The following is a 112,420-nucleotide window of genomic DNA, read 5'->3' as shown; positions in this document are numbered from 1 at the left end:
GTTTTTTTTTAAATAAACAGTGTCGTTCTTTTCACAGTGCATTCTCCGTAAATGTAACAGGTGGCACATGTAATGTGCCCTTCAATAAAGAATTGAGAACATCAGCTCTACGAGGAACCAACACCATGCATTTTGAGAAACCAAAAAGGTCTGGAGGATGACAAACAAAAAAGAAATGTTGCATTGAGGAGGACATCAAAATGATTACGAGAAAGAAACTATCAGCCGTTGTTTGGGAGTTAACACCTACAGCAGACTCATAAGCAGAAAAAGCGGAGACATCTGGTATGTATTATCAAGTCGAACAGCAAAGACGGCCAAGAACAAACGGAAAGATATAGCGAATATTGACATCAAAACTCGTCAATAAGGCGTGCATAATGGCCGTTCCTTCGTTTTTCCCATCTGAATAAAACTTTGCGTCTTGTGAAATATTGTAAAAGATTATATCGAGCAAATCTAAGAAACTTAAGAGACTATAATTGAAAATTTTCTATAGAAAGAAAATGTCAATCAAGCTGTGTTTTTGACGTTTGTTCCAGCACCGTTTTTCGTTACAGTTACCGGTCTTCGATTGATTCTAGTTATTTCAGGCCTCGATCATCCCCTGAACAAGTGGTAACAGGGTTTCTCACAATGTGGTCCTTGAAAATTAACGCGCATAGCCTTAAAAGTCACCGAAAACCCTTGACTTTTTGTTATGCAAACGAGCATGAATCCCGTGCTCATACAAAAATTGCTAACGCTGTTGTTCATGCCAAGCATGCAAATTCAACTTTAAACTCACACTGCTGCGAATTCAATTAGCACAAATCAGGAGCACTCAACAGTGATACCAAAAAAAAGTGCAGCATTATTCCATACAAAAGCTGGGAAGAAGATTACCAAATCTTAGTTTTGGGCAGCGAATTGTACGAAGCCGAATATGCATTTGCAATGGTTTTCTACTTGTTATAATTGATCGATGTGTGGGGTTTAGCGTCCCCAAACCATCATGATTATGAGAGGCACCATAGTGGAGGGCTCCAGAGATTTCAGTCACCTAGGGTTCTTATAACGTGCCCCCCCCCCAAATCTGAGCACATGGGCCTACAGCATTTTCGCCTCCATCGAAGATGCAGCCGCCGCAGCAGGGATTCGATGCCGCGACCTGCGGGTCAGCAGCCGAATATCACCGTGGCGAAGCTTGTCTACTGGTTACAGTGTACGACTGCTGATCCAAAGATGGCGGGACCGAATCCAGGCCGGGGTGGTCACAGTTTCGGCGAAGGCGAAAATGGTTGAGATCCACGTACTCATATTGAGGTGCAGAACCCCGGGTGGTCCTAATTTCTGGAGCCCTTCACTACGGTCAGCATCTCTGATAATCATATCTTGATTTGGGGACGTTGAACACAAACAATTCAGCGCAAATTTGCACTTTTTAAAGTTGATTGCTGCTTACTTTTTGTTATCATGGCACGCTAATTCAAAAACGCAAACCAGCACGTAATATTTTTATGCGCCTAGTTAACGACTCGCTACAAGTGGAGCAGCTTTGACGTGTCCATAGGTATGTCAAGTGGCATTACTTATTGCACAATTAAAATAGGAATTTCTAATGTCATAAACCACTGGCGTTTATCAGTTAATCAGTAAAGACGTAGGCCATGCGAAGTACGCGGTATTGCACAGGAAGGCGTCCGCTGCAAAAAACTCTCCCGCTGAAAGTCTATTTCTCGTGCTGTAGTTCTTTTCACGTAGTCTATCATTCAGACACCCATATAGTGCTTCCCTGTAATTTCATTCAAGAGCGAAGCAGTTGAAGCTTCGCTGTTAGTCTGCCCGCTGAAGCTTCACTAAGTCTGTCCCATGCAGTACTTCCCGCGTGATAATGAAGACTTGTAGACCACACAACACTCCCAATTAACAAATCTGACAAGGCGTTTCTTATCGCAGGCTCAGTTAGCAACATTATCTGGGTAAGTCAACGCATACGTTAACCCGCTGAGCCTCCTACTTCAAGTTGTGGAAAACAATGTGTATATACGGAATCACACCTACCCTAAAGCGGGAACACTCCAAATTTTCTTGGCTGTTTTCTTTGCGCGAATCTTTCAGAATGCGTTCGGCAAGAGATCTGTAACAGAATTGGATACCTTGCTTCCGGGTGAGACGCTTGCTTTGAGTCTCGAAACTGGACGACATTTCGCGATGACATGATTGGGTGAGAGCATTTTTAAAACACAAGTTAGCAATGCCTCTCATAATGAGCTTTGAGTGCGCCCAGACAAAAGAAAGAAGGGGCATTTGCTCGTGGCTCATATCCATAAGCATGTGTGCTTTTCTAAGAAAAAAACAAGCGGATGTTCAAAAAAAAAAAAACGGATAGGATCTCCTTGGGAGATTTCGTAAGTGACTTCAAGGGGTGCAAAACATCCTTCGCAACTATGTCAACAAGAGCACAGTCAGTTAAAAACAGGAAGCTATCAACAAAGCGAAATGCTTTGCACGCTTTGGCGTTTTTAACTTTGTAGACAAGGCAATGCTAAGACCAGATAAAAATAAATCGCTAAGAATGGGTGCTATACACGAACCGATAAACACGTCCTCTTTTGCAAGTATATAACGCGTTGTCACTACAGATAAACGTCGAACATAAGTAAAACAATAAAAGTTATTAAAAATGACCCTTTGAGATTGAAGCTTCATTTTGAAAGCGCGCGGCGCCGTCATCTGTAGCATACTCAATGGCAGCCGACAGAGCACTGGCTGCTCCCAAAGTTGTGTTTGAGAAATCGCTGCGTTTGAGAAATCGAATAAAATAAGTCCTTTATATCAACTGCAAATACTTGGTAACTGTCATGGAGGTGGTCCTTAATGTATTCAATTAGTTGATCCATGTTCCTCATCGAGCAGAGATAATTGACCGGTAAACAGGCAAGCTTCACTTGAAGAAACTATGCGACTGACTTCTGTCATGTGTGCACATCTGGTTAGTGTGTTTTAGCACTGAAAAACTTGAAGCTAACGTCGTTTTCCATCACTAATACTTTTCCTTAACTTTTCAATGATTTCTTCTATCCAGGAAGAAGACAAATCCACTTGTCGAAACGCCGTTTCGACACAATCCCCGTTTACTGATTTTTTACAACCTGCTACACTACAATTTCTTGGCCTGCGCCTTAACCTTTGGTAAAGCGACATGATTACGCCTTCTAAAAACGTTTATGACTACGGTAGTTCTCTGACAGGCAACACAACTTACGACTAGCTTAAATAGCTTCGTTGTTAGAAGAAATTCTAGGTTTTTGCGAGCCAAAACTAAAGTACAACTGTAAGGCATGCCGTAGTGTGCACGGGTGATCTTGCATTTTGCCCCGATCACAATTCCGTCGTGCGGCCAGTATACAGTGACACTCGCGTCCTCGAGCCCAGCAGGGCACTAACATGACCACTAAGCTACCACGCCCGCGGCAATGGGAAAATGCATCGCTACAGTATCGTGGCACCAACGCGAGCGCAGTCAGTTGTAGTGATCAGCCCTATTTGTTGTCATTATGAGTTGCCGAATCCTGCGCTTCGAGGAGCATGAAACAAGACCTTAGTAGAATTTGTTCCTCGTTTCTAAATAAAAATGCATTTAACAATCGTTCTGGAATTTACCCGAAGCTAAGGCTGAGTGAAGCGGCTATTTAAAAAAGAAAAAAAAACATTTGATCCCTCTGTCATAGCATTAAAGTAAAAGTTGTCCTCACGTTGAATGTTCATTGTACACTGATATAAGAGAACATTCAGGTGTCTTTTTTATATTTGACAGCTATATCACAGTTTAACGTGAACGCAACAACGTTGACGCTTATTTACACGTCGCCATTCGAAAGACTAACGTCCATGATCAATGGTTAGGCAAACCCTTGTGGTCATATTGTGGTAGCTGTAGAAGTAAAAAGAAGAATTATTAACTAACTGTCGAACTTAGTCCATACCATTCCATACAACTCAGAGTAGCCATATGGACAATTAATCTGGTTAACCTTCCTGCTCTTCAGTCTTAATCACTTGTTTCTTTTTTTTTTCTCAGGCATATTTGTAGGCCACTGCGTTCCGCTGTCGCGTTCGTGGTTGTACGTTCGATCTCGCCCGCTGTGAATGCATTTCATGCGGGGCAGAAAGCAAAAGCATTCGCATATGCTACAAGCTCTCCGCTATACAGCGCGAATAAATATCAAATAATCGTTTTCGAAGGTCATCATCATCATCAGCCTGACTGCGCTCACTGCAAGGCAAGGGCCTCTCTCACGTATGTTCCGCAAAAAGATCAACCCGGTCCTGTACATTGTGAGGCCACGTTATACCTGCAGACATTTTAATCTCATCTGCCCACCCGACTTTCTGTCTCCCTCTCACTCATCTGTCTCACTTGGAATCCAGGCAGTTACTCCTGAAGACCAGCGGTTATCATGCCAACGCGCTACGTGCCCGGTCCATGTCCATTTCTTCTAATTCGAGCATAAGGACCAATAATTCAATTATTTATCCACCGCAAAATTCAAAGCTATTTATCATGAAATCTAACCAACTCGACCAATCTTTTTGTTTTCTTCAGTTAACAAGTTTGCTTGCTTTCAGTATTTGCACACTTTACCACTGGCAAGCAAGCTCAGCTGAAACGCACACAATATGCAACTACATATACGCATAGTGCGAGATGTCCATGCACCCACATTGTGAGCACAAGGTCGATCTCTTTGATATATGCAGAGATAAACGCACGCGGCATCTCTCACTAACTACAGGAGATTGTTTGACGAAGTTACTTTAGAATACATATGTAAGAACTATCAACTGGTGTTGCCGAACATTCACGAAAATACCCCCCCCCCCCCCTTTCACCGAAGGGAGTCGTGAAGAAATGCGAATGCATTGCGTAGCGTCCATAACGGCGTTTCGCACGTAAGAGCCAGCGTTAGAAGAATAATGTTTTCTCTTTTTTTCTTACACTAGCCCCGCAGCGAAGGTCTAGTGGATAAGGTACTTGGCTGCTGACCTGCAGGACACGGGATCGAATCCCGGCTGCGGCGGCTGCATTTTACCGATGGAGGCGGAAATGTAGGTCCGTGTGCTCAGATTTTGGTGCACGTTAAAGAATCCCAGGTGGTCGACATTTCCGGAGCCCTCCACTACGGCGTCTCGCATAATCATATGGTGGTTTTGGGACGTCAAACCTCACATATCAATCCATCTTTATTACACCATGCAGCCAATAGCGCCGCTTGCCGCACGTGGCGTTTTTTCTGACGCGAGAAACGCGATATGCCGTTCTAGCTAGCGTGCACGGTTTTAAAAAATGGCAGCATATCCACGGAGTGAATGATGGAGAGTGGGGTGAAGCATCCGTCCGTCCATTCGTTCTTGCTTCCGTCCATCCTTGCGTCCGTCTGTGTGGCCATCCGTGCGTCCATTCACCTGTCCGTGCGTACGTCTGTTCGTGCGTCCGCACGTCCATCTGTGCGTCCGTCCTTGCGTTCGTCCATGAATCCACCCCTGCGTCCGTCCATGCGTCCATCCGTCGGTGCAGCCATTCGTGAGTCCGCCCATGCATCTGTCTGTGTGTCCGTTCGTCCTTCTATTCAACACTCCAAGTACCACCATCTCGCATCTTTTCATCATATATTCCGCATATGCACCACCATCCAGTGGACATTCCAAGGACTAAACAAGAGGTGGCACACGCACACCTTCTTACGGCTTGCGCTTCATGTCTGCTTCCCACCTTTAAACACCTCGAGTTCATGGTATATACTAGTTCACTGTATTCATGGCACTGCGACCCAACGCTCGCTAAAGCTTTCTAAAACCAAGAAGGTTATGCCCAGCGAGTATAACATAGCAACCCTTTCTTGTCAAATAGTGCTCAATGTACATGCCAATGGCTGCTAAGGGGGAATGAGAGACAGGAGAATTCGGCTTTTAGTTAACGCGCACGCTGCGAATTTTAGGGGCGAAGATCCTTATGGCGTGGCTTGTGCGTCCCTCGTAGTACGTAACCCCCAGTGGCACATACCCGAAATAGCGGTCCTTACGATTTTGACCTCCAAGGTGGTTCCGGTGAGAGATTTCTTCTGTGCGCTGTTGAACAATAAAAGATAGTGCTCAATGCACATTTTAATGGCTGCTAAGGGGGAATGAGAGACAGGAGCATTCGGCCTTTAGGTAACGCGCACGCTGCGATCCCCATTAGCACCTATTGGCATGTACATTGAGCACTATCTGACAAGAAAGGGTTGCTGCGTTATACTCGCTGGGTGTAACCTCCTTGGTTTTAGAAAGGTTTAGCGAGCGTTGGGCCGCAGTGCCATGAATACAATGAACTTGTATATACCATGAATGAACTCGAGGTGGTTAAAAATGGGAAGTAGATACGACGCGCGAGCCGTAAGAAAGTAAAAGCCGATTTCTCCGCCTCTCATTTCCCATTAGCAGCCATTGGCATGTACATTGAGCACTATCTGACTGAAAAAGTTTGCTACTACGTCATACTCGCTGGGCGTAACCTCCTTGGTTTTCGAAAGGTTTAGCGAGCGTTCGGCCGCAGTGCCATGAATACAGTGAACTAGTATATACCATGAACTCAAGGTGGTTGAAGGTGGGAAGTAGACCCGAAGCGCAAGCCGTAAGAAAGTGTGCGTGTGCCACCTTTCGTTTAGTCCTTGGAATGTCCACTGAATGGCGGTGCTTCTATATGGGGAATATAAGATAAAAATATGCGAGATGGTGGGACTTGGAGTGTTGAATAGATGGACGAACGGACACACAGACAGATGCATGGATGGACGCATGAACGGACGCAGGCGCGGATGCATGGACGAACGCAGGGACAGACGCACGAACAGACGCACGCACGGACGGGTGGATGGACGCATGGATGGTTACACAGACGTACGCAGGAACGGCAGGAAGCAAGAACGAATGGACGGACGAATGCTTCGCCCCACTCCCCATCATTCACTCCGTGGATATGCTGCCATTTTTTGTTTTATTGTTCAACAACGCAAAGAAGAAATCTCTCGCCGGCACCCCCTTGGAGGTCAAAATGTAAGACTGGTTACGCACTACGAGTACTACTACGACTACGAGGGACGAACGGGTGCCGCTATAAGGAGCTTCGCCCCTAATATACCATGATTTGAACAAAACAAACAGCGTTCTCGGCTCGGCGTTGGCTTTTCACAGCGTCATCTCGAGCACTCAGCACACATTTCCGCATGTTCTTAAGAGGCGCCCAGCCAGCGAACGGTCGAGAGTGAGACGCGAGCGGACGGGAAAATGGGGCGCAAAGAGGAGAGAGAGCGAACAACGAGAGAAGGAGCGACAAAGCACTGCACCTACCCTCTTCTACACTCTCCCACACCATATGCTCCGGTTGCTAGCGGCGATGATAAGCGCGCGCGCCCGCAGCTGTTGCTATGAGAGAGAGAGTGAGAACGGTGCCACGGACAACGCCGGATGCCTGACATAGCCCTACTAAGAAATGCATTCGTATTTAAAACAAAGTCTGAAGACCCCCGTGGCGAACCCCCCTCCCCTGCCGCAAGCAAGTCTTTGTTAACATAACATGAGAGTACAACCAGCATAGGCGTGCGCACTAGCGGGGGCGGCAGGAAAAGAGCACCCACCCTATATGCACCTTCGAGGGGGGGGGGGGGGCGAAAAGTCAGCCTTATACATCACCGTAATATGGGGGGGAGCTGTGACTCGGGGACGGGGGCGTGAAGTGAGCCCCATACATTTACAAGATATTGACGAACCTTCGCTTAAAGACCTTACCTTCACCCCACGTGAGATCAGTGCTCAAACTATACTTTAACATGGTTTTTCCATGCGTTACATACTTCGCGAAAGAACACCTACTACTGGGGTAACTTGTTGAGGAAAGAACGAGTACACGTGACCATGCATATACTACAGCCACGCTTCCTCGAATCCAAATGATCACTTTGCATGAGAAAGGCCTGAGATAGCATCCGCAAGTTCCGCAACTCACCATTGCCGTCTTCTGGTGGGCTGCACACAACTTCACACAAGCCAGTTTTCTTCGCCAGCGTTCAGTCACTTGCCAGAGTGTCCACCACACCATCCGACCACGACGCATTCGACATATTATGAAGAGCCGTTTCGAACTGACGAACGTAATCTTAAGGAAGGCCGGGTAATGAAAAACGACCGCTGTTTTTCTATGCTATTGATTTCCGCACTTAGTTGGCCACAGCAGTACTTCACCCCCGTTATCAGCTGGATCAGCCGGTAGTGAACGATGATGGAACCGAGCAAAAGAAATTGCCCCAGTTGCCCAGAGCTCCTCCAGTGTCGTGCGGCGGCGTGCATCTTTCGATATGCAACCGCAGATATCTTTAAAATGCTGCGAACCCTTGTTTCAACATCAATTAAAAAAGTCCTATTCAGCTACTCGCACATGGCTCAATTAATCAGCATGAGCAAGTTTCATGACGACAATCACCACGCCAAAGCTACACTTATCTTCACTGTGTCGTTCCAATAAAACATCAAATTATTCCTCCTGTGTCGGGTCATTCAAAACAATGATGCAAAAATAGTATTTCCAGAGTACCCAGAAAACCCAGAAACGAATCTCATCTAAGCCAAGAGATGTTGTGGATAATCCTACCAGCAGGTTGAAACTTTTAACTAATGTTACTTGTAACTAGCCACCTTCCTTGAAGCAAGCAGGTGTTCTATAAATGCTGGCCACTAAGGTTGCTTTCAGACGCGTTTAGAAGTACAGACAAGCCAATCCGTAGCCGCATGTAGCTTTTTGTTGTCTGCGCTTGGTTTCGGTTGCAGAGTTTGTATGGGCTTCGGTTACCAGTCGCCTTTCGCACTCGTAATTTCTGCAAAGTCTTGGTGAGAGAGCCAGGGGTAGCCCCTACGATGACTGGTCCTTGAAACAGCACTTACAGTAGCTCCAAGAGAGCGTATGCCGCCGCGGCCTTGTTTCTACTGGGCTGCCTCCCCTAGCGAGATCCGCTTCCTTGTTCACAAACTGTGTAAATAGCGCGTCTCGATAAGTGTGACCCTCTGGGAGCTCGCCCGCGATATCACCAAAAAAAAAAGAAGAAGAAAAAAGAAAAAGCGCAGCGACCCACGGAGCGATCTCTCTCTGTGTGTGCGCCGTGCAAACGACAAGGCAGTGTGTCACTGCAGTCTTCGATTGACCCACCGCGCCGAGCGGCGAATCAGCTGGCCGAAGCGCCGGACAGCAAAATCGTAATATGACGACATGAAGAGGAAGTCGGCCGTGATTCAGACGTCGGACCGCGAACGGCGACGTGCGACGACGAAGCGTGTGCGACAGGGAAAAAGCGCTTCATTTCACCGCAGCTGCGCCTCGTTGGGCGCATGCTCTTCTACGGCCGCGCTTGGGGACTGCGAGCGAGTATGGCATCGAACGAGACCGAGCAGTGGGACGCCTTTTTTTGCGCGACCAAGCCACCGGCAGATTACGACGAGCAGAAAAGACGCATCGATGAGTTCTGTTCCTTGTTTTCGGACACCAACGAACGGGTTGTGCTGATCACGGTAGGTGTAACACATAGAGTACATGTGCACTTACGGATATTCATAGGTCCGCATTGAAACGAGGAGCGGTGCATCGACCCGCCGCCGATTTCCCGTCGACGCTTTTAACGTGTGTGCAACCACATTTTGTTTATCTTTTAAAAGCTCCCGTCACGCGTTTGTTCCGGCGTACCATCTTTTACACGTAGTGCAAACTAGTGATCGAATCTGCCGTGTTTTCCGTCACGTTTCTTGTCAGCGCATCGTACTAAGTGCACATAATCAAGTGTTCATTTCTGCGGCAGAAAAAAGTCTCTTATCATCCTGCTCGAGCACAACTTCGCCTGCGAGTCGCGAATATTACGCCAGCGCTGCAAACATGCCGAGGCATTTCTCACTTAACTAGTACCGTGCATTGGTTGCTGTAGCATATGATAATCGCCATAAGAAACTTACCGTCTCAATCGTTGCTTCAACATAACCCAGCATTCCTAATCGACTCTAAAGTTCTTTGCGACAGGGCATCATTCACATGTACGTACAAATATCCAGCTGCTTGATTTACTGATGAAGCTTCATTACATTTTTGTTAATGTCGGTGAGCAATGAGCACTATTCGAGGCTGTTTTAGAGGTAGATATATATTAGCTTGCTTAGTTACATGTGCACGAATGTTACAGCGCATGAACAAGTGGCAGCAGCAATAGGCATCTTGGATATTGCATCTTAAGTAATACAAACATAAAGGTTATGCAAAGACTACGGCACCAGACTTGAGCAAAAATACAAACTCAAGGCGCTAGGAGATGCAAGGTCTCAAACTCGGCCCACATTTCATTAATCTACTGCAAACATGCAGGTTCACACAGCAGTTTAGTCGAAGTATAGTTGCATAGTGAAGTGTAGATTTCGTGTACTATTGCTACTTGCCAAGTTTTTGGCACCTCTGTCTTGTCCAGGCAGCATGGACATGCATCTCATTAATTTGTTTCTCTTCATACTGTGCTTTTTGATTACCTATTTTGCCCTGCCGACCTTTCACATTTTCCGGCAGTCTGGAGGAACAGCTGTGCCCCTCGAACACAACACTGTACGATTTGTTGACAATTTTAGTGCTGGGACCAGAGGCTCTGCATCAGCCGAGTATCCTTTCTTATTCTGTGGTTGTTGCACGTATGTTTTTTTTTCCACGAGAGAATAGTAGCAACATGTTATCCCCTAACTGGGGAGTGTACTTGTAGACACAACGCCACAGATATGCAATGCTTGTACGACACTGAAAAAGTATGATTTAAGTCATGCATATTTTTGTTGAAGCAGAACATATGCTACCTTTTCTTAAAGAAAAATAATGAACAGTAGTGTTCTCAAGATGGTACCACTCTGCATTTGTATAAAATAAAGTAACCAATGTTCAGTTATGTTATTGGATCAAGTGCACAAGCTGAATGGCGTTATGGGATGCTATGAAGCACGATGTTTTACTTGGTACTCTTTGTTCTGTACGCTAACGTATTCATTTATGCTTCTAAATGTATCATAAACTTGCAATAGCTGGATAGTTGAGTAAAGTGTACCCTTGGGTGCATAATTTTTTGGCAAGAAGATATCTGCCTTGACCAAATCAAACTTCAAGGTACTTTCTGGATCAAGGCTACGCTGTGCTGTTTCTGTTCCGATCAACAAGCTTGCAGCCGTTTGTTAGACGCTTCAAGCCTGGTGAACTACTCAGCTACCTCCAGTTTGCATCTGGCAATGACAGCTGCATTCAGGGTGAGCGCAAAACTTTATTGTGCTTACACCTACCTAGAAATGTTGTTGTAAATGAAAAATTATATATACATATATTGCAGTTCTGATATGAATGTAGCAATACTGTATTTCTGAAACTCTTACAATGCTTACAGGCGACTTACAATACGAATTGGTTCTGCTTAATACATCAGTTTAGTGCCCCATGGGCTTGCGAGACAAATTTACAAAATTGTGTCATTTTAAAGAAATATGGTGTTGTACGTATGACTCCTGCAGTTTTTAATAAAGCAGACGATTTTGAAGAAATTGAAAAACATGACCGAACTGGAAATCTCTTTTCCACACTAGGTTGAATTGAACACTTACTTTCAAATGCAATGTTATGAACATTGGTGCTCTAAACACTAAGGAAAGCATTTCTTCACGCCGATGTATTTTAATGTTCTCAAGGTTTACCTTACGTTTAACAGAGTGATCTTTTTCTCTCTGCAAGTCACGTCTGTAGTTTCACAGCAGCCCTTTATTGCCACTTGAGTAGTTTTACAAAACTGTGGGTTCTCTTTATAACAAAGCTGTATTATGTGGAAATGCACTTTGTCGTAGCTTTCAGACCTTGGTGGCTGTTTCATTTTTGCCCGTGTAAACATTGCCACGCTTGGGTGCTTCTTTTCCTCATTGTCCCCTTCCTCGGCCTTCATGGTCACCGACTTTCTTACTTTTGCTTTTCTTGTTCTTTTTGCATCTGCTTTTTGTCTGGCTCATTTTTAAAGCGGAGACTGTCTTCTGGCCACATGAACACAGAATATTTCTTTGTTCATGCGCTTTGAGGTGCTGTCAACGCTAGTGTTCTGCTTAGTGCAATTAGGAGAGCAACACCCCCTCCACTCTCCTAGAAAGGCATTCGTCCCTGGTTCAATCCTCAAACCAGGATTTTTTAAATTTTTTTCATATACAAGCTTCTCTTTCCAAGCAATCTGTGTGGATTTCCGAGTGGCTACGGCCAAAATCAGGTGCTTGTCAATCTGTCTGTCATTTTCCAGTGCTGCCGTGAGCCATTTTTGTGAGGTCGTAGTGGCCGGGACAACTGGTATTGCCAGAAGCTGAGTCTCCGAGATTAAGAGACATTTCACAAGTTTTCTGCTAGGGAAAGGGCACATGCGCTGGGCATCATGAAAAAGGCGGACGATTCCTTTTGTTACTGTTACCAGGGTTGAGGAGTACTGTCTGACTACAGTCTGGGCTCGCAGGGTGAGGGTATAAGTGCCATCCTTGTTATGTGCAGTGTGTGCGGATGCAGTTCCAAAGGTACAGCCCGTGCTCGAAGGTTACCAGAAGGCCATGGCGAAGGGCGCTGGTAGGCCGCGCCTCCTGCAGATCTCCTTCACCTCGCTGACGGACTACTTGTTCTTGCTGAAAGCCTGCGCTGTTGCTCTGCGTCCGTTGGGAAGCCGTGCTCTGTTATACTTGGCTGCTGCTGTATCAGACTTCTATGTGCCACCAGAAAACATGGTTAGAAAGATTGGAGATTTTGTTTGTTTCGCCGCATTAGTAGATGTGCTTTTTGTGGCCGGGTTATGTGGAAATAAATTGCATATTGGCAGCTTGTATAGCCCAACAATGCCTTGGTCTTCCCTATAGTTTCCTTACACAGTTAAAGTGCTCTTCAAAAATCAAGCTTTGGTGTTTCTGGTTACAATACCACTCACGGTCTATGACAGACTATTGGGAAGTTGTGGATTAATTTGATACCCGAAATTCAATATCACAAGCACCTACAGTGCAGGCATCAAAAACATTACGCTCTATGTAGATTGCATTGGGGATCCACTGCGGGTATATTATTTTTTACGGGCAGTACATGCTGTGTACTGGTGTGCATAACAGTTATTCCGCGGCAGTGGCCCCTTCCAAATCTAACTATGCTTTGGAGAATGCACGATTGCCTTGCTGTGAAACTGACTTATGAGGTTTGCTGCAGCCGCTATCAGATGGGCAGGCGAGAGCACTGGCTCAAGGCTGAAAGGTAATTAACATGGCTGCAGTCGTGGTTTCAAATAATGCCACTCCTGACCTACAGTGAGGGTGTAATGTGTAGAAAGTCAGGAAATCTCATGCCGTAAAGTTTCGTCGCCCGAGATTTCCGACGTGTCTAATGTTTGTTACCTCTACGGAGCGTGAAACACACCCCTCTCCCCCAATTACCTGCCGCTCCTCAAATGTCCACCACTCGAAATTTTCTTAGAAAGAGCCTGCCTGGAAAGTAAATAAATATCTTATGACTTTTGATGCTCCTGATGCAGCCTGAGCACAAGATACATTCCGATGCGGGTCCACTGCAGTTGCGCCTACATCTGGTTCCCAAGATGCTCAAGCCGCTCATTTGCTGTTGGAATCCTACAGCCTATGTCGTCTCCTTCAAGGTGATTCTCCCGCTTAATTCTGTACTCATCGTGCAAGCAAGGGCACATATACAATCATATAAAATGGCCATTATTTTTGCCAAATGTAAACTGAGCTGTAACCTGCGGTGCATTATGCCACAATGGTCGATTCTGGTGAAGATTGACAAATTTACATGTCTTGGCTTGAATCTTCGTGCTGTTACAGTCAACAACTAATGCGATACCCTTGTCGAGGGCCTTTAGGGTATTCTGAAATAAATAATTATAAAAATGAGCATGTCCTTTTGTCACACACAGCACACTATGCTGAACAGACCAGGCCTACCATATGAAAGTTCAGTGACTGAGCAATGCGATAAGCTCACGCAGTGCAAGATGACAGTATTACATCACATTAAAGACATTAGAAGTAGCTGTGGAGCACATAATTTTAAAGCTGCAACAGCCTCTTCAACCTTACCTTAATTTAAAGGGACACTAAAGAGCAACACAATTTTTCGCGTAATTGTGAAGTACAATTTCACAATCCCGAAAACGCTACTCTTACCGCGACACAACGCATGGTCAGTGAGAAAATGCACGAAATGAAAGTGGTGGTGAAAACGCTACCTTAAGAATCCAACACCAAACACCGTGATGTTATAAATTCTGAAGCATACAAAGCTTCAGATAATTTTGAGCCAGTATCGCGGGGAAAAAAAACAAACAAAAAATATATTTTTGAATTTCTTACATCACGCTTGGAGATTTCGGATTGAAATTTAAAAATGAAACTTCAACCTTGATTTTTTTCCCTAATAATAAATTTATGATAGTGAAACATATGGCATTGGAGTTCTCGGGGCACAGTTTGTCAATTTAAACTGAGTCATTGTACCGCTTCAGTGTCCCCTTGAAGGATTTTTTCAGTGTTAACCCCCTCTATAAGTTCCATTTTCACTTGTTAATCGCCTTTGTGGTTGCCTGAAGGCTTGGACTGTTGAAAATTTGTTCTCAAAACAAAATCGTCCAAAACTGAATTTAACTTCAAATGTTTGATTATGATTCTAAGCAGAAGTACCGGATATCTTTTTTTACTGCACGTGACAGCTCATTTACGATATATGATGCAAATGGAAAGTAGGCTTCCAGTTTCTGTTCTTCTCTGATATTTGGCTTGGCCCATTGCTGCCCGTCGTTGGGCCTCTCCCAACGTGCAACACTGCTCCAGCGGCCCGTTGTCAGGCACCACTGGAGAAGCTCTCTCATAATATATTCACGCGTGCATTTTCTTACAGCATTATGCCGCATCTTTCAAAACTGTGAATAAAACTCTTCCATTTGAGCTCTGCTTATCTTAGTTTCGGACTTGAATGGACGGAAAGTGAGAGAAAGGCTGGGTTAATGTCTCAATTGACAGTCAAGAAAAGTGTCTCAAATACTGGAAATTAAAATTGCGTCTGTCCTATTTATCACCAGCTGGAAACAGATGAAAACATCCTCCTGGACAAAGCAAGAAGAGCGTTAGCTACCTACAAGCACAAGGCAAGTGTTACTTGAAAAACTAAAGGCAACTCGGATACTGCAATCAACAGGGCTATATCAAAGGAGGCAAAGATCAAATAACTGCTGACTTGCTATGCATTTATAAATTTTAGCAGTCGTCTCACTGTTATCATCTTCCATTCTCTAAAGCAAGCGTACTGTAAAGCTTATGTCAAAATGTAAACACACAAAACATATACGTAAAATGTTAGCATATACGTTCTTCGAGTCCTCTTGCAATTGGTATACGCTGAAAAACTCGTAATTCAGTCACTAACGCCCATGAGTGTGTAAGAAGACTCGCGAGGACTACCTGTGACTGCTTTATAACTAAAGTAATTTTTAGCACAGGAAATTCGGCAGGCAACAGTCTACTATAGGTGGATAAAACTTTAACAGTTAGCAACATTTCCTCTTTAAAGGTGGATGCACAAATGCCTGCAATATAGGGCGTGCACTTCAGACTGAAGCGAGCCACATGGCTGGTGACCGCGTTTTCGGAGTACATTGCCGAGTACCCGAGCAGGACTATTGCGTTAATCGCAGAGGAGATCGGCTGCCGCATTTTTGTCTTGTGAGCAGGGCCACTCGAGACTTCTTAATTAAATTGTATCCAACTATTGAAAGGTTATCTCCCGATTATCCAGAAAAGGTGCTGCAGTGCCCCTCCAAGACTGCTAACCTAAGTGATCTTTTCTTTTTCATATGTTTATTTGGTTCTGTCTACGACTCGCTGCTATGTCCCTCTCTTGCAGCTCGTGATCGGCAACGAGCTGCACAGCCGTAAGCACAGAGTCGTCTTTGTGACCAGCGACGATCATGAGGTTATTAACCTTACGCCCGAGCAAATGGCGGCAGGCGTAGAAATCGAGCAGATTATTGTGGAGAAGCTCGTGAAGCGTCACACGGAGCACATACGCAGCAGCCCGACAAGACGTTCCATCTCTGAAGTCAGCATGACCGGAGGAAGCGTCAGTAGCAGCAGCCTGCCTTAGCGTTCAGCGTCATGAACAGCTAGGCGAAATATTTCTCATCACTTCGGCATTTTATTGTGCTGCTACGAAAAACAGGTTGTGTCCCATAGTTATGTTTATGTGCACATAGTATAACGGATCTTGTTTAAGAGCCATACCCTGGCTGGTATGCTCGTTTTGTTTCATTGCGTGCTTATGTTTTGTTGTAACCTACCTAATCAAGAATAAGAAAAGTGCCTGCCTTAGCTTTCCATATAATATGTATGGGCTGAAGCACATAGAAACGAGGGATACTGTGGTTTGCGACTTACCACTGTGTTACACTGCGTTAAAATGTTTTCATAGCAGAAGGAAGCAACACATTTCGCCATTTCGTCCCATTGCATTTACCCGTGAAGAGTGTCTGCGTCGTGCTTCGCATGTTTCGTAGTTTGTAGTTTATGTCAAATAGTTGAGAGACTTTGCCAGTGGACTTCATGCACATGTAGTTTTCTTGACATTGAATTCATCCACCTCTTGACATTGAATTCATCCACCTCGTCCAGATGGCGCTTTGCACTAGCCGGTCTCTCCTTTTGATAGTGAGCAGGCCTTGTTTGTGGTAACGTATCCGTATGTTGTGTCTATTGTGCCATGAGACTGCATAAAATCGCAGACAGTTCGGCAATAAAGCATTTTCGATTTTGTTACTATGCCAACTGCGTGATTTACAAAGGTGTCTCGTATGAATTCTTCTGGCCATATGCTTTGTATAAAATAGCAAAAGTAGAGAAAAATGCTATGACATGAGCCACAGATTTACGTTGTTTCAATTGTACTTTTTCTGCACTACACATATCCATGTTTAGTAAACATTAAATAAAAATAATTTTACTTCTCTTTGGTTGTCATTTTCTTTATACATAAAAAAACCTACACTTGGCACCTTTACTCAAGCTGACACTTACCCTTGGCAATTCTGTGCAAAAAGAAAACTGCACCATATCATTCATATCACACTCACAGAGATAACTCCTCAAGAGATAACTAACTCCTCAAATTCATGTTGCTGTAAACTGATAAATGTTGATAGAAATAAATCAGATTTGTCTGGACGCATTTTTAGCCTCGAGACATTTTTCAGTTCAGTCAGTTTTACCAAACACCTCTTATGGACAAGATATGTATAGCACAAGTGTAAAAAGAATGAAATTGCTTTATTTAGAATACTACCTCAAAAATATGTTTCACAGTTTATGGTAAAAGTTACAAAACGATTATGCAAAAGCGGAGTATTGTATATAAATTCAAAGTAATTATAAAGCTCACCGACAAGAATGCCAGTGCTAATGAACACTGGACTGCTAAATTCAGATGACAGTTAATGCCCTAAAAAGTACACATGCATATAAAAATAGAGCGATGCTGAGCCCCAGTTTTCTTAGAAATCAATGGGCAATACTTAGTAAAGTACATATTTACATTTTTTTACATTACAGCAAGTGGCTGCATGTGAACGGTATGGCAGTGCCACAGGCTAAAAACAAAATAGGCAAGCCTGAGGAGTGCCCTTCACGAAAGTTCTGGGACAAAGTTGGGGTGAACGACCAAGATTGGGTTTTCGTCTTCTTCACTGTCTGCTTCAGCGCCTTTCAGGCCACTCTTGGAGAGTGCGATGAGAATGTGATCCTGCCAAAAAAGTTCAGCGTAACAATCAGCATTTGTTTTCAGAACCTGTTACCTTAAAAACTCACCGTAGAACACCATTATGGACAACCAGTTAGCAGCAAACAAAATATCTAAAGGAGTGCATACACTTATTCCTGAAGATGGCACACAATGATTATGAAGGTTTAGAAAAAAACTAGGGGTACATGTATATTCGAACTTCCGAGTATCTTTGAAATAGTGTTCACTATTCAATTCACATTGGAATTTTACTATTGAAAGTGTTCAAACTTCCAGAAAATAAGTAGGCACATAATGGTTTCATTTGCTGAAAATCAAATCACGATGCTTCTAAATGATGTATGCCAATCCGATTCGCCCTGCGAACTTCCACCTATTACAGTAAGATTAAGAGCCACCACCGCACCTTGACACTATTTTAGATGAGGCACCTCAACCAGTGTAGTTAGAGAATATAGTGTAAAAGTGCGAAGTACAGCATCTGCTTAGATATACAGGCAAAATGGGGGGATGGGGGGGGTCATTAAACACCCCGCAAGTGCCTTCAAGACACCGCTGCAACGTCGCCACAGTACCCCCCGAGGAAGGAACCAAGTGGATTCCGAAACGTCAAGGTCTTGCGTATTTTAACATACTTTACTTTTTCCCACTGGTCTCATATCCTTCATGATGCACAAGATTATTCAAAGAATGCATCATCGACTAAGTATTGAAATTCCTTACTGGTATCACCAAGTCACTGCCAACAAAAAAACGATATATACGTGCAATTCCGTAGTAAAACCTGCTTGAAGCACCACTACAACATTCTTTGTCTTTTCACTGAAGCAGAGGAAAAATTCTGGTTTTATGGTGGCCCAATGGCACATTGTGGAAATGCCAAGGAGAAATTGGAAACCAGTATGACAAGGAATGCACACTGTGGTTGGCATTGGTAGTAGAGAAGACAGACTGCTTCTCTAGTTCTGCACAATGCATGTGTATAGTACATTCACACAGCAACTTGACACTGCGCAAAAATGAGGGGTTGCTTCAGCGTACAGGGTCTGTCAAAAGCTTCCAGGCGACACTGCCATAGGAATATGCGAGATAGTGGCCTGGGAACTTTTGAAGGACTCTGAATATTGTGGCTATGTGAAGCCGATCATCCATAGTTGTGTGCAGCACGTGACCTGCTTGCTCACACCATCATTGTCAATACACTTGCTGCATTGCCATGATTAGTATGTGCAGAATAGATTCTCTGCATCTGCTCCACTGGTGACCATGCATGGATGCAGTTACAGTCGACTCCCGGTAATTCGAAGTCGCTTAATTGGAAGTTTCGGTTAATTAGAAATGAGCAAGTGGTCCCATCAGTTTTGCATGCAATCGTATAGAAAAAAATGCTCGATAATTCGAAGTTAAAAACTCATAATATTGGTTAATTAGAAGTTTTTTCAATCGACAGTCTCGTCGCGACCGTAATTTTACAGTAAAATGGGGAACTTTTAATATGCCAAAACATCTGCCGGACCGCGCTGGTGTCTTCGCCATCACTACTGTCCGCAGCGCCACAGATCTTGAAGCGGCAATCTTTTTAACGCTGGCGAATCGCATCGGCGGCATCGACTGACTCTTTAGTTGACTTTTGTCGAGACTCGAGTGTGTCACCGTGTCACCCGCGCGCTGGGTTGATTCCACACGTGTTTCTGCGCTTCTGATTTTGAGTGTTGTAGTTGTGACGTACGTTTGATAATGGCAACTCGTGGCCCTTACTGAACGCTAGACCTAGCGACGAAAGTCGAAGTCTTGAAGGAAGTTGACCAGGGAGGCACCGCCAAACAAGACATTGCAAGAAAGTACGGCATTAAGCCTAACACGCTGTCGACTTTCATAAAGAATAAGCGCTCAATATTGGATGCGTTTGAAAGTGAAAAATTCAAGACATCACGGAAGCGGATGCGCACCGGCGCCTACCCCGAGTTGGAGGAAGCACTGCTGATTTCGATCAGAGAGGCACGAAACAACAAACTTCCTCTATGTGGTGAAGTCGTCACGGCAAAAGCGTCATCGCTTGCTGAAATGTTGGGCATCAACGACTTCGCTGCTTCGGATGGGTGGCTTACGCGTTTCAAACATCGCCACGACCTGATTTTTAAAAGCGTGTGTGGGGAGAAGGCGTCAGTCGATGAGGAAACGTGACTGACATGGAAAGCGGGCAAGCTTCGCGAGTACCTCAAATAATACCAGCCGGCAGACATTTTTAATGCAGACGAGACTGCACTTTTTTATCGGCTGCTACCGGACAAGACCCTGACATTTAAAGACGACGACTGTTCTGGAGGTGAAAAAAGCAAAGAGAGAGTGTCAGTGCTAGTCGCGGCGAACATGACTGGCACAGAACGGTGTCGCCTGCTTGTGATCGGGAAGGCTGCCAAGCCTAGGTGCTTTAAAGGCGTGAAGACTCTTCCTGTGGATTATGCCTCGAACAGAAAGGCGTGGATGACATCCGATATATTTAAGGACTGGATCACCAAACTCGACCGCAAGTTCGCGCAATCAAGCAGTAAGGCGTTGTTCCTTGTGGACCAATGTAGTGCCAACATGAACGTACCTGCCTTGAGTGCCATCCGTCTTGTGTACCTGCCTGCAAACACGACGTCCGTGTTGCAGCCCATGGATTAGGGCATAATAAAAAATGTGAAGGTATTGTTTAAACTAATAAAAGTGTCATTTTTAGTGTTTTTTGCTTATTTCAAAGTTTGTTTAATTCGAAGTTTTTGCGGTTCCCGTGAACTTCGTATTAACGGGAGTCGACTGTAATATCTCATTGGTTCAATGTCGCTATGACAAGCTGCTACTGCAAGAGATGTACACTCCCTGTCTCCTTGACACACTTAGCACTTCTGCACAAGAAGGAAGAGGGGAACAGCAGCACAGTGTGCTTGGGTTGATGCCTATTAAAAGTGTACGGCAGCTTAGGACAGTGCTATGCAACACACAAAGCCGGACAGTTGGTTGAATATACTTACTGAGATGGGGCTGTCAACGATAAGTTGCACACACCCATTTGTTAGTGGCCACTATCACACCTCCGTGCTTTTTGCTATGCTTATTCATACAGAGGCGGCGTTGCACTTGTACCAGTCTCGGTACATACCGAAATGCAGACAGGAGCAGATCCAGACTCATTTTAAGAGCCACAGTGACAAATGAAATTGTTACTCAGTGTAGTCTAAGTTGTAATCTTCTGTCATCATTTTTCAAACTGGCAACAGAAGAATTATGTCACCGCCACACTCAGTTCAGCTAAGGATTGCAAAGTTCTATTTTTTTCCGTGAAATTGGCTTTCTCAAAAGTCAAGATAGTTTCAAGCCAGTAGCCAGCTTACCCGGTTCACAAGTCGTTCGATTACTTTTTCCACAATGGTCTTGCGCTGGATCAGCTCTTCCTCCGTCTCTATCTCGCTCTCTATTTCCTTCAGGTACCAGTTGATCAGATCCATGCGCCGTACACCACCTTCATCCTCAGATGCAGCCCCTTCCTTCTCTGCGGCTGTTGCAATAAAGAACAGAAAGATGGAAGAGCAATACGACATTGTTTAAGCCAGGCTCACTGCTACATTCTTTTGCTGCATTTATTTTACAAAAGTAATTAAACAGATGCAACAAAATGTCACCTAAACTCGCTGACAGTGTAAATGATCATTTGAAGGCAGAGAAGTGTTGCATATAAACAATAAACCTACAGAAAACACAGCTCAAAGACTGGTAAGCCACCATAACTGAAATACTTTCTGTAGTGGGCACGTTCGAGCCAATGTGGCCATGGATGCAGACCGAAGCCCAATGATTGCAGTAATGATACGCACTGTCCGCGTCCGCTACAGTGGCCCCGTTTATTCTTACAACATTCTTTATGTAGATATCTCTATAGAGGGCGCCCCAGAAGCAACACAGCTCGAGTGACGTATGTCACACGCTCTCTACACTTTCCCCCAGCCAACAGGTTGCTTTCCACACTTTTCATGAGGTCAATACAGTTGCACCCTTTTGTAATAGACATGCACAGGGCAGATGGTACCCTGCTTATAAGAGCTGTCTGTTTATAAGCAGGGTACCATGTATGCATTTTCTCATGAACACTACTTTCAATGTAGGCACACAGGCGTCTCTTATACCCTTTTATCTCTTACATCCAGGGTTGCCACTGGAGGCTACTTTTCACCAAATTGGCAATTTTGGGAGTGCCATGGCAATCTAAAATTATGAATGGCGACATGAAGAATTTTTGGCAATTTTCAGCTTAAGTCTTGACTGAATTATCCATGCTATACTCAGTGTCTTCAAGACGAATAGGCGACAACAATTTTTCTAATTTTTCTAGCTTTAGACCCACCAGTAGAAAGCACACTTTACGTGCAATTGAGCACGTCTATTCTGCTTCTTTTGTGTATCTTCTTGCGTCTGTCAGCAACCTCCCAGGAGAATTTAGGTCAGTGGACTGCTTCGCACACCGCGAGGCGATGGTGTTATACTGAGTTTTTTAGGTGCTCTAAAGGGGCACTGACACCTTTTTTCGAGCCAAGTTTGTTCTGCCTTACAAATATCCTGTATACAGAGACAGCTCTAGGAAATGTAACGCTCAGCTAAAGCTGATAATATATTTTATTTTAATATTAAGCCTTTCAGATGCCACCTATGAATAACTGTCGGTATATGTGTCAAATCACTACAACTTTACTTCAAGGCACTCAATATTCTAGTGCAACAAGAATAACAAGATAATTTTTGAATTTAGGTGTTATAGTAACTCATCATATTTAATTTGTAATTAAATATAGCCTTACACTGAAGTGTGGCAGCTTGGGTTAGTTGGTATGACATGACGATAGTTAAAGCACGAGAACAGAACGACGACACATAGACAAGAAGGACGCTCGTGTCCTTCTTGTCTCTGCGCCATCGTTCTGTTGTCGTGCTATAACTGTTGTCATGTTTTACACTGAAGCCATTAATGCTTACTTTTGGCATAAACAGAATGAAATCTCAGACAAGGATTATAGCACAAATTCATTTTATATGTCCATTTTGAGCAAAGAAAAATTCTGCTTTCCACATTGCTTGCAGAAGGCGGCACGTCGCGTGACTTGTGAAATGTGATAGTGCCTTCAGAAAAGTGATCATATGTATTAGTACACTGCAAAATGGAGGTAAATTATGAGAAATTTATTATGCAGGAGGTTCAATCTATTCAAAGTACGATATATCTTGCTATTTATTAACCTCTACTTGATGCAAATAGCAAAAACGAGTGGTGTACACAATTGTGTACGTAGCGTCTCAGAGAGAGTCAATCTTCTCACGGTGCACTGACTGACATGGGCACTAACTTTACGTCAGGCTACAGTACTACTCCTGGTGACTTCACGCAGCAGTCTGGCTGGATGTGATGACGTCAAGCACCGAAACACAAAAAAACGGCAGTTTTCATGTCGACTTCTCGACCGTCTGCTCGCACTGTGCGGTTCGTTCATCGTTGACAGCGTGAGGGCCTGTACAAGCACTACACGTGTTTGGACACGTAGGCACCCAAGTAGAGGGCAAATGAGCAAATTGGAGACGCTTTTTCATCCTCCGCTTGGGTGCGGCAGATGTCGCGGCACGTGCGTCGACAGTTTCCACACCTGCGGCGCACAGCAGATGAAGCAGCCGGTCAAAGAAGCAATGCATACATCATGAAAACTTGCGCTTGGCACATACTATCGCCTAGTTGCGCTGCTCATGCCATATCCTGACAACAGGGTACAGAAGGAACCGAAACTAGCTTTTAAAAGCATGCTGTAATTAATTTTTCAAGGCACACTCACGCTTACCGCTACATTTCCTAAGCTCTCGAGAGCTTAACTTATCATTCGACAAAAAAAAAAGGCAAGTGAAAAAATTTTTATGTTACCTTTAAGAGCTTTAAGCTTCTTAAAAGTTGCATCCGAAGTGGCTAGGTGACAGACAGTTAGGCTGCGTGTTCCGACCATCGCACTAACTGTCCTGAGTAGCTTGTCGACTTCTTTACAGCTGTAGTACCCCCTAATTTCCTATCTAGTTTAAATTTGTTAACACACTTTTCAGGTCGGTCAAGAAATCGGGTTCCTTAGGCAGCCTTCAGAAACTTCAGAAACTGCACTGAGGCAAATGTGTAGCGTAAGCATGCTACGGGCATTGAGATAGGTTCGCAGTACTTTCGAAAAAGTTATTCCCATTGTTCTGTAATTAAGTTGTTTGATTATGAGACATGATTTCACTGCAATGAAAATCTCTGAATCTGCAGGAAGGCTACGTACGCCGTCCCCTTCTTGGTGTAACGGCTGCTTTGCCTTTTACTTGCTACAACTGAAACCATCACGAACTTTTGTTATGGGAGGGACAGTAGCATTCAGGAACGCTGCTGGAGCATGCATGCCCTTTCTCTGTGAAGCAGCTTGTGCAAATGGTGTTGAGAAACATCAGTATAATGGAGGCGTTACGGATGGTACTGTACTGCACGGGGTTATACAAAATTAGCAATTTTTATAACTAGACAAGCAAGACATACGAAAAGTGGCAACTTCCTTGGCAAAATTGAAGAAGAATGGCGAATTTTGGAGACTTTTCGCTCGTCGCTTGGGGAATTTTACTCGATTGTCAGTGGCGATCCTGCTTACATCAGCAGGGTTGCCACTGCAGGGTAGAAGGTTATTGCTGCGGAGCCTCCTCGCTTGTTCGTTACGTTTTATATGCATGGGTTGCACGTGACGTCATTTCCGGCTGGCGAAGTGAGCGACCTCCATGTGTGTCAACCAAGGTATGTATAGACTGGTAGCGATGGCTCCATAGAAGCCCATACATTCAGAAAATGGTGGCTGATACTGCTGCTCATGAGGCTTAGCGCCATCTCTGTGAGGAGGAAACACTTCGAACAAAAATAAAGCGGATGTGATGCAATAGCTTGTAAACAAAATGACATCATTTTGTGTGCACTAGCGCGAAAGGTGATCTTAAATTACTATTCATAGGCCCCCGACATGCGCTTAGGCGATCGCCGACGAGTCATCCACGAGTCCGCTTCAAGTTAACGCCAGCTAATCTAATACGAACCCTTGACTAAATAGTGATGTTTAAGTGTACTAACGTTGACTGTGCCACGGTTTGTTTAGAAAACTTGCTCTCCGAACTTTTATTCGCCGTTCATGGCATCTTCCGTCGATGGATTAAGGCAACCAAAAACATAGCCTAGTATACATGTCATATTTGCAGCGTGGCTTATTTGTTATGTTTCATGAAATGGTCTGACTGTACTATAGTTGAGCCCCATTATAAGAGACACACGCATGGAAATATTTCTTGTTCATTAAATGAGGTGTCTCTTATGATCAGCATGCCCACGAATGCATTTTCTTATCTATCCCTATCTTAATGTTGGCACACTGGCCTCTCTTACACCCATTTGTCTCTTAAATCAGTGTCTCTTACATCAGTGTCTTATAAACGGCTCCGACTGTGTAAGACCACTGTTGAAGAAACCCACACAAAAAAATAAACACACGCAGAACTTGAATGCCAAAAAATGACAGGTCACAAGGAACACTTGTTGCTGGGATAGTTGGCACACACATAATATCACGATTCATGTCGCAACTGCATGGCATGCCGAGTGCAACATGATACCTTGAGAAACGTGAAGCATGGGCTAACAAAAGAAAACAATTGGCTGCTTATGTCATACAAAAGATACTCCGAACAACCTGTGCAGTAGCCAACATACTGGTCACAGGCAATGTACTTTTCACACGTTTATAGATACAGCGCAACTAGTAAATGCCGCTGCTGGTGCTGATAATATTGTGACGTAAAATGAACCAGGCATCAGAAATGTCAGGGAGCACAGCACAGCATGAGTCTTGTCCGCTAGGTTACTGGTAGAGAGAGAGAGAGAGAGAGAAAAAAAAGCCAGTAGCACACACCTTCCATTCGAGTCTCCTCACGCAGCAGGTGTAAAACAAGCAAGTTTGCGGTCTTCTTGTAGTCCTCGTATGAAAGTGTAAGAGCCTTCTGCTGCGCAGCTGTGAGATGTGGCTTCTTGGCACTTGCTTCCTTCTTCTGCTTAGGCTTGATGATGCCAATGTCATTCACATCGTCTCCATCACCATGTGCATCCCCAGCAATGCCATTGACAGGTGGCTCGTCAACCTCCATGGCATCCTCTGCGTTTTCTCCACCTTCTGCCTCATTCTCTTCGTCTTCCTCCTCATAGAGATGAATGTCTGGCTGTTCCACACGAATGATGGACTTGTTGAGCAGACGATATGCCTCCTTCACATGCTTGGGAAGAACCTGTCGGCAGTTTGCCATCAAGAGAAGGCGAAAAATCAGAATGCATTCGCTATGAAGAAAACAGGTATATATTGATATATAAAAACCTAATTAAAAAACAAAACACAATAAATCGCACTCAAATTCAACAAAAACAGAACCTTTGTAAAAAATGCTGAGGAATCTTTTTTTTATCACTACACCAACTGCAAGTTTTTATTGTGAAGTTGGCTTTCCTAATGGTGGCTGGTCACTGACTGCAAAGACAGCATGTTTGAGTGCAGCCCGCTTGCACTACGACATTGAAAATGTAGACTCAGCCATTTTGATATAAACACGCACAATAGACAAGCCCTAGCACATGCAACTACGGCAGGACCTTGTCTCCACATGAAGCAAAGCACATTCCGCCATTAGTTGGGCAAATGTGCAACACAGGGAAGCGATTATGCAGCACAGGAAAGCGAATATGCTGCACAGGGAAGAGCAATTGCAGATTATGAAAAGTATATCGCAAACTTTGTCTTGTAGGTACACTGCAAACAACTCTGCACTGTTGTTGTACAAAAATTGCCATAGCTACAGACAAATTTTTGTGTAGTTCCACCTTAAAATACAGTGAAACCTCATTAAACCGTACCCGCGTAAACAGTAGCTTCGTTTTAAAAGTAGTGAAGTCAAATCCCCAACTCGGCGGCCATTGAACATAATGAATTTTGTATGTGCATAAGCCGTATTAGCTTATCGCGTATGTATCGGTTAATAAGTAGTTTTTCCAATTTTCGTTGCGCACTCGCCGCGGCATGTCGTCCCCCAATGCGCGTCCCAACAGAACAGCAAGCCCCAGAGATCGAAACACGCCTTGCTTGTTTGTGTTGATGATGATGGCGGCTGTGTTGGTGAGCGCCAACTCTTGGATTTTTCTGCAACAAGAAGCACTCGGCCGGCTAGGTTTCTGGTGTTGTCCACACGATGGCGCTTTGCACAAACACGCAAACACGGTGTGCGCTTGCTTTGCTTTCTTTGTTCCTTTGCCGCCGTGCATAGATGTTCTCTGGTTGGTCCGTGCCGTACAGCTCTCGCGTCGTTTTTCACGTGTTGTTATGTGTGCTTGTGCTGCTTGGTACTTGCATCATGCCGAAGCTGGGACAAAAGCATAGAGTGCTGAAAATAGCGGAGAAATTAGACATAATTCGTGCTATTGAAAGTGGCACAAAAAATCAGCGCTGGCACGCGAAAAGCACCTGCCGTTAACCACGGTGTGTGGAATTTGGAATTCCAGAGAGAAGTTGCTCGGCAGTGCTGCAGCAACTGCGAAAAGGTGCCGGCTACGCGGTTTGGCGTTTTCGGATGTAGAGGAGGCACTGGTGAAGTGGCTAAAAGCTGCACAGTCAAAAAATCTGCTTATCAGCGGACCCCTGCTCGTGGAGAAGGCCCTGGTTTTTGCCTCGATGCTCAACCATGACAACTTTGTGAGCAGCAATGGCTGGCTGGCCAGATTTAAGGCGAGGCACGGCATTACCATGAGGACTGTTTCGGGAGAGGTGCTGCTGCTGACGTGGATGGCGTGGAGCAGTGGCAAAATGGTTAGCTGAAGAACATCTTGAAGACTACGCACCTGATGACATCTTTAATATGGATGAATCGGCGCTATTCTTTAAGCTGCTACCAGAAAAAACACTCGCGTTCAAAGGCGAGACGTGCACTGGCAGCAAGCATGCAAAAGACAGAATATCAGTGGCATTTTCCGTAATCATGTCTGGAACCGACAAAACTCCGCTCCTCGTGATTGGAAAGTCGGCGAAGCCTAGATGTTTCAAAGGCGCCCGGTTGCCATCAGGGGTCATCTATCGCAGCAACACCAAAGCATGGATGACGGCAAAACTCTTTGAGGAGGACGTGCGCCTCATCGATCGTCATTTTGCAGCTAAGAACATAAGAGTTATTATTTTAGACAACGCTTCGGCGAACGTCGCCCTGGACAACCTGACGGCTGTGAAGTCGGCGTTACTGCCACCAAACACAACAGCGATTGCCCAGTCCTTGGACCAAGGCATCATTTGAGCTGTAAAACAGCTCTACAAGAAGAATCTGCTGCGCAGATTTTTTCTCGCCATTGAATGTGGCAAATTATTCTCCATCGACCTGATTGGCGCGATTCACCTACTTGAATACTCGTGGCGGCAGGTTGAAGCAACAACAGTTCAAAATTGCTTCAAGCGTGCTGGCCTCAGTGTGTGTGCGGGCGACGCAGATGATGCCAGTGACACCATCAACTAGACTTTGGACATCGTAGACGAAGCTTGCAAAACTCTGCTAGCTGAAGTGCTGGAGCGGCAGGGCGTTGCGGAAAGCATTTCCTAGTCCGACTTAGGAGACGCAGACAGCGATGTGCAGACATCTCCAGACATATCCAACGAAGCCATTGTTGCCTGGGTTGCCAGTGTCGCCAAATGAGAGTGATGAGGACGACATGGAAAGCGACAACACGGGTGATCCAGGTTCGACAGTGGCCGAAGCTTGCATTGCGTCGGCATCATGCGGGTATTTGCCGAGAAGAGTAGGCTGGTGGAAAAGCTGGCTCACAGCATAAGTGAGTTTGAGGCCGCTGTCGTTGCTGCTAGGCCGCCGCGTCGTCAAATTAAGATTACAGACTTTGTCACGCAAAGTTAATAAATTACTGCACGTTTTTTGTTCTTTCATCGCACTCTCTGAAGGTTTCTTTTTTTGAAAGGTAAGTGAGCGACCCGACGCTATTTCGGTTAAGCAGTACGACCGTTTAGTATGTACTTTTTCCGAGCTCCGGCCAACTACGGTTTAACGAGGTTTCACTGTACAGTCAAACCTCAATATATCGAACATGGATATATCGAATTATTGCCTACATCGAACGGTTCCTATATCACGCGGGAAATCGCATGCATTATTGATTTTTATTTCGAACAAAGTTTGACATATAATGGATATATCGAACTCGGCCACCCCAAACCGCCCGCGCTCCATTGACAGGCGGAGAGCTTTCCCGCAACTCTCGAAAGTAGCGGTAGAGCGGAGGGCGTTTACGAATGCTGCACACATCGATGGCGCCAGAAGCGCCACTTTTACGTAGCGGCGTACGCGCGCCGCAGCCTTGCGGTAGAGGTTCTTAAATGAGGAAAGAGAAGAGAAAAGCGCGGAGCTGTTATCGTCTTTCAATATGAAGGCACCAACACGGCTTCGCGTGGGAGATGGGGGAGTGGAAGGTAAAGATTAAAGAGGAAAGTATAGGAGGGAAAGGACGCAGACGACTGTCTCGGACGGGGCCCGCGCTGCCGCCGGGAAAGGGAAAGCAGTCAGGCGAGCCAGCATGGGCGCGCCATGTGCGCGCTTTACACCCGGACTCACGCCGCAGCCTTGCAGCTTGCAGTCGTTGCAGTCTCTATGGTGTCAACGGCACACTGCACACTTGTTGCAAGCTCCTCCCCCGTAGCATCGGCAGGCATCGGTCGTTGTGCTCGCAGTGTTCGTGCGTTCGGAGTTAGGCCTGTCGCGCAATGTGGTGCGCGACAGGCCTAACTCTGAACGGCGGAGCTCACGGATGTGGAGATTGTCGCCGAAGCTACTGCTGAGCAGCCAAATGAAGACTCTGCCGAGGTGGATCCCGCAAGCGCTGATGGAGCCCCGCTCCCGACATCAGCTGAGGTTGTGCGGCGCGATTGAAGGCACCGGCCTATCACTTATGGATCGCCTGGACTATATTGAGGACGCAGTCGTCAAACACGCCATGGCCAACAAAAAGCAGGCTACTCTTTTTCAATATTTTAAACCAACACAATAAATACTATGTTTGAATCTTCAAGTGAGTATTTACTGCACCACGCTTGAACGGTTCGTTGGTTGTTTTCAGCAAGCTGTTGACGCAATTTTTTCATAACTTTTTTTTATATTGAATTCTGCATATATCTAACTATTTCGCGATCGCCGTGCCGTTCGATATATCGAAGTTCACCTGCATTCACATAAGAATTCAGAAATTCCAGCAGTGTATTTATATTTATTTCACGTGTGGGTGGAACTGTTGTGGTTGTCCAAATAATTAAATTATGGAGGATAATGAATTTAGTGAATAAATGCCAGTGGTCGACTGCATTTGCAATGAATTTGCCCTGACAGCCACGAATAATTTCTCAAACATGGCAGTCATAAGAGCAAGCATGCCAAGAGAACCTCGAAATAAATTTCCCTAGTTCAGGTTCACTCACCTGGTCTGAGCAGTGCATCCGAGCAATGCCCTCAGCTATGCGAACCATGCTTTCCAGCTGCCGCACAGTAATTCTCCACGATGACTTCGACAGGCCTCCAGCATCACGCTGTCGTAGCTGCCGGTACTGTTCCACAAGGTAGTCCCGTGCCTCTGTACTGACCTAGCATACAGAGAGCTGTCCTGTAAACCCTGTTCACTGAAGAATAACCAGAGTCTGCTCAAAAACTATAAAGAGCCATGAAATGTCAAACCAATGAAAATAACAGAGGATTCAAACCTTCTCAGCGTAATGTAGTGAAGGGCTAAATTTGCTTCAGATCCCTACCTGTCTTACACGCACAGTTTTTCGTAATTCCTGGGCAGTTCAAGCTGCGGCATTACTTTTCAGAGGAAAATATCCTAGCTTTAATGTTGCTTCACAAGACTCGTTCGTTTTGGCATATACATTTTGCAGTCTTCGACAAGCAAACTTAATCCTTGGTGCGCTATAGTGATGACCACGAGCTGTATCCGAGAAGCTGCAATAAGGCCTACAGTGATGTCACAGACAGTGTTGAAAAGTTATTAGTACAGAACTCCTGCTGGATGCAATACCGTGATTCTGCATTTATATCCAATTGCTGTCATGATTGCCAGCTGTCACAGTTGAAATGACAGTGATCTACTCACCTTGGGCTTAAACATCCGTGCAAACTGGATATAGCGCTGAATGTCTTCATGACTGTATTTCTTCTCGAGGCTATCTTCGTGGTTGCAGTGCAGATCTATGATGCGCCGTGCAATTGCATAATCTGTGACCTATGATTTAGGGCACAATATAAAATTAATTAAATACATTTTGATCTTGCAGATGTAAGGTCACAATTACATCCTAATAACTTTAGCACCTAGACTAGCATAGGTGTGCTCAACCAAACTTCCTCAAATACACACAAACCTCGAAATAATGATCCAGATATAACAAAACACCGGTTATAACAAAGTATTAAAATAGTCTGTGAAGAAGAAAACGCATCGTTGGCAAGCAACATCGCCACCGCTTGGGTACTGGGTGCTGGGCTTCTCTCGCTCGGCTCGTGCTGATCATCGCCGGCATCTGCTTGACCGTTGCTCTTTCCCGATCGTGTTTCATCGTAGGACCACCGTCGCAACAGTCGCCAATAAACCCCTTTTCTATTGGTGGAGGGTGCTGACCTTCCCCTTTGCTCGAACCTGGGTTCTGCCATTCGCCGTCGCCTAAACCTGGATCTGCGCAACCGAACGCTACCTCGCTCGCATCATGGCAACCAACAACGCGCAACCTGGCTATTCCAATCCATCCTCCAGCAACCCCGGCAATCTTCGCTAGCGACAGCCCGAGGTCTTTAGCGAAGCTGATGAGACCGACGTGGAAGACTGGTTCGCTAACTACGAAATGGTGAGCGCAAACAACAAGTGGGATGACGCGGACAAGTTGACTAACGTCATCTTTTACCTCACTGACGTGGTCGAAATGTGGCATAACAACCACAAAAACGGCATTACGACGTGTTCCATCTTCAAAACGTCGTTTGCTGATGTTTTCGGCCGACCCGCTGTCCGCAAGTCCAGAGCCGAACAACGCTTGCGGACTCGCGCACAGAAGCCATCTGAATCGTTCACCAGTTACATCGAAGACATTATTGGTCTTTGCAACCGTGTGAACACCGCCATGCCCGAGTCAGAGAAGATTCAACACATCCTCAAAGGGATAAATGACGGCGCATTTCAGATGCTCCTGGCGCGCAATCCTGCCACCGTTGCGGAACTTGTGACTTTATGTCAAAGTTTCGACGAGTTGAGAAAGCAGCGCGCCCTGACTCTGCCATTTTCCTCACACGCTGACTCACTATCTAGTCTTACTTCTGTTCCTGATTACTCAACAACCCTGCAAGAGATCAAAGACTTTGTGCGTGAAGAAGTAGCTCGGCAGCTGTCGTTGATTCCCTTCACGCAGCAGCCGCCGTCCTCTCGTCTGCCCTCCCCACTCCGCGACGTTATTGCCGAAGAGGTAGCTCAGGCTGTTCCCATCGCTGCCCACCAGCAGCCAGTGGCCATGCCTGTTCCCCATGCGCCGGCTATGCAGCCCGTGGCCGCGCCTCTTACTTATGCCCAGGTGGTACGCAGCAGACCCCGCCAGCAGCATTTGCCCCCCATGTCTGCACTTGCTCCCCACTCTACCCCTCTTTCGACACCTTGGGCCGCACCGCGAGTCAGCAATGCCTGGCGCACTGCTGACAATCGATCAATCTGCTACGCCTGCGGTACTCCAGGACATGTGGCACGATATTGTCGTCGTCGCTTCCAATGGCAACACAACGCTACTTGGCCGTTACCGTATGATCCGCAGCCCACGCACCTACCTGCTCCCTACCCCTCACCGCAGTGTGGCTACACTAACCTTCCGAGTCTCAGTCACCCCAGCCCCCATCTCCGACTCACTCTCCCCGCTCGCCGTCTCCTCGCAGGCGATCTCTGTCCTCAATGCATCCCCGACCCGCTTCCTCCAACCGGGAAAACTGAACGCCGCAGTTCCAGAGGCAAGAACTGCGCCGTCGTCAAAATGCCCAAGCCCTCGCACTTCATCTACTAACGTCGTCGCCATATCTGTCGATGGTGTTTCTACCTTAGCCCTCATCGACACAGGTGCTGCCGTTTCTGTTATAGCCGCCCAGCTCTGCCGCTCCCTATGCAAAGTGACCACGCCGCTCTCTGGACTATCGCTTCGTACGGCTAGCGCACAACCAGTTCGACCTCTCGGAACCTGTACAGCCCGCATATTCATCCAAGGCTCTATGTACGATGTCGAGTTCATCGTCCTTTCGGTATGCTCGCATGACGTTATCCTCGGGTGGGACTTCCTGTCACATCATCATGCCGTCATCGACTGCGCACGCGCTGAAGTTCAATTTTTGCACCTGTCTGGCGAGCCTTTGCACGAAACTTTTGAGCGGTCCCCGAAACTCGTCGTACATGAAGACACTGAAATTCCGTCAGCCTCTCTTGCCGTTGTCCCTGTTTGCTGCGATGACCATAACGATGCTACAGTAATGTTTACACCTTCCGACATCTTCATGAGCCGCAGAGCCGTTTCCTTGCCTTTCGCTACACTTGACGTCACTGCTGACCGAAGCAATATTTTCGTCCATAACAACCTTTCTGCACCGCTTACGCTACTTGCCGGCGAATGTCTCGGTCGAGTGGAGTACCTCGATTCCTCTTTATTCCTTAACATGCCAGACGAATCGTGCAGTAGCGCCTCGACCGAACTTCACGCCCTTTCCCCTCTAGAATGCTCATCGAGTGACACCTTCTCGAGTTCCATCGCCGACACCTTAAGTGCCCATGAACGCGCCGAGCTTCTTAATCTCCTCCAGCACTTTGCGAATTCATTCGACGTTTCTCAGCCGCAATTGCGTCGGACTTCCGCAGTGCACCACTACATTGACACCGGTTCGCACCAGCCATTGCGTCAAAGACCGTACCGTGTCTCTGCTGCAGAACATCATCAATGACCAGGTCGAAGAGATGCTACGCCGTCGTGTCATTCAACCATCGCACAGTCCTTGGGCACCTCCAGTCGTTCTAGTTTGAAAGAAGGATAGATCGATTCGATTTTGCGTCGACTACCGGCGATTAAACAAGGTGACGCGGAAAGACGTCTATCCATTACCGCGCATTGACGACGCCCTTGACAGCCTCCAAGGAACCGAGTTCTTCTCCTCCTTAGACTTACGATCGGGCTACTGGCAGGTTCCTATGGCAGAAGCTGATCGCCAGAAAACTGCGTTCATTACACCAGATGGCCTGTACGAATTTAACGTAATGCCATTTGGGCTTTGTAATGCTCCTGCCACGTTTGAACGACTCATGGACAACACACTGCGTGGACTGAAGTGGTCTGTGTGTCTATGCTACCTCGACGACATTGTCGTTTTCTCTCCCGATTTTCCTACACATCTGCTTCGGCTCCAACTGGTTCTGACGTGTTTAACCAACGCTGAGCTCCAACTGAACCTTATAAGTGCCGCTTCGCCGCGCGAGAGCTGTCCATCTTGGGACACATCGTGTCCAAGCGTGGTGTTCTACCCGACCCTGCAAAACTGCGAGCAGTCGCTGAGTTCCCGAAACCTACTACACTGAAAGAATTACGCAGTTTTGTTGGACTATGCTCGTACTTCCGGTGCTTCGTGCGAAATTTTGCGTCGATCATGTCACCACTGACCAACCTCCTACACGGTGACGCAGACCTTTCATCCTGGTCTCCTGACTGCGACGTTGCGTTTGCCACGCTCTGTAGTCTGCTAACATCTCCAATTTTTCGGCATTTCGACCCAACAGCTGCAACGGAAATTCACACAGACGCTAGCGGTGTTGGTCTTGGCGCTGTCCTCGCCCAACGCAAGCCGGGCTACTCCGAATACGTCGTTGCTTATGCGAGTCGCACGCTTACTAAAGCTGAGGCCAATTACAGCGTTACTGAAAAGGAGTGCTTGGCGCTAGTGTGGGCGCTTCGCAAGTTCCTCCCTTATTTGTACGGTCGCCCATTCGACCTGGTAACGGACCACCATGCACTTTGTTGGCTCGCCACATTGAAGGATCCTTCTGGCCGCCTAGCTCGGTGGGCACTGCAAATCCAGGAGTACGACATTCACGTCATCTATCGCAGCGGACGCAAGCATTCTGGCACCGACGCCCTGTCGCGTTCGCCTTTACCTCCCGACTCGGCCTGCGGAACCACTGGTACCAACTACTTCGCATCTCTCGACCTCGACTCCTTTGCCAGTGAACAGCACAAGGACCCGTGGATCGCTTCCCTTTTTGACTGTCTCTCTGAATCGTCAACCACTGCGGTACCACGATCTCTCCGACGTCAAGCTGCTCATTTCGCCATACGTGATCGGCTGCTACACCGACGCAACTACGCCCCTGAAGGTCATAAGTGGCTCTTGGTTGTCCCGCGCAGCTTGCGATCACAAATCTGCGCCTCCTTTCACGACGATCCCCAATGTAGTCATGCCGGAGTTTTCAAAACTTACGAACGCATTCGCCATTGCTTCTACTGGCGCGGAATGTATAATTTTGTTCGAAAATTCGATATGGGCTGCCCTGACTGCCAACGCCGCAAGTCACCGCCTTTCCACTCGTCCGGTGCGCTTCAACCGCTTTCGTGCCCTGCCAAACCTTTCGATCGGATCGGAATTGATCTCTATGGCCCTCTACCGACAACATCAGATGAAAATCGGTGGATCATAGTCGCTGTGGACCATTTAACACGCTACGCTGAGACCGCCACCCTTTCAAGTGCCACAACGCGGAACGTAGCATCCTTCGTGCTTCATCGCTTCATACTACGACATGGTGCACCTCGAGAACTACTAAGTGACCGAGGTCGAGCTTTCCTATCAGAAGTCGTCACGTCTCTGCTTTCTGAATGCCATGTTGTTCATCACAAGACTACGGCATACCACCCGCATACTAACGGGCTCACGGAGAGATTTAACCACACCCTTGGAGATATGCTCGCGATGTATGTGACATCGGATCATACTAACTGGGATCGCACTCTTCCATTCATCACGTTCGCATACAACACCGCAGCACAGTTTACCACTGGATTTTCACCTTTCTTTCTTCTTTATGGACGCGAACCATCCCACACCATCGACACTCTCCTTCCATACCATCCTGACGCATCCGAATGGCCATCTGTGTCCAAAGCTGCCCGAAATGCGGAAGAGTGCCATGAACTCGCACGCACCTTTACGTCACAAGAACAGCAGCGCCAGAAAGAAAACAACGCCGACTCTTCACAAAGCCACAGCTATTCCCGGGATCACTTGTATGGCTGGCCGTTCCTTACCAAACCCCGGCCTTTCCTCAAAACTCGTTCCAAAGTACGAGGGCCCATACCGCGTTTTGGAGCAAACCTCGCTGGTGGTGAATTTTCTCATTGAACTACTTTCCCCATCTGACGACATGCGCTGGCGTGGACGTGACATCGTCCACGTCGCCCGCCTTAAGCCATATCATAGCCCTCTGCCTCCGGACTCTTAGGTCGCCAGGATGGCTTTTTTTCGGCGGGGGCAAATTGTGAAGAAGAAAACGCATTGTTGGCAAGCAACATCGCCACCGCTTGGGTACTGGGTGCTGGGCTTCTCTCGCTCGGCTCGTGCTGATCATCGCCGGCATCTGCTTGACCGTTGCTCTTTCCCGATCGTGTTTCATCGTAGGACCACCGTCGCAACAGTCACCAATAAACCCCTTTTCAAGTCTTTCAATAGACAAAGTGTTAAGAATAAACCTTTATAACGAAGTTTTGGATATGATGAAGCTATTTTAGTGTGAGATGTAACTTGGTTATGATGAGGTTTGAGTGTATACAGTTAAAATGCAAAGGCTGCTTCGGTCAACATTTCACCTCATAAGTTCAATAGCTGTAACGACTAGGCTTGTGCGAATATTCAAATGCTTCGAATCATCGAGCGAATAGTAGACTATTCGAATTCGCTTCGATTCAAATTTAAGGTATTGAAAATTTCGAAGTATTCACAGTGAACGAATAGATGTATATTAGTCCGCACGTAACTGCCTGTAAAAATGGTTTCACTGCAATGTAGAAGTGCTAAGCCGCGAAAACACCTTTCCAGGAGAAACACGCTCTGCCGCAAAGCTTTAATTCGAATTTAAATGAACATTTTGCCTGAAATCAATCTATCATTTCTTAAAGCTTAAAAGCTTGTTGGAATGGCTTGTATGCTCTAAGTATAATTAATTTTAAAATAATACATATTTTATTGGTCATCACCCGCATCCTACAGAACGTCAAAACTTGCTACTACTCAAAATTGTTTAAAGTTGTTTAGACTTCCTTTGAATGAAAAAAAAGGCATATGCATAGAGACCTCATTTCAATTTAAAAAAATATTGTGCAGGTTAGTTAGGTCATGATAAATGTGCCCATTTTTCTTTATATGCCATATACAGTACAAGCTCGTTAATTCGACACCCGTTAATTCGGAAATTCGGATAATTCGGACGGCTCTATTGGTCCCGGCCAAAGTGCATGTTAATCTACGGGACCAAACCTTTGTTATTTCATCGGAATTCGGCTCCGCACCGCAATTCGGACAAATGCTGACGGCTGCTGCTACACAAAAAAGTGACAAAGCAGCGCTGGCACCACTGGAGTGAAACTGAAACCTGAGTGGCATCGCCATCATCATAAATTAGTGGGGGCGATCGCAGCGTCACCGAACGACGGCGTCTTCTTTCTTCTCCACTCAGCGCCTCCGACGCCATTTTTCCTTGTGTTGTCGTGTCGGAACCATCTCTTCTTGCGGAGTTCTCTTTTTCTTCCATTGTGACCGTATTTGCATGCCACCACCATCGTGCGCTACAGTGATGGCAACGCCGAAAAAGCGGCAGAACTACGACGCGAAGAACTTGGCGACTAAAGTGGAAATTTCGGAAACACTGAAGAACGGCGAATCGCGACAGCAGGTTATGACCAAGTACAACGTGAAGCGGAGCACATTGGGAACGTACGTGAAAAATGAACAACAGATTCGACAAGCCTTCGAAAGCGAGAAGTTTCATGCCTCTAGAAAGCGGTTGCGAACCGCAGCTCATCCCCAGCTCGAAGAAGCTTTGCTCCGGTGGATTACTGACTGTCGCAACGCGCATCTGCCTTTGAGCGGACCTCTCATCATGGCACAAGGTGAGAAGTACGCTGCAATGATGAACATTGAATCGTTCAAAGCGTCAGAAGGGTGGTTTGCGAGGTTTCGAGAGAGACACGAACTTGTCTTCAGGAGTGTGTGCGGCGAAAAGGCCAGTGTTGACGAAAGCGGGACCACCGAGTGGAGAAATGTGAAGCTGCTGGAGCACATCGCCGCATATGAACCACGTGACGTGTTCAATGCAAATGAAACTGCTCTATTTTTCAGAGCTCTGCCCGACAGGACGGTGACTTTCAAAGGGGACTCGTGCATTGGTGGCAAGAAGTGCAAGCAAAGGATAACTGTGCTTCTTGCCGCCAATGTGACTGGCACGGAGCGCTTGCCACTACTTGTCGTCGGGAAGGCGCTTAAGCCACGTTGTTTTAAGAACGTGAAAAACCTTCCTGTCGAGTACACAGCGAACAGGAAGGCATGGATGACATCGGACATTTTTCGCGGCTGGCTGCAGCAGTTGAACCGGCACTTCACGTCGAAGGACCGCAAGATAATTATGGTTGTTGACAACTGCAGTGCCCATAACTGTACAGTCCAATGAAGAGCATCAAAGTCGTTTTTTCGCCGCCCAACACTACGTCTGCTTTTCAGCCGATGGACCAGGGTATCATTCACTACGTGAAGTCGAAGTACCGCAAGCACCTGCTAGAGCGAATGATCCTATGCTCAGAAGCTAGAAAGTTGTGTCAAGTGGACATACTCGGCGCAGTGCACATCATCGCCCACGTGTGGAAAAACACTCCGCCGCAAGTCATCGCCAACTGTTTTCGGCACAGTGGTTTTGTGAGGCCCGAGCATGCAGCAGTAGCTGACGATGGCATCGAGGAGGTGTCAGCCGAGTCCACCGACGATGACTGCCCGACTTTCGATGCTGTCCTTCCTACAGATGTGACCTTTCAAGACTACATCGCGATTGATCATGGTGTTGCCACGAGTGGTCTCCTAACCGATCAAGAGATTATTATTGATGTCACGGGCGCCCATGAAGACCACGATTCGGACGAAGAATCATGCGAGGATATACAGCCGCGACCTCATTGCACCTCACGGGAAGTCTCGGAGGCGCTGTTAATAATAGAGGACGCTTGCCTGAACACTCCCGACAGCTTGCGTGCTGTTGGCCATTTGGAACAGTTAAAAAAAATAGTGATGTCAGCCGGAATCTGCGCGAAAACGCAGACGACAAATACAAAATACTTCAACAAGTAAAGGTATGCTTCTGCAGCTTGATTTTAAATGTTGTTTTCCCTGTTCATTCGTTATTTCGGCATTCGGTTGATTCGGACAGTTTTTCCGGTCCCGTGAAATCCGAATTAACGAGCTTTTACTGTATACTATTTAAACTTGATGGAAAATTATTCGACCAAAATCACTATTCGCACAAGCCTAGTAACAACTTATTGTGCACTAGTCGATGAATGCAAAACACGGCAGTATCAGCAGCTTGTATGCTACAACACAGCTTTTACTATATCACAGCTTTATCAACAGTATACTTTGGCGCTATTGAAAGGCACATCTAATGCAGAGACTGTCAGTTGCAAACAGTGAGTAAAATATGCACATGCATGAAAATGCACAAAGGCTCACATTTCCTTTTATCAGTGCCATCATTAGTGTGATCTTTTGCGATATCAATTCATAGCATGTATCATTAAAAGCGTTTTCAGCACTTTCTACATATCATCACACATACGTGCCCTGTCCACCGCATCTACGCGTTCTGAAGGAACACCAGACTCGGCGGCTTGCTGCAGTGCTGTTGTCTGAAAGATAATCTCTCACCTTCATTGTATCATGCATTCGCACACCTCTAGTTAAGAGTAGCAAAGCAACCTTTCGTCTGAGTGACTTCTATCACCCTTCCCTTCTTTCTCTCACTCAAACTTCCTCAAACTATGCGCTTGGATAAGCAGGCATATCTCGTATTGCAAAATTCTTGTTTCTTTGTTGGTGATGCCACTAAAAGGGCATACCATATTTATTAAAATGTAATACAAGTTTTTTTTTTTCCTCCAGACTTTTGCTACCTCACGTCGACCCTCACGTTACATCCAAATACTGAAGTTCAAGATGTCTAAAAAGTGCAATTATGCACACATTTCTTTTGTATTTTTTATTTTTTTCCCTAAACCACCCCCTATGTTTCGGTTGAGTAAATACAGTAAGCGTAATTTATGTTGTATTAACGCTATAAGTAAAAACAATTTTTTTAACATCTTTTCTTTAAAAAGACCCTGCTATCATAGACATAAAAACAAGAAAACTCTTGTTTTGCAATATTCAGTCATGATGGGTCTTGTGCTCAGGTATTGAAAGTAAGCTCTTACAAAGTGAGGTGTTAGCCAGTGCTAGCCAAAGTGAAAAAGCAGAAACAATAAAGAAGCTCACCTCATTGCATTCATCCACCAAGATGAAGAAAAGATCGAAGCGTGACATGATAGGGGGCGACAATGCAATGTTTTGTCGCAGTGACTTGGTACGATCGTAGCGACCCCCGATTGGATTGGCTGCTGCTAGGATGGACGTTCGTGCATTCAAAGTTGCCTGCAAAACAAAGAAGCAGTCAGTAATGCATACATATTGTATGTGCTTATACTGCATACCATTTTTATACATTGGGTGCAATCAAGTGAAAGCCGTGCAGGAAGTTTGGTTGGTCAGCGAAATGAGTAAGCTTCCACATCTCATGCTTGGATTTCATTATTGTAAATGTGGCCTCCATGAATGACTCCAGCCGCGCGCTACCAGAACTAATCATGGAGGCTACAATGCAAAAACAAAGAGCCTTTAAGTGATTGGGCACAACTATTCGACAACCATATAAAAAAGGGGGTTTATTTCTGAGGCACGAAAAACCGTCACACTCTTTCACACTTTCCACAAATTTCTAAGGCATCTTTCCATTGTTTCAACCACACGAGGCATCTACTCACTCTAAAACAAAAAAAAAAAAATCACACTACAGGTTGTCAAATCGTTGCGCTATTTCTTGGTGCAAAAGCGTCTACTGCAAGAAGTCTTGCTAGCTTTGATGTATGAAATGGAGATGGGAAAAAGCTAGCTTACCTTGACACCAGCTTTGGTAATTGAAATAGTCTGCTGTTCCATGGCTTCGTGAATGGCAACCTGATCTCGGAGTTCCATCTTGTCAAACTCGTCGATGCAGCAGACACCCTGAGAATGAATGCAGGAAACGTGTGAACATACAAAGCAGCAACTTCTCCTCGAGAAGAGACAAGAATCGAATCGCAACACTAATTGAATGTGCTACCACAGCTCGTAAGCAACGTTGTACTTGTGCCATTTCAAATCCAGAGCTTCTCGATCCACGGCAGTTCTTTCAAGCGCAAGTTTTCTCCACCTTCATTTCTAGCCAATCTCAACAAATAGCACATCATCTGTGAAATAGGAGTTGGACTATCTCATCTATATATGTACTATGCTGTCCTCATATATAGAACTCTGCGACTACTCAGGTCGGCATAAAAGCAGTTGTGCAACAAAACAAATTTGCAAGGACAATGAGTGAGAACAGTTCAATGGCTCTTAGAACGTTTGCGTTGTGGGACGAGCCTCGTCATGTAATCATAAAACAGTAATTTTTACACCACTTATTGAGAAACATCAATCCTTTAAAAACATATTTTAAATTATTGCGTTTTGGTAAAATATCTTTCTTTACAGGTGTCCTTTGGAGAAGCACAGGGTTGATGTATATGCGAGCGATTCACTCACGTTGTCAGCCAGCATGAGTGCACCAGCTTCAATGACGAACTCATGAGACTCTTCATCACGAACGACAGCTGCTGTGAGACCGGCTGCGCTTGATGCCTTGCCACTTGTGTATACGGCTCGCGGTGCGAATTCGGACACTTGCCTGAAAGTACCAACAGTAAGCTGCTCTGATTCAGCCGAAAAATGGTGACGGGAACCAAACACTAGGCCAAAACTCAACACAGTTGTTGACCGTTTATTCGGACTCAGCGAGAACCCTTGAAAAGTGCAAATGATTGCGAGTCCAAAAAAGAAAAAAGAAGAAAATTATTCAGCAATTCACTATCAAAAAAGTGCCTTTATTAACACATTTTTTATAATAGTGCGGGCAACACTTCATGGAAGCTGCTGTCCACCTGTGCTAGTTTGAGGACCTGACCGACGACCTCATCATCTTCAAACTTGGGAAAAACTCCTGAGCATCATCAGATTGAGGTCAGCCGCCTAACACCTGGTGAATAATCCCACCTTTCTTTGCTGTCGTCTATGTCTTGTAGTTGCCGCATTTTTTTTTTCTTAGCACCAACGATGCGGATAGAGTGCATGTTGTCAAAGCCATTCAGCAGTTTAAACCTTGCTCGTCAAGCGACAAACGAGGGTGAGATACAAAGCACAAGATGAAAATCAGGCATAGCAACAGAAACAACTGACAACACCAACTCTCATACACCAAAAGGGAATGACATTAGCCTACATCGTGCTGCAGTGCTTATAGAGTAGTCGGTGTAGTTGGGTAGTTCTGTCTTCCTCCATGTCATACGTGCAGTCATTCTCATATGCCACACAGAGTTGACTCTGAAGGTGGCTTGGCTAGCGATTTGGCCGTGGTAGCCATTCAATGGATACTTAGTTGAATAAAGTCGTAAGGTGCAACCAACAAAGACGGTGTTCAAAATCAACAGTGGTAATTTCTGTGTAGATTTTTACACTGGAACTATCTCCAGCCATAGCCAGTGCTGGCAACATAGGAATAATATTGTACCGTAAGTACCCGCATATAATACGAACCCGAATATAATACGAAGCCAAATTTTAAAGGAGCGAAAAGAAAAAAAGTACTCGCGTATAAAACGACGTAGGAAAGGTCGCCAAAAACACATTTATTGATCACACATCCGCCATGTCAATTGCTGTCGTCTTCAACTGCGCTTTCCTCGGACATTTCCTTGTCAGACAAATCCTCAAATAGATGCTCGTCTTTTGTGCCATCGAGGGCATTACTGATGCTGCACTTCTTGAAGGAACGGCAAACAAGGTCCTCTGGGATGCTTGCCCAAACGTTGTGGGGTCTCGAAATAGCGCATCCCCACAGCATCCACGATACATTTGCATAGCGTGGCCGGCGATGCCCGTTTAAGCCGCCTGGTCGGCGTCACTGCAGGCTCACCTGAGCGCATCTTTTCGGCATAGCAATGCATAACCGCATACTTGAACGGCTTATTTACACTAACTTCAAGAGGTTGCAGTCGAGATGCCATCCCACCCAGGATCACGACCAGTTCAGTGCCGCAGTCGCACAAGAGCCTCTTCATTGAATTGGCCAAATGGCAGCGAAACGCGTCCAGCACCAGAATGGACGAAAAAGACAGCAGGGCGCCAGGCTGTCTGCACCACACAGACTTTACTCAGTTTAGGACAAGATCTTCGTTCATCCAGCCTTTATCGTGGCATCTCACGATCACATTCTTTAGTAGCTCCTCCCCTTTTGGCATTGTCTTGCACTTGAAGACGACATAAAGTGGGAGCTTGTGGCCGTCCGCCGTGCATGATAAAATGACTGTGACACGCGTTTTTTCAATGCCGGTGGTACAGACAGACGCTAACCTGCTTCGAGCCCTTCTCATGAACTGTAAGGGGCGATGGCATGTCCAGGTAAACTCGCGTTTGATCGGCGTTGCCGATTTGTCCCAGCTGGAAGTTTTGCGAGAGGAGCAACATACCGTATAGTGCGGAATATAGGTCGAGATTTTTTCCAAAAAATTTCGCTAAAAAGTCACCCCTCGACCTATATACCGGCCCTTGGCATAAACAAAGTGATCGTCTGGCAACAGGGAGTGTCGCATGTTTTTTGGGCATCAGCATCGACATCGCCTCCATGGGCCGACGCCTCTGCCGACGCCATTTTTCTTTTCTTGTTCATTTCGTGTTCGTAGAGAGTGGCGACTTTTACTCTGCGACCAGCTATGAATACCGGGACGCGGCGCCAGTTCACCGCCGCGTTTAAAAGAAAAGTTATAGAATTCGCGGAAGTGAATGGCAACATGGCGGCACAGCGGCAGTTTGGAGTGTCCGAGAAAAGCGTCAGATACTGGCGCAACCAAAAATCCAAACTGTCAGTGTGTAACGCGAGGAAGACGTCGTTTCGCGGTCGCCGAGCTGTGCACCCGGAACTCGAGGACAAAGTGGCGGATTTCGTCCGCGAGTACCGTGCCAAATCCCTTCCCGTGAATGCGGAGCTCATTCGCTCAAAAGCCGTCGAGCTCGCCCGTGAAGCCGGCCTGTCAAAGAAAGACTTCAAGGGATCCATTTATTGGGTCCGTCGCTTTATGCGACGCAAAGGATTTGCGCTTCGACGGCGCACGTCGATATGCCAGAAGCTGCCGGAGATGTACGAGGACAAATTGATAGAGTTTCAACTCTATGTGAACAACCTCCGGCGGCAGCATGGCTACATGCTAGGCCAGATCGGCAACGCCGACGAAACGCCGGTGTGGTTTGACATGCCGTCGTCCACGACTGTTTGTGAACGCGGGGCAAAAGAGGTGAGGCTTTTGTCGACCGGTAGCGAGCATTCGCGCTTCACCGTTATGCTTTGCTGCACGGCCGACGGCAGAAAGTTGCCCCCCTTCATAATCTTCAAGCGGAAGACGATGCCGAAGGAGGCCTTCCCGCGGGATGTCGTCGTCCGCGTCAACGAGAAGGGGTATATGGACGAGGCCCTAATGCGCGAATGGATCCGCACAGTGTGGAACCGGCGGCCCGGAGCCCTCCTGCAGCGCCGGAACATGCTCGTGTTGGATGCATTTCGCGGGCATTTGACAGCATCGGTGAAGGAGAGCCTTCGCGACGGAAGGACGGATCTTGTCGTCATTCCGGGAGGAATGACATCAACACTTCAACCGTTGGACGTCGTCCTCAATAAACCTTTTAAAGACCGTGTGCGTGCGCTGTACACCGAATGGATGGCTGGCGACAACCCGCGGACCCCGACAGGCCGGCTGCGCAGGCCACCTCTCGCGACAGTTTGTGGTTGGGTCTCCGAGGCATGGAGGTCTCTGCCTGAAGAGATGGTGGTGCGCGCATTCAAGAAGTGCTGCATCAGCAACGCTCTCGACGGCACCGAGGACGACATGCTGTGGGAGGCGGCTAGTGACAAGCAGTCGTCGTCGTCGGAGAGCTCCGACAGCTCGGAGGACTGTGAGGACTGACTAAAGTGAAGCAGTGAACGATTCCGCGTTTTTCTTTTTTTTTTTTGCTGGTCAAGGTAAGGGGGTCGACCTATATTCCGCCTCGACCTATATTCCGCATTATACGGTAATCACATTGCGTTGAAATGAGATAAGAAGCTCTTCAAAGGTTTCAGGGAGCTTCTAAAAAATGGAGGTTCGCCAGCACAGGAAAAATCCGGCTCAGCACATGTAACGGGAGATCCATTGCTTGCTGGCTTTCAAGTCAGAGCTCAACATCCCCTTTTTTCTTGCCAGCTCCCTCGCTTTCATCTGCATCAACTCCATGTTGACTGGCAAGTGCGCCGCTTGCTGCTGTCGAACGAACTCTGTCAGTGCGAGTTCAATCTCTGGAAAGGCCCCTTTCTTTGGATCGCAAAGCTTTTTGGCTTTCCACTGCATGCGGAAAAGGCTTCTCTCTGTCGTCACCATCCACGGACACTTCCCTCAGCGACTCCGAACTGTCTCCCGGCTGCACTGTTGCTGATTTCCTCAGCAGCTGCGATGACCTTTCTTTTGAATGCAGCCGAGTACTGGTTTCGGTGTCCTGGCATGTCGCACCTTTGCGAAGTGAGGCACAGAACACAGCGAGGTTCACACGTCCGCTGTCCAAGTACACGCTCAAAAAACTCAACAACAAAGAAAGAAATGGTTCTAGCGCTCACTCTTGCAACGCGAGGGTGCGAAGGTAACAAAGCCAAGCCGTAGCCACTCATAGACAAAATGAAGCCGTAGCCAAACGGCAGTTACGAAACCAAAACTTCAAGCCCAACTTCGTTTTTCGAGCAAGTTTTCGTTCGGATCCGCACGTAGTACAAAGCGGAAATTTGTAACGCCAATATTAGGAAAAGAAATTTCGTATTATACACGGGTATTTACGGTAATCATCGCAGACAGCTTGTCACGGCATTCGACGTCGCACTTGATCAGCCAGCTAGGGTTTAAAAATCTGACACACAATGGGGTGTTCGAATGATGCACTGTAGGGCCTCTGGAGCTGCAAAGGTGTCCGAATAAATGAGTGTCCGAATTTACAGCGTCCGAATAAATGGTCGGCAACTGTAGTACCTAATGCATAAGGTTGCATCCAGGTACTATTTGTTCAACCCACAAATCTAAAAAGAAAAATCTATCGCGTGCTTGTAGATAGTTTCATCAATAGTAACAGTATCATGTTCTCTTATCAAGCACTACACTCAAACCTCGATATAACGTAACTGGATATAACAGAATATCGGTTATAACGAAGTAAATGAAAAATAGTCTTGCAATAGATGTAGTGTTAGGAATAATCCTTTATAACGAATTTTTAGATACAACGAACTTGAGGTGAGGTGTGAGGTGCAACTTTGTTATAATGAGGTTCGAGTGTACTGATATCAAAACACCCTCACTTTATCTGACCACCCGTCTCTGTCTTGATCATTTTTTTAAAGCCCATCGCATAAGAGCGCTTGAACATTGTGACACGAAAATCACTGGTGTATCAGGGATTTACCTTCAAGCGCTCCTGTAACATTCTGTGAATGTGGCAAGTAAACTTGCATAATATAATCGGTAGGCAGATAATGTCATCAATATAACAGCTGAATCATGCACAAAATGAGCTAATCAAATATGTTTTCAGCACTAGATTTTTGCAATCAATACATACAAGTACGATCAATTAAGGGATGTGTTCAATTGTATCTTGGCTTGACATGCCAAAAATTCTACATGCACTCTTGTAGGATGTTGACTATCTAGATTTACCCAGCATGGTGGTTTCGGGTCATTAAAACCCGACAATACCCAATGCCTCTTTAAATGTATTAACAGAAAAGCTCTTTTTAGCCGAGGTTTTCATGTCTGGCATTGTGTTAGCCCTGATCACGTGGCCTTGCATTGTGGCGAGACTGAGCTTCGGTGGGAAGGGAAGGACAGCATGCACTGCGAGGTGGAGGGAGGAGGATGTTGAGGGGCGTGAACCTTCGAGAAATGCAACAAGATGGGGTGACAGCGAGGCACAGTGGAGTATGAATGAGCATATCAGTGCTAGTGTTCAGGAGTTGGTGCTTTCAAGATAGCAAACATTTCTCATTCTCTCGATGAAGAAGGTGTCTGACGTGTGAGTCAGCAAGAGTTGACACAAGAGCAGGCACGTGGTGGCCCAGCCAACGACGATGTTCGTGCAAGAGGTCAAAGCTGAGTGTTGACGAAAGGAATACTTGAAAAATATAAGAGTACGATATAGCTTGTTGAAACACATGCATAGGCTTCGCTGTTTCGACGGTGCTCGTGAAGTGGAGCTGGCTAAACTTTTAAATAATAAAAGGCCGTGAAAGCAATAGCATGTCGTGCGGCTGTATAGCAATAAAATTTGCAGCGGGCATGCTGATGGCCACTAAAGAGCATGCTCGCTAAATCCATAAATACCAAACGCAGTGCCTACTTGAGAAACTGGCTCTTGGCTGTGCTGGGGTCACCCACAATGCAGATGTTGATGTCGCCTCTCAGGGTGGTATTTTCCTCCGTTGTCTTAGGCACTCCACCAAAGAGCATAATCAGAATACCACGCTTTATCTCGTCGTTGCCTGTGGAGTGAAGTACACGAAGCACAAAAAGACGTTTTTGCACTCTTTTCCTGCAATGTTTGCAGACATAAGCCAGTTGAACTGAGTACAGATTTACAGACACCTACAACAGCACTACTCGGAAGGCATAAGTTGCAAAATAATAATAAACAAATAGTACACATGTTGACTGATAAGGAAGCACAAAAAGGTGGTGCACACTAACAATCTATTGCATTATGAACAAAGCTATGCTAATACTAACATGTGCTTGATGTGGTACTTAAATGGCTCATTCAGGCACATATCAAGCGGCTACAGTTGGGATGTCCTACCGGGGTGACGACGAACTCTGCCCAGAAGTCATGCAGCAGTCGCATCAGTGAGGCAACACCAAAACACTACGAGCATAAGTATGGATGGGAGCCTGAGCAGTGCTCCATAGCTCTTGAAGTCCATCAATTCCTGTTCAGTACCAGAAAACTCCATTTCCTGGCCCCTGGAGAAATTACTCTCAGGACATTGCACACAAGGAGGGCTTCCTTCTGTTTCCCCTCGCCACGAATGCTTTGCTCATCTACGCTGAACGGCCACCCCGCAGCACAGTTGCCTATGGTTGGTTGTTCCTCAGATTCCTGGCGCAACCCATCACGGGGGATCGGCCATGAAACGGACGGTGCCTCATTTGTGAGGTGGAGTTGTTTTACCACCCAGATTATTTAGATAACGATGTTTAAACAAAGAACCGATTGGAAAACGATAGATTAGAAATAAAATAGAGGTAATAAAAAGAACGAACAGGCTAATATAATTTGAAATAAAGTGAATTTATGCCTCAGCTTAACATTCTAATCGTTTTGTTGCCTTTAGAAAGTCGCATACGGCCTCGCAAACACTCCTGTGGATAAATCCCTTTTCAGTTGCTCCAAAGGAGAGGACCACCGGAAGGAATAGATTTAGAACCAACCTACGGAGAGGTTCTTCTAACAGTCTCCTCCGTTGGTTTGTGTATAACCTGCATGTTAAGAGGAAATGGTGAAGGGATTCACTCTCGTTGCAGTGGAGGCATAGGGGAGACTGTGCCAGACCAGACCTGTGTAGATAAAAGTTCAGAGGGGAGACTCGGCATCTTAGTCTCGTAATTGATATCTCCGCCGTTCTAGAGGAGCACCATCGATTTTTTCAAGGGTACTTAAGATGGGAAAAATCCGATGTTGCCAATCGAGAATTTTCAAAGTGATCTGACATGACAAATTTTTCAAAGCGTGCCACGGCGATAAATGCTAGCGTCAGTAATACAGAAATTATGGGATAATTATGTGAGGCCACTGCGAGTGCATCTGCATATTCATTGAGGGTTAAACCTTTATGCCCTGGTATCCACACTAAGCGAATGAGTCGTAAATGTCTTGAGGCAAGGTCGTAAAATACTTTTAAAGCATTGGACATATTAGGCGCAGCTAATGAACTACACACAGACAAGCAGCCTGAAAGAATAATAGCATCTGTTATTGCTTGAAGTAATTTTCGTAACGCTAAGAGAATTGATAGTAATTCCGCTTGATAAATAGGTGTAAAATCTGGTAAACGAATCGAAAAAGACCAATCCAACACTGAAGATGCAATTCTGACTCCTGCCTTTTCTTCGCGAACTGAAGCATCCGTTGCTATTACAATCTTTATGTCTAATCTTGCCAGGTGGTCTTTCAAAATGGCATATAGATATCTACTGGAAAGAGTTTTGTAATTATTAGGGAAAATACTGTTTTGGCAGCTGACATGACCTTTCTTTTAAAAGCAGCCGAATACCGCCTTCGGAAATCGTGTCCGTCATGATGTACGACTAACACTAGCGCTACCTAGTGCAGAGGCCTGATGATGATGATAGCGCCACGCATTGCCGAAATCGAAACCGATTTTTGGTGGACGATTCTTGGGATCCACATATAATATGGGGCATAAATTTCGCATCTAGAACCAGAAAAAACTATATATAATACTTGGGTTCTTAGGGGAATAGCCATACTGACAACCATGAGGGTAATTAGATATGAAGAAATTTTGTTTCATGATTGCATATGCAAGTCTGAACTCAAAATATTGTGCCTTCAACAGAAAGGCAGTACATACAATCACTTATAATGACATCCAAGTGCCTAGAAAACCCCATCCTGCAGAAAACAATGTGTCGTGTCATGACTAACAGCCCTACAGCAATGCACTGCAGCAGAAAAACGTGAGGCCAAATTTTTTGTGTCAGTACCCCTTTGATGTTACATCATGACTCTCAGTACATCCACCAATTCTGCAGTCAGGAAAGCAGCAATACAGAATTTTGAGCAAGTGAAATTGTAAGACAAGCAGACTTGCGTACACACCGTGAATAGTGGGGAACAAACTTGCAATCAAGTTGTGGTACAGATTCTTGTCCTGGCTCATGGCGTAAATGCGGTCCCACTGCTCAGGGGTCAACTGCTGCTTCATGGCTTCTGGGGTTAGCTCTTCTGCCGATGCTGCCTTGCCTCCCAACTGCATGAGAAGCGCAGGCATGAACATATTGAGGCTGGCTTCTTTAAAACCACAAAATCGGCTCGACATACGAACATTGTCATTAACAGTCATATAGTCATAAACAGTACATTGGCGAAACAGGACAGCTTGTTAATGTTAGGTTAAATGGTCATTGCGTGGACACAGCAAAGAGATTACTGAAAGCAGTGGCACAGCATGTCAATGTAGCAGGACACAACTTTGACAATCTCAAACCATACAGTGGACTCCTATTCAACGAAACTCGGTGAAACGAGAAAGCCGCATTAACGAAACTATCTAGGGCCATTTGGTTGGTCTCCTATATATTTAATGATAAAAATTTTCAGGTAATTGGAACATTTTTTTTAGCTTACATCGGTTAAATGAAACTAAAACAGGCAAAATCCATTAATGACATAAGTGGCCACGGCAGTCTAGCAACCATAAAACAAATGCCAAAACTAGCCTAGCCAAGCCAATTCAGCGATTGCACATGTATTTACGCCGAGCAGCAATCGACGTCTTGTCGTGAACATGAGAAGACAGCCTTGAGGAACCTATAACTGAAGTTCAAGGTGAGGACCGGTGCTCAAGTGCTAATGAGATGGTGAGTGATCCCGGGCCCATTTCAGTGGCTGACAGTGCAGCAAGAGATCCTGTCATCCTGTTGCAGCGCTACTTTGAACATGATGGTGGCAAAAAGTTCCTGCCCAGCCTTTCAGCAATGGGCTCCTACTATGTGAGAAAGTGCTCTAACAAGGTCAAGCAAATTGTTATAACCTCCTTTTTTCCGAGTCAGCAATATTAGAAACACTTTTCTTTCTAATCAACTATAGTAGTATTGCATACTTCAAAATGTTTCTGTCCAGTCAGTCACAGTTGGTGATTTTGAAATAAAGTCATATTTAATTCATTTTGTGGGCTTTGCTTAAATGAAACCTCTCATAAATGGAACAAATTTTCTAGCCCCTTCTTGTGCCATTTAAGAGGAGTCCACTGTACATTCTTCAGTCAAACTTCCGGTCCGCAAGAGAGAGAAAATATAGAGTCGTACCTTATTCACAAGTTCAATATACTCCAGTCAGTAGGTACTTTGTTACATAGAGGTCACAAATACATGACCGGGAAATAGAAAAACTTTGTTATCGTTAGCGTAACACACATTAAACATAGCCTTGCACTCGAGCCACTGAAAATTTGCCGCGACATCTCACTTTTATCACTATTTCACAAACTCATCCACACCAGCATGATGCCATCTGTTCAACTTAATCTAGCACATCGAACTTCGAGCAGACTACATAACACCTTTAGCTTATCACGCATGCACGGCAATACTAACACTTTCAACCAGTCGGCTCTTCCACGAGCTATTCGTTTGTGGAATGATTTGCCAGATGATCTTGCGTCAGAACAAGACCACACAAAGTTCTATCATACTCTTAAAAAATACTTATGCACCAAAAACTGCTCTATCGCATCTTCGTAATCATCAGTGTTTATAGGACTGTTGCCGATGTTTTTGCACTATTGCTAAGTTGTAGTTACTGTCATAATAGTTTTTTTTTTTTTGTATTTCACCTTCACATACTGTAACTCACTTTTCTAGTGTGTATTTTGCTTACATGTTCATAAGTTGAACTGCATTTTTGATTATATTCATTATTTGCCTATGTATGTGTAGATATTATGTATATATATTTTTCTAACATATTATCTGTACCGCCCCTCTTACACAATGCCCCTCGAGGGCTCTGTAAGGTACTGTAAATAAATAAATATTGAGGAATTAATTATATGCAGGTTTAACTGAAGCATGTGGGCATAGTGGTCTTCAAAAAGACCTACTGCTGAGCACACCAAATGAGAATGCGATGTGACTCTTCCCTGTTTTGCATTTCCTTCCCCATTTGTTCGCGCAAAATGGCATGAGGGCTTGACAAGCACGGCCTTTGGGATGCCTAACCATGTGATATATTTTTGGTGCTTTCAGTTTTAGAACACACATCTTGAGACTACGCTTTTTTTAGCTTTTCGCTCCAAAGAAGCAGCTGCCTGCTGCCGAGCCCAGAGTGACATCACTATCCCCAACATGTCGACAACGGGGACTTGTTTTCTTTGCTATTTGTGGGCAGCGTTGTGGTGTTGTCTTTTGCGGCTTGTGTACTTCTCGCCTAATGACCCTCATTCCTGATAAATCCTCATTCGGAAGTCGAACTAAGCATTGACCCACTCGTAGTGATCAAAGTTATGACTGGCGCTTGGAGCAATGTCGAATAAAGCACAGTCGTGAACTGTTTCCTAGTGGGCTTCAGTGCCAGGTGACAACATTGGGTGCGTCATGACCACTGACAATGGCGTATGAAGCCTCAGTGTATCCTGCAAATCATTAGCGTTTCTGAGCACAATCTTGGACAACGAGCGTTTTCATCGGTGCAGATGACGACGTACCTGTTTTTGACTGCACCAATGCCTAAATCATGTTTGACGATGCTGGTGCCGCGGAAGTGTACCCGTGCAGTTATGAACATGACAACGCTGGCACTGCCGCCGCTAACCAACCTTTTACCGCACTGCGGAGCCTGCATCGATGTTCAGTGTCGATAACCGCGATTGTGGCTGAAGGGGCTAAGTTTGCTTGTTTGGAAAGCTTCAATAATATTGAGAATGGCTTGAACTTGGTGGTGTGCAAAAGGTAAGATTACAAGCTATTTTCATACGAAATTAAGTGAGATGACCTGTAAAATTAGACGTTCACACCTTATTCTCTATTGTGAGCGAATCATCATGTTAGCGCTTGTTACGATCTTCGAAAACTTTTTTAAAGCCTGAAATGCTCTAATTTAGGCCATATATGTATACATCTTATACTTCAATTTATTTATATATCGAACTATTTTGCGATCCTTTTTCAGTTCGATATATCCGGGATTGAATTGTAATGATTTTTATGTGAAGTTTAGCAGATTCAACATTAGTGACAAAATGGAGGAACCTCTCTGCCAGTCACATTTTAAAGCTGTCTGTGGCACAACCATTAGGTTCCGCTGCCTTGTAGAGAGTATGTCACAGGTGTTGTACAGCCCGTTCAACCTTATTCCTTTTTGGTGGAGTGGCAAGAAATAAAATATCACTACCGCAGTACAGTGCGTGGATGCCTGCTCACCCTGGGGTTGGTCTGCTCAACAGTGCAGGCCAGAAAGGCAAGCCTGTAGGACATCTCACGCACACCAAGGTTCTTCAGGCCACGCACACCCTCGGTCTCAAAACCTTCCATGCCTTTGTGGTGGGCCGCACTTTCAGTGCGCAGACCTGGAGCACAATATGAACAGACGAATAAGGGACAGAACAGAAAGAGATGGACAGAATAGAGGAAATGAAGCTGGCTGCTTCATGACAGCTTAAAATGGCATGGATCTGACACCTTAACAGAAGTTGGTAGAGTGGGGAAGGGGGAGAAAGCATGAAAAAGAAAAGTAAGCTGATTTGTGGCATTTTATGCACCAAGGAAGATGCACAAACGACACAGAGAGGAAGAAGTAGAAAAGACAGGGCTCAAAGCTGGCACCTCTGCTTACATAAGCTTCTGTGCTCAAATTAAGGAACAGATAAAAGTGTGCATGAAAAATTAAATTCAGATCGCTACATTTCATAAAAAGGTGATAGTAAAGATACATGAGTTACTATAGATCTCAGTTTAAATACGGAGATGTTTTCTAAGATTAGCATATTAAATGCGTAGTTCCTACTAGGTTTTATCTCATGGGCAAACACTATGGAATTTTGTGCTCATTCTACACACTGTTTACCTTCTTTTTCACTATCATGCACGTATATGCCTCTAAAGTGGACAAGGTAATTCAATGGAGTCAGCATGGGCAGTACCATTTTTACATTTCCAAGAATCTGCATACCTTAATTAAGATAATAAGTTGGACTTATAAGCATAGCATTTCAATTTCTGAGTGATCAGCAATGAAATGCTTTAAAGGGCAAAAGTGAAACCATGAAGTTGTATAAAACATAATTGTTATCTACACTGATGATGATGATGATTGGTGGTCTTGCGCTTTGTAACGGGTAGCCGTAGTTTCGTGCCCCAAAACCGGCGTGACAGAGAGATTGCTGTGTAAATAAAACATTGTTGCATTGGGACAGTATCACTGACAGCAATACCAAGTATAGGGATCTTTAAAACTGAGCGCTGACGAGGCAAAAAAAAAAAAAAAAAGCCCAATGGCTGCCTTCATGGCTCAAAAACCACATTAAACGCAATGAATAATCGCCTAAAATGAGATAAATGGCTTTTCTGCATTACCATTTTGTTAGAGCTCATGTGATCATTGCTCATAGTGCATTTCCACCCACCTGGCGTGGCTAGCTGGCTGACATCAGGAACTACAATGAGCGTGCCCGTGAAATCACACCTGTCACCAGCTTGGGCTACTTCAACTGCCTCTGCACGCACAATAACCTCCACACTGCATAAAAGAGAAAAGAAGTCAGGTTAGATTACATAGTAAACATGTACCAGCAAAAGAAATGATAAAATAAAAGCAGGCTTTGCTAACCTGCAACCACGCGTACTGCAAAGCCGTTCATAGCTCTAAAGCCCATATACATGCCTGGGAAACTGTTTCTCTTCAACATTTCACTTTAGTACTTCTGACCACACAAGGGATATAACAAAAAGGGTAGCCCTTGAATGAGTAAAAATTCATTTACTCAAATTTATCAATATGGGAAACAATCTCATAATTTCACTAATGTGGAGTTAAAGAGGCTATAAAAAAAAAAAAAAAACATGAATGCATTTTTATATACTGGGTGAACCTTGCAATCCCATTCTTAAATTTTACAGAAGGGGCAAGCAAGGTCAGCGCATTTTCACTCTCTTTACAACCAGCAACGGTGCAAGACCTGTCTTCATCTGAATCCTGCTTTTGCTGGTAATGCATGCTATACTGAAAGAAGCGAATTTCGCAAATGGACTCATACCTGCGTGGAATGTTTCCTCGCGGAAGTTCAGCCTGTGTTTCCTGAATGCGAACCTTTTGAAAATCCACAAACGTTGACTTGTTTGTGTCAAGAATGAAACGTGTCCTGTTCTGGCACACAGGGTTTCTGCAGATGGTCGGCTGTAATCGCAGGATAAAGAGACAAAAAAAAAAAGGGGGCACATGAGCAAGCGAACATAGTAGGTAATCAGCCTAGTAGCCTGTGCTGCTCGAATGAGCAGGTTAGGTTTAGTACTGGTATGAGTAAAAGCTGGTGAATAAGAAGGAGTGTCAGCCACGGTTTACCTGTGTGTATTTGAACTGCTGCTCAACACCGCTGACAACTGTCTGGCAGTCGACGCAGGTGAATGTGCCACTGACAAGCTCTGGGTGCACCGGATGAGTACGCACAACTTGGCCACTGATCTTCAACAAGCTGCCAACTTTAGCAGTTGTTAGCTCTCGCACCCTGCAACATGTGGGGGGTTTGACAATGAAAATGCGTAGCAAAAAGCTTGACGTAAATAGTGCTGAAGTGTTACTGGTGCACTGCCAGTTGACACTAGCACAAGGAACCTTATGCAGCTCTTCACAATTGCTAATTCATGTTTTTGCCAAAATTATTTGTTACAATGTGGCAAAAATAAGGTATGGCAGATTTTTTTAGTGCACATACTGTAATTTGTTAAGCTGGCATGGTCTTCATGGCAAATGAGCCAATTAACAATAAACGCGGCTTATTTCATTTAGGGCAGCTTCAGTTCATTCTACGGAAGGCTTGTTACCCAGTAATAAGCACTTGGAAATAGAATTTCTACTGCCACCTTAATTTGATCGTGCTTTAGACACCGACATCAGCCAATAGGAAGTATGCACTGAGCCTAGCTCTGCAAGGGGGGGGCAACACCATCGCCATGCCATTTTCAAGGTCCGTTCGCACGCCCCGTCCTGTTGTTCGTGCTTCAACTTGCGGGATGTATTCTGCACGACGAAACACGGGGTCTTTAGACACCTAAGTAACCGTACGGATATCGGACACAGCACATGAAGCAAGTTTTATGTGCGTGCGGTAAGTACTCCAACCTCCAAAATGGCGACACCGACGCTAGCGATCATGGCGGATGACGTCAAGAGCATCCCCCCGCGCTATAGCAAGATAAAAGTACTGACCAATACCAATCAGGCATTACCTCGAATAGTATATGACCCTGTATGTGCAGCTACGCTAACAATGTTGTGGTTTTTTGAGCCATCAATGCTTTATTTTTTTTATTTACACACTAAGTACTTACTTGTGCCTCGTAGCCACGTCCACAAAGCTGACATAGTACTCTTTTTCGACATTCACTTCAGCATGGTCCCGAACAAAGTTGCGTAAAGCACGACACAGGTAGGGGTACACACTGTAATGAGAAAGTGAAAGGAGGGCTTCACAAAAAGTGGAATGCCACAGTGACTTGTGTTTTAACATTGGAAGGGTAGCAAACTGTCTTCCCACTAATAAACAAGACAATGTAATCAATGTGACTCACCGATAATACTCCTCTTGGACGACAGTAGCAAGGCTCTGGTTGAAGCGCTCAACGTCAGCAAAGCTCACTTCGAGTGTGTTACGCTCTGGCTTCACCAGGTTCCTCGCTTCCTCAACATACTTGACCTCATTCCGTTCATTCTTGCATCTGCGTGCAATATATTTACAAATACAGTTAAGCGTGAAGTCAGGACTTGCAGTACATTTTTGCCAAGACAGAACTATTTGAGGCAACATCCAACATAAACATACAATACTATGGACCTCACTAAGTGACACGATGAATAAGTGTACAATAAAGCAAAGTGAGATGGCTAAAGGAATAATAACCAACTTAATACGAATAAGAATTGTGTGGATAATAATGCATAATGGCTAAGTTTCATTGAGGGGTATGTCTTGCTTACAGAAAAGTACCAGCTATCTCTCAAGTTGTCCAAGTGAGGAATATAAGCACAAATAAAGCATGGGTCACAAACATTCGTTTGGTGAACAAAGAGTAAAAAATGCATGCCAAATAATGTTTTAATCAAGCAACCTTATAAAACACTTCTCTCGTACATAATTTCACGCTTCTGTTTTTGATCTTGCATCAACCTGCACTACTTTGACCTCTACAGAAATTTAGTGCATTTACAGTACATATTGTAATGATGAATGTAGTGGGTCAGTTCTTTATTATAATATAAAATATTTCTTTGCCACTCTGTAATCCTTTTTTTTTTCCACTGGCTTCCTACTGACCACTGGTGAACTTTATTACATTTTTCATTATTAAAGGAAAAATCTTAGCAGCTGTACTCCTTAAATGAAAACAAGAAACTAGTGTAGGCAACCAATAAAGATTCTGTGCAAGAATTCCTCAGTTCCTTCAATGTATTCGTGTAAGATAAACCAACCAGGCAAACCAAAAGCTAAACTTGGGAACATTGGAAACTAAACAAAGAATTCAGACTTGCTTAGCTCATCAGGAAAATATCCCAACAGAGCACGCCTTAAAGAGGCCTACGAGACGCAAAATATACACCTGTGCCGCAAGTTCTCCGAATGAAATTCCGACTCGTGCATCCGGCATGAACAGTTGATCTAACAAGTTCACTTTAGATCTCAAACCTTGATATGTGAACACAATAACAGTCTCAGGCAACGGCATTGCGTGTGCCAACCGCGCGAATAATTTTTCTGTGATAAAGAAACCACCGCACATTTATGGAGAATATGGTTGAGAGACATGAGCATTAAGTGAGAATATTTTTACATATTTCTACAGATAAAACAAAATGCTCCCAAACGATAATAGCTGTAGCTTAAAAAATAATTTATCTGCAAGCAAGGACTATTTGAAACTCCCGTATAAAGCGAAACAAGTGACGATCGTGCACAAAAAGTCGGGGAGAAGCGACAGCGAGCGCGCCTTTGTCCGCGACATTTTTAAAGAGCCACCATTTTAGCGGCGGCAACTCACTCTTCGAGAAAATCTTGAAACAACTTCTGGCAGCGGTCCCCAATGTCATCCTTGACTTGTACGGGTCCTGTTCGAAGGTCTGCTACATCCATGGCGCAGTGCAAAGTCTCGCAACTATTTTTTCAAGAGGGGAATAACTTTTAACGCACACTAGCAGGTGGCCCTCTGTTACCCGCACAAGCTGTTCTTTCCCGCAAAAATGCGACATTTGCGCGCGCTTTTCTGCCCAGCGTTGGCAACTAAGCCGAAGTCACGTCAAGTTTTGTTGTTTCGGTTTTAGTTTTTTTAGCATTGCAGTTATACAAAATCTTTACATGTACTGTTATTTATTGTTTTTCTTAATACTTTGGTGTTTTTGGTTGCTTTTAAAAGTTTGTACAGCATTATAGGTTTCTTATACGAATAACTACAGGCTTTTTTATCACTGATATCATCATCAACACCTAGTACATTTGTTTACATTTTTTACCAAAATATCAATTTGGGTTTTCGCTGTGTTAAGTGTCCAGATCAGTGGCATATGTTGTTTCGTGTGCGATCGGTTTGGCTTATTTCGCTCTGCGTCAATTCTTAGCACTCAACCCAGCTCTCATAATCGGTATTTATGGTGCACCATGGCGACCATCGAATCGTTCATGCAGTACACGTTGTGCGAACTCTGCCGGGTGAGCCACAACGTTGGGAAGAAGCACGTGTATTCGAAGAAACATCAACAAATTGTCAGAAGTGTGTTGGCGAAGTTCCTCAAGAAAGTAAGCGCTGACGCCCGAAGTTGTCGTGTCATCTTATCTTTGTTTCCACACACGATCCTTCTTTCTAGGTGCATGAAGCGAAGCAGTTCCTGAAGAAACCCGAAGTGCACGATTTGCTTTGGGAAGATGGAGCCAAAGTTTGGTGCTACTTTTGCGCTGCGGAGATTGAGAAACACGGGAGAAACGTTGACGAAGCGTTGAGCGTTCGCAGCTACAACTTTCTCTTGCATCTCGCAACGTAAGTGACGTGCTCTCGTGTTCGTGCGTTTAGAGTTTCTGTGCCATCACCGGTGTTTTTGCGCTTGGATATTTTTATTTTGTGCTTGGACGTGCTAAAAACAAGTATCTTTCAGCACAAACCATGCGATGCGTTGTATCTAAGGCCCGCATACTTGAAAGACATATCAAAGGATTTACGGGTTGTCGACATGCCAACGAATAGGAGCTGTACTGCGTTGAGATTCCACTTAAAACTTCAGTCAATTCTAAGAAGCTCTGAGTCGTAAGACAATGTGCTGTGTTTCAACAAATTTTGTCCGGGAACTCTGCCGTCTACATTTTCTGATCAGTGCGGCAAGACAGCCAATCGACTGTTCACGACATATGTTGGCAAAAAATTTAGGGCTCACTCGGACTAATTCATGAAATATACCGACGCTTTCAAGGCGCACTCGAACTCGCACCAATATTTTCCTCAATCGGACTCGGTCAGGCTCGAACTCACCGAAATATTACTCACTTGACTCACGGCTATGTGTTAGTGAGTCACGTTAGCATACGTGTATACTATTAGCTGTTTGATGTGGAGCTCACTCAGACTTCCTCATGAAGTAGGTACACCTCGTCATTAAGGCTCGCTCGGACTCACATTCGCCAAAACTTTGCTTAACCGGACTCATTTAGACCGACTAAAATTTTTCTCGGTTGAACTCACTCGGATTCAAACTCGCCAAAGTATTACTCACCTGGACTCGCTCAGACTCGCGGCTATATCCGAGTCTAAATGAGTCTACTGATGAGGGAGTCTGCCGACCGATGAATCACAACAGCTTGGAGTTCGATACTGAGTGTTGGTGCAGGGCAAAGTAACAGTGTCGTGTTTAACTGATGCAAAATTTCTCTTACTGATGTCAACAGCAATGCAAGTGTTCATGAATTATTCGCATGCAATATTCACGAACAGGATTTCACAGCACGTGCTTGCGTTTTTTATGACCTTTATTTCTATGCACTCGTGTAACTTGTGATGTAATGCATTATTCTCATTGAAGTGTTCAAAAGCGTAGCTAATCATTTGTGCACAACTGTGCGTTAGCCTTGTACTGGGTCACAGAAGCTGCAGAAAACTAGCACTGCCAAAGCAGGTGTTGGAAGCGAAGCTTGAAATGTACAAATCATTGACTGCATGGTTCCGAAGCCAGCTAATACAATACACGGTGTAAGTACGCTGTGCCAGATGGCCAGCTAAATATAGGCTTTGTGAGGATTCTCATACAAAGCAATCCATTGCAGACACGTGTGTAGCATGTGACACTGCTAATAGCTCAGAAAATAAATACTTCACTCAGTTTGTTTTTCTGTAGGCCTGAAAGATTACCATTTTCAGCAGAAATTTATCGCACACTGGCTTTTTAGTATTCCCTGATTTAAATTCTACTTCAATCTGCTCTGCTACGCAATTAGCAGCAATTGCAATCTTGTGTAGGTTTGTGTTGCAATAGAACATGTCTCATTAATTGGAATTTCCTATGACAGACCGGCTCACGAAGCAGCCTGCAAAAGCTTTTTCTGGAAGAACAAAATCAACAAGGCATCAGTAAAGCTGTATGTCATCAGCAGCGACGTCGTTTCTAAGTATGATCTTGTTAAGCTTGCATAACTTTTTTTTTTATTATTGTGCAGTCTATTCATAACAACCATGCTATTTTACAGAGCAGAGCCGCTTATTAAGGCTGCAGAAAAGGCCTACCTTGAGAAGATGGAAAGGCTGCATCAAAAGGTGGGAATGTGTTATGCTTGGCATGCTCTTCTAGACATATGCATTCAGCTTGTACTTATGTCAGTATACACTGGCTGACTTCAGAATTGTTCTCATAGCATTGGTGCACTAAGGTCCGTAAACAGTATCTAAGCCAACGCATTGAGCACATCTTAACATGTGAAAATGCACATCATCACTCAGTAACGATCACCGATTTATGGGAAGATAGGCTTTCATACTGAAAACTATCAATTACATTGCTGTAGATAGTACGCCTTTTATTATGATAAGGACCTCTATTCACGATCCATGACTAGTCACATTCTTAACGGTTAGTAAGAAACTGTAAACTTTCTTTTTTTTTTCTAAGATAAAGCTTTTTACATTGTAGTAAATATTTCACTAGCAGTTGTCTTCATGTATCTTTTGTATTTGTTAGTTAAACACTTTCACTTCTGCTGAGATAAAATTTGCATCCTGTCTCTGAAGTCAGAAAGCTGCACTACAGGTAGAGAATCCATCAATCGGTTTAGTCAGAAGTTAATGCTAAACAAACTGAATTCAGCCGATATATGTAATCGTTCAACAAACTGTTGCATCCTTACATGTTCGAATTGTCCTCTTGGCATTCAGCTTCTGCCTCGGCAACAAGTCATGAAAATGCACTTAGTAACGGAAGTTGCCGATGTTCGTAAATGAACAGATTCTGTCATGTTTTATGAGCATTCTGTGTAAAGTGAGGTAACGTAACCATGTACATAGTCATAACTTATTCTCTCTCCCCCTCCCTTTCTTTAGAATGTCACAGCCATCCTAAAAGCCGACAAGCAGCGAGAGGACACTGTGATGAAAGCCCGCCTCGAGGTTTGTTCTGGATGAAACGTATCCGCATTGTGTATCGTTACTGCGCATCTCATTCTGTTGCTTGAATATTTCCAATTTGCTCAGAGCTTAATTAGCAGAACTAAAAGATGGAAGTACAGAAATATGGTACCTTGTGTAGCTCTGATCATGCAACTTTGAAGTTAAATTAAACTACACCCTTTGAGGCCAATTGAGCACTGGTCTCATATGCATTCTCTTTGAAGTCTAAAAAAATATTTGCGGCCATGAAGAAATCATATTTGTATTCCATGGTAGTTGAAGGCACACTATGGAAATGGTGGCTGTCTTGTGACTGCTTTGAATGGCAGTGTTGGATGTTGAAGCAGAGTTCGGAATTCTTGAAATCACAACATTTGGAAAACTAAGGATTTTTTGTTATATATATGTTACGCATGAATAAAGCCATGAAGTTAGCACTTGTGGAAGAGTACTGAAACAAATATAAGAAGCCATAAAGCAAATGTTTCTTTCTACCTCCAACTGCACATTCTTTGATAAAATTATGTATGAACTTGCTGCTTTCTAAAATAGAATGCTTTAGTACATCTACGTGCACACCTACTATATGTTCAACAACGTGAATATAGGCATTGCATGAACACTAACGCTCTTTGATTATCCTCTTGCTACCTGCTCTTTGCAATCATATTACTGGGTCATGAGAGGATGAATACAGTATAAGTGAAAGCTCATATTGAATTAAGTGCTTCAATGTAACTTTGTAATAGAACAGTCTAATTAAACATTAGCAATACTGGCTTGAAGACTACTGAAGCATGAATGATCTTGAGTCAAATGACAAAAGTAGATTAACATCGCATCCCCAACCTTTATCTTGAATGCTGTGTTTGACCCTTTGGTCAAAAATATAACTGATAGTGCCTGCCATTTGTCTTTTTTTCTTTTTTTATACGTTCTGCTCTCTGTGCATTTCCCATCTTGCTCATTGACCAACTAGACTTTAAGCTCATAGTCATCAGTGCACATGCAAACGGTAATCTTTACAACCAAGATAAATATAAGCAGTTTGAGTGGTGAATACCGGTGGGATGGAATATACCCTAGAATATTTTTCAAAGATTGTGGGGCCATTTTCACCATTATTATAAAAAGGCTCTCGCATCCTAGTGTGTTCACTACGTTGGCCAGTTTCTTTGCTCACGCTGCCCGATATTGTTGTTTATTAAAAGAATAGCTGGAAAACTCCAAGCAAATGAGCAGTTCATTCACATAGTACTCTAGGCAAGTTCCAATAATTATTATTTATCCATGAATTTTGGGCTCTCTGGGTAATGTAGCATGCTCCTCAAAATAATTTATGATGTCTTACATCTATTAAGGGGACAAAAATTTGTCACACTTCTGCTCCGCTTTCCAGGTTTATTGCATAGAGCTCATGTTTTGCAAGTTTGAAAAGTTTTTCATTGGCATTCATATTTAGTAATACTACCTTCTATGCAGTTTACAGACCAAATTAAACAGGGCAGTATTTGATTTGTTCAAGACTCTCAGAAATTCGCATAACCGGCATTCTTCATAAGACCAAACAAATTCTTTTATTTACAAAAGGGAACATAGAGAGTCATTTAAGAGTGTGAAGCTGTATATTTCAAGAGGCACTAATGTGCATACTTTGAACGTTGCGTAGTGTGAACAATGTGTCACCAAAAGTCCCTCAGTGTGTAGGTATTATCGGAGTGCCTGACTGCTTTTTTGGAACGCTTACGCTCTCAATGTGCTGTGAATCCTGAATGTCCAAACAACAGTACTCTTCAGCGGTTAGCGAACACGCCAGTTCCCAGCCCCAACCTGGTTGCAGCAGTTGGTCGTCGGTAAATGGAAACTCATCGTGTGAACAGGTTAGTCCTGTGAAATAGTTTTCCCATTTACAGAATTTGTGTTGTGCCAGAGGCCACATTCTCAATTTATTGCTTCAGGTATGCCCATAGTAGTCCAAAAACACAACAGGGTGGTTTAGCAGCTCTCGTCTTCATAGGAATCGCTCATGCTTCCGTGCATCACGCATGCGCTCCAGGGAGTTTACTCCCTCCAGGGTGTATCTTGAACAATAAATTGTCTGCCTTGCTTGTGTTTCCTTTCTTGAAAACAGGGTGCCCTCTACTTTCCTGTGAGGAGTGTTAAGCCATGTTGATAATGTGTGCCATTCATGATCTATAAGTACCAGGTGCTTAGCAGTAAGAAAAAAAAAAAAAAGGCATTCAGGCAAGATAAGCTTTGAAGAATACAAGTTAAAATTCTTAGAGGGTTCTGCATTCCCAACTGTACTACATATCTCATCTAGTAAGCGATGTCGCAGATGCTTTACAAGAAGTCATACAGTCGAACCCCGCTACAACGAATGCTGCTTCAACGAAACATTCACGGTTCCCCGTCAGCAGTCCATAGGAGTCAATGCATAAAGATTGTCACTACAACGCAAACTTTTTCTTCTGTCATCCCGCTTCAACAAAATTTTACGGTGCAATTTCAGGCTCAGATATTTATTGCTATACAGGAAACCCAATCTTTAACACTTTGATGCATTTTCAGAACCTGAAAATACGTCGACGAAGTCTAAAACACGCGTTGGCACCACCATAAACCACCGCTGTTTAGCAAGCATGGGTGCTGCCATTGCTCGATAGCGATGGGAATGAGACTGCCCTGCTTTTGCCACTGACTTGCTTTCGAGCCGCAGACGATCCGAAGCTGAAGCTCAGTCGCTCAGTTCATGGCTCCGTGGTTCATGGTTTCCTTCACGCAGCTGCTGGGTGCAACCGCGGAGCATTGCCTTTTCTGATTCCAAGGCTTATCAGTTTATTCGCGCTTGGCCAGTGTGGTACCTAAGCAGAGTGGCTGTTCGTCCACATTATCAACCAAATCAGCTACCCGCAAGTGATGAATGATAAGAATGGCATAGAATAAGGCAAAAGTCCCCGCTCCACGATACCCTGCCTCCATCTTGGCGTAATTAGATACACTTAGTCGGCGGACAGCTGCTGGTGTTAACGTGTTAATGCAACTGTTTTGTATGTTCACGAAAGCGATTGTAGGCGTTGTTTCAGTGTGGTTTTCACCATGGCCTCGCTATGCATGACTGTGAATCGCGTCGTGACGCTGCTAAAAAAAAATAGGAAGCAGCAGAGAACAAATAAATTTTAAGTATAAACATTCTTTTGTTTTTCTAGCTCAGATTAGCTATATATTTTTCGATTTCATTACAACGAAATTCCCGCTTCAACGAAACATTTTCTGTGCCCCGCGAGTTTCAATGTAGCGGGGTTCAACTGTAGAGTGGTTATCAAAAGTCTTGTACTGTGTGTTTCACAGTCCAGTTATTAATGTGCAACATTTTCTATAAGACAACTGTTTCATTTATTACAACTACACTTTGTAGGCTTAGCGTTACACCATATTATGTATTTGTGCACCTCTGATCCTTTGGTATGTATGTTTTATTTGCTAGCTCTGGCGGCTGCCGCTAGAGTAGTGTCAGTTTCTTGGTGTCAAATGTGGCCAGTGGTTCAAAGTTCTTCTTATGGTAAAACTTCTACATTTTGCAACATAAACGTATACAATCTGTTACTCTGTGGAGAGTTGCGTGCTACCCACCTATGTCTTTCACACGTCACTATGTATTTTTGTATGAGAATGCGAGCATTCTGCCATTGCCGACTTTGTATCAAACAGTGAAACTGTCTGCACAAGGGATCGCTTCATTGCATACTGCTTCCTTTGCAAAGAACACTTTTGAAAAACTTTGGTGTTCGTGCTTTATATGCGGTTGTGATCAAATCACCACATACATATTATTCTATCTTGCAATTAAATGCAGAGCCTAATAACACTTAAATAGCAGGCCATTACTAACGGGGTGCCATCACATGTAGCGTTCTTATGTCATCCTGTGCTCTGTATAAATTTATCCGATAAAAATGATCACTTTTGTTCCGCCTTTAAAGCGGGCGATACTGCAAGGGACGATGGGCAACATCCACACCGGTGCAAAGCCTCCTTGGCTGTACGAAGAGAGCGAGGAAGATGATGATGAGGAGCCAGCCACGCCCAAACGTCCACGCATTGGAGAGGTCTCTAAAACTCCCATTGGGCCCACAATGGAGGACTTCCAGAAACATTGTATGGTTACACTTTGTGGTAGTATTTTATGCTACCTGCTCTGGTAGCACAATGCTTATGGCATTGCACTTGTGCGGTCAATGTCGATGATTTAACTGAAGGGACACTAACGAGAAAAATGGTTTCTCCTACATTAGTAAATTATCATTCACTTGCTTTGCTGCAAGAAGGTGCTTGGTAAAAGAGAAAATGCTCTGAAAGAAAATGCACGAGGCAATGCCACCTTAAAGTTTCCACACCAGTCGCCTTGATGTCATAGATTTTGATCATATCTGCTATAGCCCATTTACTTCCTAACTGGTAAAAAATGAAGCACATTGTCTTCTGAGGGAGCCACAGACACAACATACCAAGTTTCGGGAAATTTCATTGGGCCAATGTAACCAAAATATGGAAAATCACTGAAATTCTATGACATCACTATCGCAGACTGTGATAGGAGGCTTGAAAGTGATACTTTCTACACTATTCTTTTTTTATTTTTTAGTTTGGGTTAGTGAAATTAATGACACTGAAGTTTTTAAAGTATCAGTTATCAGTCTAAACTAACTTTGGTGTCACTTTGTCTCTTTACAGTAAATTGGAAAAATGCTCACTTGCATTGGTTTAGGGGAACTTTTAAAAACTACGGGGGGCTAAAATTTCATGGGAGTCTCCAAATATGCATTTTTCGTGAGAGCGCAGTGTGTATTCTGCTTCAATAACACTGTATAATTTGAATCGTATATTTTAAAGAGGCGAACATCATCCGTGTGGAGATGCACCTTTCATAGTGTAGCTTGGAAACCTGTCTACAAACATGCTCTTTCATAAAGCGTTTAAACAGCTTTCATGCGCGGGCTTTTATGTATACCATCTTACATGTATCAGGTATTATATACTAGAGCTCTCTGCTGCATCCACACATCTAGTACCAGTTCAGTGTCATTTGTTTTCTGCACTATACTTAGAGTTACATGCCTTACAAAGGTTCTGTATGTGCATTTCATTCAGTGTTCCTGGAGAAAAGAAAAAAGCTCAACCCGAACAGGGTGGGGGCAAATTTCGACCACTTTTCGAAGACTTCGGAAGAATGGCTGCCATCGTTTGGACGTGTGTGGAACTTTGGCAGGAGATGGCAGTCGAGGTAAGTTATAATCTTTGACACATTTGTATAAATTTAGCAATATTAGAAATTATGACTTAATGTGCAAGGTCATTGAATTAAACTGTATCAAAGCTAATAGATCTTTCTTAGGCCATCTATATTAGTGGCATAAGTTACTCTAACATTATTGAAGCTAAGAAATAAGGAAAGCTTGGAAATATGTCACTTCTGAAACTTGTTTGTGTTTTATGTCACAGTGTGAACCTCACAGGCTTAGTGCCTCCTTTTATGTTTCTTCAGGAGTCAGTACCGAAAGGAAGAGAAGGCTGCAGGAAAATGGAAGAAGCCAAAGGAAAGTTAAACTGCGCCTGGACGAAGACGTAACAGGAAAAACCCGGTTAACCACTTTCTGTAGATACATAGCAACAATAAATTATCCATTATTTTCTCAAACTCTCACAGCAATTTGATTTTGATGTGCATGTGATGGGCCATTACCAGTGGGCCCCGCATAAAGATGTCATACAAGCATTGCATGTAGCAAGCAGATACCTTTGTTTTGTGCTATGTCTATTGCAATCATGACATGCGTATTGTGTCGGCGTTGAATTTCGTATGGCCAAGATACTGCTGCTAGTAATGCATATATGCCCGCCCTTCCATGTTTTGGTGACCCAAGTTGGTCATCGCACTGTAGCCAAGCTTGGACTGTGTAATTATGGGTTAAGGGCAACGAACAGTTCATTCGCAGTACTGTAAACTGGTATTACTGACGGCACTGCATCACAAAACATACAATGGGCAGTTCTTGAAGCACTGCCGTTGAAACGACTAGAAAGAATGTGAAGTGAGTTCCATTTGTTTCCTTATGGTGTATACTTGCATAATAGGACTGTGTGCTGTTGACTTCTACTTCAAGTGTTTTTGTTACTAGATCCTGTTGACACTGAAAACTAAACATTGACATATTGCCATCTATCCTATGAAAATAGGATGTATTTTATAATTTACCGTCATTAATGTTCTGATGGTACCATCCACAGTTGGCACAATATCTATGTTTTGATTTTTCTTGTGCAACTCCCTTCTCTTTTTTTGATATGTACACGGTGTTCCATTTTAAACAATGCAGATTTTTTATAAATATTCTAATGCAGTAAGGTTCCTACTGTTCTCGCACACGAACGCCATGTCAAAGCTAAAATTAACTTGACACTGTTGCAACTAATGAACAAAAAAATGTTAATTAACTTAAATAATTGACTTGAGGGCAGGTGTCTAATTACAAAGTTGTAGTGAGCATGGCAATTTAAACACATACCTATTTATCAAAAATTACAAAAGTTGCATGTAGTTTGAGATATTCATCATCAAACTTGACGGGTGAAGTCGAAACTGATCGCGCCTCTCTACATAGATCCACTTCGCCTCGAATGGCTATATGTGGTATTGCTTGCGTTATGCCAAGCCATGGCAACATACGACGATGAGAGCTTACAACAGCGCACCTATTGATGGGGAGGGACACAAAGATGAACTTATTGAATTTCCTTAGACTGTAGAAAGTCTCTCACTACATGACCACTGTTACTTTGGTGCCCACCTTGCCACTTGAATCGCCACTGTGTAGCACCTGTAGAATGCATCAAGGCATACTTGGAACAAATACTTCTACATTAAACAGTATGTTCGCTTAGGGCATGTGGAATGGCCACTTCGCATTGAAATATTTCATGTCTAATTCATTCTCGTCAAAGAAATATATGTATCATTAGAACAGCTGCAGAGACAGGAATAATTTATATACATATCTTATTCTTATTCACCAAACATATACACTCAGTAACCATGATCACCAGTCGCCACTTCAAAGTCGGATCCTTCTCTTGAAAAAAAAAAAAAAATGGATCTGCACTTTATATCACCTATTACAGACATTATGAACTGGGATAATAAAAAAAGACAATTTATTAAGCTTGACTTGATGCATTTTGTAACTTTCAACGAAATTATACACATTAATCATATTAAAATAACAATGTGCTTGCCTGTATCGGGAATCTAGGCATCTCTATCGGATGATTAGTTGCAACTCGCACACATAGCGGCGCTTTACAATAGGATTCAGGTTGCAGGGTACGCAGTGTGTGCTAGTCAACACCACAACAGGTCATACGGTTACGACGTAAAATGGCACGTGACAAAGTGTACAGAAAGAAAAAGTTGTAAGTCTGAAGGGCTCGTTTTTCTTTGTTAGACACAATATTAATGAGAATAAGTAAACAATGATGCCATGAAAAGTACAGGGGATGTTACCATAAGTAATTATTATAAAAATCTAAACAAAAAAAGTTACCTTGCTGCCGTATCGGTCAACTTCCAGCTTGTATTTAAGATTGCATGCAACAGGAGGCCAACAACCAAAAAAGAGTGTTCCAAACTCGCCAGGATGGCTACTGGCGATGGTGACTGACATTCCCACGTCTACATTATCATATACACCCTATTAAGTGAACGGAGGGATGACCGCGGCCACAGCTCAGCGGTAGACCATCGTACACGTTATTCGAAGGCCACAAGATTGGTCCCTGCTGACAGCGAATTATCTTTTTGTCCACTTTTCTTCCCTCGCATTTACATCACAATTACTGCTAATAGCATCCCCTATACTTTCCTTGGCATCATTGTTTGTTCTCATTAATAAAGTATACAGAATAAATTTTCGTAGCTTTATTCATCTTTACATTGCAGTAATCTGCGGCACGTGTAATTGTGAAGACATGTTTCATTACTTATAATTGTGGTTCGCTTCTGCAATGTAGCTGGGAGCCACACAGACGGCCCAGTGGATTTATTGCGGTACCTCCACTTCTGGGCAGCATAGAACGTCCATTTGCAAGCATCTTTATTCTTGTCCTGGTCCGCTTCGAGTTTTCCGCACTTGCAATGCTAAACATTTGTTTGTGCACCTCACAATCTTTAAGGCAAATGAGAGCAAAACACGAAGCAAACTTATGCAATTGGCCTTGAGGAAAGGTACGAGATACTCTGCGCGGTGTAGAGCTCCTTGAAAAGTGCAAGCACTTTTCCCGTATACACGCGTACTTTATTATTCAAAAAGTTTTTGTAGTGTTTTTCTTGTAAACTCCAGCTGCAACCAAATCTTTTGAAAAGCTGCAGGATTAGCTGACTTATAAATTTCTTTTTAGCAGCCTTCCAGAATTTGAGCGAAATATGATTAGACGTGGTGATGAGTGAATATGATGCAACCGTCAGCACGCCATTTTCGGGATTTTTCAGCATGCCTCAGTAATTCGCAGGAGTCTTTGAATTTCCGATGTCAGCTGAAGGCCGACCCAGCCTGGCCTGGGCAATGAAATCAAGCGAATTTCGTGATTAAAGATGCCAATTTTCGCTACAATTTTCGGAACACTAACTCGTATTTCAAGGGTCGAGTTTCTCTCATAGGCTGCTCTATAAGTACGCCATGTGGTACAAGTCTTTTAATGCAGCCCAGAATTTCATTGTGGTAAGCTTCCTGTAAAGCGTGCTTTTTTCATAACTCTGATGTGTTGACATGTGGAGCCCACTTTTAGTCTTCCTTATCTATCACATGGTCTATCACATGGATTTTACCGATCGCTGCTGGTGTAAGTACAACGTTTCCACATCTTCCTACACCATATATTGCTGCCATGACAGCAAAACACATAGTAATCCTAGAAGGGACCTAATTCGTCGGCCAGTAGTTTTGTTACAATGTGTGCGATTTTAACGGGAATTGTGGGGAAGATGCTAGAAGAACGACCATTTAGTGGCCAATTCCGGTTATTGATGGGCAAAGTTGAAAAGAAAAACGAATAACTAAGATATAACGAAAACTGGAAATGCTGCTTGCACCTATAAAACGTTCAAAACTCAAATGACCATGCAATGCACCTAAGCGGGACGAATGAAGGTGTCTAAAGGTTGTAAACCATTTACCCTACAGCATGTAGGGTGTTCAAATGGCCTCGAAAAACGTGAAGCTTATTTGATGTCAACAGTATATAGTTTCTCTTGTACACGAAATGTCGCGTATTTGGCTATTTGTTTTTTTTTTTGCATTGTCCATAAACAAAAAGAAAGACTAGTGAATTTTCGTCCTTTCTCAAGATTTTGTTGCAAACCGCTATAGTATCAGATAGTTCATAAGAAATTAATAGCCCAAAGAAATAGGTCACCTTTTAAAGATTCCCCGCGTATATGTTCTGAATGGAAATCGAAAATATGAAATCTTAAATGCGCGTGAGGGTGTCAGGCGCAACGCTTGATTGAAAGGTGATTGGCAGTTTACAGGCCCACTCGCACTTGTTGACATTGTTTTATCTCGTAGTCGTCGGCGACACCTCAGGTACATTCACTGTCACGTCGAGCCGCTGCTAACGCCACATGCCTTTAACTATAGTCTCTTCGCTACACCTCTACTACATAACAGGTAACAATTCTCGCCAGTGTTAAACACTTCAGTTGGTATCACAGAAAAAGGATGAAATAAACGTCATAAAGTGAACAGAAACGTCAACCTCTCTTCACCTTCACCAGCGACTTTACAACAGCTGAACCCGGAAGTGGTCACTCTTCTCGAGCGTGCGGCACGGTGCTCTTCCGGCGACGACGTGCTTCTAGCTTCCGTTGAAGTGCTTTGCTCAGTCTCGCCTGACGGAGTTCTTGCACTCTCTTAAGCACCTTCATTTGCTCGTTGTGCTGGTAGCGCAGCTCTGCCACTTTGCCTACATTTGGTAAATGAGAACAGAATTTTACGTTGTATAGTCAACAGCAGCATAGTATAATAACAAAGGTTGGCAACCGGCAGGCCGCATGCAGTCCGTGAGACAGCTTGATAAACTTCGATACTCAGTTCATTCGATGATTTCCTGAAAACATGGTCCAGTTTAACGCTGCTGTTTTGGTGAAAGCATCCTGAAACTGCTTCGAAGTATTTCATGAGGCTGTGAGTGATTGCGTGCTTAATAATCTACTTATCTCTGATGACCTGAAGCGCCCCCATACCTAACAAAATCACAAGTATTTTAAACAGGTTATTAACGAATGTGCTAGGCTTTATCTAACGTACCAAATATCTTTTCCGTGGGAGGCAGCGGAGCGAGATCAGACATTGGCACCGGCGTTGGTAGCGTCGTCCGGCCGACATCTGGAGTCACGAGTGAGCTCTGTGGGAATAAAAACACGACAGGTGTAATATACGAAGGCCAGTTTGCACTCATGTGAGACAAATGAGCCGCAACGATCAAATACACTTTGCTGCAATGAAACGTTTCTTCCGTTTGCCTACAAAGCTTTGCTATGTAATAATGTTTTTGTGCGTACATATTACCAGAGAGTAAAATTAACCACGACTAATCTTTTCGAAATCATTTATAGCCATGTATTCGTGAACCCTTGATAATTCGACACCAGAGCTCACTAGTCGAAAATACAGATAAGTGTACTGACCCTACTCAGTGCTCTTTCGGCGTAAAACAGCTGCGCAGTGTCGTCGTCTTGGAAAGTGTCCGTATCAGCATCCATGTGGTAGTCGACTGAAAAAAGAAAAGACATATATTGCAGTATATTCAAGGCTGGAGATTATTACAGTTTTTAATAAAGCTCCGAGAAAAAAGAAAGAAAAAGAAATCTTGCTTTGTTTCACCACCTGTAAACTACTAGACTGAATACCTGTGTTTACATCGAGTTTTTTTTTTAATTCAAACAGCTGATCATTCTGAAGCTATGAAGCGTGGAAACTTGGGCAAGTTGGTAGGACATAACTGAATTCAGGAACAGCGCAACCTACAAGTAGTTACTTCGTAACTACGGAAGCGAAAAAACAAGGACAGAAAAGAGCGCTGGCTTTCAACAATGATTTAATATCGGAGTGAAGTACATATAAAGGCGAAAATTGAGAAAAAAATGGGTATGCGTGGAAGGGTGCAGGAACAAACTGCGATACACTGTCAGCAAAACTCTTGTCTCCCGTTGAAAGGGCTGAGAAAACAAATGCATATGTAGCGCTCTTTTTTGTCCTTGTTTTTTCGCTTCCGTAGTTACGAAGTAACTACTTGTAGGTTGCGCTGTTCCTGAATTCAGTCATTCTGAAGCTCTGCGCTACACATAAATCACAAGCCGCATGACACGTGCCCGTGACTGTAGATGTTGGCGAACTGTTGAGACCTTCTGAAAAGCTTGGGGGAGAGATCCAAACCTCTCCCCCCTCCAAGTTGTTTTGTTTGTGTCTATTTGTACATGCCCAACTACAAACAACGACACGCACATTTATACTCCCCCCCCGCCGTGAAATAAAACCTTGATTACATAAACACCTGTTGCTCTGAAGGAGTAGCGTTTCTCAGGGCCCAATAAAGTTCTCTCTCTCTCTGCACGTGTGTCTGTCTGTCTTAAGAATAACTACCTCGTTTGAGGTGAACTTCCTTCATATGCCGAGCTCACTTACCACCGTCAAGCTTGATTTCCTTGCCCGTGGTGTTTTTGATTGAATCCTTTATGAGCCGTATTCGTTCCTTTCGCAGCAGCGCGGATTTTTCTCGACACCGCTCTTCCAAAATGCCGAGGTCGTGGTATATTATGTTATTTATCACCTGCAACAAATTATAGCAGCAATGAGCTCAAAGTGTGTTTTTTTTTATTACCACTATTCTGTTGAGCAACGCTGGGTGCCTTAATTTCGATGTTTCTCTCTGTTTCAGTAACATGGGTGCTGTAGCAATGACAAAATAGTCAGCATAACGTAATACCCGCTATCCTGCTCTTGGCCGAATACAATCTTCATGATAACCTTGCAGTATGATGATCTTTGCTACCTTAGCAAGTGTATATGCAATCGCAATGCTACAACTACAAAGCGTTCACTGCATTCTTCCAAGTGCTATCGCGCTCGATTAAAAAGAATTGAGTGATTTGTTAGCGAACTGTACAACTTACTAATCTCTTTATACTACTCCTTTCGCATTTCTTTTGAGACGTCTCATCTTTGAGTATATTGACTGATTTATATGTGGGGTTTGATGTCCCAAACCCATCATATGATTATGAGAGACGCATTAGTAGAGGGCTCCAGAAATTTCGACCACCTGGTGCTCTTTAACGTGCACCCAAGTCTGAGCACACGGGCCGACAGCACTTTCGCCTCCATCGAAAATGCAGCCGCCGCAGCCGGGATTTCATCCCGTGACTTGCGGGTCAGCAGCCGAGTACGATAGCCACTACTCCACCACGGTGGGCCTATCTTCATCTTTCAGTTGGTCAGTATGGTGCAGAGAGAAAATAGCACCGTTGTTACTTCAGTTATCATGCGTTTACACTGATTTAGAGGATACTTTGAACTGGTATGCTATTCAGAGCGTCTAGATAATGTGAAAGCGACCTTGACGACTCTTCTATTAACAATAACGGTACTATCGAGAAAGTTTTCGCCATCAATAAAATTAGCCAATATAGCTGGGCCCGCCTGCTGCGTATAAGCAATATTCGGCTGGCATGCTAGTAGGAGACATTTCTCGTTGTTGTCGATATGTTTTATTTTCACATGTCACATCTCGCAAACCTCAATAGATTATGCCTATCTCGATTGCAAGGAGATGCGTTTATGACCTCAGTTTTGAAGAAAAAATAAAGAACTTCATCTGTACGGCTACGCCCGCGTTTTGAATCAAATGACGACAAATCTCTAAGCGACCATTTTTTATACCTTATCTAGTAGACACGAGTTAATTTCATGAAACAAATGGGGGTGCCATATTCAAATCGGTTACATTGTGAAAAAAAATTCGGCATGCGCCATCCATTATTACTTACCATTTCTAGCCATTGCTTGAGCGCTCCTGCTCTTCTGTAAGCGCTGTTGTAGCAATTATAGGCGTGCTCTCGTCTCTCAGGCGCCTTCATGTCCGAGAAGATATACGTGACGGCCTGCAAGGTGGAGAGAAATATGCACTATGTGGCGTCTGCGCATGAGCGCATTTGATGTAACAAAACCTCGGAGCATGGAGAGAAAGTAGTAAACGTTGCGCGAGACTTGGGCGTATACGCACAAGGGACAGGGGGGCGCCCCCCCCCCCCCCTTGTCAGGTAAGAGGGGGTGGGGGCGCAATGTCTAACGTCTGCCCCATACATTGACATGAGAGAGAGAGGGGATGCAGTGATAAGCCTACACCCGCCTGAAGGGAAACCTTGCGCACACTTATGGCCGCGAGATGGTTGCCGTATTCTTTTGCACCGCTTTGTATACACTGCGAAATGCATGCTTGTATCTATGCTACCTGCTCGGTATGTTCATGACGATTTCGTGGAGTTGTGGCGTACCAGTTCTCGTATATCTCGACACAACAACGTCGACGAAGACAGCATTGATTGATATGTGGGGTTTAACGTCCCGAAACCACCACCAAGATTATGAGAGACACTGTAGTGAAGGGCTCCGGAGATTTCGACCACATGGGGTTCTTTAACGTGCTCCCGAATCTGAGCATATGAGCCTATAGAGCATTTTCGCCTCCATCGAAAAGGCAGCCGCCGCAGCCGGGATTGGATCCCACGACTTGGGTGAGCAGCCAAGTACCTTAACCATTAGACCACCGCAGCGGGACGACGGCAACAATAACAACAACAAAAGTTGCACTTGTGCTCGAAAGGCAAATGATTAATGGCGGCAGCAATGAGTGTACTCGATAGTACAACAAAGTAACGCAGTTTCATCAGCACTACTAATTGCAGTAAGTGGTCGCTAACCTTACAAGGTACACCGACTAAGTCTGCAGATGCACTGCACAGATTCAAAGAGTCTAATGCGTGAAATTGCACACTGTAGCTACAGCCATGCATCGCTGCAGATGTATAGATTATATGGCAAATAGGGTGCGTTAAACCAGCACATAGCGCAAGTCAATTTGACTGAATGTACGCATAGGCGAATGCTACACGAATAGACAGAGCAGAAAAAAATGAAAATAAAGTAGAATAAAGTAAACAAAGTTATCGTCGCGTTCTATACTATACGCCGCGGGTTTCGGTCTTCCTGTGCCTATCAGCAAACTTACATCCATCATGGCATCGTGATATGGGTACGTCCTGCGCATTTTGCATCCTACGGCTACATGCAATGTGCTCTGCTGAGCGCAGAGGACATCGTTCGATATGCGACTTCAATTTGTCTCTATTGGCAATGCAAATAGCGAGAACGTTCTTTGCGTGTGAATCTCTTTACCACGATACAGACGCTACATCCTCTACGTGATCGAGATGCAGCCTTGATTTTTCTGCTGCACAAGCATCAAGCTATAGAAAACGTACCTTGTAGACCGTCTCTATTTCGTTGGGGCTGCAGTACGGGAACTCAATATTTTTTAGATAACGTTGAGCCCCTTGCAAGTTCTGTAAGGCTGCACTGAGGTTGTTTCTTGTTTCGGCTGCACAGTAGTACCGCATCTTCTCGTCGCTATAGAGATAAAAGAAGAGAGAGAATCTATACATTACGGTGGTTGGCAGTGAATAAATGAAAAAAAAGAAAGCTTTCGCATTCAACGCATGGTTAGTCAGGTTGAGTCGACGAGATCAAATGTTATTAGACTTCCCGCTGTGCATGCTATGCTATCTTATCTGCGCTATTTATGTCTGTGTTTCTTAATCTGTGTTGTCTGACCGGAGAGGTTGGTGTATAACGTCAGTTTTATCTTGAAACAGCTCGAGTCCATTAGTACGCTAAGTAACTAATTTTATCATATTTATCTTACTATTAATCTGCGTGGCGAAAAACACTTCTTGGAGGTCGGTTGCTATGAGTGCTTTTACAGAATCGTGGCTGCCATGTATGAGGAAAGATGATCACTACTGCCCCTCGTGTACACTTCGGCCTGCCAGCTTGTCATAAGATCACGTATTGCGTGACGCCAAAGGGCAGAAAAAGAGTGTTCCACACTCGCCTTATTGGCTCATCTTGCGGCCCTGACTGACACTAGTATACGTTTAAAATATACATATATACGTATAAAGTGGACGGACAGATTCGTGCTGTGGTAGCTAGGTTGGTAGAGCATCGGACGCGTTATTATAAGGTTGTCTTTTCGTCCACATTTCTTTCCCCACATTTACGTAACAATTACTACTAATAAAATGCCTTAGACTTTCTTCGGCATTGTTGTCTATGAATTCTCATGGTCATGCGGCCTTCTATGTAAGATTATCTAAAAGCCCATGGTCGGGCGCGTAGCCAGAAACGGTGCAGAAGACTGAGGCGCAAAAACATAACGAGAAGCAGGAAGAGCAGGGGAGAAGACAGAACTGTCTTCTCTCCTGTCTTCTCTCCTGCTCTTCCTGCTTCACGTTATGTTTTTTGCGCCTCAGTCTTCTGCACCAAGTATGCACCAACTAGCCCAAAAAACAAGTCGTTTTGGAATAGCCAGAAATATTTATTGGAGCGGGAGCGAAACGGGGGGGGGGGGGGGGGGGGGGCTTTGGCAACTACTTTATCTATATTAGTGCGTGCGTTTGTATGTGTGCGTGTATATACAGACATAAGTAAATTTGATTGTTCGTGGCGCAAAGTGGGAAAAGTGCCCCCCCCCCCCTCTCAACCTCTTCACTCGTGTTGAGGCCGCCGACGGTGGCACTTTTCCTGCGTGATAATGCATATAAAGCTTTCGCTTAATTGCGGATTAGAAAAACCGCGTAGTAAAATCTAGGTTCTTTGTGATGTTGTAGAAACCAACTCTCACCACTCGGCACCCGAGACGCACCACCCGAGGTGGTATAGCAAAGTGGGAGAAGAAAACGTGCTGCCGCTATACCAATAGCGGCGATTGACTTGCTGGTCGCTTGAAGATGAAGCAGAAACGCTGGAGAACTTCTAGTAGGCTGAGAGAAACTTCTATTTACAGACTGTACAAACTTACATAAGTAGGGGCGTCAACGTTACAAAAAACAAAAGAAAAACGCTTTGGAAATGAACCGTGTTCTGCAGGGCGACCCTACGGGATTCGGCAGAGTCGATGGTGCCTAACACCTCAAGCCCGTTTCAAAACTCTTGGCAGAGCTCCGGGGCCTCTTATAATTTCCTCGTTGCTCCGCCCTTACACAACTCTCGGCGAATCATTGCCTATTTTTTTTTTTTTTACTGAAAGGACAACACACTTGGTCGATCAAAAACCCCGACACAAGAACGCCACCTTCGTGCTCGCAGGGGTTCAAGCCCTCTCCCGAAATAACACAACCAAAATGTAAACAACACCGAACAAGAAAAAGTCATAGAGGCTTGGGCAAGCTCCGTGGCACACAATTATCTAGACAGAGCTACACGTACCGGGTATTGCGGCCATAGGACGACTTCCCTGTAACACGTGAACTTCTTGAGGACGGGGCATTAATTCGTTTGTCCCCTGTGCGCTGTAAAAGAAACCTCTCGCTGACCACCCGTGGTTTCACTTACAAGCTCATTTGCGCGGGAGCAGCCGAAGACATGCCACTGCGACAATACGCACCAAATCGTCGACTGGGCGCCCGATCATCGCGTCTACAGCCACCCTCTCACGTGTCGCCAACCCACCCGCTTCCGAGAGCTACCAGAGCTAAACCGGGCCACGACAAAAGGTTGTTGGTGACCTCCAACTTTTCGCGACGCGCGCTGCCTCGAAACGGTATGTGCGAACACTGCATGCGGCTGGGCCGCAGATGAACCGGAGTGAAGAGTCACTGTGCCGATCTGGGTCTCGGAAGAGGCCCATTGATGTGCCGACGTTTCTAATCCCTGTTGCCCACGTGGGGGTCAGTTTCTTTTTCGTGACTTAACAGGAACTCGTAACGCTCGGCCGTCTTCGGCGCTGCGGAACTACGCGGGCTACCATGCTGCGCCCTACTGTCTGCGTTCACGGCAAATCTGGTTGGACACGCTTCGACCGAGTGCAACTAAAGCAATACTGCCTGCCAACGGCTGACATGCCTCCCCAAGCCTACGACCCAAAGTAAATAAAAGCGAACTAACTGCCACGCAACCAATTCTAACCGTGGTCCTACAGGCGTCAAAGGAAGGTCTCAAGCTTCGCGTGCATAGAACGTGCCTTTCGGGGACAGTGTCGAGGTCCTTCCACTTCTTGAGTGCCCTGGAGAACTGGGAGCAAGCCTGGCGCACCATGAGCAACGCCTGTGACCACTTGAAGTGCGTCAGGTCCACCTGCTGCTTGCAGATGTGAAGCTTCTCGAGGTCCAGGGCAAGCTGGCACTCCAGCTCGCTCCCGGAAGTCTTCGAGATGATGGTGTCTGTGGGAAGAAAAAACTATGGGCGCAAAAAGAAAAAAAAACAGCCCGTTCCACGCCGTGTACAGGCAACAGTTCTAGGTGGTGTTGGTACAGGCCATCTAGAAAGCCCACGATATGGTGGTAATGTTAAACCTCACTGTCCCAACATGGGAGCTGCCTGCGTCAACCTAAGCGTTGAACTTCAGGAGCCAAATAAAGTTTACCATACCTTATCATACCATGCCATACCATCTCATTCCATACCATCTCATTCCATACCATACTAAAACATTTCCACGCCGTCGAAACTGTCGGACATCGCAGCCGTAAGCGTGTGAGTGTATATGATTGGCTAGCAAGGTCATGTGTATCGTCATCATGATCGTCACAATTTAGCATAATCATTTAGAGCATGACTATCAACAGCGTTATTGTCATGATCAAGCGCATCATCATCATTATTATAAGCACCCTCTGCAGTGAGATGGGGAACCTGCGCCTGCGTGACAACGAACAGACGTGCAGCCGGCGCAGGCTTCACTAAGAGCAGAAAAAGGCCCCGCCGCGGTGGTCTAGTGGCTAAGGTACTTGGCTGCTGACCCGCAGGGCGCGGGTTCGAATCTCGGCTGCGGCGGCTGCATTTCCGATGGAGGCGGAAATGTTGTAGGCCCGTGTGCTCAGATTTGGGTGCACGTTAAAGAACCCCAGGTGGTCTAAATTTCCGGGGCCCTCCACTACGGCGTCTCTCATAATCATATAGGGGTTTTGGGACGTTAAACCCCACATATCAATCAATCAATCAACTAAGAGCAGAAAGTTGACAGAGACATTTAGTATAATCTAAACAGATGCAACTTGTTTTGGGAGAGATATTTTATATTTTATGCCCACTCAGATCGAAACAGTTTATTGTCTTCTGATTACAAGGTGTTCCAGTAATGCGAAAGAGTTCCCGTGTAAAATTACGAGCCGGAAAAGCACGTTTGCAGCCGATTTCCGGATATACGTTTTATTTTCGCCTAGCTGAAGACTTATAGCCGATTTCACCCAATTTCTTGTTACTGATTTGTTCTTTTCATTCGGCGTCGATTGGCCTGGCTTACAAAACTCAGCTGCGGTGCCACATAGTAATATCTGAGGTTTGACGTCTCAAAACCGTGATTTGACTGTGAGAGACGCCGTAGTGGAGAGCTCTGGAAATATCGACCATGTGGTGTTCTTTAACGTGCGCTCACATTGTGCAGTACATGAGCCTCCACCACGTCGCCTCCACGGAAATGCGAGTGCCGCCATGGCCGGAATCGAACCCGCGAACTTCTGGCAAGCAGCCGAGCACCATAGCCACTGCTTTACCACGGCGGACTAACTACGATACCGGTCGAAGTGACGTACCTAGCAGACTATCTCTGTCCTGGTACAGTTGCGCGAGCTCTTCGCAGTCATTCGAGAGCTCTTGAACTTCTTTCCGCATAACTTCAATTTGCTTTTCCGTCGCTTTGAGCTCGTTGTTGCAGACTTCCTGAGATACAAAAGAGAAAGAAAGAGAATGAGATGACGTATTCAAATACCGTTTCACGACTATGTCACCGCCGCTTAAAAATTGTTCACTCGTTAATTTCATACTAAAACAAAATCTGCTAGTGTCTTCATCAAAAGTGTCGTTGAATTGTTGCATCATAGTTTATGCGAGGTTAGTCACCTTTTTTTAATTTGGTACGTGGAAGTAAGAGACGCCAATATCTCTGCTCTTTTCTACATCCTTAAGTGTTAAGCCGTGTGGGATTTTTTTCTAGCGTGTGTTCTGGACAGTGTGTCGATGCTGGCAACCGCACGTTACTTGATGAGATACAGTAAGATACAACCGATTTCCTCATCGTATAATCAGCGCAACCTCCGTTTTCTAAATTAAGAAATAAAGGACGCGTTTGTATAACCTGTGCATATACCATAAGCATATATATAGTCATGCACTTAACAAAATGAGATATACACGATGGCATTTGCGTGCGCTTGCCCCAGATATTGACTGATGAAATGATCACTGTAGACATGCTCTATAACAGCTGTTAACGAAACAAAGCGCCTCATAACTTGGTATAGCACCGGCTGAAATACGCTCTTAATTAGTCTAACTCTACTTTCGTCGAAAATTTCAACGTTGATCTCATTATTGAATGAATCAGTAGACGCTTTTAAAGTTGTTGCATCATCCCTTCTAGAAGCATAACTGTCGTCACTCACTCTCCCCCACACCCCTACCAGCTTATTTTCTTTTATTCGTCTTTGTCTTTTCGGCCTTTTAGATTATCTGTGCTCATAACCGATTATTCTATTATATACACCTCTTGTACTTTGCCCAACTCTATGTGCGAAATTTTCCCGGGGATGGAAAGCTCTGTAGACAGGAGTCTGAAGCTGTTTTACATTAGAAAGGGCCTATAGGGCTTTAGTACCTATCGTTGCTGGCGCTTCATCGTACGCGTGTATAATAGCACTTCCTCTGACAAAACCTACACCCTTCTCGTGTCTTCCATTTCCCAAACATCTCGAAACGCCAGCTTGTATACTACAGTAAATTTAGGCACAAAAGAGACGAACTGTTCTCCAAAAAAACTCCCAAGCATTTCCCCGAGGGTGAACATGGTTAAGTGCGAATACACGGGGTGATGCTATGAGGGGTATTTATTAATTCGCACTATTATATTTATTAATCACACTATGGTGCCTTTATGGTGTAATGGTTCCTGGGAATCGCAATTTGATCACACGGGGGAGTTTACGTTAACTCACTGGCGAATGCCAAAGGATTTTAACTTCACTCCCCCTCACGACCCGCTCTCGACGGGAGACTGAGAGAGAAGGCGGGCGCGCAAGAGAGAGGGGTGCGCGCGCAGCTGCAGCGAGCGAGGATAGCGGAGTATGTAAAACTTCTTTTGGGCCTAGTTGGTTCATAGCCATAGATAGCCATAGCCATAGCCATAGCCATAGTGTGTGTGTGTTCATGAGGATAGCGGAGGATAGCGGAGGAGCGAGCGACGGGGGAGGGGGTATAAGGCACGTTACTGACACCGATATCAGCGTCGCGTCCGTGCCTTATTCGGTAGAGCGTCGCGCTGCGGCCCGCCAAGTTCTCTTTCTTTTAAAGATAGAGAGAAAACTGCGGACGCCGCCGACGGCGGTGGATGGTTTGGGGTCGCTTATAAAGTGTATTCACACTTAAAACGGGGTATAGGGTACCTTCCAAAAGCGTGGAGGGTTTTTTTTCCGGCTTCTTTCTTTTCTTGTTTCGAGGGAGCTCGATGAAATGCGCGCGCGCTCGCGGTCACGCAACGCTGTCAGCGCGCGGAAAAAATAAGCATCAAGAACTGCGCGAACATGAACCCCTTTTTGCGAGGAGAAGCGGTGTTTTTGAAGCGGACGCGTGTGAAAATTTGACGGTGGTGTGCGGGCGTGAGACGCCCTCTCTGATGCGACGACAGACGGCTACCTCATAGCGAGGACACGTGTATCGCCTATTGCTTTACACTCAACGTGGCCGATACAACTCACAACATGCTACGTGAAGCAGAACTTCTTTTAGAATATGTTATGCAATCTGTCCTGAAAAAAAGAAAAGAGGTCTGGTTATGTATTTATACATGGGCACGATGCGAAGTCTCTCTCTCTCTCTAATATATATATATATATATATATATATATATATATATATATATATATATATATATATATATATATATATATATATGAAAGTAGATGCGCTTTCACATAACGACTTTTTATTCTGCCGACGTTTCGACGGGAGCCCCGTCTTTTTCATGCCTTGAAAAAGATGGGGCTCCCGTCGAAACGTCGGCAGAATAAACAGTTGTTATGTGAAAGCGCATCTACTTTCATATTTATAACCTTGCGGCAACCGAAGTTTATATATATATATATATATATATATATATATATATATATATATATATATATATATATATATATAGAGAGAGAGAGAGAGAGAGAGAGAGAGAGATAAGGGAAAGAAGTGTATACCTAAGGGCTCGTTTTTCCGTGTTTTGTCACAATATTAATGAGATCTAACAGACAATAATGCCAAGGAATAAAGGAATGTACTGGGGAAGTTATTAGAACCAATGTATTGTAAATAAAAAGAAAGAAAAGTGGCTGAAAAAATAACTTGCCGTGAGCAGGAACCGTACCTACGACCTTCGAATAACGCGTTCGATGCTCTAGCCACTGAGCTATCACGGCGGCTATCCCTCCAGCCACATTATTGGGTTCATATGTCAATTTCAACGTGGGAGTGTCAGTCAGCGCCATCTGTAGCCGCAGCGGCGAGTGTACACCATTTTATGAGCCTGTGTGGCGTCACGTAGCACGTGAACTTATTACGAGCGGGCAGCTGACCAATAGTTCCTCGTATACAACCTAACGGCACCAAGTCTGCCAGTACGAGACCCTCGTCAATGAATAAGGGAAAGAAGTGTATACCTAAGGGCTCGTTTTTCCGTGTTTTGTCACAATATTAATGAGATCCAACAGACAATGATGCGAAGGAATGTATATGGGAAGTTATTAGAACCAATGTAAATAAAAAGAAATAAAAGTGGCTGAAAAAATTATATATATATATATATATATATATATATATATATATATATATATATATATATATATATATATATATATATATATATATATATATATATATATATATATATATATATATGTGTGTGTGTGTGTGTGTGTGTGTGTGTGTGTGTGTGTGTGTGTGTGTGTGTGTGTGTGTGTGTGTGTGTGTGTGTGTGTGTGTGTGTGTGTGTGTGTGTGTGTGTGTGTGTGTGTGTGTGTGTGTGTTCATGCTATTCCATCGCCTGGCGAATAAACTCAGGTCAAGTATACTAAGGTAGGCGTAGATCATAAGCGCTGATGGTGAGAGGTGCGGTAATTTATTTGATACCTATAGGCCATCATATCTGTAGACTAAAATAGCTGAAAATCGACGTATGGTATTATTCTGATTAACCGGGAAAGAATATCATTAATTAATCAGTTAGGTGCATTCGTAATTTTATGCGTGTGATCAAAAGGAAAGTACTCAACAAGACCAACGAGAACAGGTGACATAATCGCAAAGGAAAGTTGCATATCTTGAATCGATTTGAACTGCACCTTGCGTGAGTGGTTTTCGCGGTTGGGAGCTGCTTTGCTGATCGGGAATTTGTGCCTGACGTCCTATTTTTGGTAGAGTGCCATTGGAATTTTCTAGAAATGGCGCGAAGTGCAGCGCGCGCATTGATTTGAACCTGAGGCATTTACAGGTGAATCGTTAATCGTAACGGCGTAGCTGAATAAGTTCTCTTTCACGCTGTTGATCCGGATTGAACGTTGATCGAAGCCGACGCTGGCCTTGTATTTAGGGGCGAAGCTCCTTACGCCTTGAGTCGTACGTCCCGTGTTTGTAGTAGTAGCCACCTCTCGTTTAGTCCTTAGAATGTCCGTTGAAATACGGTACTTGTACATGATAAATATATGGTGAAAAGAAACGAGATGGTGGTACTTGGAGTGTTCACTAGATGGACGGACAGACGGACGGATGGATGGGCGCATGGACGGGCGCACGGATGGACGCACCTAGGGACGGAAGCAAGAATGAACGGACGGACTGATGGACGCTTCGCTTCACTTATCGTCATTCACTCCGTGCATATGCTGTGATTTTTTTTTTCGCGACCTGGACAGATCACTCACACGAATATGTCTAATGATAATCGAAACATTAATCGAATTAAATCATTCGCTCACCCATTTAGTATGCTATGTCTAAGAAAATACTTTTTCCCCTTCTCAAAAGGAAACTGCGGAGTCACCTATGTGGCACCAGGGCTGAACATGTTAATGCCCAAACACAACACGTGAGCCTTGAAATATCATTGCTTGTTTTATAAGAGACATTCCTCGCTGGTATATTTAAAGTTCTATTTTATTGCTGTAGTTATTGTATGGTCATTCGAGACGTATTTGTGCGTTGTCGCCGTCGTAATTGTTAATAAATCCAAACGACCTCACCCTCGTATTTTTTTTTTTTTTATGTGCTAGCGAAAGCTCTTTCCGTACCTTGCATCTATGGGAGCACAATTCCACTGGCATGAAGCAAAAGAAAACAGCCGCAAATTCAAAGGCACACAAAAGATTATAGAGGTAAGGATAGAGAAGAAGTGAAGAAAAAGGCCGGACAAATTAATTTTTCACGAAACGAAAACGTTTTCAAGCCAGGGTTGCCGAACACTCACTCTTTAGGCAAGGTAAGGGTAGCTAATCAGATGGTAATATTAGCTGACTAACCTGCCGGTATCCCTCTGCGTCTCTCTCCCTCTCTTTTCACTTTCTCTCTGTCTCATTCCTATTTGGTTTATCAACCCCAGTGATTTTCATATGTATTCGTAGCACCGATATTGGATAAAGCGTTACTGAGGGAACCACTGAATGCGCGTTCGTCACCATTCTGTTCACGTCGTCCAGGTACTCCTCTTGGTCCGGATGTAGCACTCCGTCGCCTTCCTTTTGCCTCAACAGCTCGTTTCTCACTGTCACGGCCTCGCCTTCGTTGAAAAGGCTATTCACCGCTGCCCTGTAATAAATGCACGCAGGATGTGTTATGTGGCCTTAGCACGAGTTGAAGAAGATGTACGACGGGAATAACGTGGACATTTAGTACGACACAAGCAAGGTGGCGCTCTCGTGTTGATCGTGAAATCCAAAAAAAAAATCATTAATATATTACACGTGACACTTTCGTGTCTCTTGTCATGCTCAGTAGACAGGGAAGAGAGGGATGACACAGTGGTTCACACATGTCTGAAATATTATTATGTACAAAAAAAAAAGGACGCGCTGTTTGTTTTTTTCCCAAAAAATGAACACGAATGAACCACACCCCAAGTTGTCATTTTTTACATTGTATATCTCTACTTATCTTTGTGATTATTGTTGACTCATATTCATACATTTGCAACACCTTCGGACCTTCTTACATATATATTTTGTTTGACGATGAGGAATTTAAGGTGCGCTGCTATACCATTAATCATCAGTCCGTTTTTTTTTTGTATTGCGTTGATTTTTTGTTAAAAATTAGCTTGTGAACGAAAGCGGCATGCTTGTAATTAAACTAGGGGAACGATACACATTTGAGCTATTTTGCATTGCAATTAACAAGACAGGTATAAATATCGCATTTTGAAGGAATTACTTATTTAGTAATAGAAGCAGTCACACATGACCAACCAATCTGTGATGACCTTATTCTGCCCTTCAAACTTTAATGCAGTCTGCAATAGAGGTAGTCGTTGACGCTTAATGCTAACGAATGTCATCAGTACAGTGGTCCTTAGAATAAAAACTTATATAGTGGCCGTGACATAATAAAGCAGGGTCTTCTATCGTGTTTTTTGTTATTCGTTATGTAGTATTGAAATAATCAACCCCGGGAATATTTAATACATAACACGCTGCGCATTTGTCGACAACGTTCACTAAATTTTGACTGCTGTATGTGTTCGTGCACCGAGCGAAAAATCTGGGCCACTGCGGCTGGTCGATGAACACAAACACCGCCAGAATAGTAGCATGCGCCACGTCTGGTGGCCAGGCCACGTCAGGTCAGGTTAGCTTATTTTCCTAATTGCCCCTTTATAAGAAGTGTTGCACAAGGGGTGGGTTCGGGTAGCGAATAGCTCAACGCAATAACATAGGTGCGTTCAATAAAGGGGGTATAGTAACAATCATTGATTGTCGGCCTAATTGGTACTTGCTTACTGACATGATTTGGCCGCAAATAATACACTCACAGGGTAAAGAAACTCAACGACAAGCACAAGCGGCAAGCCGCTTGTGCTTGTCGTTGAGTTTCTTTACCCTGTGAGTGTATTATTTTCGGCCAAATCATGTCAGTAAAGGAAGTATACGCACAAAACAGCGTTAAGGACGTATACTGCAGAAGAGACGATAGGACAGCGCACCCTTTGCTTGTCCCCTATTTTTCTCGGTATATATCTGTTCGTTGTGCTGTTTATATATCTTGTCCTGTTCCTACTTTTGCAGTTTATTTCGCATTCTAAGAGCTAAAAATAACGGCGATGACGTTGTTGTGCTTCCTCTTCTTCCTTGCTCTGTCGTAATGAGAGTGCTATACAGATGACAACGTCGTCTCGTGTGTTGTTTCCGTGAAAGCGCTCGTCCACGTGCCCGTCGCCTGCCTCTCGCTTTACATGGACCGTGCGAAGCGTCGCGTGAGAACGTGTGATGCTGTCGACCGCGGACAAGTGATGTTGACACTGCCTGTACGGGCAGGGCAGAAAAAAAGGCGAACACGTGTGCCTTTTCGGATGACGACCCCACTCTGCTTGTTTTTGTATCTGCACGGGTATCCCCGGGTGTGAATAATAGCGCGATCATTGCAGAAATATAGGTTGCTTGGGTGTGCTGTCCCTTTTCCATCCGGGGACAAAGTGATCTTAATTTATGCACACGCGAAACAAATACGTGCCACCGGGATCATCAGAGCAGCATTCACTCGCTATACATATGCATACATTGCCGTGTTAGCACTTGTCGTTAATTAGTTACTCCTACATGCGTTGATGAAGGTTTCTTTGAAGAAACGCGAAAACAAATTGTCGTATGTGCATATTTAGAACCTCCATGGGGGAAGATCGAAGTGTGGCCAATTAGACTGTTCACGATGCCTGCTGGTCTCTTTATCTCGTCCGCGCAGGGGGCTGCGAATGCGTGGTAAATTCCGAATCGGTCTTTCAAAAAAAAAAAAAAAAACAGCTTGAATCAGTTCTGCAAATGGGAGTTTGTTCAGTTCGGTTCCTTATTTTGATGTTCTTTTGCGGTGACTCGTTTCACAGCATCTTGTTTTCACTACCGGCACTAGACCCTTTATTGAGGCATAAATTTGAGGTGATTGGCCTGAAGCATCATCAGGCGGGCAGGCTGCACGCTTCATCTAATGGTTTTTCTATAACGAGTAAAACTACAGAGGAACCATTATATATATTGTGTGTTTATTATTGTGTTTTTATTGTACTGTGCGCATGAGCGCTCTTTTATTTCGCCTTCTTCTTTCACGAAGTTCCTCCACCCCTTTCTCCCTTGCTGAGTATACAAGCTTCCGGATGTCCTATAGTTAACCACTCTGCTCTTTATTTTTTGCCTCTTTCCCATCCCTTAATAGGTCAAGTATTGGGAAGCCTGGGGGCAAGTTTCATACAAAGGTGCTTTAGACAGTCTGTGTATTTGTAGGATCAGGTTACCCCGCCTTGATTGCCGCAGTCGGTTCAGCTTGGCCTAATGGAAGGATCAATATATGGTAAAGTTTAGATAACGTTGCAAGCCGAGACAGGAGTCAGAGGGAGCTACAACCATAACGAGAGCTCATTTTCCCCTTGTCATTATCTCTCTCTCTTTCTAGCGAAGACCAACAAAATCACCGTCGCAGGAAATGACGCTGCGCTCGTACTTATCAGCCGTCCTGAATTCACTAGCCGCGTCGGGGCCGCGCTGTTGTCTCGTCAATTCAAAAGACGAATGCAAACAGCTTACGAACGCTAGCAATGTAGCATGGCCTCAAACCGTAAGCCTGTGCAATAAGTTCGCTAATGGTGAGCGAGAGCAACAAAGTCACCGTTGCAACGAGTGAACGATTATGCGCGCATACGTATATGTATAGTCACGGTGTGCTTCCTTGTTCTGCCTGCAAACCTTGTGGCGAAAGTTTGCTGAAGAAGACGTCTTTCATCTATACAAGCAGGGTCAATCGCTTGCATTATTTGCGAAGCACCGGATGTCTGTCTCTACCACGAGATTATGAGTTAAAGAAAGAAAGAAAGAAAGAAAGAAAGAAAGAAAGAAAGAAAGAAAGAAAGAAAGAAAGAAAGAAAGAAAGAAAGAAAGAAAGAAAGAAAGAAAGAAAGAAAGTGCCAGTAGACGTTGCAATGACGAAACAGCACTGAGCTCTGCTCTTTTTGATTGATTGGTTGGTAAGCTGTCCTGTCTACTATATAGCTCATATTCATTGCGTGGAATTGACCAAGATGCGCAGTGAGTAGAGCGCTTTAAAAAAAAAACGACAAGAAGTTTTATAAGATCAAACGGTAAGATGACAAAGAATTCAGTGATTATAGGCCATCGTCTCGCGTCAAGTTGAAATAGCCGAATGATTGAGTACGCATTGCAATGATCAGTATCCATTGCCAAAGCTAGCCGTTCTCTTTACCCTCTTTCGTTTTTTTTTTACGTCAGTGCTGCTCCTTTGTTATTTCTCAGGAGATGTAGAGCTGTACGTGAACCAGTCATACAGCTAAAAGTATACGTGCTTGTTTTTGTTACAAGAAGCTTATTTCTCAGGAGATGTAGAGCTGCACGTGAATCAGTCATATAGCTAAAAGTATACGTGCTTGTTTTTGTTACAAGAAAACGGCAAACAAAGTGAATGCGCATAAAACTAAGACATAGAAGAGGCTTGACACACACAGTGCTTGCTGCTGGGTAAATGCGGCGAAACTTCGCACTTTCCAATTTCCCGCCAGACAAGGAGAGTGGCTCAAAGCGCCTTTTCTGATTCCTGCATCTTAGATCAGGGCTATGAACAACGAAACGACCCTCGACACTGATTCGAAACGTTATTAAGAAACATAGGCACGTAAGATCAAGTGCGTTTAAAAAAATGGATGTTGGGAATGTATACAACATATTGTGCAAAACGAGCTTGCCGCTGTTGCTGTGCCTAGGCTCAGCAGTATGTCTTCAAACTGTCGAAAATATCTGTTCTGAGTACTTTTCAGTCCACCCAACTAACTTCGTAATAGTTTCTCCCTCTGCTTAAAGAAATTAATATATGTGCTTTGAACACCTCAGGAGTACATTGGTCGTTACACAGCTCACATTTTCTGGGTCAGCCGTTGACGTTCATTCTCGAGGTTCGTGGCAGCCACTTCCAGCTGTCGCAGTTGGTCGAGCTTGATTTGGTAGCATTGCAGCGTGCGTCGACGTTCTAGTTGGTGGATGCGCCGCTCGTGCTGCACGTACGCGTGAAGGCACTCGACGGCAATGGCGGGCTCTCGGTCTTCGGATCGAGGTGATTTGTCGTCCGGCTCTATGCTCTCTGATTCCTTTGTTTCGGGCTGCATCACCTTAGAAGCGGTGGGTAAAGCCATCACGATGTTTTCACAATAACAATAATAATTGTTGGAGTATTACATGGCAAAGAAGCTTTCACAATTCATAGTGTCAGACACTTCACCTATTGCTACAACGAATCAACCAAATGAATCCAATTTCCAGTTATTCCAGGGAAGCATAGGACGCATTAACTATGGCACAGATAGAAATTAAAGTGGACAAGAATTCACTTTTTTCGTCGGTCGGTTCCTAACCTGCAACCATCAAATCCTGTGTCCGATGATCTATCCATTAAGTTACGATGGAACAGCAATCGGTAGAGCACTGATTGAGGAACGGCAAGCAGCGGAAGCCACAGCCTTCGAGTTCTCTCCATGAAAGCGATGCGCACCACAATGTATACGTGCACCAAGTGAGACTATCTAGCCCGTATCGTGCAAAATTCTACTGTCCCATTAGTGTGGTTCCTTTTTGCACCGCATTACCGCTGTTTACATGAATCGACATGCAATGTGCTATAAATGAGACGCAATGTGCCACTGCGATGTACGTATACACTTCAACGCGATGTGTTTGCGTAAGTACCGCTTAAACAACCACGAACTCACCTGCGACAGAACAGTTGTTTCTGTTTGAGGCACGTAGGAGTTTTGCTGTGGCTTCACAATTTCTGCAACGGTATCCTTGTGAGGGTATGTGACCTAGAATGAAAGATATAAAAAAGTTAGAGGATAAATGTCTGGTGTGAAAGCTTTATTAGCAGGCATTGGGCGAGAAATGAATTTTCGCCGCATTCTGCGTCAACATTTTGCCAGCCAAAATATGAAACCGCTTTGTTCAGCCTATTCTCCCTCTTTCTCTGAATGTATTCCACGCGAAGGTCAATCGTGCGTGCAGAATGTAAGCCGCACAAATCCTTATTCTAAGGATCAGTGAAACGTAGCAAAGCATCACTTTTGGAAAAGACTAAGTTATTGTCACTGCGTGCGCTTATAATTGTAAGCTCAAGATTTAATGTCGGCTAGTAATGTAAGGCCCTTTCACCTCTTCTACAAAGCATTTCTTTTTTACGTACGACATAGGGAATATGTTCCTGTGGTGCAGCGGTATATATCTACGGCGTGACTGGGTTACTTTTCTCACTCAAGCATCCATCCCTGTCTTTTTAATTTTTTAATGAAGACTGCGGCTTCTACAATGACAACGTTGCATGGTTGACATCGACTACCCTATCATTTATTGTTACCAAATTAGCATCTTTTCATTGCGTCGCATATATATCGCTTAGTTCTTCTACTATTAAAGATCGAGTGCAATGCTACGCATAAGTGCCACTCAAGTAAGACAAACGCGTTTCCGTCAGCTCGTAGCACAAAGCAAAAAAGAAAAGAAAGAGAGAAAAAAAAAGGAATCAGATTCATTCACTTACGACAACATCCAGCGGAAGCGTTGCGTGGCTGCTGCCGCCACAACCCATGCCAGCTTCCTGGCAAATCTCGCTTCGTTAAGCCTGCAGGAGTTTCAGATGAACACTAATGTTTTACCGAGGAGGTCTTCACGATTTGTCTAGTTGCTCTATCTTAGTTAAAAAGAGCATAAACAAATGAGCAGCGGGAAATAGAACGAGGATGGGCGATCAATAAGCACGTCAAAAAGGCGCCACTGATGCGCCCATTCGTGTAATATTTTCTACTGCTGCTACTGCTACTGCTTGGTTATTATATATCAAAAGCGAACGTTCAGGCCCTTTCTGTTCAACAAGTACAGCAAAGCTTTAAAGTTTTCAAGCCGCAAACATGCACGAATTATTTTCTCACTAAACGTGGGAATTCCAGATTTCTGATGCAACTCATGGAACTTACTTTTGCGTTCAAGCAACACTAAAGAGCAAAACGCTTTGCCGCGTATTAGAAATGATTGATATGTGGGGTTTAACGTCCCAAAACCACTATATGATTATGAGGGACGCCGTAGTGGAGGGCTCCGGAAATTTCGACCACCTGGGGTTCTTTAACGTGCACCCAAATCTGAGCACACGGGCCTACAACATTTCCGCCTCCATCGGAAATGCAGCCGCCGCAGCCGGGAATCGAACCCGCGACCTGCGGGTCAGCAGCCGAGTACCTTAGCCACTAGACCACCGCGGCGGGGCCCGCGTATTAGAAAGTACAACATCGCAATTGCGAAAACTCCGCTCTTACCGACACGATAAGCGAAAAAACGCGCGAAAAGAAACTGCGGGTGGAGACGCCACTTTGAGATTCTCGTACCAGACACTGTGACGTCATAAATTTTGAAGTAGTCAACTGCTGCTGGTTCTTTGTACCTTCATAACCGATACGATCGAAATGCATTGTCGCCGGTGGGTGCCATAGGCTTAGCATATTGCCACATTCCTTCCCCAAGTTTGTTATCGCCCCGTTATTTAATACTATGTTCAGTGAAAACCGCGCCTACAGTGTTCGGGAAGCTTCGATGCTGTGGTAGATCGTTTTGTTAAAATTACGCCCACTTCGGGAACATTGGAGATTATTTCGGAACCTACGTGGTTGCAAGCGATAACGCTAGAATATTCGACGGCACGTGCATAAATGCCGACGCGCTTCACCGCTAATCAATTGATCGCCGGCCGACGCTCCGTTCGCCGCTATCAGTGCCCGTGTGTTGCTGTAATCTGACCATCAGTTTCCTGGCCACAAGTTCGGCCGAATAAAAAGTTTCATCTTAACATCGAGTCTGCTGTCTTAATTCAATTCATGACCCCGTGACAATATAACGTTTCAGAAAATTTCATCGAGGCTGTCACATCATCATTGGACGTGATGTGATGATAAGTGGCCATCACTGCTGTGTGCATAGCATCAACATCACCACTGTGTGTCTTCAGAGCCCACCCATAATAATTGGTGAGCTTGGAGATCAGGTCTCCTGTCAAGCGGCCCTTTCCCCCAAGACTCATGTCACAAAAGTACGAAAAATGCGTTGGGAAATTTTTTGTTTACGTCACGCGCGGAGATTAGGCACGAGAATTGAAAATGAAACTTGAACCTTGATTTTATCAGCTAATAGTGATCTTATGACTGTGAAATTTATGCCATTAGAGTTCTCAGAGTGCAGTTTATCAACCTCAAATTACTCATTGTTGCTCTATAGTGTCCATTTAATGACGATGAAAGTATGCCAGGAGAATGCTACTGACGCAGTTGTCTGCGCTTATAATATACGAATATGCTGCATTTGACTTATGCGTCTGAACATTGGTTACCTCGTGCTGGAATGGTTAAATTTTATAATTAGGATCAGGAAATTCGTTATAGCTGCTCTAAAAGCTCACTGTCAAGGCTCTAGACTGGAGGTGCCTGAACAAATCGGAAGCAATTTATTTATTTATTTATTTATTTATTTATTTATTTATTTATTTATTTATTTATTTATTTATTTGATTGATTTGATTGATATGTGGGGTTTAACGTTCCAAAACCACCATTTGATTATAAGAGACGCCGTAGTGGAGGGCTCCGGAAATTTAGACCACCTGGGGTTCTTTAACGTGCACCCAAATCTGAGCACACGGGCCTACAACATTTCCGCCTCCATCGGAAATGCAGCCGCCGCAGCCGGGATTCGAACCCGCGCCCTGCGGGTCAGCAGCCGAGTACCTTAGCCACTAGACCACCGCAGCGGGGCATTATTTATTTATTTATTTATTTATTTATTTATTTATTTATTTATTTATTTATATTGCAAACACAAGGACACACAGTAAAGAGGGAGAGCGTAAGCTGACAACTGCCATCTGAAGGGGCACAACGCCTACTTATCCTTTCGGGAGGAGAGATGCAATGTATTTATTCATTCAAACGCAACGTTGCAGTGAAATACGGTTTAAATATGATTTTCCTCGATTGGATTTCGTATTGACAACTTATGACTCTAATGTTAAAATAACCACAGATCAGGTTGACCTTCTTCAGAAGAAAGCAACACAGTTTTTGTTTTGATTTCTCGTGTTGTGTGCCAACTCTCGCGTCAACTTCGAGAAGCCTTGACGTGAATTCCAAGTTTGTTCTGTCAAGTTGGTTCGCGAAAACTTGGCTCGTCCGTCTGGACATTGATTTCTTCGTATGTGACCTTGCGTGCAACTTCGTGTTGCAGCCTAGGATCAGTCGGAAGAACAAATTAGTAGAGAGGGCCTGTCTTGAAAATGGTCGATCCTGCGTTCGAATGGGCACGCCATGCGGTTACAACACCCCGCGGACCTGTTTTCTGCGCTTCTTGGGTTTGCACGTCAGTGCCTATTTGTGCCAAAAGTGCCCAATGATCGCTTTGGCCTTCGATAAAGATCTCGGTAAAAAAAAAAAAAAAAAAACAGGGGGCGGGGCAATTCTTAGAAATGGCGCGAGGAACACGACACCTGTTATATTTAACCACTACGAAACTCAAAGATTTGTTCATTCGAATTATTTCGATAGAAATTTCTGTTGCTGCTTTGATGTTTATGAGCAGGCTGTCAGACGGGCAGATACGCGAGAATTATGCAAGTCAGATACGCGAGAAATACAAAACGAGCTAGCTTACGTATCCCCTAGCTGGCACGTTTATTTTATTGCATTAATGTTTTAAATAAAATGGCTTGAGTGCTGATATTTCTGGTTTGCAGCACTGCGTTGGCGCATTTAAAAGAGCCCCGTAGTAAGAAAGCTCTCAAGGTAGTATGATGAAGCAATCGATGCTATGGATCAACAGCTTTTACAATCGTGCAAATAATAAGTTCCGATTCACTAAAAAAAAATGTTCTATAGCTGACGGGCACTAACAGCTAAAATCACGACGATGTCTCGGAAAACTCACTACTTCTAAAAAAATACAATGAGTTTTTTTTGTTCATAAGCTCGGACTTCCGCTACTCTCTAGCCCAACAAAATTTTTACGGCATAACTCAATATCTTTACGTCAGTAGGCTTGTCGTGTGCGTTTCATACATAAGTTTTTCTCTGGTTTTTACGCTTCGAGCTTGGTCTGAGCAAAGACGATTAATTATGTAGCAAGAGCGTTCAGGGCCATTCTCTACGAAGTGCATATTTTATGACCCAAGTAGCTCATAAATCGAGTTCACTTGATGGCTATAATTTCATCTGTGCAATAGAATACTTTCGTAGACACGCTGCCGCTCTTATGTCGCGGAAACAGAAACTGTGCAGAATGCAGTTTTCCAGAACCAACCGGAGACAAAAATAGCAGTTGTATTTTTGTGAAGCAATGAAATCACTACTTTAGAGCTCTGGGCAAAAAATGAGTGCATAGCATCACATTTATACTATGGTCTCGAGGAGGAGCAGTGAACAAGTTTAATGCGCTTCCGTCATGCAGTGCACGGAGACAAACGATACAAACGTGATACACAGCAATATCTCGTATTGCCGATTGTCAGAACCTCCTTGTAACACATATTTCACAAATCGTCTCAGTAAATGAATACGAATTCATCGCTGTAGTTCTAAGGGACAACAAACCTTTGCGATAGTCTCTATGGTATGTAAAGTGTTACCATGTGACGTGAAAGGCACTGTTATGTACATGCGTCCTGTTTTTCTATTTTTAGTCGGCCTTAGTGTAGGGCGCCAAGCGACCTCTTTATGCTGTTTAACCTCTAACGCATCTTTCTCTTACCACCCTAAATGAAAGCAATGTTCACCCTAATTTTATATCGCTTCATGGTCCTCCCAAAAATTTACGAGTATGGCCTCGTGAAGAAAATCTCATTTGCTTGCCGCGTCCAGCTTAGAAAGAAAAAAAAATCGGGGCTGAAAATGCAAGCAGAGAAAGAGTGCTGATGTCATAACGATGACCCAGAGCTGGCCAGCAAGGACAAGGGGACAATGAGGAGCTCGCTGTGTCAAGTATGACCGGTGATCGCTTTCTACACGGGAACGCCCTCCCAGCGAGACCCAGTTTTGCCCGTGTACGTATAGCCATCGACCGGAATACCAAATCTCAGCGAGCTGTGTGGCAGGCGGCCATAGAGTGGAAGCAATGGTGCGGATGTGCTGTACGGCCTGGGCCGAGCCCTTGATTAATGGGCCGAGATCGCCGCTCCACTCCCTGGCCCGCTTCCGAACCGATGGCCCGGAACTCAGGTCGCTGGCCCCATCTCTTGTCGCCGCGGCTGCGGCCATCAGAACCATAGCGGGCGGCGAGGCACTTGTAGACACGGAAGGAAGGAGGCGAACGAAGCAAGGGGGGTGCACTGATAGGGAAAAACTCCTTCAAATACGTACGAGGGAGTGAGGCGACAGCCGTTCTTAGAACCGATATTGGTCCATGGTCCAGGGATACGTCGACGTGCTTCGTTGCATTTTCAACGCTCGGGCATCACGACGGCTCATCTACGCAGGTGAAAGCTAAGCTTTCCCAATTTCATTTTTCAAGTAAGAGAAGGTACAAACAAAGAGAGTGGAAAACCTAATGAAAAAGCAGTGATGTACGACGCGGGACGAAAAGGGTGTAGAAAAGGGGGTGAAGGGGGCAGCTTTTATGCAAAGTGAGGGGTTCATTACTCGCTCCTGATGAAGCCGGGAATCCTCGTGGAACACGCCCATTTTTAATGCGTTCGTTTGTACAGTGTAGGGCGGTGGGAGAGGTGACCCAAATTGTGATCTGCACGCTCTTATTTTGCTATTTCGTGGAAGTAGGCAGGCATGGCGGGTGAGCTGGGGATGACGAGTGAAAGGCCTGGCGTGGCACGTGCACTTGAGAGAGGTACGAGTGGTCCGTAGAGGGAGTGTGGGAAGAGAGAAGAAGCAGGTCGACGCACGTTTTTCCAAGAAACAAAGTTCAGCTGCGTGATCAGAAGAATGTCTTCCTCACACGCGACACGAGATATCGTGGGCAAAAAAAAAGAAAGAAAAGAAAAAAAAATGTTGAATAGACCACCGTCGGGCACACACTACAGAAGCGCTGCTAAACACGGGAGTGCTGCTGAAGCAGAATGGAATACAATAGAATGGAATAGAATGGAACAGAAAAAGAATAGAACAGAATAGAATGGAATAGAAAAGGGTAGAAAAAGATAGAGAAGCAAAAAAGCAAGCAAGGAGGCAAGAAAGAAAGAAAGAGAGAAAGAAAGAAGGAAATGAAGAAAGAAAGAAAGAAAGAAATAAAGAAAGAAAGAGAGAGAGAAAGAAAGAAGGAAAGAAAGAAAGGGGATTCTTATATAAGCCGTGGGGCCTGTACGTAAGCTAGCCGGAAAGAATATCCTATAAGAAGGCAAAAAAGGGTTGCTTTTACTTCAAGGTGATATGTATGTATATGATGGTACCAGTCAAATATGCGTTTAAGTAGAAAAGTGACGCGCATCGCCGAAAGCGTACATTTAATACCACCGAGCAACGCCGTAGAAAACTGTATCGATTCGATTGATATTTCATGATGACCGGTAAAAGAGCATAGCAGCAGACGATATTTTCAAAGTAGTGCACCATAAATTACGCGTTCACCAGTGGGGAAGGCTTGCTGAATCGAGATATCGTCATGGCACTCTAGACGGCAATTGCAGTTGTTGATTACAGCCGTTGCACGGGTTACTTGACTATAAACACTTTCGTTTCTCTCTATGTTACCTGTTATTCGATCAATAAATCTGCATTCTTCAAGTGTGCAAGAAGTTCACGTCCTTTTTCGTAAGTACGTTCCCTGTCTAAGCTTTGCTGTGACATGAATAACTTCTTGACAATCGTTGTACATTGAATTGTACATATCATTCTAACCTTTCGATATTTATTTCGAAATCGATTAGCCAAAATATTCAGGAAAAAAGGGAACTAACATGCCTGCCGAGACTGGTTTTGAAATCGCATGATCACATTCTTTCGGTCTGCTTTTATTAAAAGTGACATCTTGCCACTGTTATGTCGTCAAAGACGACAGAAGATATCCACAAAGTGAGTTGCGATTTAAGCAAGCGTAGATTGATAAAGGTAACAGACTCAATTCCACGAGAAGGCAAACGCGTGAGAAAGAGACAGAAAATTAGATAGGCAGATGAGATTAAGAAGTTTGCAGGTATCACTTGGCAACGAAGGCGCAGGACCGGGTTGACTGCATAGCGAGGCTTTTGACCTTCATAGGGAAAATGGATCCGGAGTGGTTAATCATACGTCATGATTTGGGCACCTAGATGCACATAATTGCAAGCATCTTTGCCATGTGGCTATAGTCTTTCTTTTCATTAGCACTGCGCTCCTATGTTACTTTTTTGGTGGTATGTTAACCCTTTAAGAATGATCAAGCAGGCGTTTTGCCCATCAAGATGCACTTGAAGTTGAAGTAGAAGTTTACTTCAGGCAAAAGCAAAAAAAAAAAAAAAGAAACGTACAATTTGCCTAGGGGACCGGCGAAAAGGCATAGAAGCCTGACAAAGCGCCTGCCCCCTGTAAACACAAAACCCACCAAAATAACACAGTGCTCAGTGTAAAGTAAAGAGTCAATAAGAAATTAAGCATAAATAAGTTTCTACATGCAAAACAAGTACAGGAAAACATAAATGAGCGAAAAATTTGCGCAGGCAATGAAATCAATAAAGCATATGCGTGTCCGACAAATGAAGCAAACTGTAGAGGACATAAACAAACTCTAATGTAAGACATGTAAAATACCTGAAGAAACTTTAAATTTGAATACAAGGTTTCAACAATCAAAAGACAACATTATCAATAAGGAATATGTTTGACCGATAAATGAAACACAGTTTGGATAACATAACCAAACGTTAATGTGATTTACACAAGAAAATACTTCAGGGAACATGAAACAAAGATGGTGACTTGTTAGCCTATTCTTGTTACAAAGAAAGACTTGTTAGCCTATTCTTTACCTGCTTCCCCTACCTACTTTAATATTTTGTACATCCAAATATTGTAATTACACTAGTTGGCGCTCATTTGCCTTTAACTGTAGTTGAGTCTTAGGCGGTTAAATGTTCGAAAGCAGACTTGTTCTTGCTCATTTCCGTCATTATTCACTATTAATCACTTAGTCCCCACTCATTCTAAGCATCATCCTCATTATACGTCAAATTGAAAGAAACCTTAACGAACAGCCACTGCTCCGCTGCATAACTAATTCAAGCCGCTGTGAATGTATATAGTTTAGAGCTAAACGTGCTGACTATATTGAGCTATAGTCTAACTTTCTTTTATTTAATAAATGAAAGACGGTGAAATAAAAAAAAACACGAACAAATTTCAAGCCTAACGAATCATTAACTCGAGACGCCTGTTTACAGATGAACAATTGTAACACGTTCTGCGTGCCCCGTAATCTATTCTAATATAGCGTGTCAGCACGTTCTTAGAATGTTTTATATGTCAGGTGCAGTATGCCGTAATGTACGAAGACAAAGTTTAGGGCTCTGCGTCATGTCGTTCCACTGTGAGAACATGTACATTTCGTATGAAATGAATTTAAAGCAGGAATAACCGCAGTAGTTTTTTAGCGATGCTGTCTTTTATTTTATAGATGAATTATTCTGAGTGAAGACGGCAAGCAATGAATTTTGTAGCACTGAACACTGTTAATAAGCGCTCACAGCTCAATCTTACACTTGCGTGCCATTATTTTGAAGCTATGGTTTTCCAATGTCCTTTTTATCAAGTATTTTAAAATATGCGCTTCTATCGGCATGACTATATCGTACCCTGATCTTCCATAATGAAGATGTTTTATCTCACAGATCTCTGCATTCTATATATTTTTTAATGATGTTTCAAATTTTCTTCGGTGTATTGTTTTTTTTTTAGAAATTGGAAGCAGCATGGCTAATGGTAGGCCATTTTTCATTCCCCTGAGACTGGCAAATCTACCGGTGCCCTTGTTTTTTTTTTCCTCCTCACGATAATTAATTTCCTACTTCTTTTCTTATTTTGGATATTTCGTACATCAATTGGGAACTAAAGAGCTATGCACCACAATTTGCTACTAAATGACACAAACCTGTTTTGCTTTGCTAGAATAACTTGGGTTCGAAATCGCTAAGACTGTTCTCAAAGCAGACCCTGCTTGGACACCCACCTTGTCAGCAGACCAGCACTCTTGAAAAAAAAAGTGATACTTTCTCAAATATAAAAGTAAACACCAAAAAATATTTTGATGGACGTTCCACATATTGATATCGTATAGTACCCTCACTACTTACGAGTTATAAGTTGTATCATGCCACCACTTCGTCGGTATAATCGTTATTATGGGCGCACTAACTGCGCCTGTGCACGTGTGGAGTCATGTGAATAGCTGAACTTCGACGACAAACCAAGTAATCCTTAGAACCTGAGAAATTTAACCAGCAAAACTTAAACTTAGTGGTCCGCTGTTTACCACCAAGTTAATAACGACAGTTCGTATTAGAATTCCTTGGAATTACTGGTTGCGTCTATCAGGAAAATCCTTATCGGTGTTTGTCACCCGTCTGTTCTCTTTTTCATTTTTAGTGTACCAGAGCTTAGTAGTTGTAATTTCCAAATTTCCGAGCGTCTTAGTCCTCGGATGACTTTCTGATTTTCAGTTGATTGGTTGTGAGGTCAACCCAACTTCTATGGCACATGCGAGCTAAGAGGACAAAAGAATGTCGGTAAAGCCGAGCAATACAAAGCTTCATATATAGAGGTGCAGCTTCAATTATATATAGCTATGCAGGATTCAATTTACCTGGACAGTTTTTGCTCACTTCCGTGCTCAGAGCACTTTATGCTGACAGCTGCTATTCGCGACGAGAGAAATACAAACAAGAATACATAAAAATGCGTTTCGAGTTTGCACCACCGCACAATTCGTCGTAAGCGTGTAAGCTCCGGACTACTTAATTAAGAATTTCGTTTTATGTATAAGAACAATACGCAATTTGAGCAGTGCACGGACTGTAACTTTTTCAGCGTGAATTCCAAAAATTACGACGAAGATGTGGGTCATTCCACGAAACGCTTCAACCGTATCGCATTGTTTTTTTTATCTGCTGCATTTTCCCCGAAAGCTTATGTTGTTAATACCATTTTTGTGTAGGTATGTAACAGTGTAGCTCTGCAAGAATGAAGGTGTCAATTTTGAACGAACGATGCGTAAGGAGTTCTCCAACGAGTGTTTTCTCAATGAGCGTCAATTTGTTTCATTTATTCTGTAACTGCATTCATGAATGACATATTATTGGTCTGCTGATTTCCGAGAATGTCGCATTCACCTCCGTCACTTTTCCTATAAAACGTCCTTACTTTAAAAAGCAGGTGTGGAGAATGACATGAAAAAAGCATATGTTTATTACGCACTTTATAGTGGAAGACTCCCCGTTAGTTTTGACAGCAGCTGGGGTTCTTTAACACCAACCAATTGCTAGTAAATCCACGTGCGGCAGCCGTGGCTTGGTATTGCACCCTCGTGCCCGAGCGTAACAGCGTGACAGCACAGTCGCTAAGTTTTACCATGGTGGGTCTTTTCAAACTTTGACAATGTTCCTTTTGTTTTCAGAAGGGTGCTCCAGGTTAGCTGAAACCAACTTAGTTTCTTCACAAGAACGTTAAGCATTGTACGAAGTGAATATCATCTTTGACTTGACAGTTTTCCCTTTCTTTTCCTCGTTTAAATGAGACGCCTGAAATGGTGTTGGTATACCCAGTTCCCGATCCTTTTCCTATGAATAAGGGACCAGAGTATTCTCACTCTAAATGTGCGGTCATTCTCCCAGAATTCAATTGACACTTGTCTTTTTGTCACTTCTGGTTTACATTTTCAGACTAAGTCAACTCGATTCCAGGAAAAGCTCGTTCAAATAGACACATCCTGTCAATACTTTGCTTGACTTTTGAGCAAAGAAAGAGGAGCAGAGAACTGCCGCTCATGATTTGACGGTAGTCAGGCGGAGTTTACCACTCGCTTGTCACGCACTATACGGCATTACTTAGTTTGCGCTCACCCCGCCGCGTTGGTCTAGTGGCTAAGGTACTCGGCTGCTGACCCACAGGTCGCGGGATCAAATTCCGGCTTTGGTGGCTGCATTTCCGATGGAGGCGGAAATGTTGTAGGCCCGTGTGCTCAGATTTGGGTGCGCATTAAAGAACCTCAGGTGGTCGAAATTTCCGGAGCCCTCCACTACGACGTTTCTCATAATCATATGGTGGTTTTGGGACGTTAAGCTCTCCAAATCAATCAATCAATTAGTTGGCGCTCGTACGTGTTTCTTCTTTAAACGCCACTAATAAAGACACAGTCCCATTTCGAATGCGTGTCTCGCGACCCGCGCACCTGGTTGCGACACTAACGCCGCCAGCAGCGCAACCGCCGCTGGCTGACCACTGCTCACCTTTCGCTCAGAGCGCTACGGGCTCGGCCGGTGGAGTGTCCGGTGCAGGGGAGGGGCGATTCCGGCCACCGGTCGGTCGCGTGGTGGTTCCGCGCGTCGGCGACATCGAATCGTGAAGCGTCCGCGTCTGCGGATAGTCCCCGCCCGTCGCTTTTGTGTTCCGCACGGTCGATATCGTCCGGGCAACAGAGAATGTCGGTGAAAAAAAAGTAAAATTAGATACGACGAACGCAGTGACTGCTACAGTGCGTGTTGAGTTGTGCCCGGCCCGTTCACGATATGGGCCGCGGCCTGGGCTGTAAAGGAGGGAAGGAGAGGAGGGTCGTGACCCGAAAGCCTATCATACAAGGGCCACTTTATCTGGGTTATTTCTTTTCAGTTTATTTTTTACTCGTTTTCGTGGTCGCGACAGAAATAGGAGCGGCGATTCATCTTTCTTTCTTTTATTTTTCACTGACGCAGCTTTATGTGCTCATAACGTTGCGCAACAGATGCGGCGGAAGAAAGCATGGGCAGTATAAAAAACTGCAAGGAAATGCGCAGTTTTATAATTTACCTCGAAGAACGAAAGGTTAACACAAAGAAAAGTTGGTACAACTCTCGATAATCTCTCCTGTTTTTCGAACGTTTACGCCTATAGTGGCACATCTCTAATCCCACGACAAATGTCCGTGATTATGATTTAACCCTTGTGCTAGCTGAAACATATCGCATACACCTGAACACAGCATATGGGAAATCCCGGGCAAAATTGGCATCAACAAGCACGTTACAAAACACTGATACCCAACATGCGCTCCTTGAAAGCATCATCAAAGCCACGATGTGTGCTCATCAGTAATAAAGTAGCAAGTGCCTGTACTAACTCATACACTACCACACCACTCTTCAGAAACCTTGAGAGACAGTGTTCGTAGCTAGAGCCATGAACGCAGAAAAGCGTTCCGCTTTCCGCAGGAGTGTTTCTCACTGCACGTAAGCGCTCACTGCCCTACATTCATCCGTCGACTTCATTTCATTTATATACTGCTTATTGAAGCAGTTGCATTAGTTGGTGCTATCACACTGTAAGCAGGGGACGACAGAGAAACACCGTTGGTACAAGCAGAAGCTGCCATACAGGAGCGAAGACGTGCTAAGGCTAACATGACGCGAAATGCAAATCGCCTACTGCGTCATCACCGAAGCAAATTACCACGTGATTTGCTTCGGTGTGTGTTTCAGTGTGTGTATTTCAGTGTGTGTAGTTTGAGTGTGTGTTATCACACTGAAAATACTACAGCGCTCTTTGTTGGCGCTCGTTAGTGTCATGATTCACTACTTCATTTCACCGCCGCCTGACGGGGCGCCTCCCGTGCCAACCAAGATTACTGCTTGAGGGGGATGGTCTGAGAGATTGAAGGTGCGCCTGTGAAGCCTCGTGTATGTGCGGTGGTAGCGCTGGAAGTAAAGTGCCTGTCACTTATTCCCGCGGACTGACATGTCATGGTTTCGACTACCAGGTAATGAAAACCAATAAAACTTTTTACTGCCATTTTCATTTGTCATCTGTTCATGTGCATTTTACCGACGTCACTTGCGTAACGGAAATGACGTTATTGAAGTCTCGGTTAACTCCGGGGCGTAAAACATTTTCAGGTTACAAAGTATTCCACGTTGGCTATAACACATCGTGGCAGCAATCAAAGCATCATTGGCTCATTGAGAGCATGGGAGAGGTGCTATTATGACTATAACCGAACTTCTCTCTACGTATGCTGCCTCAATCTGTTCCACGAGAGCGCTACTTATAAGAACTGCATGATTTCCCCATGTTCACCATGCGCACGATAACTTGGTTCCCGGCACACCTATGTCAAAATTAGAACTCGCTCACCAACCTTAACACCATCGCCCACACCCAAGCGCGCGTACTAACACTCCGCGCGGGAGGAGAAGCCTTGTCACAGTGCAAGGCTCAAGAGTTCCGAGAAAGTTTATTCACATTTCATGAATTCACAAAGCACTTCTACCTGTAAAAAAGAGTATTTACCTACACCACACAAAAAGCTCACAATACTACAGGCGATGACCCTTAAGATTCTACACACTGATTCTTATTCGAATCTTGCTTTCATGCACTCACAGCTCACAGTGCCCTCGCTGAGGGGGAACGTGCGATTTAGCGCACATGCCTTGGCGGCGCCTCTCATTATGTGCGGATAAGGGCCTCACCTCACAGAGCATAAATGCAGCTCGCCCCTGAAGAACTCGGAATATCAGCATCAACTTTGGGCAGTTCAGGGAGCCTGCGATGCAGTGGTTAGGTCAGGTCTAACTGTCCCCACGTAGGAACTGTCCATGGTGTCACCATAAGGGGTAATACTTATCCGGATCTTCAAATAAAGTTCTTCGTGCCATACCATAATCTTGTGTTACTTTTTCTTAGCAAAAGTGCACTTGCACTGGTGGCGCAAGACTAGAAACAACAGTGGACCTAGTGTCCGACCTAGCTAAGTTTCACTAGACACGCTAAGCTTTGGCTAGTAGCACGAAGTATGGCTAGACTTGGCTCTTCTTCTCCGGTTTCAATCGGTTCCGCACGCTACACACGTGTTACGTGGTTTTGCCAGGAACATGTCACGCGACTAGTAACGGGATTTTAGTAACGTGACTATGTGTTACGTGACGGTACATGATATCAATCACATGACTGACTGTTACGTGGTTTTTGGCGAGAACATGTCAGGCGACTTGCTGTTACGTGGTTTTGGCGGGAATGTGCCACGTGACCAGCTGTTACGCGAGATTTCATGATTTTAGTCACCTGACTTGCTGTTACGTGGTTTATGGCGGCAACGTGGTTTATGGCGTGACTAGCTGCCCCGTGATATGTTTTAGTCACATGACTAGCTTTCAAGAGCTGTTGGCGGGACCGGTGCACAATTTCACTTATGCGACTAGATATTACGTGATTTTAGTCACGTGACTGGCCACTGCGTAGCTTTTGGTGGGAACATTGCACATGACTAGCTTTCCAGCGTTGTTGGTGGGACTGGTGCACAATTTCACTAATGTGACTAGATATTACGTGATTTTAGTCACGGGACTTGCCATTGCGTAGCTTTTGGTGGGAACATTCCACATGACTAGCTGTTACATCGTTTTGGTGCGAAAATGTCACGCAACTAGCTATTACGGAATGTTGCATGATTTTAGTCCCGCGACTATTTAGGTAATGTTGAAGATTTCAGTCACGCGACATCGCCACGTAATTCTAGTCACGTCACGCTATATTTTATGTTACACGATTTTTAGTCACGCGACCAATTGTTGCGAGACATTACGTGATTCCTGGTCACGTACTGCTTATTACGTCACGTTTCATGGTTTTTGGTGACATGACTGGTTGCGTGACTCTATGTGATTTGAGTCACTTCACTAGTTGTTACCTGATGTCGCGTGATTTTGAGTTACGTAACTGACTTGCCCATCAGAGTCATTGAATACCACGCCGGTCGAATCGGCCCTCTTTTTGTGGCAGTGAAGCAGAAGTTGAAGAGCATGAAGCGAGCGCGTATGGGTTCACAATTATAATAATTCATGTTCGCAATAGTATGGAAAGGTGGGCTAGTTGGCAATTCATGATTGTCCAGCGAACTGGGAGCGCAGGAGTAACACAGGCACGAAGCAAAGAGGAGGCACACAGCACTCGTGCTCATGCTGTGTGCCTCCTCTTTGCTTCGTGTCGGTGTTAATCCTGCGCTCCCAGTTCGCTGAACAATCATGAATTCATGTTCGCACTAGCTTGCTTGCGTGTTCTTTTGCATGTACCTCGCACGCACTACGGGACGGAAGATTGGCCATTTAAAGAGGCGGTTAATATAAAAGCAAAAAAAAAAATATAAAGTAAATTAACTTGAAGGGCCCTTTATGCGATGTTTAAAGGCAACGAGCACAACACGCTGTGTTTGCATGCGTCTATACAAGGGCAAAATGCAAAAAAACATCTTTAGTCGAAGCTAGCTTTCTCGCATAAAGTATCAGTATGCGGGGAAGCCCTCTTGCCATTTTGTTCTGTTTAACAGGTTATTACACCACGGGAACGTTAGCTGTACGCGGAAACTAGAGAGGACCTGACAGGTTCAAAAACAGAAGGGTTGTCTAGTGTTGAGGTGCCCGTGCAACGCACAGAAGTATATATAATAATAAACAAAACGTTACAGTTGCGGCAGTTACGCCAACCTTGCGCGGAGGCGAGTATGGCGGTTAACGCAAGTGTAATGTTGAACCGAAGGCGTAGCGAAAGTAATTCTGAGGTTTTACGAAATCACCTCAAAGCGGACAGAGGTAATTTAAAATGGTATCTAATGCAGAAGATGGAAGCACCACTGCAGCCTCGCGAACTTGCGAACTGGCTTCGGCTGTTGCCATGTCATTGTAGAGCGCGACATTGAAAATAGCACTACAAGTTTCCCATCGAATGTCCACAACTGTCATATTTTTTCACGTTCTGCAAATCATATATATTATGTTATCAAAGGTAGAGCAAAGGGCACAAAGAGAACTTTTGCCAGCTTTCAATAAAGCACTCTATATCATGTGGTGTCTGCAACGCATGATGTCAACACATTCAAAAATGTCTTGCTAACTAGTCATATCTTTTGTCGCATTGCGCAGTGATAATCATTTGTTTTAGTACTGAGCTGACTCTGACCTTGGTTAACTGAATCAAGATGGCCGGTAGGGTCTGTTCTGTCTGACCTTGTGTAATCGTCTTGCGCTTTGACTCTACCGATAGATTGCGAGAGAGAGAGAGAGAGAGAGAGAGAAAGAGAAAGAGACACAGAAATAGAGAGGAAAGGCAGGGTGGGTAACCAAGCTTGGCTCGGCTGGCTGCCCTACACTTGGGGTTGGGTAAAGGGGGAATAATATAAAGCAAAGAGAAAGAGAGAAAAGAAGAAGAGTAAGAAAGTGATGGACAAATAGTCAGCTCGATACTACACAGCGTGGTTTCGTGGTGTTCTTTCACAAACGCTCCTGAAATCCAGTGGTCCTTAAAAAGCACAAGAGAGATTCCATGTCTTAGCGCGTATGCAAGAACGTTGGCCAAGGTCCCAGGATCTTCCTTTCTGTAAGTGAATCCAGGTGACGGAGCTTCGCTTCCATAGCACGCCGTTCAGATTGGTATACGATGGGCAGTGGCATAGAATGTGCCCAGGCGTCTCAAGCGTCTAAAATTTACGGTAATAAATGGTGCTGGTAAAAATGCTACAAAAATCAACAATAACTAAAATTTGAGCGTGTTTTGAAGATTCATACTTGACTTTCCGACGGAAATCTATAAATGGGAACACAAAGTTTTTAAACTTGCATGAACAGGACCAAGTCAAACGCCGTTCATAAAATAGTGCTGCACAAATAACAGACGGTCTCTATATTGTTCAATAATAATTATTCCTTCGTCTAGTCTGCTTTCGAGGCAAGTGTATACGTGAGTAGCTCAGAACGGTACTGCAGCTCAGTTCCTGTCTTTATCCGCCCAAGTTATGGCATTTTCCACCTCGCAAGGACATATTCACTACGCACAGGAAAATGTCAAGTAAGCTTGGTGACCCGCGCTTTTCTCAGGGACCCATAAATGACACGAAGGTAAAAAAAACGGGAAATGTAGCTCTGCAGCTATTTATTAACACCTTGCCATGAAGGCCTTTATTGTCCCTTGCGCCATAATGTTCACTTAGGTGCAACACAACGTGAAAACGAGCATCGACTGAAAGAATCGATCTTTATTGACGCTTAGACAGAAACGTAGTCGTACGATCGACTATTACGCGTGCAGACTCCAGGTATGAAAGCATAGACAATGATGTCCCTGGTTTTCGAAATGGGGTCGATTTCGGCGCCTGAAGAGGCACCCGGTGAGCTGAGCGTGTCCTAGTGTTGACCACACTGATACCGTACTGCGAACACAGTTGTTGGCTGTGGCCAGACTTGCCATATGCAAGCACATTGCCAACATCAAGCTGCAGAAGAGTCGCGATGAGTGATTGTGCAGCTTGTGTCAGAGGAGCAGGCTTGATTCACTGTCAAGGAAAATCAATGCGCATTTGTCGGTTCTTTTCGCCGGTGGTCCCAGCCGAGATACGACAACCAGACTGCTATCAATTTGAGGGAACATGGAGAAAATGTCTGAGAAAGGTTCGTTGTTCGACTGCTTTTTAAGAAACGGTATTTGACTTTATTCGCATACTACCATGCTTCGAAATTTTTTTTTTACCTGCACAACCATTCCCCTCCTCCAAGAGCAAACAGTCAAAACAAAACGCAATTTTCCAGCCTCCCTGCCCTCCTGCGTGAACTAACTTGTCGTCGGTGCCTTTTTCTCAGTAAAAAATCTTGTCGCCGGCCCTGACCACAACACCTCGAAAGGAACAGTAGTATTGTCACTTGAAAAGTGTCTCAGCAGTCCCCAAACACATCAACGCCACATAATGCAATTCTGTTTCTCTCACAGCGTCGCCCAACCTAAGCCCAACTAATCCAGGGTCTTTCAGTGGTTTATTGAAGGTGAATTACCCACAAAATATTCAGGTAAACGTGCCACTATGTCACGTAGGTGATGTTGTACGAATCGCAGATACACACGCTGAACCTTTGGTTGTATTTGACTTTATTGACAGAACATTCACAAAATCCACAAGACCAAACTGCTTTTCTTGTATATTCCAAATGCCAAGAGAAATTATTTGCAGCAGCGACAACTGCTCGTCGGCCGTTGTCTGTATTGCGAGACCACATCACATTCGGTGCATGTGTAAAAGTTGCTCATCACATCGGCTCCACCGCATCACTAGGAGCTACTGAAAGAAGCATTCAGTATGCAAAAGCAAGGCGCTATCGGGAAATGCAACCAAATGATTCGACAGAACGGTCATTTCAAGTATTACTCACTGAAGAGGTGGTCTTCCCTAGAGAGCGTAGGGAAAATCTACCAGTCAGATCTACCAGCCAGTTTTAAAGAGAATAGCTGGGTATAGGACCTTTAGAATGTTTGAGATAAATATGCCACAGTGATCGTTCTATATATTTTTAGCTTTTTTTTATCGTAATGCTTGCAAACTCAGAGGCACTTTGGTGTGACTGCTGCCGCCGGCGAAATTATGTTAACTGAAAACAGATACGCCGCAACTGCAAATAATTTCTGTCACAGTAGCTTGGAATGTACATCCTGACATGTCACCTAGGCTCAAGGGGAAACAACCGAGAGGGAAAAAAAAGAACACGTTATTTGAGAGCCTCATTTACAATCAGTACTTTGAAAATGAGCTGCTTATGTGGTTAACGACTAAATTTTGCCTTTGGTCGTGCTTCAAAACATTTATTTTTCAACCAACTGTTGGGTTGTATTAGAAGATGGTCTCTCGCTCAGTTAATGTACACATATTTGCCGCTCACTGCTAATAGCATAAGCCAGCAGCGTTTCTTGACAAGAAGACAAATCTAGGCTTTCTAGCTTTCAGCATCAGTATCGAGAGTTTAAATAGATGGCAGTATAGGTTACAGGAGCGTGACGAAGTGCTCGAACGCCCAGAAAAACAAAAAGGAAAGTAAACACACAAGGGAACCTTTCAAGAACCATTCGTTACCTCGCATTGTACAGTTAACAAAAATACTTGGCGCTCTATAGCTTTAGAACTCCGAGTAATCATGTTCACTATACCACTAACATTCTTTCATCATATTTTGGGCGCGACACTCTAAACAGGTGCTAGAAGGCTACAACAACGTTGCAACACGCAAGTGAAGGTGACCGGGATTTAAGTGAATCATGGGACTGGCCTACTGCTCTTTGGTGCAATAAATACTCGAGCAGAGACCGGATGCGGTCAAAACACTAATGCATGCCACTCAACTTTATTTTTATTGTTCACCTAGATTCAGCAGAGTAGCAGTGGTGCTCTGGCACGCCGGCCAATCCGTCTACTGTAGCAATCGCCGCATCTTCAGTCAGCCACCATTGCTCTTTCGACAGTCGACAGAATTCTCTTTGCGTCTTTTCTAAAATTGTTCGGGAAAATTTAAGCGGACCAGAGTAATATTCTGCAGCTTATTACCCACACGCTGTGCTTTCAGTTTACGCGATAAATATATTTGCGACAGCTAAGCATTCAGTTATTGGTGGGCATATACCTCGTATTTCAGCAGATAATTTGAAAGTATGTGTTCGTCTCAGATCCTGGATTACGTTTCTACACTGGTGACACTAACAGATAGACGCACTTTGTCAACATTTACTTTGAATGAGTGAAGTGACAGGCGCCACGACGTTTTCTCGGCATCCCAACGTGTCTTGTCTCACATTCTCAGACGTTTTATTTAAATGTACGTATATCGCACTGCACGCCAACTAACCAAACTGTCGGAAACCTATAGATAACGGCTCAAATGAAATTATTTTACACGAAGAACTCTTTGAATGTTGATGGCCAGGTGCCTTCGAGGAAGCTCTGAAAAAAATGATTTCAAATAAGTGTAAATTTCACACTTAACAACAGAACTAGCTCGTTTGACTTTTCTTCCCCAGAAATATGGACAATAGAGCAGCTGTAAATATCGTATTCCACCATCTCGTCCTTGAAGTAGCACCTGTCACCATGACGCAAATGAGTCTAGCCTAATTTCCTTAAACGGAGACAGAGTTTTGAGCAGTCAGAAAGCTGCCATGAACATGGCTGTCCAAAGAGTAAGACAGAAGCCGGCATTTACACAACGAGAATGATTATACGTTCAGAACAGGACTGCTACTTGCTAGATTAGTGTAATTAGTCATGACAAAGCCACTTTCGTACGCTCTATTTTTTTTGTCCTTTCGTTCTCCTATCCGACGCAATACTTTGCAGACACGAAAAAAAAAAAAGAACAGCATATATTTCTATGTATAACATTCTTTAGTCCAAGAACACAGAAGCTGACACTTTGGACGATGAAAGTAATGAATACAAAAGATAGAAAGAAAAAATAAAGAGCAATAATATTGCGCTACATATATATGCTTTCTTTTTTTACAGCTTCAATAGAACAAGCTATACAAAACGAGCATGACAAGACATTGTGATTCACAATCATTGAAAAAAAATCGAGAAAAAAACAACAAAGAAGAGATTGACAGGAAGATAAGATTGACGCATTTTAGTGCGACCTCCAATTTCACAGAACACGACAGGTCAGTCCAAGGGCACACAAACAAATTATGCCAGCAGTGCTTGACA

General features: G+C 44.3%; 4 protein-coding genes across 5 annotated transcripts; 2 read left to right on the top strand and 2 right to left on the bottom strand.

The window, feature by feature from the left end:
- The first annotated feature begins 8,819 nt into the window (after positions 1–8,819).
- Positions 8,820–17,092, top strand: LOC119171884 (phosphopantothenoylcysteine synthetase). The gene is made up of 7 exons (XM_037422753.2): positions 8,820–9,579; positions 10,613–10,701; positions 11,195–11,331; positions 12,596–12,822; positions 13,614–13,733; positions 15,174–15,239; positions 15,995–17,092. The coding sequence occupies exons 1-7, from the start codon at positions 9,400–9,402 to the stop codon at positions 16,232–16,234; spliced, it is 1,059 nt and encodes a 352-aa protein (XP_037278650.2). The 5' UTR covers positions 8,820–9,399; the 3' UTR covers positions 16,235–17,092.
- A 298-nt stretch (positions 17,093–17,390) lies between these two features.
- Positions 17,391–58,718, bottom strand: LOC119171883 (minichromosome maintenance 6). The gene is made up of 17 exons (XM_037422752.2): positions 58,510–58,718; positions 57,046–57,192; positions 56,806–56,916; positions 55,820–55,982; positions 55,515–55,654; positions 54,885–54,997; positions 53,683–53,828; positions 50,363–50,513; positions 47,864–48,005; positions 41,948–42,089; positions 41,279–41,386; positions 40,601–40,756; positions 31,125–31,253; positions 30,454–30,615; positions 25,864–26,233; positions 21,256–21,419; positions 17,391–17,881 (listed from the first exon to the last, which is right to left on the bottom strand). The coding sequence occupies exons 1-17, from the start codon at positions 58,599–58,601 to the stop codon at positions 17,765–17,767; spliced, it is 2,553 nt and encodes an 850-aa protein (XP_037278649.2). The 5' UTR covers positions 58,602–58,718; the 3' UTR covers positions 17,391–17,764.
- A 265-nt stretch (positions 58,719–58,983) lies between these two features.
- LOC119172590 (centrosomal AT-AC splicing factor) lies at positions 58,984–67,804 on the top strand. Of its 2 annotated transcripts, XM_075892559.1 has the most exons (9): positions 58,984–59,261; positions 59,330–59,499; positions 61,017–61,115; positions 61,194–61,260; positions 62,041–62,106; positions 63,894–63,986; positions 66,090–66,264; positions 67,258–67,390; positions 67,652–67,804. In XM_075892559.1, exons 1-9 carry the CDS (start codon positions 59,124–59,126, stop codon positions 67,710–67,712), a joined length of 1,002 nt encoding a protein of 333 aa, XP_075748674.1. In that variant the 5' UTR covers positions 58,984–59,123; the 3' UTR covers positions 67,713–67,804. The 2 variants fall into 2 exon arrangements, with proteins under 2 accessions (XP_075748674.1, XP_075748675.1); XM_075892560.1 differs by lacking the exon at positions 63,894–63,986.
- A 1,342-nt stretch (positions 67,805–69,146) lies between these two features.
- On the bottom strand, positions 69,147–103,406 carry LOC119171376 (BH3-only protein sayonara). The gene is made up of 13 exons (XM_037422222.2): positions 103,170–103,406; positions 92,256–92,336; positions 91,435–91,527; positions 90,590–90,837; positions 86,141–86,270; positions 81,029–81,155; positions 79,459–79,657; positions 76,700–76,844; positions 75,206–75,319; positions 73,845–73,989; positions 72,848–72,933; positions 72,468–72,564; positions 69,147–72,123 (listed from the first exon to the last, which is right to left on the bottom strand). The coding sequence occupies exons 2-13, from the start codon at positions 92,301–92,303 to the stop codon at positions 71,966–71,968; spliced, it is 1,590 nt and encodes a 529-aa protein (XP_037278119.2). The 5' UTR covers positions 92,304–92,336; positions 103,170–103,406; the 3' UTR covers positions 69,147–71,965.
- Positions 103,407–112,420: the final 9,014 nt, after the last annotated feature.

Source organism: Rhipicephalus microplus, chromosome 4 (assembly GCF_043290135.1).
Source record: "Rhipicephalus microplus isolate Deutch F79 chromosome 4, USDA_Rmic, whole genome shotgun sequence".
NCBI classification, from domain to species: domain Eukaryota; kingdom Metazoa; phylum Arthropoda; class Arachnida; order Ixodida; family Ixodidae; genus Rhipicephalus; species Rhipicephalus microplus.
Note: the sequence above shows the minus strand (reverse complement) of the source record. Positions and strands in the feature narration are given on the sequence as shown.

Coding starts and splice junctions, on each gene's coding strand:
- LOC119171884 (XM_037422753.2), top strand. CDS start 9,400: ATGCTCTTCTACGGCCGCGCTTGGGGACTGCGAGCGAGTATGGCATCG. Junction 10,702..11,194: donor AGAGGCTCTGCATCAGCCGA/GTATCCTTTCTT, acceptor TCAAACTTCAAG/GTACTTTCTGGATCAAGGCT. Junction 15,240..15,994: donor TAGCTACCTACAAGCACAAG/GCAAGTGTTACT, acceptor CCTCTCTTGCAG/CTCGTGATCGGCAACGAGCT.
- LOC119171883 (XM_037422752.2), bottom strand. CDS start 58,601: ATGGATGTAGCAGACCTTCGAACAGGACCCGTACAAGTCAAGGATGAC. Junction 42,090..47,863: donor GCCAAGAGCCAGTTTCTCAA/GTAGGCACTGCG, acceptor TGGTACTTTCAG/GCAAGTGTCCGAATTCGCAC. Junction 41,387..41,947: donor CACTCATGCTGGCTGACAAC/GTGAGTGAATCG, acceptor ATTCATTCTCAG/GGTGTCTGCTGCATCGACGA.
- LOC119172590 (XM_075892559.1), top strand. CDS start 59,124: ATGGCGACCATCGAATCGTTCATGCAGTACACGTTGTGCGAACTCTGC. Junction 59,500..61,016: donor TTTCTCTTGCATCTCGCAAC/GTAAGTGACGTG, acceptor TTCCTATGACAG/ACCGGCTCACGAAGCAGCCT. Junction 62,107..63,893: donor TGATGAAAGCCCGCCTCGAG/GTTTGTTCTGGA, acceptor TCCAAACAACAG/TACTCTTCAGCGGTTAGCGA.
- LOC119171376 (XM_037422222.2), bottom strand. CDS start 92,303: ATGGGTTGTGGCGGCAGCAGCCACGCAACGCTTCCGCTGGATGTTGTC. Junction 75,320..76,699: donor AAATAGAGACGGTCTACAAG/GTACGTTTTCTA, acceptor TCCACCTTGCAG/GCCGTCACGTATATCTTCTC. Junction 73,990..75,205: donor TCAAGCAATGGCTAGAAATG/GTAAGTAATAAT, acceptor AATTTGTTGCAG/GTGATAAATAACATAATATA.